The sequence below is a fragment of the Scleropages formosus genome, chromosome 21 (genome assembly GCF_900964775.1).
Source record: "Scleropages formosus chromosome 21, fSclFor1.1, whole genome shotgun sequence".
NCBI lineage: Eukaryota > Metazoa > Chordata > Actinopteri > Osteoglossiformes > Osteoglossidae > Scleropages > Scleropages formosus.
This window is the reverse complement of record NC_041826.1, coordinates 13,755,215-13,899,393: the sequence shown is the minus strand read 5'-3', so window position 1 is coordinate 13,899,393 and position 144,179 is coordinate 13,755,215. Positions and strand designations below refer to the sequence as shown.

Genomic DNA, 144,179 nt, shown 5'->3' with positions numbered 1-144,179 from the left:
ACAGGGCGTAAGGCCGGAGGGGGAGGGGACACACCCAGGATGGGATGCCAGTCTGCCGCAAGGCACCCCAAGCGGGACTCGAACCCCAGACCCACCAGAGAGTAGGACTGTGGTCCAACCCATTGCACCACTGCACCCCCTTGAAGAAACACTAAATGTTTTTTTTTTTTGGAACAAAAAAGACTATATAACAATTGTTGTTTTTCCTCTATTTATTTTCCATACAATCTCCAGAAGCACGTAGCAGATGCAGAACCACATGCGTTACTGACTCATTTTCTAAGTTCGATAGGAAAAAGTGGCAGTACCTTGTACTATTCTTTACAAATTTTCTCTAGCATTACGAGCAACAACGACAGTGGCTTCGTTTTTCAGGCAGTCATAATTTCCAAATTGCATTGTTTCTTTGCTAAAAAGCTTTCCGTGGATGGTTGAAGCCACTCCGATCCGTCCGCCCGGGGCTCATATTTCACGAATGTGCTGTTTGTTGGCCTGTAGTGCCATGGCGTGCGCAGCGCGATGAAATGTCATATTTTATTTAAAGTGTGTGTCTGCCCCACCGCCACCCCCGCTGCTCCGAGGCCCGTCCCGATGGCGGAGGCAAGTCGGATCAAGGGCTTGGACTCTGTGGCCCACGAAGCTGCTTTGTCTCCGCCTTGAAAAGAACACAAGCTGGCCTGGAGTCACTCAGTGGGAAGCGCAAGTGAGTTTTTTACACCGGCGATCACCATCTCGCTGTGCTCGCATGCTTGTTTGTTCTGTATGAAGAAAGTAGTCAAAACATGTTAGAACAGACCTTCGAGCCTTTTAACTACGGCGGTTTTTGCAAACAAGCATCTCTGTTATCAATTTATCAATACACGTCTCAGTTTTCTTCTGTTTACTGTCTGCAGTAGTTAGTACTTTCCCGAGCAGATGGAAATTACTTTCATTTGAAAGAAATCCAGAGGCACGGGGTGCAAAGCTTTACTCAGCAATCACACTAGTAAAAGTGGACTTTATGCTGGAATTTACGACTGAGGGTAATCTTTTCTTGTTATGTATTTTTCCGTGACCGGTGACATTAAGCGCACTTTTTAACAGTACTACTTTATGTCCCCGCAGCAGCATTGTCATGAATAAATCTGATCAAACGGTGTTTTCGCCAAAAGCCAAGGAAAGAGCGCTTGCTGCGATGTTGCACTTGATCAATGCCCGCAGAGACGAGGTAAATCAAATCCACAAACTGGCCTTAAATTGACGTACGGCAGACGCAGCGTAAAATACTAATTGTGGGTGCAGTCATTCTAAATTTTTGAATTATACTAAAGTTTGAACTTATAACATTATTAAGCTCATAATTACCTACCATAACTATTGCATTACTGATATTCATAAAACACATTTGTCATACCGCAGTGACATAGTGCGTTTAGTTCTTGGTGCTGCTAGGGAAGGGGTCATGCAGAGGACATGACAAAGAGGTCACTCCAGCAGGAAATGGCAAAGGCTTTTTCACAGTGAGAGAGACTGCTCCTCTGTCAAAAAGGCCAGCTCAGGAGTTTGAGTGACAAAGATGCTACACACGACCATATTAAATAAGGCCCACCAAAAGCATATAAAAATAAAGGAAATCACTGTTCGTTTTAACAAAGGCAAATTCGATTTTGACGAGAAGCAAAATGAAACCCACGAGGACCGCGACCAAGTCTGTGTGAAACTATTTATCCCCATGGCGGATGGGAAGAGCTGCTGTATGTCCCTTAACATCAAACATCAGCAGCCTAACTGTCTCCTATAGTATGAAAAATGAAACTTCTGTCTGAGCAAGAAGGACTCAAAAATTCAATATTTCACATCACTAAATCATTTAAACGTAACTCCGAACTGCGTACCAGAGTGAAGCTATGCTTCAGTTCTAGGTTCGTGTGTATGTCTTTCCTATACTTCCGGAATGTTCTTCCTCTCATAAAGAACATCCTAAACATGATGTTTGGCCATCTGAATAGAAAAATAATGTCTGATACAGGGATTAAATACAATATTTGCTTTACTGTGCTATGCAAACACACTGTAAACAAGTTTGACCTTATTTATTAAATTTAACGCTGTTCAGCCAATTTTATGCAGCCACAGTGCGAAATGTTGAAAACATGGTCAACAGCAATACAGTTTCTGCGCTATGTAAACATCGCTGCAGTTATTTAGAGTTGTGGATTACCAGTAATGCACCTTAATCCGACCCTATACCTCCTTCCCCACACACAGTTCATTCCATGCGGGACATCTCCATGAGTCCCGCTATGGATTTACAAGCAGGACACATCAGACGTCAGCGGACCGATCCCTCCCGTCCCCGTGTTTGTAAAGATTTGCTCCTAAGACCTTGGCCAAAATTGAAATGGCTCCACTCACAAACAGCTGACATGGATGTGCAAGGGAAATCTGACAAAACAGGAGCTGGTAGACTGCACCCGGGGTGCTGTCCGTGTGTTCCTGCACTGTTAGGTTTTTACATCTGTTAATCGGTTTATTGGAAGAAGAAGTCCCTGTAACAATACAGAAAAAGACATAATTATGCCCACTGTATTCAACATGACACTGTATCCTACATGACCATCCTGTACCAGCTGGTAACAACATGTAGCAGCTTGAAAGGAAATATTACAATGTCTTATTTATAATAAGCAAAGGTTGCTCAGTCACAGAGAGCAATGTCATTTTTAAATTTCTATAAAGCGTGTGCTTGTGTATCTGTTACTTTTCATAGAGTAGTAAATTTTTTTAAATATTTCACAACTTTTCCATCATCAGTTTCTGTTTTTATTCCCACTCCTACACTGTGAACTGGAAAATGAGAGTTGCTATTTTAACAACTGTCATCAGACTGTACCATATATTGAGTAATGACATTGACCTGCAGTTACAGGCTACAGTTTCTGAAATTGCTATAGCCTTTCAACAAGGTATTTGGTGAAAACTGAGAAAACATCGATCGCTCACAGCAGCTTATACTTTTATACTGCTGGAAATTATAATCAATCAGAGTTTTTAGTTATGTTACTTGTCCCACATCAGTTGCCTTTAGTTTTCTGTTGCGACAGTATTTAACAATTTTTTTAAAATGTTTACATTAAGTATTTGTTGATATTCCTCTTCTATAAATGTGGGTTTTATACATTTTTAAAAAGCTGTTTTATTTTTTCAGTGTTTATTCTATAATGTAATGATGACTGAAACTGCGGAATGGTGTCTGGAATTTGTTCCATGATGTGTCAGAAAATAAGATTAGGAATGCAGAATGCATTAAAATCGTGTTAAAAAAGAACATTGCAAGGTATTGCACCTTATTTATTTTCTTTCCTTTCCAATATTTCTCTCTGTTTTGACAGTGATCATATCAAGGGTTTTGACCACGAGGTGTGTTTGTCTGTCATGTGGTGGTCTTGATTAGTGAAATTTCTCTTATCATTCACAAAGTTTGCCAGTCTGCTGTCTATTATGGCAGGACTGCACTTTGTCCTTTCAGGGGAGGAATCCCGATCCTACGCAATGAGGACAATAATTCTTTTGCAAGAATTCATTTTCAAAATCTCGAATTAAATCTTCCCTTGGATTTGAATTTGGAAATCTTTCCTTGGAATTGAATTCCCTTCCATTTGAATCTTCAGCTGCAAGCTATAAGAAGATCATTTCAGTGTTTCTGTCTGCAGAATTCTGGTTCGCCGTGTGTTAGAGAGAGTGTGTGCGATCGCCGAGGAAAGCCGCTCCATGCGACGCCGGATCGGCTCCGCACCGCCGTGACCCTGCGCTGGACAAACGCCTCTGAACATGAAAATGGATGGATTAACGTATGAATGATAAAAAAAAAACATATGAATTGGCACATTAAGCATAAACATCACACTGTAAAATGTCATATTAAAATATGAGGGAAATATGCGGATTGTAATGAATTGGTTTTTAAGATGATTTTCATCACGGTTAAACACCTCGTTGAAAGTATTGGTCTGAAACAGGTTTTACTCGTGTAAGAAAGACATTTCATAGTTACAGTTGGGGAGAAAACAACCAGCGAAATGAGATTTAGGAGCACAACTGGTCAGTTCGGGGGGGGGGTCACACAAAAATGCGTTTCCCCCCAGAAAATAAGGAGACACTGACTGAACACGTGAAACGAAAAAGTAAACAGAAAAGCTGAACTTGGGCAGAGGCTTGTTGTCCTTTTAATAACTTTCACCGCTTTTCTGGCATGTTCGCACAAACCTGTTCTGCAAGGGTTGTCTCGAGCCCAGAAGTGACGGACCCCCCACCGCGCTTTGCAAACGGAAAAAGCCGCAATACTCTCAATCCAGACTGTATGTGGCAGCTTTCACACTCAAGTGTTATTTCCCTGGCAGTGCTAAAGGGCTTAAATCCGTATTGATTTTTAATTTGTCACTCATGTAGAACAGTTAATCACTAACACTATTGTTATCTGAAGCTCTTCTTTCCACCACCAGGACATTTTTTTACCTGTCACCTTATTTATTAGCGGCGGACACAGCAGCAGCGACGTGTCCACAGCCCCACGAGTCCGCCTGTATTTTATCTTTATGTTTTATTTTTATTTTAATTCTCACCTGCCGACCCATCGAGCGAGGGTACCGTCTCAGCCAGGTAGTGTCCTGTTAGAGCTCTCCTATGGAAAGTTTACTGCAGTAATAGCCTTGATCAAGGTGTTTATCCTAAATGGATGGCGTAATAATGTCCTGCGGTATAATTTACTGCAAAGTGGTGTAACGCTGCTGCGACTGGCCTTCTTGGCAATAAGACACCGCAGACATCAGTCAAATGTGTTTTACCTGCTGCACTGAATAAATGTAATTTTTTTTTTTTGATCTATATTAGTTAGAACACGAAAGGCTTGTTAAAAACGCTAAAAAAAATGCCCTGCATGCACGAAGTTATGTTATTTGAACATTTTTTTTTTCCTTGTATGGATTTGTATTACTAGTAGTGGGCGATTTAAGGTGAAAATTCGCCAGAGAAGTGATTTTAAGTGTGAGCATGGTAAATAACAACTGTCAGTAACACCGGAGGTATCGCGGCTAAAGGGCAGTACTCGTTCAGCGCTTATTTCATATTACAGTCATATGTCATGATTTTAAAGAACATCAGAGATCTTTCAATAAGGAGTAGTTTACCTTCTTTCGGTAAACTATTCATAACATTTTTCAAAAATCTTCATTAGCTGAAAACTATTTCTAACCAGGGGAAGACAAACTTTTACATTTGTCTCGATCTTATACTACAGTCATTTTCATAAATGCAGCTTTAAAAACGTCTCTCAAGTCCTGTTTGTCTCCACCTGCTTACCGTTATGAAATAGACATCATGCGTTCCTGACCCTAAAATGAAAACATTACAAAGCCTATAGCGTTATGTTTCTGAATTCCTATATTCATTTCATACTGTTTCACAAGTGAATTAAATCATTCATATCAAACGTACTTTATTAAAGCTGTAGCAGTATAATAAGCAGGTCTACACTCTCATTACTTCAGCCTACACTAGAAATAGTGTGATTTTCATTAATTATAATAAAAAGATTGACCGACGATTGTTGCTATAAATAAATTCAGTTAAATTCACATGCAGTACCTGTCTGCAAGTCTATAATTATAATATTCTGGAAGCGTTAAGCGCTTGATCGGGAAACTTTTAAAACATTAATTTAATAGCTCTCGTGTGAACAGCCCTATTTTTAATAACTCCCAGAGCAATTTTACAACGGCTTGTTGTGCGATTACCGGGGAACACGCGCGCTCTTCGTTCCTCCGCAGTTTCGTGCAAGTCGCAGAAATTCTTCCTCAAATTGAATTAACATTATTGAACACGAAACACCGTCCTCTGCTGCCAGTCGTAGACAAAGGGAGCATTTTCCGCCGCTTTACACTCCGCATGCAGCTTTCCAGCCTAGTTTATACACACATTATGATCCTGTTTATTATTCACTAAGTTAATGACCGAGAAAAACGCTCCAAACATCTGCACGTGCACTGCAATTTTACATTAACCTCACTGGAAAAAAATATTATTCCGCGTGGACTTTTAAAAAAGGTAAAAATACGTCGGTTGCAAAATGGTCTTTGAAATCACTTTTTTTCTTAGCTCATACGCATTTGAATACTACCGCGTATTTAATATTTTAATGGGTTTTTATTATAAGAATTCAGTTTCAGATGATATTCAGACGAGCTGCCATAAAAATAAGGAATTAGAAAATTTAAAACTGACTTTAAAAAGACAATTAAATATATCCATCTCAAAATGTATCACTGCACATTTTGCATTATAATAGTGCCAAAAGCTTGTAAAAAGAATGTATGCAGTATGGTTCGTTCTACACAGTTACTCAGTTAAATAAAATCGAAGCAAATAAGGACAGATCGAGATTTTCAAATGATACACGTCTCCCCATTAACGCTGGTCAACCGAATGAAATTCCTGAAAAATTATTTTAATAAAGGCTTCGTTTTTTGATAATTGTATATTCATTACAGTGTTACCCTCAATAAAAAGTGACTGTCCTGACAATGTAATTACCGTAATTACTAACAAGCCGCATTTAAAATCTGAATGGTAATATTATTTTTATATCTCTTTTGCTTTACAGTTATTTTACGGCAATTTTTAGAGGTCTTTCCCGTCCCGGATTAAGGTTCTGGGAGGAGTTCTAGCTACTTAATATTGATTAGATGGGTGGCTTCATCAAGGAACCGCTTGAGGTTCCTGATATAAAAGCGAGGCCTCGACTTTGTCAAGCAGCAACGGAAATTATCTGCGCTTCCACGCACCGTATACTGTGGCTTTATGGTGTCGCCGCTGAACGGAGTCGGGCTCACGGGTCTCTGTGCTCCGGGACAGGGTCCGGAGAAAAGCATCAGGAGAACAGGAGATGATGGAGTTCATCACCGACAAGTTCTCCATGAAGAGCGCTGCGGCCGTGAAGGGGAGCGAGTACTACGTGGGCTCCGGAGGCTCCCTGGACCATGTCATGGATGGTTTGGAGAACACGCACTACTACAAGAGCTCGCCCAAGTGTCTCCAGGCCTTTCACACTCACAGCAGCAGCGATCTTCGGCCCAGACTGGACCAGGCGTCTCCATGCGAGGACCATAGCGGGGAGCGAAACGGTGAGGAACACACACACACACACACACACACACACACACACACGGCTCAGGAAGAACAGTCAGAGTCCCAGTGCAGTAACTGCGCTACACTTAGTGGCCAGCGTGTGGCGTAGTGGTTAAGGCCTCAGAACCTGAATTCCGCCCGTTGATGCAATAGGAACACCGTGCTTTACAGGAGCTTACGTCACTGTACCGTGGTGATTATCTAACAGCAACACTGGAGCACGTTATCAGTAGAGTAAATGTGCACAAAAGCAATATTTAATATTTTAGAATATAAATACTGAGGAGCAGTAGTAGTAGTAGTAGTACGGACCATCAGCAGTAATTTAAAGTTATTTTACTTTGTAACGCGAAGCTTCCATTAAGTTTATATTATTGATAGCTGATTGTTAAGCAGTCATTTTGTTATGTCATACCATGTGTCATCTAATAATATCACCACAAGGTAAATCGAATTTATTAGCAGGCAAATGGGAAAACGAATCTCATTTTTTTTTTTTTTAAACATTTTTGCAAGCAGAATCAGAACCACAGATAAACAAATGAGGCTCCTCTTGTTTCTTATGAGAAAAAAAAGTAAAAAATGACTGCGGTCTGTTGAGTTTCTGCCCTGTCTACATTATTATATAAAGTACTGTAATAATAATAATGATCACATTCCTTATCGTAGAGTAGTATTCAAAAAGTGCACGGGTCCGACGGTAATCTCTCTCTCTCTCTCTCTCTATATATATATATATATATTTACACACACACACTCACACATATATAAATGAAGATGAAGATGATTATCTGACTATTATCTGACATTTATATATGTGTGTGTGCCGTCCTATAGTCAGATAATCATCTTCAGTATACACACACACACACACACATATATACATACTGTATACATATATACACACCGTATACAGTATAATTATATTTTGTATAATTGATACAGTTATTTCGGCCCCACGTTGTTATTATTTTACTGTGTGCAGCGCCCAACTACAGCCTTCTGAAGTCGGAGGGCGATGCCCTGAGCGCCGAGCTGGGACGGTCCATGGACTCGTGCTGCGCGGTGAGGGCCTCCCCTGCGGCGGCGGCGGCGGCGGCGGCGGGGGCGGCGACGTGCCACGGGAGCGCGGACGTGGACGAAGCGGGAGAGAAGTGCGACAGCAACGTGTCCAGCAGCAAGAAGCGGCGCCACCGCACCACGTTCACGAGCACGCAGCTCGAGGAGCTGGAGAAGGTCTTCCAGAAGACGCACTACCCGGATGTTTACGTGCGCGAGCAGCTCGCCATGAGGACGGAGCTCACCGAGGCGCGGGTGCAGGTAGGAGTGTGACGCGCGCACATCATCGTCCGTTCATTGCATTGCGAAGTCTCCGTTGCGTTGTACAGCAAGGTACTTACCCCTCAATTGCTCCAGCAAAAATTATCTAGCTGTAAAGGGGTGAATAATTGCCGCTTTGCAGAAGAGCGTCAGCTAAATGAATAAAGGTAAAAAGTTGTTACATCCGGGCTCTTATGACTTTCAGGCGATACCTTGTCAAGGTGACTGGCAGTGCTGGATGGTCATCTTTACTATGATTCACCCATTTATATAAAGGGCTTCCTTCCCGTACCTATTCAGGGTAAATTCCTTCCTTGATGAGGGTACTATAGCAGGAGAAGATCTTAACACTGTAATGGAAAAGCTCTGATTGAACAAGAGATTCCCTGCTGCTCTTGTCATTATTATTTTGACTGGAATTAAACTGCCCTGGTGCACTAAGAAAATATTTTCCACCCTCTAAACTGTGGACATTTATAGCCGGCATCCACATATAATTTTAGGTGTCTAGTATAAACGAAACTAAAACACAAGATGTTAAAATCAGAATTAAATCTTTTCTCAATAATAACATGCAACAGGATATAATCTGTAATATGATACTGTAGGTTATGTCCTGTTTCTTCTTTATTTCACAATAGTTTGATCAAAAATTTTAGCAGCTCCTTTTCCTGAGACACTTTTCGACATGTTTTAAAGTATTTACACTCAAATATGCACGAGGTCGTCGTATTCGCTCTTTGCACAGTTTTTTCTAAAGTTGTTTAATTGATGAGAATTGTTTGTCATTGGACTGAAACATATTGGCAGAAAGGTATTATTAGTAAGCGTAAGGCATCTAGGAGGATACTAAGCATTAACTTGTTTTCACTGATGACATGTTTAGGTGTGGTTTCAAAACAGAAGAGCGAAGTGGAGGAAAAGAGAGCGCTTCGGGCAGATCCAGCAGGCAAAAAGTCACTTTGCAGCGACGTACGACATATCGGTACTGCCCCGAACGGACAGCTATTCACAGGTAGAAAATACTTCTCTCTTTTCGTATGAAGTAATCATGTTTGTACTTTCTGGATGTCTTGTGTTATGCTGTATTTCATTGTTCTTCATTATCTGCATGTAATTTTTTAAAAACTTTTTGAGGAAGTAAAACAAATCAGATATTTTCAAATTTTGAATACTGATTGAGGAATGTTATGAATCTGTACTGTCATAAATATATTTAAGACAAGAATTAGATTACATGGAAATCAGGGAGGAGGGGTGTGGTGGTGAGGCAGGTTCAGTGGGTGTGCGCTGTGTGGCGGGTCTGGGGTTCGAGCCCTGCCTGGGGTGCCTTGTGATGGACTGGTGTCCCACCCTGGGTGTGTCCCTTGCGCCCTGTGCTGCCGGGTTAGGCTCCGGCTTTCTTCTGACAAGTGGTTGTTGATGATGAATGGATAAGATGGAAGTTATTTACGCACAAATTTCATAAATCAAATAATTTTGAAATAAGCCAATATTTGTTTCATTATGGAAATTAGGGACATGCAAAAACACAGAAATACGTACACACTTTATATATGTTTAAATGATGAAGTAAATTATGTGTTTTCAAAAGAACAGCATTAAATCCATAGGTTATTAAGCTGAAACAGTGTTGTTTATTCATACTGTAATTTTCAACCTACATTATGGTTAGTTATTTTTTATCTTTCCATATCAAAGCATTCTTTTTATACCATGCTCCTACTCTGTTTGGCATGGCCTGGTTTCTAAGATCATGTACTATATCAAAACAACTTATAAGAAGTTCGTAAAAATGTAAGAAAATAATTTAAAATAACTAATAAGAACTATGAATTTTATTTGTCAAACCACAGAAAGGACCTAAAGTTGTATGAAATGAGTGTATTTAAAGGCCCCAGAAAGGGGTCTTAAGAATTTAGGCAGTTTTTCCACATTTGTAATGTAGCTCATGGAAAACTGTAAACTATGTGCTCGATTTTTAGTACATGTGGTTCTCAAACGTTTGTGTTTCTGGATATAGCATGTCGGACGCCGTGTCCACAAGCGCTGAGACGCGGCTTAAAGCCGATCGCGGACGGGACAAGCTTTGATGATGCAGAGCCTGCTGCCATTGAGCTTCAGTGGCCTGGCCAACATCCAAGCACAAATTCTGTTCAACATCTTGTTCCTTTTCATGTGCTTCTTACAGAAATACAAGAATAAGCCCATCTCTTTCAATAAACTTCACCCACTTGACTTATAATAGTGGGCAGACTTGTAAACTTCGTGATATTACATCATTATATTTCCATTTTAAACACCAAATCATCCACGAATTTCATTTCAATTTCTTTATTTTGCAAAATGTTGGGTTCATAAATTAGTTTTACAAGTTATGGTGATCTAGGAGAATAAACAGAGTGTTTAAGATATATAATCAGTTTGGCTTGTGCGGCTGCTGCGTTTATACAACATTTGCTTTTGGGAGCGTGCAGTGCATTACGCCACACATCTGATGTAGCGCCTTTAAAACGGAGACGCTTCCAAAACCAGTGGAATGTGTTGTTCTGCTATTTATTTATAGTAACTTTAGCAGATGCAGCATTTTCCAACAAGCGACTGACGTTGAATATATCGTTTGCTGATGGATTTATATTTGATGTATTGTTGCTTGGGGTTTTATCCTCCTCTGGGTTCCCATCTCTGAAAGTGGGAGTCCGTGTGTTCAAGTTCGGCAGCTCAGCTCGTAACGAGATGATTTATCCGCACGCAGATTCCCAACAACTTGTGGAACGGCTCGGCCCCCAGCAGCCCCGCGGTGTCATCCTGCGTACTTCCACGTGGGCCCTCCCCTTGTGTGACACCCTATGCCCCCTCACCACACGGCGAACACGGCTACGTGGGATTCCCCGGTCAGCAGGGGCAGTTTGGCCACGTCTCCCTCAACAGCTTTTTTGCGGACTCCCTGCTCACCTCCGCCCCCAGCGGGCATACATTTGAGGCCAAACCCGAGCTGGAGAGGAGGTCCTCCAGCATCGCTGTACTACGCATGAAAGCAAAGGAACACGCTGCCAACATCTCCTGGTCCATGTGAACGTTGGTATGAAGAAAACTGCAGCACCGCAATTAAGAACAATCATACGGCCTGGATAGAGAGGTGTCATTTATTATAAACCGAACAGCGGTAACGGGAATGACGTAGATGTACATTTATATATACCCTGGTATACTGGAAATCTGACTGAAGGAGCAACGCTTTCAAAAGAAATCATTCTTTTGTTTTTCAAAGGACAACGAATGCAGTAAATAGCAAACAGTTGCTTCAGTTTTACAGTTGAACAATATATCAGTAAAAATGAGTAAAGATGTAGTAAAGATGACAACCATTCAGTGAGCCGTGGCTTGTGTACGTGTCTATTTGTATATATATGTGTTATTGTGTGTGTGTGAGAGAGAGAATGAGTGGGCGAATGGATGAACAAACAAATAATAACAATAATTTTCAGTCCCCCTCTGGCTTGATACATACAGCTCTGGTATGAGTTAAACTGACAGACTAACATACGTTGTGTGCTTTGCAGCAAAGCTGTGATTTTTATTCGCTGTGTCTGCTTGTTTTGCAACATGAGCAGGAAACAGCTGTTTTGTTTATTTTTGTACTGTCTTTAAAGGGTATGAAATTAAAAAAAAAAAAAAAGGTTTGTGCCATCTTATTTGTGCTATATTAGTATGCCTTTTCATAGGAGTTTTTCTTTTGCTCCTAAGTCTTTACAGAAGGAGTAAAGACTGCTCGGAGTTTTTGCCCGAGATTTTTTTTTATTACCAACACTTCGACTGCACGTGTTCCATATGGAATGGGCAACATTTTGACATAAATCCACAGCTCATAGGTATGATGGGGTTAAGGAGGCAAGCTGTCTACAGAAAGAGCACCGTTTGAGTGATTGTCTCCTGTAATGAGCCAAGATGCATGTGACACGTTCGATCCTTCTCCTGCTTCGTGGGCCTCGCTCACCACACACACACACACACACACACACACACACACACACGCACACACACGCGCACACAGAGCGTTTACGAAAATATGCAAGTGTCTGCGGCATTTGTCTCCAGGATCAGGTTGCGACCATCTTTACTCAGTTGATCCATGAGATCATCCCCTTTGAAAGATGGCATCCCTTGGCTTACTGGTGGAAAAGCCAGTTCTTACAGAGCACAGTCCTGACTGAATTAGCAAAGAAACTCTTGTCAGATGCCAAGATGAATATCCGTGCATTTAATTTTTTTCTGTGGCTGTCTTGGTTATTTGGTAAAATACCCCGGTGATTAGTTAAGCATGATGGCATTGGTTCGTGTGTTTCAGATCAAGATACAGATCAAGAGGTTTTCTTTGTGCATCTGAGCTTTGAAAAGTGGACAAGAGAGCAAACCCAGCTGTCTTCTGGCCAAAATTAAGAGATGGATTTTAAAGATGAAACAGCAAAATAAAACTTATATATTTACTACACTCATTGCTGTGATATTATTATCTCTTAGGGCCTGATTCAACCTGACTGCAAGCACTTTGCGTTATTTTTACTATTGCTAACATACCGTATCTTTAAAAAAGTCAGCAAGTTTTACTGGTAAAATACAAAGTAAACAAACAATGATTTGCATTTGGTGTTCATAGTTACTGTGATGGACAGGGTTCAGGGCCTGGGTCTACCATGCTTTACACTCTGTTGCTGGGATGGGCTCCAGACCACTATGACCCTCTATTGGACAAGCGCTTATCAATAATGGGTAGATCTCTGGATATTTATAGTTACAGACCGCTGTATTGTTTGTTAAACTATAGTGCTTCTTCATTGGTGCTTTCTGTGCAAATATAAATTTTCTTGATATGATCACAGTGAAAAAGCAGGCTTTTGGGAAGATTTGTGTCTGTTACCCCTCACTTAATGCATACTCGACTACATTTATTGTGCTTGCAAGAACTGAACTCTGCAGGAGACAGTGCTGGGTGGAAGTAGTGCTGTTCAGATCCCAGAATGTGAAGGGCCATTAGTTACACTCCCCCCTGCGCCTCATCCCACCCTCACGTTCTCCAGAAAATTTTGAACCGCTGGTCCGATTCAGCTGTGGAGATGAATGGTCCCTGGCGACCCTGCACAGGCGAGAGAAAACATCCCGCCGTGGACTCGGCAGACCAGATCCGTCATCGGCTGGGATGGATTTGACCTCGGTAGGGTGGGCCTGGCTATTAATAAAGTGACTCCTACAAGGAAGGACGAGAGAGAGACGAGAGAGCAGAGTTTCAGAGGAGGGTCTGGGGGCCTTGCTGCTGGGATAAATACATTTCGCTGCTTCAAACAGGGCCTGCATGAAGAATGGACCGGGAATTTGCATTTATCCCCCACCAACTCTAAGACCACCAACAGCATCTATCGTGCTTGAGTATATTCCGGTTAAGATTGATAGTGGAGACGCAGCTTTGCCTTTGAGCTATATGTGATCTCATGTTCAGGGCCATAGCTGATATGAATATGAGCGAATGCTCGCCAGCTGGCGATTATGGCCTCAGTCTCAGGGGAGTGTGAGCTCATTCCAGAGGCCTGGTCTCTTTGAGGCCAGTCGCAGCATTTAAAAAGAAAACCGTTTAAAGGTAGATGCTGGTTTCTCTGACTCATCTGACCCTAAGCATTCTGTCATGAGATCCTAGAGATCTGAAAGAGTCATTAAAATTGACCAAGCAAGTCAGATGGCGATAGATCACAGCAATAAAAGTAGCAACAATACATCCCTGCAATATCAACGCAATAAAAGTTGTAATAACTCTTTTATAGTGACACTGTGTGACTTCTTTCTTTCATGATCACTATGCATGAGGAACGATAGAGTGTGCATGACTTCTGAGCTAGATAACTTTACCAGAGCAATTTAGGGTAAGTAATTGTTCAAGGCTACTACAGCTAGATCTGGGATTCAAACCTGTGACCTTTACATCCAAAGGTAGCAGATCTAACCTGTTACTTGACATTTTAAGCTGTTGAAGGGGTCTTTTTGTGCATCCACATCTGGAGTACACACACACACACACATACACACACACACACACACACACACACACACACAGTCTGAGACTGCTTGTCCCGAGCAGGGTCGCAGCAAACTGGAGCCTAACCCAGCAATGCAGGGCAGAAGGCTGGGGGGGAAGGGGTCACAGCCAGGATGGGACACCAGTCTGTCGCAAGTCACCCCAAGCAGGACTCGAACCCACGACTCACCAGAGTGCAAGACCCGGCTGAACCCGCTGCACCACCACACCCCCCTCTACAGCTGGAATAATTGATTAGAAATAGGTAAAAAATGAAAGGGTAAAGGAGGTTGTCAGGTGTATCACTTCAGCATGGGGTTAACGGGAAAGTTCTCTCCTTGAGACACAAAGTTTGAAGTGTGACTGCAATTTTCGCTGGAAGGCAGCTAGGTGGATGCTTCTGTACTTCAGATCGTCAAACGTGCCATGTTCCTCTGAAGATGGGTCTCACAAATTTATCATTTGGTTTCAGTTTTTTTTTTTTACGCAAAAACTCTCCCTTTCTCTTCATTTGCAATATTACAGGAAATGAGTTTTAATGCGAATTATTTAAAATTTCTACTAGAACATTACCATTTTAATTTTTTCACATTGCTAGTTAGATACGCACCAAGAAACCTCTTGATCTGTGTCTTGATCGGAAACACACAAAACAAGCCAACGCACTTAAGTAATCACCAGAGCACTTTACCAAACAACGAAAACAGCGGGACTCAACCTCTTCTGCATATCTCTGCATTTGTTGGTCGCTTCCACTAATGTGCAGAAATTTTGTGTTATAAATGAGATGGACAGACCTGTGGTCATTGCCAAACTGAAGATATAATCCTTCAGCATTCATTAACATATGTGAAATAGCAAACCACGTCTTGGTGAACTGAATAGTTCCAAGATTTGTCCCTTATTTACACTAATTCATTTAACTGAGGATTTTCTCCAAAGCGACTTGTAATGTTAATGTCAACCGACAGTTATTTACTCAGCGTCGAAAACTGGATAAGGGAGTAAACCCAACTGTCTTTTGGCCAAACTCCTGAGATGGATTTAAAGATGAAGCAGCACAATAAACCATACATATTTACTACACTCTTTTCTTTGATATTGTTATCTCTTAGTGCCTGATTCAACCTGACTGCAAAGCACTTTGCATTATTTCTACTATTGCTAACATACCGTATCTTTAAAAAAGTCAGCAATTTTCATTGGTACAATGCAAAGCAAACAATGATATGCATTTAGTGTTCAGAGTTACTGTGATGGACTGGGTCTCTACCCTGGGGGTACCCTGCCTCACACTCTATGTTGCTGGGATAGGTTCCAGACCACTATGACCCTCCATTGGACAAACTCTTATCAACAATGGGTAGATCTTGATATTCAAAGTTAAAGAGCACTGTGTTCTGGAGGAGGCACTATGATAAATATATTATTCTTTCTAAGAGAACAAGTGGGACATTGGCAGCTGTGTCCATTGTTTTGGACATTTGGAGCTGGGACAGGAAGCATTCTTGCAACACAAACTTAGCTGTCCTTAGATTATTTAGTTCAATTTCAGTTCAGCTGATTATTGTATAGTGCCCTTCCCAACATGATGCAACAACTGGCCAGTGTAACACACAAATATGTGATGTAATCATTGGAAATATGGAATCAACGTTTTTAGGGGAGAAAAAAAATCTTTGAGGCCCCAAGGCCAAGTAGCTGCGTTCATATTGTGGACATGCTAATTTTATAGAATTGGGAGGAAATATTTATTGAAAGTATTTAAAAAGCACTTTCTGGAGCAGTCGGGTGGTCGTTGGGTTTCTTTCTGTCTGCTGAAGAGCTCAGCCGGCATGGATGGTGTTTCTCACAGCAGATACTGTTCACAATGGAAACAGATTGCTGTTCGTAGGTGTGGGATAAGGCACTCAAACCAGGTTCTGTTTATTTTTTGTTTAATATGGTTGTATGTCATATGCCAATAGCTGAACTGAAGGCTGCTCTGCGCTGAGACACAGAGCATCTTCTTATGAGATCAGATGGTGGATGCGGTCAGCATTCTCTTCGTGCTGTAGTCCTGGTCATCGGAACCTGTTGGGCTTCATCATCTTGGGAGATGTCTTCCTAGAAGCAGCCTGCATAGTGTCCTTCTTTAATTTAAAACCATGTTTGTACTATAGCTTGTCTTTTATGTGAGCCCTCGCTAAAACCTTTGAGCCATGGCCTGCTGTGAGAGCTAAGCCAGCTTTCAGATTCCTCTCCCTCCTTTGCTTTAGGGAGTTCTCCTCCTTCATCTGAGGCCGAGAGAGGGGATGTGTACTCCAAATAGGTCCACTGTAGTGGGACACACAGGGCAGGACAAATAAGGCAGGACAGTCTGTCCAAGCATGACAGTTAAACATAAAAACAGAAGTGACACTGTAATGCTATCAATAATATAAATTCCTGTACTGTAAAAATGAGGGCTGTTTTTCTTTATATTATAGAAAAAAGGGATGGCTGGTAGCGTAGTGGATAGCGCTACTTTCTTTGGAGCCAAAGGTTGCAGGTTTGACCCCCACACTGGCTGTAGTACTCTTGAGCAAGGTATTTACCCTAAATTGCTCCAGTAAAATTATCCAGCTGCAAAAATGGGTAAATAATTGTACCCTTAACATTATAAGCTGCATTGGAGAAAAGCATCAGCTAAATGTAATAAACAAGACATCTGGTACACAGTACACAATGACCATGATAACTGGTATTAGCCCATGTAATAATAAATGTTTATTATTGATAAATGAATAGTTAGTGATTTAAGACATATTTTTGTAAAATTTGTCCTAAAATGGTCAACATGTGGAGTTCACTTACTGTAGTACATTTCCAGGCAGACCAGTGTGTGACCAGGGTAGCAGAGGAAGGCAGTCATGAGAACGTGGCTTACATTTACATTTAAATTTACAGTATTTATTTATTAGACACGTTTCTCCAAAGTGACTTCCAATGAACTCTGTGTAGTGTTATCAGCCCACACACCTTATTCACCAAGGCGACTTACACTGCTAGATACACTACTTACAATAAGTCACTCATCCATACATCAGTGAAACACACTCTCTCCATCACTCACACACTATGAGGGAACCTGAACAGCATGTCTTTGGACTGTGGGAGGAAACCAGAGCACCCGGAGGAAACCCACGCAGACACGGGGAGAACATGCAAAGTCCACACAGATAGCCACTTACAACATTAAGTTACTGTACAAGTATTTACCCATTTACATTTGAGGCTTATTTTGAGTGCTGTGTTTAGCAGCGGGAGCAATGTCTGAATAACGGGCCACTCTCCTGCTCTTTCCTGCAGTGATCGCACAGGCCACATCTTCAGGAGGAATCCCCTGGACAGCTGAAATATACAGAGAGTAGGCACAGACATCTCATCTCCGTTTCAGCAGTAACCGCACGAAATGGTGCACCGCGTGTTATGGCTGTGTTCAAAACACCCCATGCCGGAATGTGTCCACTGTCATAGAGGACAACACAGGGCAGACGTGCCTGGACAGACCCTGGAGAAGCAGAGCCCAGCTGTCTGACCGCGCCTACCTCCAGGGCCCTGTAGCCCTGGTGTGTGTACTCCGTGACAGTATGTTCACATCCTCAAAACAAATGAAAAGCTATTTAAGCATTTTTCCCTACCAGCTGAACTCAACATTGTCTCAGTGGTGCTTATGACATTCACACAACCATAAACACACACACACACACACACACACACACACACACACACACACACACACACTTTCTGAACCGCTTGTCCCATACGGGGTCACAGGGAACCGGAGCCTAACCCGGCAACTCAGGGCGTAAGGCTGGAGGGGGAGGGGACACACCCAGGACGGGACGCCAGTCTAAACCATAAACACATTAATACAATTTCAGATGTATCCTATAATCACTGCAACAATGCTGAGTAAGAGACAGAACTAAATGCAAATCCTCAGGTATTTTATACCGCTTTCTCGTCTACACTAATCTACACTCTTTTTGGCACAGTCATTTTGAGCTTTTTCCCCAGATGATCCTGGGAACTTATATAAATGCTCTTAAAAGTTGTTTACCTCGTAGATGCTGAGGGGCCACAGGTGATGCGCACCGATGACTGACAAGGCTTACACCAGCATACAGAATCCCTTCTCAGGTGACGCAGATGGTTTAGCAGCTTGGGCCACCAAGGACCCCCCCCCCTTTGTCCCAGTAGGGTGCCCCTTCCAACAGCGGTGCAGATACAGCAAGACAGCCTGGCAGAAATGGGTCCCCCAGGTTGTATCTGCTTATCTTGTGTGGTATCTCTCTGTTATCAGGACCGCTGTGCCTGCCTTGATTTAATGAGCCTGGGGGGGGGTTGTGCTAAATGCTTCTCCTCCCACCCACTCAGGGAGATAAAGGCTGCAGACAGCGCAGAGCAGGGGGTGTGTTGCGAGGTGTCACTCACTCTTTTCTATACTAATTGGCCTTTCTGTTGTCTAATTAACTGTGTTGCTTCATGAAACACTAATCACTGCCCCAACCTCAGTGCTGTACTGCAGTAAAAGTAGTCACAACTTGGATCTGTCAAAATGTCATTACTGTATTTCCTTTCAGTACTCAGAGCTGGGTGTAACACTGCCATTCTGTTCTTGGGTTTAGAAAGCCACCCACTTTTTAAAACGCTTGTATAAATGAAGTTGGATGAAATATATGATGACACAAATGATGAGTTTTATAAAACACAAGTTGCTTGTGTTAGAACCTGCAGGAACAATGCACATTCGTTCAGGTCATCTATAAATACGTTAATTAATTGTTAATTATGGTTGAGACTGCTGCGTGTGAACTGGAGTTGGGGGGGTGAGCAGGGTGGCTGTGCCTCCACAGGTGTTCCTCCCGGTCCCCCTCTAGGTCTCATTCTGATTCCTGCTTCCACCGTCACCCACCAAACACGTGTACCCCATTCAGCTTCAGCGGCTTAGGGCTCATGAGCGGCGAGACCATGTAGAGCAGTATATGTGGAAGCAGTCCTTTTTCTTCATTTTTGTGTTCAAATTTATATTTTACCAGAAGCCATGTCTTCTGTGGGACACTGGGTGGAAAAGCCAAAACAAGATTTAAGGCTGTACGTTTCCTCTGTGTGCTCTATCTTGTTTCTCTGTGGTGTATACCGCACTGTTTCAGCCTATTATTTACAGTACTGTAGATTACTATACTGCAGCTAGAGTAGCACAGATGCTAAGGAAGTGACTCTTTAGGTTCCTTATGGTCTGTGGCCCCTTAGTGCTACTGCAAATGTAGAAATGTTGGAGGCCACTGCCCCCTCATGGAAGGAATACTCATCGTTCCACATTGTTTCATTCACATTTAATTTTCCAACCTCCCATTTTCCATGACCTACTGCATTAATCTTCAACATAAGTGGTGTGTTTTCCAGTACTCTGCTATTGATCTAAGCACCATTATACGCTATTGTAGACATTTTTTCTTTGTATTTTGATGATTTACAAATTTCCAGTCAGTTTCCCAAAATGAAACCAGCAACAAAAAAAATACCCAGCTGTTTAAATGGGGAAATAAATGTAGGCAGCTTGGCACAATACCTGGCTTTGGAAAAAAGCATCAGCTAAATGAATAAATGTAAAATCTCAACGTGGGCATCTGTGAATGTAACCTGCAGTTGTCAGCAGATGGCAGCATTAGTGTAACAGAGAGGCAGACGAGCACTTTTCGACAGTTGCTTTGTTTACATGGGGATTGTTTGAATGGAACACCTTCAACCCAGAAAAGCATCAGCGCATAATGTAACAGAAACAAATTACTGTCGCTTCACAGAATACAATATTTTGTACAACATTTTGAAATGATGGCCAGAACAGAAAGAAAAAAGTCACAGTAATGTGTGTGTGTGTGTGTGTGTGTGTGTGTGTGTGTGTGTGTGTGATATCTGACACGTGACATTAATCCCTGGGTCATGGTGACCGTATGATGTGCTGCGATGCTCTTCTCACATTTTATGAAAGCTCGATGATGCTGCATCCTCGGAGAGAACGTGACCTAGTCTGTTATTTGACAATACGCAAAAGCCAAGGAATTTCTGTGATGTCTTTGGTACTCTGAATGAAGGATTACTGGGGCCTCTCGGGCGCAAAGACCTGCCTTGGGCAGGGTGACTCAGAGCTCACTGCGGTGCAAATGACTCTCACTCTCATTATGCAAATGAGTTATGGCTGAAAGTCTATGAAATCACCCACTACGACGTATTCATCAGTGTCAAAGTGCTGAATTCATGACAGCCTGCAACAACAAAAAAAAAAAATCCATAGTTTGAACTTTTCATTTTCATTTGCAGTTTCACTTTACTCCTTACTTATGAGTAATGATGTTTTATATTCTTTATTCTACAGATCAGTTAAAGAAGAACAAGAAATCTTTAATTCAAGAGCTGAAGGTCTCATCTCATATGTCTTTAGTATAGCAATAGAAGAGTCACATGGTACCTGATGAATGATATGCTGCGGTGCTCTTCTCACATTGATGAATTCTGGAGAAATCAATGTAATGAAATCCCGAATCACATGTCTGCCTTCAAGTCTCTTCTTCTGTTGATGTATCATGCAGAGCACTCATTGCATTTTTCTCTGAAATGTAAGCTACTCTGGAGAAAAGCATCTGCTAAATGAATAAATGTAAATTTAAGTGTAAATATACAAATTATACCCAGATTAAACCACTAAGAAATCACATATTGGGTAACATGGGGTAAATTTTTTTACCCTTCAGTTTCTCACCTTCTCATCTCTGGATCTGCAGAAGGTCAGTTGTCAAGCGCGTTGATCCTGATTACAGTTATGTTACTCTATCGTAGCAACATGACCAGCAAGTCTATAGACAAAGGCAGCAACCAAATTTATCTTTTGTGGTTCCATAGTACCGCATTTAGTGTTACCAAACTGTTGTGCTCAGTTTGATCAACAGACAAAACCTTACCATTTTTGTTCTCACTCACAGCACTGGATACTTCTTCAGCAAAATCACTGTCTGTCATCTATTTCTAACAAATCCTGTTCTGAAAAAATCAGTAATATCATTAAATTCAATATCTGAAACAACACTGTCATCATTTTTTTTTATCCAGTCTGTCATGAGTTTTGCAGCCCTTGCAGTAGAACAATCCTTTCACCATTTTTCAGACAACAACAAAATGGCTGACAGGAAGTGTGCGATTATGGCAGTCACATGACCATATTTCAAAAAGGAAGTGGCATCAGTGAATGGGAAAAACAGTTAAGAGACAGATGCTTGAGAGCACACTGGTCAATCACAAAGCTTTGAAGAATCACATGGCAAAAAGTGGCAGTGGGACATGAAACTGACCCCATGTTAATGCCCAGAGACTGATGCTAAGATACATAGATTCCAGCTATAGCCTATACATAAAATAGGTGCAAATCAGAAAGGTAATATGGACAGCGCACTGATGGTGTGTCTCAGTGTGTTCTAGTGACACTGACTTCATGGTGTGAAAAAGAATCTGTGCGGCTGCTAAACTTGTCTCGGCAAAACTGGGCCAATGCTCAAAATGACCCGCGACCGCAATGCCCGTCTTGTTGCACAGTACTAAAATCCAATAATTATTTAGTACTCTTTGTCTTTCAACAATGTAATCATACCTAAAATGGGGCCCACTCTTTGCATTTTATATATAATTATGTACTGTATATATTTTTATGAACTGAGTTTTTATAACTACCTAAACCCCTTGAGTGCCAGGAGGATTGGCAAATTGAAAAGCCCATTTAAATGGATTTTGGGCTTTTGAAATCAGCTGATCTCAATTCCCATACGATTCTTCGCCACTAACTGCTCGGTGTTTATTCTGTGCATGCATATAAATAGTGGTGTTTTAAGTAGCTGGTTGAAATTCCGCACCACGTACCATCTCGGCAATGTTGCATTAATGACATTCTCCTCATTCATACATTCAGTCATAAAGGGATTAAAATGACTGCTGAGGTGCTTCCATTCATAAACATGTTCTAGTAGTACAAGGAGTAGCATACCAATTAGAATGCACTGACAGAAACAGGTTCTAAACTAGACTCAAATTTTTTATCCATACAAAAGTGAATATCAAAATCATGAAATGTAAATAATAATTATACTCATAAAAGATCTGTTAAAGTAACCCTGTGAAGTCAAAAACATAACGTTTTCTATGCACAAACTACTTTGCCTCTCTAAACAGAATATTTTACATGATTTTTTCAGATGTTTATTTACTGTGATCAACCAAAAATGTTTCTTATTACATATTCAGCCCTTCCAGAAGGTAACCAAGCCAATTTTGTTAATCACTTTTTGGCAGTTGGGGTTTGTTAATCACTTTCAGCAGGCTTGGCTAGGTCCTGCTCTCTGGTGGGTCTGGGGTTTGAGCCCTGCTTGGGGTACCTTGTGATGGACTGGCATCCTGTCCTGGGTGTGTCTCCTTCCTCTCTGGCCTTGCACCTTGTGTTGCTGGATTAGGCTCCAGTTTGCCATGACTCTGCTCAGGACAAGCGGTTTCAGACAGTATGTGTGCACTTGTGGTTCCTCTGCTAACAAATGTAGTATATTATGGTTTGAGGCATTGCTCTAAGGGCAGCTGGTAGTGTAGTGGTTATAGCTGCTGCCTTGGGACCAAAGGGTTGCTGTAGTACCCTTGAGCAAGAAACTGTTGCGGAATTCTATGGACAGAGACATCATGTGGAAGACAAGATAGAGCCAGAGAGTCTAGGGGCTCATGACAGGACTGTATACTGTAGTTTGCAACAACTGCTACCATAAATCCACAGTACTTACCTTAAATTGGTCCAGTAAAATTACCCAGATGTATAAAGGTGTAAATAACTCTAAGTAGCGCAACACTATAAGTTGCTTTGTAGAAAAGTGTCAGGGGAAGGTGTGAAATTATATATACATTTAATTTCAAATGGAACACACGCAGAAATATGTGTCAACCTTTTATGTTTCATTTTAGCATCAAAATTAAAATGAGAGCTCAGTTTGCAAGCTCTAACCCCACTTTTGTCTTTTGTTCTTGGTATGCGCATGATTTTACATGAGAATATCAATGATACAGTGATTTCATGTGTTACAATGTAGGCTTGATCAGTCCATATCATGACCACACCGAACATATAGAACATAGACATGATTACTCTAAGAGACTAAGAGAACATGTTGATCTTTGCAAACAGTGCAAGAAAATGTATGACTCCTCGAAGGTGCTGGTGCCCCAGAGATGGACTAAGAGATCTCTCAGCTAACAAAGTCTGACAGTAAATTGCAACAAAGCATTCAAACAGGCAATGAGTTCTTACTGAGGTATTCAGAATGACAACAACTATACTTGACCTTTGGCAAGATTCATGCGTCGAGTCTTAATGCTGCTCTCTCACAGCACATCAACCACATATTTCAGCAGAATAAAAGACTATTAACTCCTTCATCAACTGCCACTAGGGAGTCATTGAAGCTCAGCATCTGCTGCTGGTACCGTTTTATACAGCAGACATTTCAAAAAGCCACTTCACTCGTCTCATAGGGTGGAATACAAATACTTCATCTTGGTAATGGACAACAGAAATGTTTAACTTGCAGCCCACAGCTAGTGCAGGAAAAAACAGTTGAATAAAACTCCCCTGGGTACTAGATAATATGTTCTGATAAATATAATTTACACACTTTATGCTGCAATCTTTAAAAAAGAGTTCAAGTCACATTTCAGGGATTAAAGAAACAAACAAATAACTCCCATCCTATGTGTTAATTTAGCTGGAAATTAGCTCCTGAAATGGAGAAATGAGTGACAAGTGTTTTATCTGAATTGTTCATTACTCTGGAGAAAAGCATCTGCTAAATGAATGTAAACGTATATAAAGATCAGTTACTATTAAGATATAAGATAGGGAAGATTTACTGATGCTTAACATTGGAGTGGGATCTTTCAAAAGAAAAATGTCAGCATTCATTCAAATGAACCTCCATGGACTTTTAAAATAATTTGTCTCCTTATTTGCAGTTTTTCAGTGCCCTGAAAATTACAGATACAGAGTAATATCCTGTGGACAAGGCGCTTGCAGAAAAATATTGGAAGAACCTGCAAACTCCACAGAGAGAGAGATGGTAACCACATCTGAGGCACTAGCGCTACCTATTGTTGCACCCGTGCCACTCCAGAAAATGAAAACCTGTCATACAAATGAGAACTTTTCCTAGTAATAGTCCTGATACATTGAAAATGTAAGTCATTATCACATCATCACATCCCATGAAGCCACCATATGCAGATAGGCTTTTATTATATGCATTGCATGAAGTCTAAAAAATTAAAGATATAAGAAATGATAGCCTTGCTTTTTTAAGATCAGAATAATTAAATTTTATTGGTCTTTGAAAAATCCTTGGTATGTACAAGAATGTGGTGCCATGACTCTCTCCGCAGACAGAAGGAGAGATTTTTATCTGCGATTCAGCAATTAAATTGGTAATTTATGTAATATAGAGTGGAGACAAAAAATGGACTGTTCTATATTCTTTTCTCAGTTTGCGGGGACTCTGGCTGACCCCTCCGTCTCTGTAATTTTAATGTCAACTCAGTGCCAACTCTGGAAAAAACTCTTCTCACCTTAGGTATGCCACCCTCACTTTCCACAGGCTGTGGAATGTTCCTCTCGGTGAAGCTGAAAGGACTCAGGAAAAACAAAAACAGATGACTAAAGTAAACCACCAAGTGTATGCATATTTAGTGGTACTCTAGATCACTGATTCCGAAGAAAAGCAAACAGAATTAAATTCAAGGTGAGATACATCACATTTCAGTCTTTGAGATCTTGATACATATTAAAGGAATAAATCTACAGGTTTAAACAATGAACCTTCCAGATTTAAATGGGAGTGATCACTTGGCTGGCCAAAAGTCATGTTTGTTAACTTAGCCAATACTTTTATCCAAAGCAAAATACAATTTTAGGCTTGTACACTGAAATACTTTGAATGAATGATCCATTACATATACCCGGTTTTACAGCTGGTTAGCTCTTTACTAGAGAATTTAAGGGCAAGTACTTTCCTTAAGGGAACTAAATCAGAAGGCGGGATTTGAACCCAAAGCCTTGGATTACAATGAGATTTAATTTACTATTACACTACTGCTGTCCTCCCCTCAATTAAAGCAAGAAGAATCGGCTTCAGTCGCATTGGTAGACAAAGGGTTAAAAGTGCCACAAATGGTGGGTGCAAATCCCTCATTGTAAACTCCTTTTGTTCCTACAGCGTCACAGGAATTGAGCTTCCTTTTTGGGGAAGATTAAAAAACGGTTGCCATTCAATACTAGCAGCTGCATCAATTAACATCTTTTAAGTCTTCACACACTCCAAAAATTACAGTCATCGTGCTGTGCGTTTCATTCAATTCCTTTAGTACTGCACAAATAATAATTATTCGAATTAGTCAAATGTGCTTCATAGCACACAGCTGTGTAGTTTAATTAAGCTAATTACTCAAACCGTACACAGCCTAATTGCTAATAAAATTTAAGCACAGCTTTCAGCCAGGACTGGGCAAGGCTTTGCTTGCAGAAGGCTTCATTTGCAATGTAGAGCAATGGCTTGTGCAAGTATATACATCTCTAAAAGTACCAATATATTTCTCTATTGTTGCTAAGCAGTAGATTAAATTAGTATGCCTTTTAGAGCCCCCCATTGGGAATCTGGGTAGCAAGGTAACGGGGGTTGTGTTTAGTGGCTCAGCAGCACGCCGACTCAGGAACAGCCTGCACACGTCTCACATAACAAACTGTGACGAAAAACAGGAGTAAAGCCTTCTCCTTCATCAAACCCGGAGTAATGTACTTTTCCATAATTACTAGCTAAGGCAGAATGTATTATTTAAGCGGATACTTGACGTCTTGTGTTGTGCCGTAATTGCGCTCCTATGGCTAGGACTTACGTGCTGGATCGCTATGGTCTGTTCTCGTGGCCTCCGAGCCATTTGCCGAGACTGCGTTTGAACACGCCAGTGATGATTAGGAGGTGAGGAGGACCCCGGCGGGGTGTTGATTGCAACATGGATGGGAAGATTACGTGGAGGAAACTGGACTTAGGCAGAAATTGTACGCAGGATGGCACATAGAGGGAATTAAGATCCTTGATGACGCCTTTTAAAAATCTTTGTCTCTCAGCTGATAAATGTTGATCTACTTCTCAAAATTCAGACCCCTTTAGCCTCAAAATGATATAATGCAATGAATAATGAAAGATTTACTAATTCCGAAAGTTAACATATCTAGTGGTGGTTTTAAATATAAGCAAATCATACTCCAACACAGGGTGGGATAGTGCAAGTTGCAATTATTTCAGAGTTTTTTTTTTCTACTAGAGGGAATAATATCACATCTTTTCTCCTTTTCACGAGACAGACAAAAATGAACCTATTACTGATGAAGGAAAGATACTCTAGAGTAGTTGTGCATAACTGCAAGAAAATTAGTCTTGGATTTAATTTGTTCATTTTGTAAACAGTGATTTCTATTGGATACAACATTATCTGAAAGGTCATTACACAACTGAGAAGTAAAAAACAAGTAAATATAAAAAAATATTAGGTGTTTTTATACAGGTACCTGACCCCATACTTCTGTGTTATCTCACATCTCTAAATGAACCTGTCAGCATCAAGCACATCATTTAATAACATTCATGTTCTCTTATAAAGTAAACTATAAACCAAGGTCTTTGGATGACCTTGCTTAAGAGACCGACTAATGAGATCAGCCTTTGTGCATTATTGTTCCTGTGATGAAATAAGATAAATATAAAATTATATTGATTCCTAGAGTTTGCGTATGACAAGATTTTTTTTATGGATGGGGATTGCACATGGAATAAAATGAAGGACTCTTCCTGTGCTAATTCACACTGCCAAGCCATGGAGTCTTGTACAGAAGCAGCAGTGAAAGGCTGCAGACTGAACAAATGCTGTGATCTATGAAACATGGAGTGCTCTGTGCTCCATGCCAAGACCTCGCAGAAGAAGGAGCACTTAACTGACCCTCCAACACAAAAGATCTTCAGAAAGCACGGTCAGCATTTCGCGTTTCATTCCGAAGCTCTGCGGCTTTCCTTGTTACACCACAGCGCTACATTCCTTTTGACTTCGGATTTTTAAAGCAATATGTTACATGATTTAATATTTTGCTAATATAAACTTTCAGCTTATACCTTTGCATGTGCTTTTCCAAGGCAATGTACAATATTGGATAATTTCACTATTTTCCCATTGATAAATGCTGTCTTATATTTACATTTATTTATTTAGCAGATGCTTTTCTATAAAGCGACATCCAATGAACTCTATGTAGTGTAACCAGCACACACACCTTATTCACCAAGGTGACTTACACTGTTAGATACACTACTTACAAGGGGCTACTCATCCATGCATCAGTGAAACACACTCACTCTGTGACACTCGCACACTATGGGGGAACCTGAACAGCATTATTTTTTTATTATTATTTTATTTTTTATAGAGCGCTCTTCTCACGCAGTGACACAGAGCGCTTTAACACAGGCATACAGCAAGAAAAACTGATACAAACAAAGAAGACGGTCAACTAATGGCTACCATAATGAAGAAGTTATTATAGAGCATGTCTTTGGAGTGTGGGAGGAAACCAGAGCACCTCGAGGAAACCCACGCAGACACAGGGAAAACATGCAAACTCCGCATGGACTGAGCGGGGATCGAACCCGCGTTCTATCGCACCACCCAGGCGCTGTGAGACAGCAGCGCTACTTGCCGTGCCACCATCTTAAAATACAATACACAGGAAATTACAAATGAAATAGGAATCATTGCTTTAACAATGTAAAATGGTGCTCGTATACCTCTGCGTATGCTGGTTTTTGTTGCAGGCGAACGTATAATTAATGCATCATTATAGCTGTTGACAGAATGACTCATGCTGTTGGAGAGAACTCATCATGCTTTGCTAGTGAATGTGGAAGTGCCAGTAATTTTTTTCCATTATTGTCTCATTCCTAAAAAACTGAAAAAATTTGTACTGAACCCTAACAGCCATTATTTGTAAGAAAGTAATTGAAATAGTTTAATAAGCTGTATTTTTTATTTGAGGGGAGAAAATTAAAAATTTGCCCAGCTGTTTTGGAAGCAAGCATTCACAATTTAATATGCATCTGTGTCTGTTTAAGTAACTATGCATCCAGCAATTTGGGATACACAGATACTAGAGCAGTTAACAATGTGTTAATTGCATCTTGTAAATCTGCACCCTGATCTTTTTGCTCCCAATGATGTTTGCTTCTCTGTGTCATCAATGATTTGCATATTTTAATTTGTTCATTACATGACATGGCCTTGCAGCAGACTGGCGTCCCGTCCTGGGCGTCCCCCCTCCCGCTCCAGCCTTAAGCCCTGTGTTGCCGGGTTAGGCTCCGGTTCGCCACGAGTGTGTGTGTGTGTGTGTGTGTGTGTGTGTGTGTGTGTGTGTGTCTGTGTGTGTGTGTGAGACTACATGAAACGAGGGCTCTATGCTCATATCTCAAGAATAATTACAGTTCCCAGCACTGTCTAAGACTGTCATTTCTGCTAATGATATAATTTTATAGTTTTTCGACAGTACATAATCACTCAAATTACACACTGTTTATGAATTTGTAATTCATTGCCACTTTACTAAAGAGAAAGTGAATAATTCTTTTGGATATAATTTATTACTCAGCCTGATGCATTTAAATGTTATACAGTAGTTAAATGCTGCTGCTTGCGAACAATATAGTGTAATTACCATGCCACAGAATTAACCTAACCACAGTAAATGGCCATGGTAACATACAGAGTATGAAATAATTAATCTCTATTGTTAACATGAGATTTTTTTCGTTTTATTTAGAGGCAATGTGTGTTTTAGCTATTCAGTGGTAACCACCGAATATACTGAAGCTCAAATAACCATTTAAATTTCTCACTGTAGCACCCAGAACAAAGACAAGCGTAATTGTTTGTTCACTCCTCTGTTAATCTATGATCTTGGCGTTTATTAAAGTAAAGGAAAACAATAGCTGTGGAATGTAAAAATCAGGAAGGCCGATTTTGGTTTTTAGAACGAAGAGCTGTATTATGTAAATTGAAGATATTGTGAAGGAACAAGTATATAAGCAAGAGAAGAAAACGGACACATGCTAATTCTTTGTTTTTATTAACAACAGAGTAACACTGATTCACAGGAACACCACCTAACCCTAACCCTAACCGTAACCCTAACCGTAATAACGCACCCTTATGGCATTTTCTATTTCTACTCATTCAGAACACATGGCGACTACCTTTCTACTCATTCCATAATTGCACATACTGCATCATTTAAATGCAGTCTCTAATGAAAAACCCCACTTCTCCACTAAGCATGAAACCCAGATCCAGATATTTTCAAAAAGCCCACATTTACTTAGGCGATTCTTCAGAAACTGTAGAGATAGGTTCGCCTGTATGGAATCAGAAGCACATGAAAGATTTAGCGAGTCAGACTTGCGATCGGTCTCCACTGCTGGCCCATTAAATGTCGTCTGAGAAATCGTAAGATAAGTGAGAACAAAGTCAGATTTTTCAAACTGTCAAAACACCCACTTCCAGTTTTACCCCCCCAGACTTAGAAGACTTGACTTTTACCCTGTGTATGCGCCAGCTAATGGCAAACGGAGATCACCTTAGACTAAACAATCACATCATCAAGTTAAGCCCTTTGTATAGCATACAATTTAGTAACTGAGGTTTCGGCACATACACCTCTGCAGAAAAACAGCTATTTTTCTCAATCCTCACTGACAATGAGCTCATTTAGCAATGAAAGTTGTCATAATTTAATCATTAAACATCAGAGTAATTTACATAATTTAAAAATAGTTCACACTTTAAATTTTGACAAATCTACATATGGAAGAGCATATGAATTAATAAATGAACTCTCTGAAAAAGTTAAAAAAAAAAAATTAAAAAAAAAAAACTTTTTTTTGATTCACATTTATACCTTTTGTTGCGTAAAATGAGGACATTTACCCTCAGTGTGAACAGGGCTCTGTTGACTGTCAGTATGTTTCCAGACAGGAATTTACCAGAAACACTTGAAAAATGTGCGCAGTTTCAGCCTTATTATATTTGTCAATAGGTGGGAACAAGAAAGATCTCTTTGCCAGAGGACTAAGGATTCTAATACACCTTAACTATTTTACTTACTGGGAGGAGAGAGAAAAACTTGATCCATGATACAGTATCAAGCAAGCATTCCTGATAGTCTGACTGTGACTGAAGATAATTCAAATTCAAAGTTTAAGTAAAGCAATACCTCCTTGTGATAGGATCTTTGTTTTCCGAGAGCGCATTAAACGCTAAATACTAACAATACGGCCTTCTGAAACCGGAGATGGCCGAGCGCCAGACACCCCAGGAATGACGGCTCCTGAGGCCGCTGTGCGTTTTGGCTTCACGCAGCCAGCATGTCTGGCCAGGAGATGCGCCGCTTCTTGCGTTTCCCATAAATAGTGAATCAGACCACCAGAATCCCCACACCGCCCCTCGCCCTGCTCCGCGCCCAGTTGTTCCAGCCTGCGCCGCCTGTGCCGTGAGACATAATAAGATGTAACGATAGTGTGAGGTGCTTGTTATCATTAGGGAGGCTTTTGTCAAATATCAGCAATACCCCCCCTGAGCAGGACACTTTTGTTCGGCTCTGGTTTCTGGGGTCTGATCCTCAGAATTAGAATAACTGGGACACTATGAGACAGTGGCAGATGAATGCATCATTGAGAACGCAAGGCTTAATAAAGCACAATGATGTTATGTAAATATTATCAAAAGTATGGAGCTATGAAAAAATGAATGCTTCAAACGTCATGTGCGGAGATCTGAGTTAAACAGCTGTTATTCAGAGTATCTTATGCTTTTTGCATGGCTGATAGCGCTGAAAAATATTTATAGAGTTGCTGAGAATGGCAAACGACTGCCCCCATTCACACTGGCTCATGTTATTGCGGGGAAGGCAAACACTGTCCCTTCCTGCAGGAAGGGAAGAGCTGAGATCTGGAGCTAATCTAAGAGGCGCTGCTACTTGGTGTTACATTTTTGAACCCTCAGTGGGTGCGGGGGCCACAGAAGTGAACAATGGAGGGTGTTTCCTGTTCCATATCAAAGCTGCCCCATGTCCCAGCTAATTTAGAGGTTGGTTGGGGATTTGGCGCGAAGCATGCCGAAGCCCTCCCCTGCTCTCCGATCTGAGAGCGGTGTCCCTCGGCTGCCGACTCCAATTGTCCACTTCCCGGATTTCGAGTCTCTAGGCAGAGAAGAGAGGTCGCCGGCCTTGTGAGGCACCTGTCCGGCCCGCGCGCATTCGTATGCAGGTGTTGCTGAGGTCACCTCCTGATGCAAAGAGAAAACCTGCGTCTCTCCAGCCAAAGAAAGCAGGACACGCGCAACAATCTTGAAAAACAGAACAGCCCCATGGGCACGACAGATATTTGACAAATAGGAGTAGGCCTGCTCTAAAGATGTTTTCTGGCTCCCCGTTTCCTCTGCTCTTGGAAAAATAGTTGCCACGGTTATCGTCCATTGCTACGCATATAGATGCGCTTCGGTGAGAGATAATTGGAAATATTCGTCATACACAAGCTGCTGATGTCTCTTGTAATAGGTTTTAAAGTACTAGTAATTCTTCTTAATTAACAAAGAAGCCTTATCTGTTATTTTTACAGAAATTTATTTTGTCGTGAAAGACACCGTAAAGTACTGAACACATGTATAAGTATATTTGCGGTCCTAGGGTTCAAGGCAAAGGCGTTTCCTAAGGTTGAAAACACTGTTATTACCATTGTAACAATGACCCAAGACCTCCCAGTTCCCCCATTGTGTCCTGCTAAGAGAATGGGTTTTGTTTTATTCCCAGTCCACACGTACACAATTATTAATAATAACAGCTGGCCCAATCTGAAACACTAAATAAGCATTCGCAGAGAACAGCTTAGTGGGAGGCACATGTATGAATCAGAAATGAAAAAGAAATACAGAGGTATATACAGATGTCATATAGATGTGTGCCCAGGGCTCTTTTTGTATGTACATGTTTACTGCCTTAAGGGCTCTGGAAAGTGACAGAGAGGGGGATCGGAAATTGCTTCAACTTCAAGTGGAGTTTCTGGGACGAGGCAGACAACAAGGACACGGCATTATTTTTCACTGCTGCCTCATTGGTATATCTCCTGTGTGTTGAAAGGGAGAGCTTGCTGTAACAGTCGGATGGAAATGTAGTGGATTTTGAAGCAGAATGCTTCCGTTAATACTAGAGAAAACTGCATCCTCTCGTGTCTGTTGTAAATTCCTTGATTTTTATTTCTAACTGATGGACAGCCACAGAGAAAAAAGTGTAAGATTAAGTAAAAGCGCTGAATTAGCATTAATAACACATGCCATTGCGTACCGTTAGGCTACGTATTTTAGGGGGCGGCTCATAGCGTAGTGGTTAGGGCTGCTGCCTTCGGATCTGAAAGTTACTCGCTTAACTCTCACCTCCTGTTGTATTGCACTTGAGCAAGGTACTTACCCTAAATTACTCCAGTAAAATTATTCAACTGTATGAACTGGTAAGTAATTGTAAGTTCCTTTGGAGACAAGCATCGGCTAAATGAACAAACGTACTTACACTTCGAAGTAGAAGTGCCTGCTTAGCACTTTACAGTAGATGGAATCAGTTATATTTCAAAGCAACAGTTACAGTTCAGCCAATCAAATTATTAATTAAATCACGTGTTTTTACATTTTTCTTAAAATGAAGTTTAACAAATAATTTTTGGTTTAACAAAGTGAAGGAAGACTCTATAGAGATAGATCTGTCTCCATTCACCGTGTATCAAACCGTGAATCCGGCAGAATCCAAATTTGTCACAATGAAGGAATCTCATCATTGACATCAGTTGTGAATGTTCACTGCCATGTTCAGAGAATGGACATGATGGAGAAATTGATGAGATGGTTCCTTTTACTTCCAGTGGCAGAAGGAGCCAGAGAAGGTGACACTGGGGCCACCATGGTCCAGCGCAGCCTGGATGTACAGAGTTTCGGCCATACCCTATTGTTCTCTGAATGCAAAACAAAAAGCGTAAAGCTCTGCACAACTACAACAAATGACAAATATCTGCAGTACAATACAGTTTGCTTATGTGCATTTGAAGCAAAGCCTTTGGCTAAATCTTGGTAAGCAATAAAGCAGTAAATTTTGAAAAATTTCATTTCAATTAAAAAAAAGTAAATACACCCCGAAAAGGCTATCGTTGTTGCAGCTAATGTACATGTTCATTGTGATTTCAAGCTCTACCTGCTTGTTACATCTACCTACAGACCGATACCTATTTACACGTCTGAAGAATTTTTCACTCATTTCAACAGATCGCTGCTTGAAGCAATTTCTCATTAGCATTTTAAAGCTGATCACATTCTTCCAGAACAGGCTCAAGTTACTCTGAAGAAAGCAGCAAAACTAAATTGGCTCTGACTGTATGACTGTGAACAACCCGATAATTACAAATGCTGTTTCGACTTTCTGAAATTCTGAATAATTTTAGCCATGTCAATATCCCATAATTCCAGAGCTCATTGTAACGTGAAGGGGAGCATAACGAAAAATCCTTGGGAAGAAGTGGGATTCAGGATTCGCAGGCACCCGCTGACATATTTCAATGTGCACGGCCATGATAAGGCCCATGTCACACAGGTTAATTTATGGCACCCCCACCTAACATATGTCGTCAGTCATGACCTCATTTCAAGCACAAAGACACCATTTCCTGTACTTCCTGTTGTGGAAAATTCCAGAATTTTTACCTCTCGGTATGTCCCACTGAGATTCTCCTCAAGCCTTAGCATTGCCAAGAATTTTCATTCAAAGATTATTACGCTTTTCTCATCTGCCTAGGGACCTTCTTTCGTTACAAAATAAGTAATGTTGGCAGTCCCATTTAAGTACCCCATTAAATCAGGTTATTTATTCATCTGATTACTTATTCATGACTTTTCTTACCATGTTATTTGCTCATTTCCGAATAAATCATTTTTTCTATTGATCTTTTGAGAAAAACTATGGGTGGCAATTAATTAGAGGTGATGTATGTCATTTGAGAACAGAAGTTAAACAAAGCTCCTCAAATGTTCATAGCTTTTTATCTCTATTAATGTTTTTAACTCCAGTTTCTGCAATAAGATTAATCTTCCAAACAAATGCAGGTCTTCAGAACAGACTCACTTGTGAGGAAGGGCTTCAAGATTAATAAGTAAAGCAGCATGACCTTTTCTTGAGGGGGCTGATCGGCTGTACGAAGCGGGATCAGAGGGGTGCCGCGCGGGCCGCATCGTTGAGCTAGTTTCAGCGGCTGCCACTTCAAATCCACCATGTCTCAAAGCTAATGTTTATTTTCAAGAGCCGCCTGCCGAGCGGTGGCTTATGGAAAAAATCTCACCGTTTCACACGGCTGCTGTAGCATGCTTCTTAAGACTGCGCGAAGCTTTTGTGTGACATTCACACTCTGTCTGGTGGCTTTCAAATATGTTTATTATAAATGCTAGTACTTTTTTTACATTAATATGACATTTTTTTTTCTCCAAAGCAACTTACAATGTTAAGGTCACAATTATTTACCCATTTATATAGCTGGGTAACTTTACTGGCACAATTTAGGGTTAGTACCTTATGCAATGGCACTACAGCCACAGGTGGGGCTCAAACCTGCAACCTTTGAGTCCAAAGTGCAGTAGCTGTAAACACTACACTAGCAGCTGCCCTGCTTTTTGCCAGAAAAGTTTACATATGGCCATTTTCTGTTTTCTGAGAAACAGGTAAAAGGGTGAAAAGGTCTGGCATACCTCATCGGTGGAAGTTATTTTCAACACTCTTGGCATCATCATCATGCCTGTCCTCAATCTGATGCAGCTGCAAAATTTTTCTCATTCCGCCAGTTTAAGGTAAGTACTATATTGTACATTGCTCAAAGGTATTTCAGCGGGAGCAGAGATACAAACCTGGGTCCCTCAAATGCAAAGCTGTGGCCCCAACCTCCCACTCTCATACATTTTGATAATAAAAGGTAAATATCACGCAGTACTTCCACACCCACAGTAATGTCACCGTTGGCAGTTCCATGAAGCACAGTTGAAATACCATGACATCACTTAACAAAAAATCCACACTTCTACCTAGACGAGAAAGAGGTGCATTCTTTACTTGAAACAGCAGCAGGAAATCATACCGAGACACACACCTCTTATTGGACTTATGAGTATGCAGTTGATTACATAACTCAGATTCATCAAATCTATGTTAAAAATCATTCGGTAGAAACGTTAATATCCCCCAGCATGAAAGGTGACGCACACTACCTCTACTGAGCAAGATGAGGCAGTATGGATCCCTAGTAGGACAGGTAGCAGGATGGCGTGACAAAGTCCTTCCTGGCCCTAATGAAAGACTTGAGCTCTGCTGAGCTAAGAACTCCGACAAGCACCTGTGACAATGCAAACAACTTCAGAAAAACACACAGATCTTTGTTGTCTGGGATAACTAAACTGGTTCCCATCGGAGAGAAAAATTAAAGGTGAGATGAGAAATAAAGGTTCTCCTGTGAAGTCTGAGCAAAAAATATGCTTTTAATCTGAGATGCCACTACAGCATGAGAAGAACCAAGCAGAAGCAGAACTACAATGTACAGCACCATCCATTCAAGAGCAAAAATTATTACACAACTATGTTTCTGTGCAGTCTGCAATTTAAATAATGATAGTTTTCATTGTGTAAAAATTATTTTAACACAATGTTAATTACACTACAGACATTTCAGTGTGCAGAATTATAAGAATTTAATAATCACCTCACTTGGTAACTAAGAACACCGCATTTCTTCGCTATTTGTCAACATCTTTTGATGAATCTCTTCTGGCTTCTTCAGCTTGTCACATTACTTGACATTACTTGTCAGTCACTGTCTGATTTATTTGTGCAATTTATAGCTTTTGGACAAGGCGGTAGACTGTTACCGTTTAAAACGAGGCTAATAAAACGTAACAGCCGATGTGTTCGAACAGGCTGCTTTCAAGTTTACGTTGTTTCAGCAGAAAAAAAAATATTTTGCGTAGGAACAGAAGAAAACTATTGCACAAATTCTATTAGAGATGGGAAGATTTAGTCTCATCTGCTGTTGTTTTACAGGCACTAAGTCAAATTGTTTGACCGCCGTACTGAATAGCATTTGTGAGACGTTCATGGGGGTGAAGATGTGGTTTTAGAACGTAAGCACTAACACTACAATAAGGGTTTTTTTCAAAGTTTGAATTGCATCTATGAGAGTTTTAATGCTGTAAATTGTCCTTGACGATGTACAACAGCTGCACCTTTTTCAGTGAAATTGTGGCTCAGTTTTAACACTCCTAGGTAAATTTGTGCTCGCCCTTTGCCAACCGTACGCCTTTGCTTTGCTCTCTCTCGCCGTCGTCACCCACGCATATGCTTGAAGTGTGAACCCGACGAGAAACGGTAATTTTATTGGGCTGTTTTATTGCGCATTCTTTCCGTTGCTCTTTTTTTCCAATTCATCACAAAGGCGTGTGTGCTCAGCTCGTAAATTTAGCTCCCCTTCCTGAATCTGCTGATGGAAGCAGGCCACCTGTACAGAACAAACCGGGAAGTGGTGCCAGCAGTGCACTAAAAACACTAAACGCTCCCTCCTCCAGTAAAGCAGCTATTCAGCTGTTTAATTACATGCATGATTGGAAAGTGAAAAAAAAACTGATCTAAGTGATGCAACTTAAATCATTACTACTGGATATTATGCATGCACCTTTATTCTAAGAAGCACAATTATTACACTTCCGAACCTATTTGGTAACTACTAAACAGGACACGTTTTGCGTGTGCGCGCTCAAAGTCAAGAGGACTCAACGTGGTGCAAAGCACAAGCGATGGCCGGAATACTCAGACCCCAGCCGTTCCTCAGAGCGATGCCACGTTGGCTCTCCTAAGGTGATTCCTAGACTGGATTTAATTGCTGGCAGGGTAAATATAATCCCTCTCCTACAGAAAGAGAAAAACCACGTGCAACTCAATTTGAAGACACTGTGGGGGAGACGTTATAGAAAGCAGCACTACTGAGAAGTTAAAAAAGGAAAAAAGGCAATTGTATAAGATTTAGCTTCTAATGGCTTTCACACTGTTAAGTCTTTCTTGCCCTTTTAGATGAATCCTTCCTGTAAATATCAGCTGACTTCCGGCAAGGAATATGTACTCGTATGAAATGATAGAAACCAGCACACAGACAATGCAGTTCTCCTGCTACTGTATCTCACACACGACTCACAGACAGGGAAGCTTCCGGACACCCAAAATGAGGACAAGTGTTTATTTTCTGTGAAGTTATGGGGAACAGTCAGAACATGTTGCCCTTTCTTAAATCCAAGAGACGGATCCAGTTTTATGGCCGATTCTTTTTTGAAATTCAAATGTCACGCTGTACTGATAAATACTTTCCCCAGCACGTCACATGCATGTCCCAGAGCGCTGGAGACAAGAAGCACGCGCTAAGGTCCCTAATGACGAAACAGCACTGGCAGTCTGTTCCTTCTGCATGGCGTAAAAAGGCCCAAACAAGTTTTTTAAAAAAAAGTACTTGTACACATTTTTTCAGCTTTAAAAAAACAAAGAAAATACATAAAAAGCAATAGTGCTATTATGGCTGTTCAGGGCTTGAGAGTGAGAGTCTCTGGGACAGAATTCACCCGTAAACATAGCTCTCTCAGGGCATACAGCGCTGGAAATGTGGGTAGATCATGTCCCACCTGTCCCCCCCCCTCCATTCCATGGCTGCAGAGTCCATAATAATGGAACGGCATGATGTCATGATATATGTCAGGTCTCCTTTTTCGGGTGGTTGATTTATGCAAAAAAAAAGGTGTGTAAGTGGTCGTCTTTAATAGAGCCATCGCACACATTGCAAGGCTGCGGCACTAGCGACATGACAGGGTGTTGGTTTGCCGTAAATCAGACCTGCAGACTGAATACTCCGCAATCCAGCTTTTTTTTCTTTTTTTTTTTAAAGACATGGTGCTACTTGCTGGATGCTGCACCGCGGTGTTGTCAGCGAACACTGGACGACGTCAACTAGGCCAGGGGGGGAACGGGAGAAATTTCAGATGGCTGCCTTTTGTGTGCAAGCTCTGGGAGCAGAAAGGATTCATTATCATGTGAAATAGCTGGCGCTGTGAGGAACAGGACACCGGGAGATAGGAATCTCATCTGCACAGATAAATGGACCAAGTGTTAGCTTCGATACATTACATAATGTCTTTGGTCTTCCTGGCACCCAGTTGAACGGTTTTATTGAGGAAAAAAAACAACAACAAAAACAACAACAAGGAAGCTCTCTCACGAACGTCCCTGGGTGGCATTCTGCACGGCGGTCCTCCTTGGCTCAAATGACGGCTTATCAGAGCAGATCACGGTAATTGCCGACACTGGTAATGCTAGAGGAGCGACACCTGCAATTGCCATTTTTCGCCACGTAATTACCGCTGGTGTTCAGTTCGGTGCAATGCCGAGCTCATCCTGTTCCCGCTGAGAAAGTACGAGAACGGGAGGGTATCTCCCTGGTAGCAAGAAATCAAGACCAAGCCATGGTGCACATCTATGGAATATAATGGATAAAGAGCTTCGGGGGGGCTAATGGCAACCCAGTTAGAGAGGTAGGGTAGGAGCGTTTGTGGCCATCCGCACCAGTCTTTGACGTACCGAGAAGAAAATCACAGAAGGCTCTTCAAGCGTAAGGCCTCTGAGCAGAAAAAAGAAAAAAAGTAAAGACCTACAACAATGTTTCAGAGACAGAGTTTCATCAAGCAGGACAGGCATGTTTTAATATAAAACATAACTGATTTTTTCCCCCCTTTTAAAACATACTGGAATTTCAAAAATGCTGCCATTTTTAAGAGCTCAGTATTTACAATGCATGCTTATTAAATAAAGTTCTAAGCAGAGTTCATCAACTAAAAGTTCAGGAAAGAAGATGACGTCAAAAAATTGAAAGCAAATGCTGACAAAAATGCAGAACGCTCTAAAAACTGACTATGCTCTGGCAGGGCACAAATGGAAACTACCGGGTTTAGTCAGTGTACACACAACAGTGACCTGTAATATATACTTTGTATTAACAAACATCAATAAGTTCTTTTAAAAGTGGTTAAAGCTTCCTGTAAAATGATCATTTACAAAAATTTTTACAAAATAACGCCAGGTATGGTTACAACAGTGTAACTACATTATAGTTCCACTCAGTCTCCATCAAAGGTAGGTGAGAAATTAACTTTTGCTCTTGCTATTATTCAGCTGGTAACATAGTGGTTAGAGCTGCTGCCTTAGGGCCCAAAGGTTGCAGGTTTAAGATTCAGCTCAAGTACCCCAGAACAAGGTACTTACCCTAAAATTGCTCCAGTAAAAAAAATTACCCAGCTTTATCAATGAGTAAATAATTGGAAATAGTTTAACATTGTAGGTCACTTGGGAGAAAAGCATCAGCTACATGAATGAATGTAAATGTACAATGAAAAGACTGGAATGAAGTATATGGATTTTAATCTAGTAAACATAACTGATTCCTGTGAATGCAATGTGTCCTTGTCGAGGTCTTCGAATCCATTATTATTACACGTATATTATGCAATCTAATGTGTTACAGTCCCTAATACCACTGATTTGTATCACACGTGTAATGGCACCTGTGGCAAGACGCGCAAACCATTCTCTTAACACCACTGTGTGTATTTCTACAGATCAGTGTCCCGAGGTGGTGGGACGTCTCTGCAGGGGGACAGCGAGTCCTGGCTGTGGGTGGAGCTTATTCCAGTGTCGGAATCCGTGTCCGTCAGTTCCGTGGTAGCCTGGCTACGTCCAGGCCCGCCCTCTGCCCCCGCTGGCTCCACCCCGTTGTCCACCTGCAAGGCGCTCAGCTGCGCTGCCAGGCGCTCACACTCCTGGTGCCCCCAGTGCAGAGCTGCCTCACTGCGCTGCAGCTCCCCCTGCAGCTCCGCCACCTGCGCCTGCAGAGCCAGGCCGTAGCGAATGCAGCGCTCCAAATCACACATCGCCCTGCCCAGCTCGGCCGCTTCTTGGGGACCCTCGAGGCCCGGACCCGCGTTTGCCAAAACCCCCTGCGGCCCCTGACCTTCTGCTCGACACACCTGCTTTATCTCCGCATCGATGTCGCGCGTGAGCTTCTCAACCAGGTCCCGCTGCGTTTCTATCTGCAGGTCCAGCTGGTTGAGTCTACCAGAAGCGCAGAGGTACTCTTCCACGAGAGATTCCTGCGAGGGGCCAACAGCCTCTTCGGCAAAGCCACCGCAAACAGCGCCCTCCCATTCCGCTCTGGAATATTTGTGCTCAAGCTGCAGCTGTTGCTCCATTTGCTCGATCTCCAGATCGAGCTCCCTCATCCTGTCTATCTGCTGCTGGATCGTGTGGTCCTGAGCAATGATCAGCTGGACCATCCTATCAATCCTGTGTCTCCTCGGCGGCCTCCGCTCCCTCCGGATCCTCTCCAGCTTTCGGAAGGCTTTCTGAACTGCCCGCCTCCGCCGCTCCTCGGGCAGGGACTTGATGTACTGCGCCGGCCCCCGGTCCCACTGCTTCGGCACCACCGAGGGCCCCCCGTGGTAGGCTGCCTGTGCTGCCAGCCCACCGGAGCTCACGAGGACAAATCTCACATGGGGCTGCTCGTTACCCCAGGCCTCCCAGAGCCGGAGGATACGCGCGAGCGGAGGCAGCGCTCGCTCAAACCCCTTCCATCGCTCCAGCAGGCAGTAGTCATCGGGCTCACCCTCTAGGACCCTCCCGTCCTCCGGGCCGCTCCTGTGGTCCTCCAGCAAGGCCTGCACCACATCCTCACAGGTTGTGCGCTTGGTGACGCCACACACCGCCTTTTCCTCCTCGCACACCCACACTGGCACCTCATTCCCAGCCGGCGGAGCCTTGCAGTCCTTGGATCTGGAGCAAAACACAAACGGCAGCGACCGTCACCGACTCGGACTCACGGACGCTTCGATGAGTCGTCCTTCGCCGCCTTTACCACTACGAAACGATGCGGCATTCAACTGCCCTCATGAAAGCTCAGCCATGTCCAAAAAAACACCACAGAAGTGATGGAAATTAAGGGTTAAAACATGTGCAGCGCATTACATCGCAGTAGCGGAAAGTGACACAGGGGCAACACAAATTGAGTGAAAGTGCTTTCAACCCAACGTCTCGGTTGCGTAACTCGGTCAGATAACGGAACAAGCCCCTTCCAGCCGCCACCGTTACTCACTTCCTCCGAAGCAAAGGTCAGCGATTCCGCACCGGAGAGCTCATCCATAAACAGCAGGTTCTTCTCGCCAAGCCTCACGGCTTTAGGCCTCGCAGTCATCGGAATGCGTGCACGTAGCGCTTTACAAGCTCCTACGGAGAAGGAGCTCTCGCTACGGGACACCCCCGCTACACAGAAGCGCTGGATATAGACCCCAGGTTCTGTTGATTTATGACCCACACCTGCCCTGATCTGCTTGGAGGACTGCGAACAAAACTCTGGGCAAAGTTTGCTTTTGGTGACAGACCTCTGTGGAATGTGACACAAAAAAAATAATGAAGCGGCGTGCTGGTTAATGGTTACACATGCAGCGAGACAAACGCAAGACGGCAAACAAGCGAGGTATGCAGAACACAAACTACAGAACACACTGCATACTGTACAGCCCCCCCCCCGAGATACGCTCGCTCCACTTGCGAGATTCGACTTGACGAGGAGTTTTATTTACTGTCCCTACTTTGACCTTCTAGGCTTTTCTTTGAGTTGAGGAGGAAAGAATTTGAATGTCACCTGCCTCCCGACTGCTGAGCAGCGCGAGACATTTCCCTGAACGTATCAGACACTTTCCTCCAAAGCGAATTACAGTGACTGTTAACGAGCCTTTAGCCGACACCTTTATCCAAGGTGGCTTACAGCAGTACACCGCGGTAAACAACGCAGTCATTCGGCCTTTTATACGCCAACGCAACACATGCGCAACGAACAATTTATGGACATCATCATATGGACGTTTGGGTGGAAACCCCCCGCGGACATGGGGAGAACAGGCAAACTCCGCGCACACACCGAGCGGGGCTCGAACCCATGCCCAGCTTCAGAGACAGCATATCAGTTGGATCAGCGAGTACAAATTCATTTGCATTCTCATCATGCTTTTGTATTTACTATTGTTTTGTTTTCTGCATTAAAATCGGAATTAATCCATAAACTGAATATCTTATGTTTATATTTGCGAGTGTTTAAGTGTACGATGTAGGAACTCAAAGAGCTACAGTGCTACTAGTACTGTTACTAATATTAATAAGGAGCATTATAGAGTAATTAACGAAGGGCAACTGCCTTGTTATGTAATTACAGTGTGTTACATGTTAACAGCTTATGATGTTCAGTCATAACTTGGCATCTGGCCAGGTAGTTCAAACATGGTAACTGGGTTCCACCACAAGTAGCGTTTGAACCTGTTGGGTCTCTCCATGCTGCACCATGGGTCTGTTCTGAGCCTATAGGAGGAAAACCCCCAGCATGCAGGTGGGGGACCGAGGACTTGGAGTGGGTGTGTCACAAAAACTAATCCAGTCATGAAAAGGGCTTCTTGTGCTCCAGGTAGGAACCGCGCACACCTAATGTGCAGTACCTGCACAACCGTGGGTTCGAGGACCTGCTCAAGCACTTCCACAGATGACGACATTCTGTTTCTTCCACTTTTTCTTTGTCTTTTTGCAGTACGATGAAGTCATTTGTCTGACATCTTCTCGAGCTTATTTAGACGTGAAGCTTCTTTCAAATCCCAGGGAAGAGGAGAACTTGGGAGGAAGCAGCTGTGCTACCACCAAACAGCGATAAAAAAAGGCCGCTGGCAACAACTTGTCATATTTGTACTTTGTTTATGGACTTCATATCTCCTGTTGAGGACAATGAATTCTACCCTGGAGCTGAAAGGAATTAAGTAATAAAAGAGTTTCTCTCTTTTTTTTTTTTTTTTTTTTTAAAAAAAAAGAGTTTTCTGCTTGTGTTCTCGGTGCAGGAACAGAAATACGTTAGTGCACCTGATGTTGTTACGCACAAATTGTACCTCAATAACAGACGCTGCTCAGTAGGGTTTCTGTCAAAAACCAATACACCTGATGTCACATTAGTGAGTTCCAGAAAGCTCAGCACTTACACAGTTCAAAACTTGAAATAATCTCATCTCATCTTCTCCGTACGTGCTTCTGGCGAACGTCATGGTAACTCGAAGTGATGAAAAATGCCTTAAAAGCTATCGAGTCATTACTGATGGCATATAAACTGATATCAGGAAGTAAGATTGTGGGGATAGAGCTTTCAGTGGATCAAAGAAGAACACTGTTTAGATAACACCTTAGCTGGCTTGCAGACGCTTGCATCGAGCCAAAATGATACGTTTAATAAAGTGGAAGATAAAGTGGAATAAGAAAAATCACATTTTTTTATGGCGTCCTAGTGTGCCCCATAGGCAAACCATTCAAAGAAACATATTGCCCACAACTGTGACTAGGACAAGAAGCTGCCTGACTCACTAATCATACAGAATTGGTTTTTTTTATTATTATTATTTTGCTGAACATCTTACATATATACATATATTACATGTATATACAATTTAAACGCTGGTAAACACAAAACATTATTTTAAACACATGCAGTAAATCCAAAACCCAACGAAGCCTTTACCCATCCTTCGACTAAACCGTAAAAAAAAAGAAAAAACAAAAACAATCTAACTCAGAAAAGGGAATGATTGGTAAATAATTTCAAAAGGCTGTGAGACGTTTGATTAATCAGCAAATTACGCTTAAAGAGTCACGCCATTCTCCATGAACACAAATCACACAAATCATGCCTCATAAACGTCACACTGTTTAATTTCACGGGACTATGATCCTGCATAATGATGACAAGAAAGGCATTCATTTCCTCAAGTGAAATGAATTGTGGAAATTCCAATAAAAAAAAAAAAAGTTTATCAGGCTGCTTTAAAACGGTGCACAATTAGTACCGAAACAATAAACCAACATGTGTCTATCAAATGTTTACTTGGCCTGTTCCGAACAGCCTATCTGAAATGATTGGGGGGAAAAAAGTAAGCCAAACACTGCCTCTTTGTCCTCTGTCGGTGTGAACGAGCCATTCAGAACTCCGTGTGGAATGCACTTTATCTTCCTTAATACGAATACAAATACCGAGCACGGATTTGTTTGGACGCCATGTGGACTGACATCAGCGTAAGAGTTTAAGTATAAAACACGCATCCTGGTTGTTATCTGAAGACGATAGGGGACAATGTGATGAGAACACTACTGTTGTTCCGTCAGGACTCGGCGAGCTCTCTGGTGATCCTTAGACAGATACCGGTGACGACAAAACACCCGGTTCCAGGACCGGCCGTTGGCTTTCGCGCAGATAAACGTCTGATGGCTTGATGTGTCCACAAGTTCACCGACGTTCACACATTTCCCTCACACCTCTTATGCAATTATTACGCCTTCAGCCGATGCTTTTCTTTTGCCCTCTAACCGAAGCGATCTGTGTTACGGACCTTACCAAAAGGGTACAACGTAAGGCCCCCACCGGGACGCAAATGAGAAATGGTCCCTTCTTACAAGGCCCCGTAACACTACCACCCGGGCGAATCTGAATCTCATCAGCTGGAAGTCGTCCCAGAAGAAGAGACAGCGTGTGGTTACTGACTGAAGCTGGCACTGGCCTCATGTGCTCCTCTAAGACAAACTGCAATGCTGCTTCACCCACAGAACATTACCAAAAAGAAATGTACATGTGAAGAGTGGACAGCATGGTTCTAGCCTCAGCTGTATTTGTTGCAGAACAAACCAAAAACATCAATCTGCAAATGATGATAGTTTCAGTCCAGCAACTGTTGCACCCAACAGCCCAAACTATTACTACTGTAACAGTGCCGAGTGTCAGTTATAGCAGGATAAGCATGTCTCCATCATTTTTTGCACACATATCACTACCATACATCTGTTTAACTGCCCAGAGCTTTCAACAGAAAAACAATCATTTGCATAAGAGAGCATAAACAGTAATCTTCTTGGTTTGACGCCAGTGGCAAATACACCGGTTTATTGACACCTAACCCACGTCTACTCATCTGGAGCCAAGGATCACCGAGAAGCATTAACCTACCCACTTTAAAGAATCGCATGCTGATTTATACGAGCGTCGAGGTTAAAACCAAGCGCGCCTCTGTCAGAACTCGCAAGTTGTAAAGGAGTCACCACTAATGATGTGCGGCAGGTCTTCTCTGTGATTTGCGAATGGCTCCACTTTGATCTGAGCCTTTGCCCGAGTGTAACCTCAGCCAGAGAGCGGCACGGAAAACCAGCAAAAGATACGTGCCATCAAAAATCAAGGGCACCAATTAGGGAGTATACAGGGGCAGCAGGTACTGTCCTGGTTAGGGCCATTGCCTTATAATGTGAAATCCTGGGTTCAAATCCCACTCCTACTGCAGTACCCTGGTAGAGGTACCTGTCCTGGATTGATACAGCTATACAGTTACAGGCTGCCTGCTGTATCAATGGGTCAACTGCTGAAAAACTGATGAACATGCAAGTCACCTTAGAAAAAGGTGTAGATGAATGACAATAAACAGAGTAATGCAGTAAAATTCTGAGATGGGATCACGTCCAGTCCAGGGTGTACCCCGTCTCCGCCTTGCGCCCAGCGCTTCCCGGATAGGCTCCGGACCTCCGCGACCCTCATTATAGGGACGAGCGGTTACTAAAATTAATGGATTGACAGATTGCAAAATACATTCCCTCTCTTCTTTTGCACTTTTTAAAATATGTTTTAATATCCGTTGCCGCAGCAGCACACCCTTCTCTCCACAGCAGCAACTCCACACCGCGGGCACCGCATTACGACACAATGATGTGGAATTTTCTCCAAGGGCCTCATTTACAGTAAGGATGTAGGGTTAGGGTTTGGTGCGTGAAGAGAAAAAGAAGCGCAAATGTGGCGGCATTCGCCGCAGAGCCTTCCGCTCGCGTTCGCTTCGACGCCCTGAACAACCTGCGCGAGCGACGAGTCGCTGGAGTCGCGCGCTCCACGCACGCGCCGCCAGGATTAAAGGTTTAAGCGAACAAACCCGGGGGTGGGGATAGAACATTATTTAAAACACAAAGAATATGTAAAAGTAATAAAATAAAATAAAAAAAAAAAAAAAACTGACGGGAAGGGAGCCACCAGTGACGTAATTCCACAGCAACACCAAGTGTCCCCGAGACTCGAGTCCCGCGCGGAGCATCGATCTCCTCAGTTTCTGCATCATCATTTCGCTTTACGTACCCGAACTGTGGGGTGTACACTTACCTTTAGCTTCCCTTTTATTATTGCTCGTTACTATGTATTTTACACGAACAGCTTCACTATTGTGCTGTGTTTTGTTTCTTAGTTATTATGCGTACTGTATGTATCTTATCCAAACGCTGCCCGCGCGGTGTTTCAACGCGGCGCCGTCGTGTCAGTTTACTCAGTTATAAACACGCGTGGCGGTACAGACGCGTGTAAAAAAGCTTGCATTGTTATTACAGGATATAATTACCAGTCGTACATGACGCTGAACTTCTGTACGTGTATTTATTGCTGAAAATTATGGGACGAACCCCGGGCGTCGCGGGAAAGGTGCGGAACGCAAGTTTCCGCAGGTCAGACTAAACGTCGAACCCGTATAAAACGGTAACGTTACGGCGTAAGTTAACGCAGCGGCAGCATCGCGGCTTAAAACAACAACAACAACAACAACAACAACAACAACTGATCAACGTGAGGTGAACTATCGCCTCATCAAACTTTAATTAGTAAAACCTACGTGATGGAAAAATTACTATGATTTTCTGAATTTATTATATTGCACTGACTGAACGCGAAAATCGGTCTCCTGGTACCGGACCCGAACGACACACACACACACGACACGGACGGAGGGACGGCGCGGCACAGAACTAGTCACAGTCAGTGGGACGATTGAGGGCGCGCGGCCTCGACATCAATCGCCACATACCGAGTTCGAGCTGGAAGAGAAAGTGCGCAAATAAATACCTGTGTTTCAAACGCGCCCGTAAGAGGCTCCTGCCCAGGGGCGCCATGCTGACCGTGCGGTGCCGGGCCTCGAACTCAGCGCATAGCGGAGCCGCTCCGCACCTTGACACGCAAACTTCTGCAAGTTGGTCAAGTTCCCCCCCCCCGGCGTCACGCGCGGCCCTCCCACTTCCAGCCCCTAGGAGTTCGGAGCGCTCGCGGTCCAGCCCCTTTCGCTCTGCGGGGGGAATCGAACACACACACACACACACACACACACACACACACACACACACACACACACACTCACTCACTGCTGGGGCTGTTGCCTTAACATGTGAGGGTCTTGCGTTCGGATCCCACTCCTTGATCACAGCACTTACACTGATTTTTGTTCGAGTAAAATTCCTCCCGGTAGAAATGGCTCTCCTTAAATAATTCTGTCTGTCTGTAAAACACGATTTACTCAGTAGATGCGTTTCTCCAAAGCGCTTTACTACTGTTTTAGTCCTATTCAGAGTAAGTACTGCACGTGAATGCAGCAGGATGTGGGATTCAAGCTTGGATCCTTCAGGGAACGGCGGCAGCTCTCACCACTACGCCACCTGCTGCCCAAAGGAACACATTGGCTGAATGTTGTATAAAGTGTTAAAACAACAGCAAAGAAAAGATTATACATCTCAGAATGTATTACAAAACAACGTGAATGTGTGGATTACAGTACTATTTAATTTATTTGAAGAGCTTTCCGTTATATCCAAACAAGCAGGGAAACAATTAATCCAGGTAAAACGGTAGCGAAGGCTGGGCACCTTTTCATAAGTGCCATTATATTCCCGTGTCTATTAATTAATTTATGTGATATGACAATCCTTTGACTTTTGCACACATTTTGTCTTTACAGTAATACATCAAGACTGTGACAACTGTGTTCAGTGTGTTTTCATAGAAAATATTTTTTATTTACCGTAGTTTTCAACAGCTGGAGAAAGATTTTAATTTGTTAAGATGCATGGGAAGAGAATTTAACTTTGTAGCCTATACATAGTGAACTGGAGAAATATATGATACATTAGATATTAAATTTCACCTGATACCTGTATTGCAAGATATTGGATTTTAGGTCTAAATTCAACCCCTTACTAGTTCTTCCTGACAAAAGAAAAAAAAGAACTAAAACTGAGTGGTTATTTTTTTTGCTTCAATAAGAAAAGTCCCAGCAGATTTTCTTAATTAAATTAATCATCTGTTTCCCTCATAATAGGGATATTAGCAGCATGACACTGTTCTCTTATCGGCTACAAACTCAGTGGAGACAGTGGATCAAATAAGTACAGTAAAATGGTCTACTGAATATGATTATTTACCTCACCATGCTTTTACGTTGCATTTTTAATGAAAGCATCAAAGCCTGTGTGCAAGAAATTATCCAGTAACAGGTCATCCAAAATGTCTTACTTGCTCCTAAACATGTTATATGCACTGTTAGAAAGAGCAACTGGGCAAGAAAAGGTCTGCTTCTGCTTAAAAGTTGGAAAAGATCACAGTTTCCTGGTATTTCTCAGCGCGTACAGGTGCTCGAACTGCTGAGGATGAAGGGGTCTCTCTGTTTGACAGACTGCGTATTATATTATATGAAGGATGGCAATGTGCTGCTTAGGATGCTACTGAAAACCATTCTTATGATATTCAGAGAACCACTTCAAGATAATGTCAGGCATCACGGCGTATGACGTGTGTTCTTCCAAGTGAAAATGCGCAAGCGACCTGATGTTTGACGTCACCGGGATGCAGTCCTGGCCTTGCAGGTGAGGGTTCTTGGAGGTGGAGAGAGAGAGCACCCCTGACATCACTCTGCTGCCTATATACTGAGGGAATGGAACTCTCACACTGCTACTCTGCATCCAGGCAACCAGGAGGCTGGACAAGGTGAAGGCAAGAGTCTGGTCCTTGTTCTCACGTCCTTGCCTTATGGACTTGGTCGCTGTCTAGACGCACAGAGATCGTGGATTTGGGAAGATGAGGGCTCATCTCGTCTGCATCGTGATCCTCTTTTCGGCATATAGAGGAGCGTGCTCCGGTAGGTGTCCCACAGCATCGGTGCTCATCACTGTGACTCTGTGTGTCTTCTCAGAATCTGGTGTTGGGGACTTGATGCTTTGATTAACTGACCGACTGACTGACTGGCTGACAGATAAGGGCATGGGGTAAAAGCAATTCAATAACTTTTTGAATTTCTTAAAACATAAAATTACCCATCCAGCAATGTATCAATTATAGCGTCTTTGTTACTACTGCTGGTTGATCAGATACATTTATTTGCAGACAGACAACCCCTTCAGATGGGTTACATTTTACAGGAAAATCTGTTTCAATCATTTAACCAATAGACCATCAAGTGTTTCCTTTAGCATTAAGCGGCATGTTTTTTTTGGTTTGTTTTTGATTTTTTTTTTAAGTGTTACAACCACACAGAATCCCAGACATGTTTTAAAAACACTCACCTAAGATTTTTAAATGTGCTATTTATTTCCCAACAATGTGTTTTCATTTACAAATGCCATTTTTTTTCCTGGGAAGTAACCACTTATTTAACAAGCTTTCCGTTTCAAGAAATCAGATTTGTAAAACAGCAGCAGCCGTGCTTTGCTAATGTGACACCGAATGTTCTAATTGCCTTTACAGTGAAACTGATTTCTCTCTCCATTCTCTGGTGCTGATGCTGTAGATGAGGAATTTCTGCACTGGTTTAACTTACCAAAATATTTGCGATTTGCTTGAAGGATGTTGAGACAGTTTGCAGGGAGGGTTAGGTTTTTCTGACTTCCAAAGATCAGTGAGGCTTTATGAGAACTCGGTGTTCCTCAGACTGAGCTGGAATATGCTGTTCCTTTCAGGGTTCGGCTGAACTGGACTGGAAGGAAGTGTTCTAATATATTAAAGTGATTAAGGACGTCTTGTTACACGACATGTTAAACTGTGCTCTACGGCTTTTTTCTTCCATTTGTTTACAATAGAAGGACTGGATGGATGAATGGATGGATGGATGGATGGATAATAAGATAAAATGTTTACCCGGATTTGGTGTTTTAATCAGCATTTTCTCCATTATGAAAGGCTGGTGTTTGGCAGAACATCACTGGGATGAGACATAGGTAGGGGTGTTGAATATGGAAGTCTCGTGAATATTTCAAAACCTTCAAAAGCTGAAGCTCTTACTGATAAACATGAGAAGAGCTGAATCTCAAAGAGAATCTGAAATCCACAGGGACTGTAAATGGAGCTGATGATAAATCTGTACTCTGCTGGAAGGAGCTGGAGTGGTGCCCATCAACCACTTCTACACCCCAACATGTAGATTGTAGGGGAGAATTGGACAGACGTATGTCTGAAGAGCATCTGAGGATTGTAAGGGACAAATTGGAGCAAGTGAAAGAAACTCAGCGCTAGGTAGTCAGCAGGACATTGTGGCAAGAAACACCTGTGCGGGGAAGCGAGGGAGGGTACGCTATTCGTTCCTCTCATTGGCACGTTCACACTCCAGGTATGTCAGCCTTCTACACACACCTCCGCATCCTCAGGCTGCTGCGCACTTTGAAGCAGGAGTAGAAGTAATCGTGTTTGCGTCGTATTTCAATGACGCATATTCAGAAGTACCGCCTGACATACTCACTCCCTCACTCCAACCCCAACGACAGATGCCGAGCAGGAGAGGAGGACGGCAGAGGAAGAGTTACTGAGCAGGCTCTTCACTTCAAAGGTACTGTCCCCTGGCCACCGAGGCACAGGTCACACTGCAGAGTCCAAAGGTACCAGGACAACCTTTCCCACCAACACTGACCCTTTCATCCTTTTTCATTTTGCTGCTGGACATTGCGCTCCTTTTATTTGAGTCTTAGTTAAACCCATATCAGTCATAATCACTTTATAGCCTCCTATTGACAACAGTCCAATAGTGTAAAACTTGGAATGCTCTTTGAAATTCTGAAAACAGGTAATTTAACAAAACTGGTTGTCACGATGTAACAACAAATACAAAAAACTCTGGGTAGCATTGTGACATCTGAGATTACAGTTTATATGGGATTATAATGAATATTAGACACTTCATTGTTCTTATTCTGTCTGTCTTTAAAGTGTCCTTTGGTGTGATTTGTTGTTGTGGTGTCAGTATGATAGCCCACAGATTTTATGATTTTATGTTTTTCTGTCATAGATCAGTTCAGCCCCCCAATGAAAATGTTGTTAATGAAATACCAATATTTCATTGGTATTATTTCATTCAATATTACCAGTGAAATACTATATTAATAACGTCTGTAACAGTAGTATTGATTATTGCGCCTCTATTGGTTGACACTGGTACTGCACTTCATAGAAACCTGCCCCATCATAAAGGGAATTGCTCATGCTTGTGAATTGATTGAAATTAATATTTATTTATTTATTTATCTATTTGGATAACACCTTTGTTCAAGACAGCTTACAGGGATAGTTTTATACTAGGCAGAAAAATGCTGACAAGGTTGATATGTTTTATTCTATCAAGCATTGAATGAACCTAGAATAAAAGAATATTTTCAGAATTCAGCATGTTTTTCATACAGTGATATTTCCAACAGAGACACAACACATACAGTTAACACAAGGTGATAAACAAAAGGTGTCACGGTGACAAAAGCAAATAAAACAGATTCACATTTGCTGTGAAAGTATAATATTGTAAAAATAAATGATTAAATTATTGTGAAAGATAAATTCCACAGCAATTTAAAAGGGAGTAGGTGGGAAAAGAGGGCGGCTTCCAAAATATGTACTAGAGTCATCGCAACGTGGGGGCTCCTTTACTACACAGTTTAAGAAAATAATATTGCAGTGCCATCAATCAGAAGTTTCATGGAGCCAAATGCCACGGAAAACACCCTTTCATGTTTAAACTATATAAACAGGCTAATTTAGTTACTGACTGTTCTTTGGTAACTTTCATCGTTTATTATGTACTGATGATGATTTAACTGTTCAGTCGAGGCCGACTTTTGGTCACTTTGGGGGAAGAATGTAGCAGTGGTTCAAGCGGCTGCCTTCAAATCTGAAGGTTGCTGATTTGAATCCCACCTATTGATCTAGTACCATTGAGCATTTACATTTACATTTACATTTATTCATTTAGCTGACGCTTTTCTCCAAAGCGACTTACAATATTAAGGTTACACTTATTTACCCATTTATACAGCCAGATAATTTTACTGGAGCAATTCAGGGTAAGTACCTTGCTCAAGGGTACTACAGCAGGAGGTGAGGCTCGAACCTGTGACCTTTGGGTACTTACCCTAAATTGCTCCAGTAAAATTACTCAGCTGTAAAAATGGGTCAATAATCGTCAGCTGTTTCGGCGAAAAGCTTCAGCTGAATGTGTGCACGCAGCATGTGGCAGCATGAATTCCACAAGATGTATCATCTACAAAAAAAAGTTCAGTTGAAGCTATAGGATAAATGGTGACGTGAAACAGCCCCTTCCATGTAAAAGGTAATAACGACATTCCAGATGAATCCGTCAGCCTTGGCGGATGGGTCGTGGAGCAGAGCGCTGCACGTTCCTGTGTAGCGGGAAGTAAGGATTTATGGCGCTCATCCTCAGGTGAGTGAACGGAGCCTCCCCTTCTGGTGGGGGACTCTGAGGAGCGTGTGCGAGCTGCTGAGCCGCTGGAACGAGCCCCTCCTCGAGAGCGAAGCGGGCATCGGGGCTATCGAGCGCGTGTCGCCCCTCTCCTCGCTGCTGAAGGAACTTGACGGCCTGCAGGACCTGTGCGGGATGCTGTTCCCATGGGCGGTGAGAGAGAACACAGATCCTCCCATATTATTCACACTAGGAATATCTCAGTAGTGGGAGTTTATCGCCAAACATGGGACTAGAATTATTAAAGTTATATTTCACGTTTTATGTCGTATATTGTGCTTATTTTCACGAGCCGTAAGTATATAACGGGTAATAATTAAGAGGCTATTAAGTCTTTACTGCTTAGATCATTATAGCAGCAGCTGGTTGCTTCGCCCCTGAATTTTACAGCTCCATGGTGACAGGATAAGTTTCACTGATGTAACAACTTGTCAGGTGTTGGGGGACCAAAAAATGTTATTGATAGTACTTATTGGAGTTGTACGCCAGTACTGAGGGTGTAAGTTAGATCTTCCTGGAGAGTGGGGGGGGGGGGGGGGCACGCCTGTGGCAGGATTCAACCGATGGCTGTGTTTCGTCTGCAGCTCGTGCCGAGCGGCCCACGGTACCCGGACCCGGACCAAACGGACAGCGAGAGCCCGCCGAAAAGGAAATCACCGTATATTTTGAAAAGGCAGCTGCACAACAGCAAAGCGAGAAGGCCGTACATTTTGAAGCGACTCGCCAGCTACTGACCCCCCCCCCCCTCCCGACCCTCCGCAGTCCGAGCCTCCGTTGCCCCTCACTCTCCCCGGGAGAGACACTATACATTCTGTGAATATGTGGCTCTACTCTCGTGCATCCTTGTGATTTATTGTTTCGTACTTTCCCTCATATCGGCCCTCCGTCCCCCAGGCAGGCTGGGAAGCTCCTCGCTGTAACTAACCTGGGTTGGGAAAATAAAACTTGCAGCAAATCATTTTCCAGACCAGTTTACATTAGTTTCCTTTCAGCTGCACAACTTCTGCATTGTTTTCTTCTCTGTGTGATTTAAGACCGTAAAGAAATTTAATACGCGAGTCTTGATCATCCATATGCATTTGATCCGTATCGCTGCCTAGTGCGGAAACAAAATACTGTATAAAAAAGACGTCGTAAAAGTGTAACGATGAGCTAGGTAGTTCCCACCCATGCGTAGCTGGTTTTCACTGTAATGTATATGCTATGTGTGTGTGTTGCTAAAATGAAAGATACTGCCTTTTCACAATAAATAAATCTTTGTCATGAGTTAAAAGGATTTATGTTCATTAGCCGTTTCTTATACGGTACGATTATGATTCCGAACTTTACGTGAACAGCGAACGTTGGATAGGATCCACCGCGCAGGTCGGAGGAGCTCCTGCCGGAACTTGCGATTTCACACAGGCGGGAAGCTCTGCTGGCTCCGTCGGTGAAATCCATACACCGCTGCTTTCTCACGGCCCACGGCTTGATGCAACCTGCCACTGCGGCGCATGTTTTCAATCCCACGCATTTATGAGCCCCACATAACCTCAGACTGACAGATCTGTGACTGAGACTTCTTACAGCATGCTTTAAATTTCAAGCAGCACAAGGTCCCAAAGTCTCATGAGCAACACCTTGACCAGTTGTGTCCGGCCGCTGAGGCACGATGGCTCGCATTATTATCAGGCGGTATGCGCCCAGGTCTATCGTGATGAAATGCTGAGGTAAACCACGGTAGTCGCCGGAAACTTTCTTGTTACATGTTAAAGGTTCATTTACCCATCCGGCTCAGTTTCCGTTCGGTTTAGTCTGACATGGTGCTCTTCTCAGCAAGGCAGCACAAAGTGCTGAACAGGAGAACTCATCTTGCATCAACAACAGGTGCTCGCAGGCATCTCATGGTTTGTATTTTTCTCTGGTGCCATTTTATTATTAGAAAAAAAATAGATTCAAATGATTTCCCCTAAGGGGAGTGTGGTGGCGCAGTGGCACAGTGGGTTGGACCGGGTCCTGCTCTCTAGTGGGTCTGGGGTTCGAGTCCTGCTTGGGTTGCCTTGCGATGGACTGGCGTCCCGTCCTGGGTGTGTCCCCTCCAGCCTTATGCCCTGTGTTGACAGGTTAGGCTCTGGTTCCCCCCAACCCTGTATGGGATGAGTGGGTCAGACAGTGTGTGTGATTTCCCCTATAAAGTTTCTCTTTATTTCATATCATTCATAGCTTCTGCAGTCGAAAATCCATATGATGATGAGAGCTGTGACCAGCAGGATAATATGTATACATACAATTCCTTTTTGTGGTCCCTTTACAACGTCCGTGGGCTGTGCAAAAAGAGTTTAGGGAATGTGAACACGCAGCCAGTCCCAGCCTTTGAAATGTTCACATGCTGTATGTTAATTACAGCTTGGTTCATATAACACCAAACCTGTCAATATTCCTGATTTCTTTTTTGTATGATTTTATGTTTTTAATTTCTATTATTATGATGTATGTGGAGTGGTGGAGAGGTGGGTTCAGCTGGTACCCGTATGTGGCGGGTCTGGGGCTCGAGTCCCGCTTGGAGTGCCTTGCGACAGACTGGCGTCCCGTCCTGGGTGCGTCCCCTCCCCCTCCAGCCTTACGCCCTGTGTTGCCGGCTTAGGCTTCGGTTCACCGTGACCCCACTCGGGACAAGTGCTTGTTGACAATGGATGAAATATGTGATTTTTCTACTCCAGAAAATTAATAGCAACACTCTCCGTTTTCATAAACTGTTCTATAAACTGCTTAACCCACACCTGGGGGCAAGAGCCAGCCCACAAAGCATGGGGTTCAAGGTGGGGTACACCTGTGGATGGGATGCAAGTCCACTGGAGGAGAATCACACACCGGTTCACAGACACAGACACAGACCTACAATTAGGCCCATTTTTTAGTGACTGGTCACGTGTCTATGGACTGTGGGAAGAAGCCAGAGCACGTGTCCATCAGCTGAACCGTGACCTTCTGCGCGGTAGTACTTCCAGGCGGCGGTAGATGGCGCTCTACACCCAGCACAAAATTTCCAGTGAACACGAGTAACGTGTAAAACGTGACGATGAACGAAGGAACCCTGTACTGTAAGTATGTATGAACGAGGACTGGATGAACACGTGGCACACATTATATCTTTAATTACATTAAATGTTACCTTTTTGCATATAATACTTAAACTAATTCACTATTAGACAAATTCACAGACCTGCAGCTTAATCTAATTTGAACACTTTGTTACGTTTATTAAAAAAAAAAAAAAAAAAAAAACTAAATACTTTGACCTTTTCTTGAGTTTTCTTCATAGGAAATATTGCAGTTTACCCCAGATCTTGCTCATCCCTTTTTAATATTGGTAGAACAAGGTGTGCGCTCTCAGAAGTCTTTTATTTGCAGCTGAATAACCCAAATTTAATCTATAGGTGGTCATTTCATTGTGGTGAACAGGGAATGGAAAGTGAAGCTGGAAAACAAATAAATTTAAATATTCAAAGTAATTTGTCTCCAAGAAATTTAATAGCAGTTCAGCTGTAGACCTCAAAGCATGACTGAGTTTCATGTATTAAGGGTCTCCTGAAGAAGACCAAGTGGACGCAAGTAATTTACTCTTACTTACATAAGACAGTGTGTGTTACAGTACACTGCACTTGTTACAAAATAATACTGTCCTTGCTGTCATCATCATTCCCCAGTTTTCACTTGTTTCCTAAAGATTTTCACATCTGTGGAAAATGCTTAATTTGAGCTAAATATTACTGATTGCGGTGGCGCAGTGGGTTGGACCATGGTCCTGCTGTCCGGTGGGTCTGGGGTTCGAGTCCCGCTTGGGGTGCCTTGCGGCGGACTGGCGTGCCGTCCTGGGTGTGTCCCCTCCCCTTCCGGCCTTACGCCCTGTGTTGCCGGGTAGGCTCTGGTTCCCCGTGACCCCGTATGGGACTAGCGGTTCTGAAAATGTGTGCGTGTGTGTGTGTGTATTACTGATTGAAAAAAAAAAAAATTTGCGATAGAATGTTCACAAATTCTTTGTGCCTTACTCTCATTTTGAGGCAGTGTAGTTTAAAGCCATGTATATACAGTACATTTCTTATTCATTAATGTTAATTAATATTAATAACCTAATAATTAATATTAATAGCAGTACACAAGCTCATTTTGGACAAAAGACACAATGCATGTAAATTTTTTGCTGCTGATATTAATGTCCTTGAGTATTTTTAATGCCTTTTTATAATTACAGTGAACTCCGGCATTCAGATGTTCAACTTACAGACTTTGCATTTGTGAAAAACATTGTTTAATATTATATTTCTATTTATGTTTAAAAAATAAAAACAAAAAGCACACAATGACAACAAGTGAAGTCCACTTTAAAGTGGTTGAAAATAAAAATAAAAATAAAAAACATCACCACTACAAACAGATTTCCAAGTGCTCAGTTTTGCTGTATACATGACAGACAAAGACATGTTTCCCAAGGATCAGGTGCCACAGTAGAATGAAAGAGAGGAGGGTAAGTTTCAGTGTAATGGAGGATCCTGTGGGGAGAACAAATTAAAAAGTGTTTCGCCTTAAATGCTGAGAGCATGTCTCATATATTTCACAGAACTGGCCAAGAGGGAGCCATAGATGCATCACATCAACATATTTGTCAGCATGTGGTTAAGACTGTATTCAGAACAGTACGATAATATAAATATACCTGTCCATTAGCTTTGGTGACGCTAACTGCTTCCCTTTCCCTGCATCTTGAGTTTCGGTTCTAAGTGCATTTTTCTATCCCCTAATAGTGGAAATAAAGCACTTATAGCTCTTTAGCAAATACATTCAAAAAACTTGGAAATGTTTACATCTTCGAATGTTTTGTTGGATTTATGTTTTTTTTATTAGCTCATCACTAGAGGGAGGCATGGTTCTACATAAATGTAATTTTACAGGGTGGTCCTAACATCGCCTCATATTTTTCTGTGTTTTTATTTGCTTGACAGGGTGACATAGTGGTTGTGTTTGTGGGTCACAGCTCAATGGTTGCAGGTTCAGATACAGAAACAAGTATTTGCATATTCTCTGATTCATATGAGTTTCCTTCTGGTCTTTCCACTTCTTCACGCAGTCCAAAAGTGTGGTGCTGAGATTACTGTACTATGAAGTGTCCTTAATGTGTAAGTGTCTCAGTGTCCTATGATGGACTGGTTTCTCGTCCGTGCTCTAATCCACAGATTTGGATCAAGGTCACTCGCTCTCTGTATTAGTTGTTCCTAATAATGTAGGCATTATAGACTCGGAAGGGTTGTCACCCAAATTACTTACATAAATGCAGTTTTTAACATTTACACATTTATTTAGCGGAATATTTACTGAATGGTCCCTGTCTCAAAGGTAGAACAGACATTTTTCCTTTTCAGAGTGATGCAAGCATATTTTTGTGACAAATTAAGAGGTATCGAGATGTCACTCATCGCTTTCCTCAGGAATTCTTCATTCGACTCATTTGATTTCCAATCAAATTATGAATACTTGGGAAAACCTATGAGTGACACCTTCGGTTGTTAGACCTAAGTGCTATGCAGGTTTTAAAGTTGCTTTCTGGCACCAATTTGGACCTTCAGCTTCCCTGGTGTAGCATTTGCAGGAGCAGCGGGGAGGCCGCTCCCAGGCGACCACGTTTGACTCCCGGTGTCATCGCTCAGGTGAAATTTCCAATCAAAATGCAGATTGATAGTTTAACTTAGCTATGGGGGGGTGTGAAAGCAAAAGTGTTTTTTTTTTTTTCCTTTTGCGCCAGGGATCCTGATCAAGATGATTGCGTGTAAAGAACGAGGATTTGATCCTCGGTAAGAGATGCGATTCTGTGAACTATATAACGGTGTAACAAGCCCCACCTCATACCACTGCTGTGTAGCAAACAATTAAGCTGCATATGGTGAACGCTAACCAATCTAGACAATAGTGAGTTGCTGAGAAACGGTGAAATGTCTTGGTGCAAGTAGCGCTCATATATCACCCCTCTAAACAATGGCGGCTGCTCACTTGGAAATCAGCCTTCCTTGTAGTGCTGCTATTTGAAAATGCCTCTCACTGTGCACCGTTCACTGCGTATACAAACCAATGACAGCATGAACTATTTAGAATTCTTTAGGCCGCTGGGGATCGTATGATAAATATGCAAAGAACTTATTTTAGATGTGATCCTATATGAAGTTACAATTTCATATCAGTTTAGAACTGGCCCTGGGCTGAATGCACATTAATTCCTTAAAAAATGGATTCCAGCTCATTTGATCATACATGTGCAGCACTGGGTGTTTCTGTGCACAAGGAAGTGGTCAGTTTTAAATGTTAAACTTTCTCTTTTCTGTAGCGAAGTCCTTCAGCTCAACACCGCAAGGGTTGTAACAAATGTATTGGCAGAAGAGCATCATTTAGCCACCCGCGGGACAATTTCGTTGCGGAGGGCAGCGTACCACCCCAGATTCTCGCTTCACGTCCCAGGCTGCTGGCGAATGTCCACCGTGGCGGCACCGCTGGTTTAATGGGCCCCGGCGGCAGTCCCGCATTGCCTGCGTGTCAGCTGGATGTCAGCGTGCATTCAGCCCCACGCTAAACTACCGGCTGGAGCAAGAACAAAAGGCTCTTTATTGCAGATCATTAAAGGCCGCTCGTGAGGGGAAAATTGCTGCAGCAGAATTCTCGCCTTGCTGAGGATGGAGGAGTTGAAGAGCAGCGATGGAGAACGCCCGGCCCCCTGCTAACAGCGAGGGCTCAGAGTTTGGCCGTGGGTGGACTCTTGCACGTCAGCGCTCTGGAAGTCACTTTAAAGCTCATGTTCGCACAAACTCAGCCCTGTAACTGCTCCTGGGATTGCAAACATATTTTCTTCACAAAATTCGTTGATGCACTTTCCAACCCAGATTTACAGGAAATACATGAGTTTAGAATTTAAATGTACTGACTGGAGAAGAAACATGCTTGCTACTTGTCAATGGCAGACGACTTACTGAATTAATTGCATTTTATCGTCTGGAGAATGTTAGACAGTTCTCATATTTCATAATGCAAGTGCTCGGGGCAAATGTGCTGCCTCTCTAAAAATGGGTTAAATTGAAAATTGAACTGAATTCAACTGTCTACAGCAGGGTCTTTCTGTATGTTTCTGAGAGAGGGTTCCTGCTGTTCTACTTCCAGACGTCTGCAGTGTAGCCCATTTAATAAAGCAGTCACTTACATTACTTCCGAACCACCCAGACTCGGCCCTACTCTACATTCTGCATGAGTCAGACCATTGAGGTCAAAACACATAGCATACACGCCGCGTGTGAAAGCCATTAACCTTGCCTGTTCTACAATTACTTTTTGAGTGCCTCGGAGTGAGTTACCCAACACCTTTTTGAAGCAAAATAAATAGCTGTTTGCATTTAGCAGTCCACTCCCCTATCTCCGTCCGATTGCCGATCGCCTTTGTAAGCAGCCTAAACCACACCAGTGGTGCAAGCTTGTTAAATTTAATTAAAGCGTAAAACACCCGACCGCTGAACCAGGAATGTAAAGGCTATGCTACAGCTGCCGAGGCAAGCGGTACTGCCACATGTCCACGGCACAGTTCTTTTATCCCTGACAGCTGCCAGAGGAGCACTGTGGGTAAAACGTAGGAACAACAAGGCAGGAGCAATGTGCACGATGTGGACTGCCTTTTAAAAAGAATGTCTTGTCGTCGACGGAGACGGAGACGGCGGTAATTGTTCGGAGAAGGAAACCACGCGTGGCTACGAAGAGCATTGAATTAGCTGATTGTTTGCTTGTATGTGAAAATTGAAATGACCCCCTCTCCTCTGCTATGCACAAGTTGGGTGCCCTTCAATGAGAAGGCCAGGCATCTGCGTTCTGTGAGTGGTACTTTGCCGTCTTTTAGATGGGTGGTGAAAATATTATCTGGGGAAATTAACCGTCTTAACTCTGCTCAGGAAATCAAGTATGTATACCAAATTGTGAATGCATAATTAAAATTACTAATCTGAGAACATGTTGTACAACGTGTAGCTATTCAGGACATGTTAGACTGGGAGCGAGAGGGCGTTTTAGTGGAATACCAGCATTGATGGATAGACATTGCTTTATGGTAAGAATGCACAAAGTGCAACCGTAAAACACTGGATTATAAATTAACTTTCTTAAGAGAAACGGTACACAAAAAATATACAGTGCAAGCCATTTATCACACCATTTATTATTAAATTATTAAATTTTACTAACTTAATGAATAGTTATCCATATTGGATATTATAGCAAAGTATTTCCATTATTAGTAGCTAATACTGATGCTGTATGTGTGGCCTACAAACACTTTTCTATATTATTGTGTTCTGTGGAGGCAAAGTCACTTGTAAATAAAAACACAAGCTTTCATTTTCATGAAGTTCCTGGTAAGTATTACAAAGCATGACTCTGAGTAATAGTTTTTTCATGACAGAAGAAGTACCTAGTCATCAAGAAAGAACAGTGAACATCGAAAGTATTGATAAAGAAATGCTTGCAGTCAAATATGTTGTTTACCAAGATACAATGCCTGCCTAATATTCCTGCACCAAACAATTAGTTCCACAAAGATTTCTTGACTAAACCTGATTAATCTTTAATGTGTACATTGTGAAATATTTAACACCCAAAGGAAATGTGCATGTTTAGACTTGTTAGGATTCATTGGTTTCTATTTTCCAAAAGGAAAGCCTTAAGCAACCTAGACTAGTAAAGAGTGTCTTGATATCCATCTAACTCAGTTGAGGTAATAACTTTGTAAAAACAAGATCTGAGCTTGAGACGTTGTAAAGAACTGTGCTTGGAGAAGATCACCTCCAGGTGTGATGAAGACAGAACTTCAGGAAAACTGGCATCGTACTTTAGCCTGAAGGTCTTGCCTTCCCCTTGTGACTGTTGATTAAGACATGGAAAAATGCTGTGAGAAAAAACAAGCTTGTACTGTTTTGCTCAAGTGTGTTACTGTGATTTCCATAGCCTTTACGGTCTTTCCACTGTTCGCTTGAACCTTACCTTCCACTTGCTAGTCTGCTGCCCCTACATGATTCCCTCACCACTTAGCTGTTGACAGACTGTGTCTTCCTTCAGGTGTACTGCGAGATCTCTGCTAGCTCTGCTGCCTCGATTAACTGAACAGTAGGCAGCTATTCTGCCAACACTGGGGATTCATTCGGCCCAACTGGAGTCATAACAAACTTATACAGACCACACAATATGTCATAAATGCTGTAATCATGTAGTGACACGGGTTTGAGCGCTTCCTCGCATGTATGAAAATACATGTATTATTTACCAGTTGTACTACAGTTGCATATACGTGTTTGTCCCATTTTTCTGATATTTATTAGTGATTCAATTAAAATGGAATGGTCATTTTTAGACTCATGTTTACTTTCTTGTTTTAAATCAAAAAAGTCACAACATGGATGATGCTCTTTATTTTGCCAGGAGTTTTTTTTCTCTTATTGATTGATTCTCCAGTTAGTTTCCCTTTTACTATCTCTGCTGGTTCCATGGCAACCAGGAATTGATTTCCTGGAGTCTCCTGCTGGCCCTTCTTCTTGTCATCATGAAGTATTGGTTTTCTGACCACTGCTCTCGCCTTAAAAATGTACATGAAGCATGATTTCCTTGATATTCCTCTGCTCTTGCCATGCAGACTTGCCTTGCTATGAATCCCACTCACTTTGAAGGATAATGTGGCGATGCCCTAGTTTCCATGTGTTTTGCAAAAAGGCAAAAGTGTCATATTTTATGCTTCCAATTCTTGAGAGAACAAGGCAAAACAAGCATGAGAAGATTGTGGTTATAAATTCTGCAAACAACATACTACCCCTCTTCAGGGATGTCTTCTGTATATAGACGAATTCTGGTATATTATAGCTATTAATTAAGTAGTATATAACTGACCTTTGTCCAAGGTGACTTACAATGCTAGATAACCTACACTCTGCAATAATTCACCTATTCATAAATTAAAATGTTGCAGTTATTAACTGATGCTTGTGCTGAATCTGCTAGCCTTTAAATCAAAAGGGTATTACATTTTAGACCATGATTTTGCAAATAAATTTAAAGAACAAATAGGAAATGAGCAGCAGAAGAAATAAACATTGAATTAGAATGTGACATTCTTTGATAATTTATCTGAAAACAACAAACAGTTTTAATTTTTTTATTATCAGACAAAGTGCTGCCCTTCAATGACAGACCTAAAATTATCTTGTCACAAATTCTAAAATATTAACAATATGAAATATTTTTTGTATTCTACAAAACCTTAAAAGCAGACATCTATAGTACGGTAACAGTACAGTACACAGTGGCTCCACTTTAATATTCACTGCAATTTATTTCACCAGATAAACAGGCAACTTTTGAAAATGACCATCATAATGTTTTGAGTCAGTTTAAATCATTATGCTAATGCTGGATTTTGAAAGAGAAATGAAAAAAACTGGAATCAATCAATCTCTTCAGTATGTTCCACAGGCAGGGGCCTTATTTTTTTGGAAACAGTGAGTGAGAGAGACAGAGAGAGAGAGAGAGAGGGAGAGAGAGAGAGAGCGAGAGAGAGAGAGAGAGAGAGCGAGCAGGGGTGGTATTTTACCATTTGCTTTCAGAAAGAAAACAGCTTGAAATCACATCATTTACAAATTACAGCGATGGAGGGCTACCTGGAGGATGACTTTGTGCAGACCTTGTGTAATCTATAGCCCAGAATGTGTCCTGTTCACTTAACTATTTCAGAAGTGTTTGATTAATGAAAATTGAAATATTAAGCATCTTCTAAAACTGATGTTATTCAGTAAATATATATGAAACAATTATACATAAATTTAATGCAGTAATGCTTTTTTTTAAGAGCACAATAATGAAATTGCTAGTTGGAAGGAAATCGATGGAACAAATTCTAGTGTACGGTGTACAAAGCTGTCTTATAAAGTCAGTGTGTTGCTCATGTCCTTGGCCCTTGTGGTACTCATGTCCTTACAGTGGATATAGAGAGAGCTAAATTCAGCAGTCCAAAAAACAGAATCTCTCATTGCTTTTGAGAAACTCTGGTGGCTGTTGCGAGAACTTCAGGTGGCGACATCTGGTAAACAACAAAAATTGGCATGATTATTATTCTTAGGGAATCCCTGCAGGCATGTAATGCTGTGGAATACATAATCCACTAGAAGTGGAATGAAATATTGCTTCACATGGTTATAATACAAGAGACAGGTTTGATGATGACCATTGAACTGATGATCGAACCATGTCTCCAACTTGTATTAAAGCAGCTCCTTCAGTCATGTTAGAGTGAAGAAGTATGAGAGCAGAATGCTTCAGAAGGTATATGTGATGTATATTCATCACTTATATTTTGAACAATCAGAATGCCAGGTCAGTGCTTTAGGCTGTGGAAAGATCAATAGCAACTGTTTTTAATCAATGTAGAGGGTTTGTTTGTGCAGTGTTTAAGAGTTGTAAACATTTCTCAACTCTCCATCCTCTTTATTTCTTTCACATTCCCTCTAGCTTAGTTGGGTCATTGTAGTAGGTCTTGAAAACTCTTTTGTTGAAAAACCACAGTCCAATATCAACACAAAATCCCCAAAAAACACAAAAAAAACTAACATACAGACAATAAATTTCCTGACTCACTCATGCACCACCACATTCACTCATGTATCAATATTTAGGCAACTAAAAAAATTCAGAACTTTGGTTTTGATATGAACTTTTATATGGTTTTCATTTTTTACCAAAACACGATTAAAAGTTAATTATACACAATTCACACACACACACACACATACACACACACACACACACACACGCACACACACACACACACACATGCACACAATGAAATAGCTCGATTTATACATAGTAAAAAAATATAATTATTTTACAATATACATACAGTACTGTGTGGCAGAAAATGTGAGAAACAGATTCACTCATATAACAAACAATCTTTGAACAGTACTCTATACAATAGGTACAACAGACCACATTAAGTAAAACATACTTTGAGCAGCAGTTAACTCAGTAAAGAATATACATTTACAAACCAAATATTTTGTCATCAGACTTTAAAAGCAACCACTAGACAACAGATCATTAGCCTAAAACCATATTCCTAAAATGACAGGTATCACCAGGCCATTTATGGTTTTCAAGAAAACACATGCAATGTGTGAAATTAACACTTTCCCCAATCCAGGTTTATGATGTTATTATAAAGGGTCACAGTAAATAAACTGCTTGTTCTTGTTTATGAAGCACCATGACACTTATAATGAGTCATTGAGAATGTTTACATGTAAACAAATTAACATTCTCACCATATTACATATAACACATTGAATATTATGAAATGTAACTGTAATAATTTGTTACTCACTTTTTGTCTGTATAATTTTTGAAATTATCTCGCAGATAAATAAGATAAGTATACTGGGTATCCCACTGGATATGAAGCTATCACTGTGTGAATTTAAAAAAACTCATTGAAGGAACATTGAAAGAATTTTGAATATTTATGTGCAGAAATGTATTACAATTTCTCATGTGAAATATGGAAGTTTATGAAAAACCTTTATCTGATACTGAAAGTATGTATGTATGTATGTATGTATGTATGTATGTATTTGATGTAAAATGTACATCAAAATAATGCAATTTTGAAGAATGTGACTCATCAGAGAGGCAGAATAAAAACTGAATAATGAAATTATACATGACCAGAAAAAAGCGGAAAGTGCTTTACTTTAACTGTAAAAAATAGGCGTTTTAGGCATATGATGTTCCAGTTCTAAAAGATAACTTGTTATTGATTATTTGAAGATTATAGCTGCATGGGTTGGTGCTGGTGCTTTCATATTAGGAAGAAAAAACATGCAGTTACTTTTGTAAAAATCTGTAATTTGAATGTCTACAAGTACACTGAATCATAATTTGAATTCCAACTCCTGTTCTCTAGGGAACAGATCAAAATCCTGTTCATGCAACATTAAAACTAAATTATTTATTTTTATATATAGAGGCATCCCTCGATTTACGAAATGAATCCATTCCTTAAAATGGTGCAGATACATTTTGGATACCGAAAGCCTATTTTACCATTATTTTAAATGGAAAAAATGATAATGTGTTTCCAACCCCAAACAAATTTTATCCAAATGTCACTAAAACCCTGTGAAACACCTAGATAACTGATAGATCAGGTCATGATTTCAGCACACTGTAAAACACATTTACATCTGTTTGTTTAGCAGATGCTGTTCTCCCAAGACACGTACATGTCACAAAACAACACCTGTTACCTTTGCTGTTCTGGTTCCGGACTGTGCCTAAAAAATCCTGGTAGTTTTCTGAAGTTACTACTCCAGAAAATCCCACTTATCTTTTTAATTGATCAGTTCTCTGCAAGATGAGCAATAAACCAGTCAAGGATCCACTGGTCGTGTTTCTTTTATTGTGAACAACGTTCTAAAACTGCGCTGCTACTAAAATGCCCTTACGTGCATCACTTTCAAATTTTTTCGGACATGCTTCGGAAGAATTTCGTTACATGGATTTTCCATTCATCCATCCATAGATCTATTCCTCCATTTTAAACAACCACTTGTCCTGATTAGGGTTAAGGTGCAATGCTAGAGGGGATACACCCTGGAAGGGACGTCAGTCTATCACAGGATAGCCACACACACTCAACCATTCACGCACTAAAGGGAATTTAGAGTCACCAATTCACCTGACGCGAATGTCTTTATGCTGGGGCAGGAAATCCATGCAGACATGATGAGAACATGCAAACTCCACGCAGACTGAGTGGGGACTGAACCCATGTTGATTCATAGCCCCCAGATGCTGTGGGGTGGGAGAACTACTTGCCGCGCCACTGTGCCGCCCTTATATTGATTTTTTATTCTCTAAGTTGAAAATTGGGTATCAAAGCCAAGTGCTGTTATACAGAAATTTTGGATGAAGAGAATCTGTAAACTGAGGGATGCCTGAATACCTGTCACATGAGGAATCAACACTGAGTGGACAAATGGCTATTCTATTAGTACTGTGAAGGTGACAAGGAATGTGTTCTGCCTGCTGTACAATGTCCTGTCAAGCTACCACTGAACTTGTGCTGAGTTTGAATTTGAAAGGACCATTCTTAAATTTGTGGGGCAGTGGGCATCTTATTCAGTTTCAGTACCCATGTGGAGCTGGGGGAAGCAGAGAAAAGTCAAGACTGTGTGTGAGAGAACCTTTGGGTATGCTGGCCTTATGTTGCCTAGTGTGTTGCTTTATGTAATCAATGACATATTTTTTGGGAATAACAAGGTTCAGTATTGTTCTTTTCAGGAGGTTTGGGTGTGCAACCGATATTGATGAGGCTACAAAGTACAGTGAAGCAAAAAAAAATCTATTTCAAATTACCCTTGAATTACACAACTATTCCTCTTTTCATAAATTAACAGCAGAAACATTTTAAGTCAGTCTTTCCCAGAGGTCTTATTCAAAACTATAATGCTTAATGACAGGCCACTATTGAGAGGCATATACTAAAAATCATATAGGGTTCCAGACAATAATACAGACAATTCTTATAAATAAAGTAGTGATATCTAATAAAATAAATACATAAATATTTTGTTGGGGCACAATAAATCTGCATACTCACTGACTTGATGATGGAGCAGTCCAAAGGCTGATGCTTTTGATAATCAACCACTCTTTTTGGCTAGCTGTGACCACTATCCGCACACATTCAATTTCAAATGAAATTTTGTGATCCACATTGTGAACCTCAATGTTCCCATTTTTAAATTCACCTAAAGTGATGTATGATGAACACTGCTTGCCTTTTTTGCTCCCAATCAGTTTCTCTCCGACTTCAAGGGCTCCATGATGCAAAATGTCATTTTGTCGGTCGTCAGTCCCAGTGACAATCTTAATTTTGCTGATTCTAGTAGATTTGTAAAAAACAATGACAAAGAAATCACCAGTTGAGGGGGCTTTGCCCCAGAAGTACTCGTCTACACTACTGTAGGCTTTGCTGGCATCATAGCTCTCAAACACATTAATGTTTGTATGTAGAATGGCAGGTGGGTTATCTGGAATGTCGAAGGAGTCCTCCTCAAAGTCATCATCCTTTAGTTTGTTTTCTACGCCTTTGTATGAGGAGTAGTATCCCATGTGCTGGAACAGAGAGGGTTTGAACCTAATCACATCCTTCTGGGCAAGCAGGCCTCTGAAATGTATCAGCAGCCAATCACAGGGCATCTCCTGATAGAACATGAGAAGGAAGTGGGCCAGACGAGGCAGGTCCTTGGAATGGTAGAGTTTCCCAATGTATCCTAGTTTTGAGAACTCGAGCATCACCCAGTAAGAGCCCTCTTTTGAGGTGATGACTTTCTTCATAGCTGTCAGGAAGTTCTTAGAGCAACGGACATCATCCTCCAGCATCATGTAGAAGTCAGACAGGTTAGTACAGAAGTTGAGGAGAAAGGCGTAGTCAACATTCTGTTTGGATCTGAACCTGACCCGATCTTCTGGATCATTGTAGTTCCTCTTCAATCCATCCAGGGATGGGTAATACTCCTCAGGAGCATGGATTACTAGAAGCCTCCCTGCAATGATGTGGTGGGCAAACTTCCTGGAGATGTCTTGCACCAGGCTTTCACACCATGCTAAGTCAAAGTCAGCTAGATGAACTACAACCACAATCTCTTTGAGCTCCTCATAACTAGATTGATCAAATATGGACTTGATTGTTTCCATTAGGTAATTCCCTCTTTTTCTCTTGACAGATGACAGTCCAATGGTTAAATACTCTGCAAACACAAATGAAAGCAATCACAATATCATATTACATATCCTCTCTGAAGTTCAGACTTGCCATTTTAATTTTCATAAAACATATTTACCAAGAAGCCCTGAAGATTAACATAAATGGTAAAACTGCTGGGCCTTATTGTTCACTCCCCTTCCTAAATAGTTGAGATATCTATGGAAATTAAATATTGATGGATGGAAGTGATATGAAGTCATGTCCATTTTGTAGCAACTACTTGCATGATTTTCAATGCAAAGAGGGAACGGAAGTAGTATAGCAGTGCCTTCTCCTATACATGTCTGAGGGGGCACAAACATGGAGAGAACCACAGAAACTCTGCACATCCTGAGTGGCATTTGGACCAAGCATCTAGAATATTAAAAACAGCTGATTTGTTTACTTTAGACATTCTTGAAAATGAGTCAATACATTAGTTTTATTATTCTTACCAAACAAACTAAAAAGTAAAATCCAGTGATGATGCTTTTTATTATAATAGTTTTTAAGGAGATAAAGAAGTTCTAATAATACCGTATGGTTCATGGGTGATGCCAGCAATTCTGGCCCATTTGAAGGTGGATTAAAGTCGTGCTGCACTTTTTTTTTTCTCACAGAAATGTGTGAATGTGTGGATGCTGTGGAAAAGCAATGTACAGATGACCATATACTTACTCTTGCGTGACACAGGCGATCCTGCCAGGTAGCGGTATGTAACATTTATAGTTCCAGAAAAATTAGTCAGATATTTGAAGGTATGAAGATATCGCTCAGAGTTCAACTGATGCATTGATGTCTCTCTCAGCTGCCTCTTGTCCTCTTCCTATAATCAAATTAAAATTAAAGAAACAACCTTCATCTCCAGCAATGTTAGGAATGCTAGAAACCACATACTTTTCATTTTAATGCTAAGCGATTATTCTTCACTATAGTGCCACTATATCCCCAATAGTATTCTGCAGTAGTTATCACAAAAAACCTGAAAAATTAATAACGCATTTCTATTTCACAGAAAAAATATGCATTTAATTCAGCAGTACGTACTAGGAGAGAGTGCACAGGTTCTCACTCAAAACCTGGAGAGTATACTTACCCCCTATTTTAGTAGAGTTTCTTCAGAACTCTGTCTTTAAATAGTTTTTACATTTATATCTAATATCTATAGTTTGCATGCGATGAAAACAGCTCTTTCGAAATTTAGGCAACAAGTACGGCTAACATTACTAAATTCCGATGATTTTATAAAAACAAGAAATTCAGTCTAAAAATCTGACTCTGCATTCCCAAACTTTCAGCATGTTGCCTAAGAGGATAATGAATTATTACACAGAAATAATGTGCTGTAATTAGTTTTACAAATATAAAAGCCCCTTTCCTGACAATTTTGGCTCGGTAGTGGATGTATTTATGGTAATCTAAACTTTTTATGGTCAATTTTCCTTTCAGAAATGAGATGTCTTCTCAACGTCATATTTGGAACCTACATATTCTGTTTTGCTCCCTTAAATTTCATATGGCCCCAAGTGAGTGTCCATATGCTTGCTATGGGTTCATGACTGAAAGGTCAGAGACATCAGCACTGAACACCCACACACACGTCCAGAGAGATGACTCACCAGCACGTATCCATCTTCCATGTACAAGTTGACAAAGATGAGACAGGTGATCAGTATGCCCAGCAAGGGGAAGGTGGAGCGTTTCCTGAAACACCTCATCTTGTCCAGGTACTTCCACGGCAGTCTCATGATGGCTGGTCACTCACTGAGATCTAATGGGATAAACATGCAATGTGACAATGGCACGCTGTGTGCCTCTATCTGCGTACCGCTCCGTCCGTCAGCAAACCTGCATCCATCAATTGATTTTGAGGCTCTTTGTACCTCATCTTAACATTGATTAAATGCCCATGTTTTCTTCTTCCATCACGTCTGTGTAACATGAGTCACCTCAGTACCCTGTACAATGCACAGGCCTTGCTCACACTGTAAACAGACTGAAATAAATGCCCAGGAAAACAACAGCAAAAAGGTAACACCTTCAAATATGCATGAAAAGTCAGAGGTGGAAAAAGAAAAGATTTTCCATCCAGTGTTTTGGAAAAATGCAAATCCTGCGCTTGAACGGCATGAAAAAGGCTAAAGCGGATGCCTGTAAGCGGCTTAACCTGGTATTTGCGTTGGTTTATTACAAATATCACTAATGAACAGAGCAGTAAACCCCCACTGAGAAGGGGTCATGCATGCATATGCTGTCAGGAGTCGATCTAACGTGCAGCAAGGGACTTGAAAAGCAGTCAAGCCACATGATCACTCTAAGAATTTTTAATATCCTGCTTACTTAATCTAAAATGTCACACTTATTTTTTTTTCCAGCGCAGGCAAGACAAATAACAGAGATTCATTCAGATAGATTAATGAAAGACTCTTGAAAAACCAGCAGATTTATGTGGGATCTCATCCAAGAGCAGTGTGACAAACATCAAGATGAGAAGACTTCACCTCTGATTTGGACTGAAAACATTGCGCACTAATGCATCTGTCTCTTCTTCACCACAAATTTTCTGAGCTTCTGTGCAACGCTCCAAAGCCATTGTTGATTAAGGAGCCGAAAACACTGATGTGCATTTCTAGCAATAATGTATTCTTAATTACAGCAAAAATGCAAGAAAAATTTTAATATACAGTGCTTGTCAAATCATGATGACAGAATATAACAGAAATGTGCATTTCAAGCACAAGAACTATCTTTTGGGAAAAAATCGTGGCATGTGGTATAATTTTACAGCGAAGCATCACAATTACACAGGCCATTTAGGGATAACATCTGTGCGTCTAGATTTGTTTACAGGTTTTGCTTGCAAAAGTAATGCTGAAAGGATGGGTGATGCAAGGAAAGGCTGTCTTTAATGCACTTACAATAAAAGCAGTATTTCACAGTATTATACAAATTCTCCTGAAGAACTTCAGAACTGTTAAACGAGAAAAAAAGCACATCTTACTCTGTCCACTTTCTGTGTACGTAGAGATCATTGTCACATCGATCCTCGTTCATCAGTTAAAATCAAATTTGTATCTCAAAGAATAGAATGAAAATGTCTGTTTTGTCCAGTGGGAGAATCAGATTTTCACTATTGCTATTTGTTCATATTTTATTGCGTTTCATTTAATTACAATATAATATGAACGTATATGAAATATTTCTTTTATCATTTTGTATGGGATATGCTGGGAATATGGAGACCGTCACAGCCACCACAAGCTCCTCCTGGACGTGAGCCCAGCACACCTGAAGAAGATTAAGAACTAGCATAAGTAGGAGGGATCCATAGTGGAGAAGCTTATATACCTTATCGCACACTTCATTGCTAAACAATCATTCTCAGACCCAGGAACCGACCTACTTTTGTCCTCGACCACGGTTTTGTTGTCCCGGAGCATTCCTACTTGGTTTCAGCCAAATTTTGTCCACAACCATGATTTATCAGACTCCGCTCTTCCTGTCCTGGCTTTGACCCTGCTTGTCTCAAGACCAAGGCTTTTGTCAGATCCCAAGATCTCCATCCCGGCTTCGACCCAGCACGTACCCGACCTTGACCCTGACCTTGCCCACAACAACTTCTCTGGTTCCAACCTTGTTTCTGCCCCATGACCGAGATCCTGCTCTGTTCCAGACAATAAAACTCGGTGACTGGATCCATCCTCAGCTCTGCTGCCGAGTGATTGTGACAGAAACATATCATCACGAAAAAAAAACAGAAATAAGAGAGAAACAGAAAAAAAAAAATCAGAATAAGAACCTATTGAGTATATAGATTTCGATGAGATATTACTACCAAAATCATATATTTTCAGTAATTTTATATTTTATACTTAATTTTACTTCCATACTATTAACATTTGTTCTTTCATTAATGGACATTCTAATTTGATGAAAATTCTCCTAAGAAATATGAAATATTTTAACTGTGTACAGAAGCCACCAATATTTCTGATTCGTCATCAATGTTTAAGTCAAACTTCAGTGGTAGGTGACATGTAAATACTGAAAAAATGTTTTACTAAGAGAAGCTCATATAGTTTAGGTGTTCACTGCGTGTGATGTGTACCTTTTACCGTGTACATTTATTTGGCAACCAGGAAAAATTTAGCGAAGTCTGGTTATGAAAGTATAACATAACTGACAAACTGGCATTTCCCTGAGATGACAACTTACTAAAGTGCTGAAATGAAATGATGGCCTTATTGAACAATAAAAGAAAAAGATGGGCACCAACATTTCAAAATTTAATGAGCAGCTTGTTTCAGTAAAACCTAACACGTGTTAAATGAAAAAAAAACAACGTTCATGTATTATTTCGGCTGTCTTCAGCGGTATGTTTGATCTGGCCTTTTGTACAATTATCCAAGATGTAAAGCAAACGTGATATAATTTATGCTTATTTGTATTCTATTTCAGGGGTGCGGTGGCGCAGTGGGTTGGACCGCAGTCCTGCTCTCCCGTGGGTCTGGGGTTCAAGTCCCGCTTGGGGTGCCTTGCGACGGACTGGTGTCCTGTCCTGGGTGTGTCCCCTCCCCCTCTGGCCTTACGCCCTGTGTTACCGGGTAGGCTCCGGTTCCCCGTGACCCCGTATGGGACAAGTGGCTCTGAAAATGTGTGTGTGTGTGTGTGTGTGTATTCTATTTCACACCTGAGCTTTAGAATTATTTCACAGCATTGCCATGTATATCAAGCTTTTACGTGCCTCATCTCAGTGCATTATTACAAAATCTTGGTGACACTTAAGTGAGGATAGCCCTTGGACACCTGTTTGTTAACTCAGAAGTGGGCTTTATTTGCAATAGTATGGGGGCTGAATGTGGTGCAAGAAAACGGCAAACTTAAGGGATAATGCGTGGAAGAGACCTAAACTTCAGAACTTGGGTGTCTTATTGCTCTTCTCTTTTCTCCACCTTTTCTCGCTCTAGCTGAGGGTTTGAATTGGAAAACTGGGAGCCACATGCTTGTTTACCATAACTAGGAGCATGAACGTTAGGGAAGGATGTCACCAGCATGGTAACCAGGTGCAGGTCTTAGTAGGTTAATGCATTGGTGTATGTTTATGGAGATGGATGTAGCTAACGCCTGTCCCCTCCCCCGTATCACACTCTACCCCCAACAAAGTCACATAAAACTCAAATTCACAAAAAGCACACAGTCTTAAGAACACCGTGCCTTTGGACTGTGGGAAAACATTGGGTGGGTGAACAACACTCAGGAAAATGTTCAGATTTCATCCCCTCAGGGACAAATCAAAAATTTGAAACTGTACTTATTACAAATTTTTTTTTTTGGCTGTGTGAATTAAGCTCTGTTTTTTGGAGTTGTAGAACTTTTAGAGCTTTCCACAACAGAAAAAACATAAACATCAGAAAAGCCACTGGAAAATTAAAATACTGTCACCATGGGGAATATGTATGAATGAAAACAGCTTAAGGTTTTAAAATTTTTTGTTGCAGCTGCTGGCAGAATCAAGCTCACCGTAAACCTTTGTCAACAGTCCATACTGGTGTGCTGAATATGTATTAGGAAAGCCTTTTCTAATGATCAGGAAGGCACAGAAACTCCATATTAATGGGAGACCTCAAAGAAAAAAAAAAAAAATCTGCTTTGAATAAGAGTGGAAAAGATTAATAATGCCGTCAGCAGAAAGCAATTTTCCCACATTTAATCTTCTTACCGATTTTTTGAAATATTTCCCTTGAGTATTTCTAAACTCGCAGATACACAGCTCTGCACAAATAATCAATTAAGGTTAGAATGCCATGAATTCAGCAGCCGTACTGTATCAGACTTTGGGCTAGTTAAACAAATAGTTTTAAACAAAAAATAGTTTTAAACAAAAAGTGAAAAATGGGAAGCCAAAAGGCCTATTTCTGGCACCCCTCAAATCGTTATGTATCGATGAGAAGCCGACCGACCCAACCAATGGCTACAACCGCTCGTCCCAACGGGGTCGCTGCGAGTCAGAGCCTACCTGGCAACAGAGGGCGCAAGGCCGAAGGGGGAGGGGCCACATCCCGGACAGGACGCCAGTCCGCCACAAGGCACTCCAAGCAGGGCTCGAACCCCAGACCCGCCACACAGCGGGCACTGGTCAGTGAGAAGCTCTTTATGTTTTGTTTAATTGTTGGAGGCTTGAATTTGTGTGTTGCTTCCATTCGTCATCAGGTGCATCTGGACCGGCTGGGGTCTCCAGAAGAGAGACACAGGGCCAGGATCAAAGTGGATGTGGGAAATCGGCTGACGTGCTTGGCTGAAGCACTCATCTCTGAGAGCTGGAAGCCCGTGCTGTTCCTCCTGGACACTGTCTGACAGGTTCCTGCCAGTGGCAGCTATTGGCCCGGCTGGAAGGAGTACCAGGGATGACCTCCTCGGTACCTTGTCCTTTGTGGCTCATGATTCCACTCAACCTTTCCTTTGTAGATGGAATAACAGTTTCACCAAGCACGGAGAAAGTCAAGACGTGAGGTCAGGGCAGGTCTCAAGGCACAGAACTTATGCTGAATTTAATCACATCTGGGGATAGATGGCTCTTATAGACAGCGATGTGCTTAATTAAAAGTCAATGACTGCTGAAGAGAAGGAAAAGCAAAGGATATGGTGTGGAATGGCCAAAATGTGAATCTAATTAGAGATCGTCTAGTTTGTGCCCAGTGCAGTACATTTGATATTTATGAATGGCTTTCTTTTTTTCTCATTACATTATGCAACATCTTTGATTAACTATGTGCATTAGTGGCCATTTGGGTAACCATTCCAAAAGTGATTATCAGAATGAGACATTAAGAGCCAATTAGAGTGTCATTCTTACTACCAGCACTTGATTTGCAAATCTGTGTCTTGACAGATATAGTAGCTGTCGATGACAAACTGGTGAATCTTTCTAATGAGCCCTTCGCCTGCTCGAAATCTTTTTCTTCTTTTTCCTCCTAGTAGGCTGTGCAATTAAGCAAGTGTATGCTATCAATATTTTTGAAGATTCTTTGTGTAAAGGGACCAGAACCAATATTTTCTGTTTTCCCCTGAGAATGAGTATTCTTACAACTTGTTTTGCATCTCGAAACATATTATTTTGATGCAAATTCTGACACAGGCCAAATGTAAAAATAAATTGATCTGAATATTTGTGACTGCCAAGATCTGTGCCATTGCCCTTGGCAGCCGGATCACGATTTGCTTCCATGTAATAGCAGTAACCAGGAGCAGCAGATGGATGTAAATGTTCTTCACTCTGCTCAGCTCCAGGTTCCGGCCCCGGTCATCTCATGCTTAAAACCAACGTAACGGTCTTCCGACTGACCTTCTTCTGAGTGTCATCAGACAGTTCCACCTAACCCAGAGTGCAGCTTTTTTAGTCTCCCCAAGTGCAAGTCAATCCTCTGTAATCCTTTCTAGCCAGGCTTTACTGTTTCAGTACTTCCTGAACTCCAATAAAGTTACATCTTTATTGATTTCAGGCACACATAAACACACATACATAACATTTATAAAAAAAAAAAACTGCAAATAAGAAGTAATGATTTATTTATTAATATTGTTTACATCAAAATCGCTTGGTCCATTATAAAAAGTCTAACAATTAAAAAAGTAAATAAAGGTTTATGACATATTCTTTCAGGGTATGACCATCCGACAAACAATGTCATATCACATTTACCTGACACTGCTGTTTTCTGTCCATGTGTCAGCAGCAGCAGCTGCAGCAGCAGGAGTGTGCAGAGTGCCAGCTGTGGGCTTATTGAGCTCAAGTGCAATACGGATCCGTACAAAAGGGTAATGAGGACACAGGCGCTAAAAAATGATTCATGGGACCTGGGACACACAGGCTCTTCTCAGCAGTTAACACTTTAACCCAGATTAGTGGTTTGCCAACGGGCCATCGGAGTGGCCTGGAGACTGAGGGACCCTATATTGCCTGCTCATTTTCATTCATGAAATCAAGCTGCTTACTGATACTGTACCAATCTGTTACACCTATCAGATACCTTTCCATCATAATTATTAATGTCTGAAGGCTGTGGAGTAAAATACATTATACTGTATGCAGAGATGAGGGGCATGGTGGCGCGGATGGCTTGGCCAAGAACTGCTCTCCGGCGGGTCTGGGGTTTGAGTCCTGATTGGGGTGCCTTGCAATGGACTGGCATCCCATCCTGGGTGTGTCCCCTCCCCCCTCCAGCCCTGCGCCACCAGGCTAGACAGACTGGCGGTGTGTATGCAGAAGCACTGTAGCTGGAGGAAAGAGCTGCTCATGTTTACATGCAAGGTACAGGCAGTCCCCAGGTTACGAACATCCAACTTACATACAACCCGTAGTTACAAACCACCCCTGGTAAACCTTATTAATTTGAATATTGAAGTTACGTACAATGATTCATAATATCAAACGGGTGCCTTCAAAACATTACGCATCTACGGCAGTTTGTCGGCTCATGGGCGCGTGAGCCTGAGGTAGGACAGAGACTTCCTTCTTTTCAGTTGGACTGTCATGCCCACGACCTCGCCCCGAACGTCCGCACCCGAAATCAGATCAGCGGGGTATAAAGAAGCCTGCACACCTGCACACCCTGGTTGCGGAATGTCATTTGAGAAACCCGTCTCCCCAGCGCTCTCGAATGAACCCACGACAACCTACCCAACTTTCCAAGTCCCTCGTTCTCCTCAATCCCTCGTTCCGCTCCTGACGTCCACGGCCCTCAACGCTTGCATCACCTCCTCGGCTACGACATCGGATTCTCCCCAAGACCTATGTTTGTGCATTGACTGACCCATGCCTGTCCTTGACCATGGATCTCGCCTGCTCCCTTGTCTACTGACAATAAAAGTCCCGTGATTGGATCTACACACACACACACACACACACACACACACACACACACACACACACACACACACAACACCTCAGTCTCCTGCCCGCTCAGTACTACTACTACTACTACTACTAATAATAATAATAATATCACTATTTTCATTACATTGTATTATTATTATTATTATTATTATTACTGTATTGTTATATTAAAGATGTTTTAGTGTATCCGGAAGTGTTTCTTTAATGTTTTTTAAGCATAGAAAGATACAAGACATACTAAGACAAACAAATGACTAACTGACATTAGACACGAACTGTACCGAACTGTTCCGACTTACGTAGAAATTCGACTTAAAGACAGGCGTAGGAACGGAACTCGTTTGTAATCCAGGGACTGCCTGTATATGCCTGATTCTGGGACACACACCCATACACTGTTAAATTAAAAACATGGCCACTTCTTGGTTAACATTTCAAGATTGAGGAAATTTCCTCAGGGAGAGATGGTTACAGCAGATAATATAAAAACAGACTTCTGAGAGTACATTAGGAGTGGGAAGCTGTAAAGTAAATTTGCATCCAGGGCCCTAACTGGAAATATGGGTCAAAAACAGATACTGTATAGAACAATTTTTATTGTCTTCGCACTTCATCAATGCAGAGGGATTCCAAAACTAGATGTTTCTAAGGAAGAGAAATTCTTGGAAAACAGAATATGCCTGCTGGTATACGTACGCAGAGGACCTTGCTCCTTTTAAAAGGAGTCTTTTCACAAAGACCTCATACACTAACAAGTGGTGAAAGCAGTACAATCAAACCGAAAAGTTACATGTGTGTCCTCTAGAAGGACACACCTTTCCCCAAGCAGAAATCTGAAATATAGCTCCATTTCCAGAGATCTGAAACCCTGAAGGATAGAATAACGAGGTATATTGTATTTCCCACACATTCCTTAAGTGCTGGAGGTGTGCATTTGGAGATCAATGACACGGGCAGGATTTTATTATTATACATTAGATGAAAAACACTCAAATATAAGACAACAGCTATAAACCAAAGCGATTAAAATCTGCAAATTTTACAAAATGCAATGTTAAGTTTTTTCCTCCTACTGTACTGTCTGGGTGAAATTAAGCAAGTAACTTCAGATTCAGCATCTTTTAGCGTCAATTAGATCGTAAATTAGATAGCTGTATGCACTGCAGCCAGAGAGATGCAGCAGAACTGGACATGATGGAAGACACAGGACTCCTAAATCACTGCCAGCAGATGGCAAATAAGAATGGCACTGTGTTTTCCGGCAGTGCTGGTATTGCTGTTTTTTTTTTTTCTTGCCATTGGCTAATCTCCTAAAATTTCCAAGATTCCACTAAATGAATATGCATTGTTTTTGCAGTCAAAGCATTCACACAAGATGATATGATAATGAGGAGGAAGTGCGATCAAAAATGAAATTAATCTCATGTAAAACGGCTGCTTGGCGCTTCTAATTATATGTCATGTTAATAACGGAATATGTTGTACAACAAAGGTCTTTGGTAAACACCATTGTTCATTTGTTTGCAGACAGAAATAACTGACAGACTGTTTTCGTTAAACCGATTTAAGCTTTATGCGAGAATTCAATATACATGGGAATATTTGTGGCAAAGAAATTGGTTACAGGAAAAAGACTTTTTCAATTAGGTTTTTTTTTTTTTAAAACTGAGGTCAATAATGTGTTTCCAGAAGAGAATGTGCTTAGTGACATACATTATAACATCGACAAAAGGCTGACATGTATTATTTGCTCCTGTTCATTGAATAAACATGAATTTACGCTTACAAATCTGATGCTAAAAAAATCCTTTCCCTCACCAAAATGTAAATTCATTTTCTCAAGTATAAACCAGTTTACTGGACTATCACAGAAAATACACGAAAGAACTACACATCTACAATTCCCACTCTACAGTGCCTTTGGGTTCTTCTGTATCAGGCACAAAATCAACGCATACATGTATATATTTTTATGCATTTCATCAAAAATCATGGACCGTGTTTTTATTTCTTAAGGGCAGATTAAGCACTGCATTCAAAGGAAATGAAAATAGAATAAATCTTGATGTACAGATATGAAAGATGAGGCAGCCAGTGTTTATAATTTTCAAGGCCGCATAAGTACGAGAACCTGTGATGCAGAATGATGCTCTACCAGTTTAAAACATTTGCATTTTTGTTTAGGAGAAGGGGGCTAAGACCCCTCAAAGGTTCACAGGGCTCAGTAGAAGTCACTGGTCAATGCTGCACATTAATAGGGGTTTCAGTTTACCTTCATGTATGGTATACTGAGATTATCACTTTCATTTAAATGCAGGATTGACTCTCATATTCAAGTCTGTCACACATATTTTGTATTTACCTGACACTTTTCTCCAGAGAGGCTTGTAATGTCAAGGTTATAGTTAGTTATACAACTGGGTAAGTTTACTGGAGCACTTTCAGATAAGTACCTTACTCAAGGGTACTGTAGCCAGAGGAAAGGATTGAACCTGCAACCTTTAACTCTCAAGGCAATAGCTCTAACCACTACACTGCCAGCTATCCAACACCCCAAAAACAGTTCAGACTCCCCAGTTCACCTGAAAGACACACATGGACTGTGGGAGGAAACTGGAACCCCTGGAAGAAACCCACAGAAACATGTGGAGAACTGAGTAGGGTCTGAACCAGCAACCATGAGGCACCACTGCACCACCTTTATCATTATTACTACTACATTTACTTTTATCTAAAATGACTTAGAGCATGAGGCTTCTTTACAGTTATGTACCCGCTTATACAGTTTTACTGGAGCAATTCAAGGTAAAAACCTTGCTCAAGGTTACTATGGCTGGAGAAATGATTTGAACTGGTAACTTTAGGGCACCAAGTGCAGCAGCTCAAATCACTATGCTACCAGATGTCTACTACGATTACTTATGTATGCAAAAGTTTTAAGTACAACAGCTGGCTCTTCTATAGAAATTGCTTGTATGGCTCATTTGCCAAGTGCTTCCGTGCCAAAGTGAAGGGGAATAGTTTTTCATACAATATCAGTGCAGCAGAAAGAAAAGGAGACATCATTATTAAAGTGCAAAAACAGAAGTGAGCCCAGAGTCCAACATATCCACATCCAAGGTACAAGAGTATATTTCTCCAGACCATACTGGATGCCTACTAAAGCTCACAAGCCTACAAAGCATCACAGAAGCATGCAGATATATAGAGCTTTTTTAATGCAGTTATTTCTCTAAACTTCAAAGGGAATCTTGGTATATTCACATATTGAACATAGTATTCCCATTTGACACGAAAGAGGGTGCTTCCTTAACAAGTTTTATGTAATTTGCACTTTAGTTCATGCTGCTTGGGATTAATGCTTTCGTTTGTGATTTAAGTTCTTTCTTTTTTCTGTTACTGGTGTAACCCTGCTACCTTCTGATGGCCTGAATTTTTCTTAAATATGAAGTTCTGTTTCCCTCTGCTTTGTGCTCAAACGGTGCCATTTTTAGCCAAAAGTGGGTAGTAACAAATTACATTTACTCAGTTACCTGTGCTTAAGTACAATTTTGGAGAAACTGGCACTGTTCAGATTAAACATTGCCATAACTAACTTTTCCTCCAGTACATATATAAAGGAAAAATGTGCAGTGGGTCCCCCACTTACAAACTTAACTGGGATAAAGAGTTGGTTACCCTAAAAGATTACTAGTCAAATGTGACACAAGGTGGGCGAGGGCCTACTCATCAGTACTCATCAGTACTCATTACTACTCATCAGTACTATACACAGCTGTTGGTGTGATGTGCTCGACTAACTTGAGAATGTACAAGAATCTCATGTTTGCACCAATTATTCTTTGTTGGTTGCAAAACAGACGTTTGTTTACTCCGAACTGTAAGCAGCTTTGGAGAAAAGTGCCTACTAAAGAGTGGAGTTATTAGGACTGTGTCTCTCTTTCTCCCGCTGAGCAGTTTGCGGACACCAGGCTGACAGAAAGCTGTTCCCTCGGATGAACTGTGCACGCGCCTGTACATTTGGAGTCTCCTGGGAGTGAATTTCTGAGACGCGTTGTAAATAAGAAAGCACAACCAAGAACCCTGGTCAGAGCTAGAGCAGGGTGCTGAATAACAGACGGCAACTCTTCCTCTTTGGGATTTCTGTCTGTTGGTCTACTTCAGGGAGCACAGTGGTGCAGCAAGTAGTGCTCCCACCTTGCAATGCATGGGTGGTGTGAGAGTACCTGGGTTTGATCTCCCTTCAGTCTGTGTGGAGTTTGCATGTTCTCCTCCTGTGTGTAGGTTTCCTCCAATACTCTGAAAATGTTCAGATGAATCGATGACTCTAAATTGCACTCAGTGTGTGAATGGGAGAATGATTGTGTGGGTGTGAGTGTGCATGTATGGCTATCCTGCAATGACCAGGAATGTTGTCCAGGGTGTACCCCCCCTGCAGTTTTATGCCTGATGATTCCGGTTCACCCTATCGGTTACTGCAACCCTGTTCAAAATAAGCGGTTATTGAAACTGGATGGATGGTGCATTGGCTTTGGTTCACAGTTTGATTTGGAACACTAGCTCTCTCAATGAAAAAACACTAGATAGTTCTCAAAAAAGTTTGCACACACAAGTCTCGAAAAACTCGAACAGTGATCCATGACTTCCTGTCTAAATGAGGTATAAATATGAGGTAATGGACAGGACAGACCCCGTTAGTCAAACATCAGTATGGGTAAGAACAGAGAATACGAAGAAATGAGACAACAGATCGTTGACCTGCATAAACCAGGTGATGGTTATGAAAAAATAGCTGCCCATCTGAAAAATTTCCTTATCTTAATACACACACACACACACACACACACATTTTCAGAACCGCTTGTCCCTTATCTTAATATTCAATAAAAATCAAAGTTACCTTAGACCAAGGGGTCAAGTCCATCAAGATTAATATTAATACCTAGCAGGATCTAGTCTTATATTTCTTTTGCAATTATTCGATTAATGTATTTCAAAATAATTTTATTTGCAAAGTAGATTTAATTCATTAAAAAAATTGATAAAACTGCATATTGCAGATGTTAACATTGGCATTGGTTCATAACATTAAAAGCTTCATTTGAATCAAAGTAAAATCAGTACTGCAATACTTTTTTGACTTGATATTTTTTTGTTCTGTTCAAGTAAATTTTTGGACGTGTCCTTTTATCTGAGCATTTCTAAAAGTACAATCTTTCCCCTCCTGGCAAAGTTAATTAATAGGTTCCAGAAAACCCCTGGTGAAAAAGAATAAAGTTCTGGAAAACAATAATTTTCAAAACTCAAAGATAAAATTACTATTAGTTTCAATGTAAAACATTTTTATGTGCTCCTCAGTCCGTAAAAGTGACAACTATTTATAAGAAAATTTCACCAAATCCATTAAAATGGACAGTGACTTTATTACTTAACATTAGTTAATTAAGACTGCATAACTAGTTTCCCCTTCACTGATTATTCTAGATACTTTGTGCCTTTATAATAATAATAATTATTATTGTTGTTGTTATTACTAATAGGCTTCTATATGTCTGTCTACCTGTGCTTGTTACATATCGTTCACTTCAATGCTCAAACACCACATACATACATACATACGATACTTGTTTACATTTACATTTACTCATTTAGCAGATGCTTTTCTCCAAAGCAATGTACACCTTCAATGATCTGGATGCAAACACTTGAATCTTGAGGCCAGTCCACTGGTCTCACACCACCATGTGAACCAGAGTACATTACACTAGTAGCTGCATATACACTTTTCCATTATTAAAGAAATGGTTGTTAAAAATGATTAACCATAACGATGAGCCCTTTACTAATGGCCCTCGGTCACTGGCTTGCGGTCTTGCGCTACTGGTCAGGTGTGTTTCTGTTCCAGTCCTTCGCGATCCTGTCCAGGTCTTGTGTGCCGCCTTGTATTTCCAACGCATCGCTGGTTCACTTATTGCGTAACACGCCATGCGGCCCCTTTGGCGCTGTCTCTATGCTGTATCACCTGTGCGCTTTAATTCCTGCTTAGCGCTGTGTCCTTGTGTTTATACTCTGCTGAGATCGTTGAACGGTGCAATGCAAAGTTTATGTATTAATTCAACCTTTAATGTAAAAAAAAATACAAAAGTATTTGAGAACAATGTAGATGACACAAAAACGGGAAAAAACTTTGGTGTCTTATCATGTCCTGGGGCCGGGCTGCGCTACTGGACATGCCATGCCATGGTTCGAGCCCCACCCAGTCTCTGGGGGGTTTGAATGTTTTTCCCGTGTACGTGGGGGTGTCTTCCCAAAGACACGTTGCAGGTGAACTGCTCCCTAAACTGTTGGGAGTGTGCGCGCGTGCGAGCGACTATTTCATTTATTCTCACTTTTTCCCCCATAATTTTGTCACTTGGTGTAGCCGTGATGCGCTGAACTTAGAGCTAAAGACTGCAGGAGCGGTACAGTAACGCAGGGAGATGCTGCGCAAACTCGGCTCGACACTAAGTGTCGAGATAAGCACGTGGTGCACCGCCTCGTCCATCAGCATGAAGGATCCTAAGAACGATTAAATACCTGCTTCTCTTAATTCTTTTCGTAACTGTGATTTTTTTTTTAAACATTATTTTTTATTACCCATAGAGAAGTGGAATTTTCGTAAAATGGAGGTTTGCAACTCGGGGTTGACTAACAATAGCCTACTTTTCAGTTAAATACTGTACTGTGTGTGAGCCCCCATACTGCGCAGAGAGGACAAAAGGTTGTATCAATATTGTTGCGTTACACAAACTCGTGTGACTCGCCCGACGTCGCATGTTCTCGAGTTCATTACACGTTTCATTAATGTGCGCATGCGCTGAAGAAGGCTCGAGGCCAAAATGCGTCCGTGTTACATTTTCCCGCCACAATAAATACGGTAAAAACCGAGTGCTGTCGCACCTGCACAATTTCACGTGTTTACAGAGTCCAGCACCTGCTCTAATATCTTTCAGTGTTTGTGGTGACCATGTAGTATCTCTAGTTGTAAATTACTTGAAGTTGGTTAACCAATTTCCATATCAGCTGTATGAAATGAAGGCTTTAGTCTTTAGACTAAAGTTTAGTGTTAATCTTGGAGTGTCTCTGGTCTTACTTTTGGTTTTGCATCTAAAGTGCTTTCCGAAGGTGTACCATACCAATTCCAGTGACCTTCTAACCACACCAGAATAACCCATTGCTGGGCTTCCCATTTTGCCTTTTTTTTTTTTTAAACCCACATAGTTTTCATGCAAAGTTCAAATTTTAGAAATTTTCAAAGCTCAAATACTGAACATACATTAAGTTTAATACTGAATTTCAAGCAACAATGTTAGAGAAATGCTTTGTGTGGTAGGTACAGTATGATGAATTTAGTCAATTTGTATTGAAAACTTATTCTGAACAGAATTGAATGAAATCTCATATTGCCACTACAGGACATAATTTTATGTTCTTAGATATAACCGTTTCGTTTTTTGACCCTTTCCACTCGTATTTATACGCTCAGATACAATTCCCATAACAGTCCATCACAGGGAGCCTAAAAACATTGCACATGACTGTGCTTTGTGCATAAGTTGCATTCTTCATTTTGGGGTTATGTGATGAAACAATCAAATTCCTTACACACTGCAGTAAGCACCAGAGTGCATGTCACTAGTTTATTAAATCAAGGCATGGTATGCTTTAATCACGATGGCAGCCAAAATCATTTTGCAGAAAATTACATTAATTACTTAAGTCTAAAAGCTGTTGTGTAACTGGTCTGTTTAGGTTTGACAAGCCATTATTTGTATTGTCTGTGGACCTTGTCATGAGTCTTTGTTCTATGTGTTGGCTGTAAATCTGTATTGGCTACTGCGCCCCCAAAGATCAATAAAGTACTGTATCTGTCAGCATGACTCCCTTTAAATGACTTTCAAAGAATAAGGATGTTGAATCTCCCCAAAACTGTGTATACAACCTCAATGGAGGCTACTGAGCTGAGAATTGCCCTGTTTTCCTTCCCTGTATTTTACCATTTCTTGTCTTGTGAAGCACTGGAGCTTCGCTAATGTTAGTATGCGGTATTTGATTTCATTTCCAAATGTTTAAGAAAAAAAAAAACATTGAAAACAGTGATTGTTCCTTCAGGACAGAAGAGGACTGCCAATGCTGATTTCAAAGAAAGTCTTATATTTAATTTTGTTAAAGAATTTTTTCTGGCTAAGGACATGAGGGTTTTGGGGCTTTACTGAACCTCTGTGATAAGAACCTTTTCCTTAACCTGAAATCAGTAAATACTGGAGTTGGTAAACATTACATGCACCTATATATATATACATATATATATATATATATATATATGTATATATATATATACACACACACACACGTTGAAAGAAGTTGCTTGTCCCAAGCAGGGTCATGGCGAGCCGAAGCCTAGCCCGGCAGTGCCGGGCGTCGGGCTGGGGGGAGACACACCCAGGACAGGACGCCAGTCCGTTGCAAGGCACCCCAAGCGGAACTGAAACCCCAGACCGACCAGAGAGCAGGCACAGGCCAAACCCGCAGCGTCACCGCGCGCCCCCCATATATATATATATGTATACAGTATATATATATGTATATGCAGTCTATATACTGTAAAGTAACAATAGATACTGCTGCATATTTAATAACAAGCAATCTTAATCCATTTTACAGTGTAAAAATAAATGTGTTACACAGATACAAGGTAACACCTTTGATAGATGCTTCTAGTGTTTTCTTTTACATGTTGGACTGTAACACGATTTTGCAATCCAATGTAACACTTGACACAATGCAACTTAAATCACTGAAAAAAGCTTTTATATTTTAGTTTGACAGTCCTAGAAAAACAGACAATATCAAATGAGTTTCCAGTGGCCCGTTGCATGGCAATTGAAGAATTTAGACTGAGCACTGAATAAACATGGCTGACTCAGGGAAGGGAATGAAATTGCTTGAAGGGCAAACAATTGTTGTCAGGTAAATTACCATGAAGTGGCGAGTGAGCAAAATCATACCGGTGCAGTTTCAGAGACCGTGATGATCCACAGATACAGTCTGAACAATGGTGTTTTCTCCCCCAGAATCAGAACTAGCCCTTGATGCCCTTCAGCCTTATGAACACCATGGCTCATTTCACATTTTTTCTGCTTTGTCACAATAATTACTCTGAAGCAACATAGCAGGGCATTTGGATTGTGAGTAACTCATGAGGATCAAAAGTAATGCCCAATGAATCCAAAACATTCTTCTCAAGTCATTAGGTTGCTACAGCTTGGAGCCAAAGAGGGTGTAAATATCGTTCTTAAGGGAAACCTAAAAAGAGAAAACTATTTATATAGCATCTGCTTCCACAGATCAGTTATGTAAAAATGAGACTTAAATCTTTGAAACACAGAACAATATGTAAATGAAAACCAAGTCCACAATAACAAAGCTACTCTGGGCACCTTTATTTATACACACTCAAGACCTACGTTTGCAATCGCTTACACATACTACATTTGCATGCTCTTTTTTTATATCCTCCACTTCCTGTTCATTAATCTTACCATTATTGTTTTTGTTTATTTAGTTATATTATTATTCTTGGGCAGCTCACTGGTATCTTTTACCATTTTCTTACTTACGTTACATCTTCTTGTTATTACAGATAAGAGTCACAAGGTTTCTGACAGATGCCTGTGAACCTGCACGAACCTACAAGACAAATAAGATGCTTAGGAGATGTCTGAGTATAAAGAAAGGACCTGCTAGCTTTGTGTGTTGCACGACATCAGTAAGGCTCATATTTTGAAGTGAAATTTGAACTCTAATACATAAGACTTGATAGCTTGTCATTTGAATTTTAGGGTGAAGATTATATTTCCTCTTAAGTCTGAATCTTCATAGAAGGAGGGAAGTGTGTAGTTGTTGTAAAAACACTTTCTAATGAATATAATATTTTTTTCCATATTATATTATGATAAACTAATGACAACAGAACAAACAAAGGGTATAAAAGTGTCATTGCAAAAAAATTATGAAAATAGTCAAACTGTCAAATGTAATGCTGCTATCAACGGAGAAAAGCGCCCTGCCGCAAAACAGAAAGTTCACACTGATTACCTTGTCTCGAGCTATAATTTACAACTGCCTGAGGTCATTTTCATTACTTATAACAACCCTAAGGATCTCTTATCAGCACGATTTAGTAACCCAAGACCTTCAATTAACCATAATCATCTGTAATTCCCAGCAATGAGATTCAACAATGCATATTTATAGGAGTTATTACAATCATAATACAGTTATTATAGCACAGTAATAAAAATGTATTATCACAGCATGACCCTGAATAAGAAATGGATGGTTTATACAGAGGATGGTTTATGTACAGTAATAGAACAGAAACATTTCCTAAACAGCAACTTAGTCAAATACAAGGACCTTAAAATATGATTACAGTCAAATCTCACCAAGTTAGTTTCTTATATTTAATTATGGGAAATCACGGAAGTACAAAAGAAATCAATGTATCAGCAATCAGAAAAATCTTCTTTTGTTCTTAGTGCTAAATGATAATATTCATGTCACAAGAAAAGGCAGCCTTTCTTTCTTTGGAATTGACCTCTCTGGTGTATATAGCCAAAATCAGATTAAAATGCCATTTTACACTTAGGTAGTTTATTAATTTAACAAAGTTGCCACTGACATCAGTGCAAATTCACTTTCTTTTCCGTTCAGATCTCCAGGATTTAAAATTCAATTTGGATTTCTACACTTTAGGAAAGCCATCAGAAGATAAATCAATTTACTTTTCCACCCTCTTACTTTTCAGAAGGGCTTTGCTGGCGGCCAACTAAGAACACGGTACTGTCTTAGATGTTTTAAAAAAGTATTGCAGATGTATGCATTATACCTTGATGATATATAAACCAGTGGATTTATAATAATTCATACCTCTCAATGTACTCAAATTACCACATGCTCCTTGTGATTCATAAGAACCCAACACCCCATGTGTCAGCCCTTCCCCAGACATATACTGGTACATTGCAAAACCTTTCTAGCTTGTTAACTTCCCCTGTGTTCCTACCAGACATGTTGCACTGTTTGTACCAGAAATTCTGTGCTTTCTTTAGCCTGTGAACAGACACTAATTCATGTGAAGGCAGAAGAAAGTCTCCATTCCTGTGACAGTAGACTATGGATAGGGAAAATGTGTCAGTTTAAAAATATAACACTACAGGTTTTTAAACTGGAGATTTTTATTATTATCTCAACCATGATGTCTTGAAACATTCTCTGCAAAGTGAATTGTTTTCTTTCAGCACCTGACATCAGAATGCGTGGATGCAAGCGCTTCAATGCCAGCAAAACACATGCGCTTCCCTGGTCCACGGGATGCAGGCCCATGCCGTACCGCATGCTGGAGTAAGACAAACTCTCTCCCAGCACTGTGGAGCTCCTGATCACAGTTAGAAAAGATAGAGAAACAGATCAGATCCAAAACACATGTGGAGCTACAGAACTCAGGAAGAGCTTATCTCTGCCTTAATGACTGTCATTATCCCTGCCATTTTTTGCACAAGTACCTGTTCACAGCAATTGTGCTAAATACAAAAGAGCACTGAAATACAGTAACAGCCTGGCTTAATTTTGGCATTGACTGACAGTCTGCTTGGCTTTCCCCTGCATTCACCTGACTCTTCAAGAATCACAGGCAAAACAGGCACAGGTGCAGGTAAACAAGGAAGGCTGTGGTGTTGAATATTGGGAGCAGGACAGCTTTAATGCCCGTCTCCAAAATGCATTTCTCCTGAGCATATAATGCTATATTACAAAACATGGAACATATTACTTCTATGACTACCTTCTACAAATTCTGACATAATTTGCAACTTCAGTATCAACCTTTAAGTTTGGTGTCCATTACATTGTACGTAGTAGTAGACACTGAGGGCAGTCTTCCTGCACTGTCTTAAACACACCCCACTTTTCTGGTTGTCAAAGTAATGAAGTTCAGTTGTTGTCAGGCACAGGTCATTACCTGAGTACTCGGCTTCTTTTTCTCTAGAGTAAAGTTTTGAGGGTGACCTCACAGCTTCTAGGGCTCTTAGTTATCCAGATCCACACACACATGCAGTCTACAACCACTTGTCCCGAGCAGGGTCGTGGCGCACTGGAGCCTAACCTGGCAACACAGGGCGCGAGGGTGGAGGGGGAGGGGACACACCCAGGACGGGACGCCAGTTCGTCACAAAGTACCCCAAGCAGGACTCGAAGCCCAGACCCACCAGAGAGCAGGACCCGGCCAAACCCACTGTGCCGCTATGCCCCCCTTATCCATATCCAGTTAACCTCAAAGTTAGCGATGTGCTGTATCCTAAAACGTCCCCTGAGTAGTCCAGTAGATATCAACACCATGACTGTCAACCACCATTAGCAAACCACTCTACTGTCGCTGCAAAATTATCTTGGTGTGAACAAAAAACCAGTGTTTGCTCGAGCAATGGAGAGAATAGTGTGGACATTCTCGGTACTAGAACGGTGACGATCAGAATACAATGAGTGCATAAAAACTATGCATGAAGTGTCAATTCGGTGCCATCAGAAAGGCGCTCAAAATAGGAAAGGAAAAGAACAATAACCTTCATTCCAGGCCAAGTGAGATAATGAAGAAGAGCGAGTCAGACATTGCTCGTGTGCATGCAGATGGTGCACGCTAATGAAAATCTGGACTCTGATCATTGCGTGGTTCCTCACACTTCTGAGAGTTGGCAACAACTCAAATAATAGGAGAGGAACAATAAGATATTTGAACAATGGCAATGAGTTTCTTCATTGTTTAGAAACGGCATGTTCCATTCAATATGCTGAAGGCAACATGTAAAAAAAAAGATATTCCTTAATGTATAGAGAGAACTGCTTTGTAAAGACCAGTGTCAGACCTCCCATGTCCCTCAACACCTGCCCAGGGGCCCTCCTTCTTTGTGTTTTGCCCAATTTCTGCTCGTATTGTTGCCCTCCTTATTCTTCTTAGCCAGTCAAGTGCACACAGAGAGAATGAAAGGGATTGCTTTTTCAACTTGTGTAATTATTTCAAGTACAGGAACCTGGCCAATACTCCATTTTGCTGCACTTCAAGAATCTGTATCTGCGTTGAGTTTTTTTTTTTTTTTTTTTTAATAACACCGCACATTAGAGCCATTTTGTTGAGCCCTGAAGGATTGTGGTTGAGCAGCCATTCAATCAGCCCAGCCACTGAAGCATCCTAGTGAAGAAATCATCTTGACTGAGTCAGTTTAACTCTCTTTCTGATTTGTTAGTGGTGTAATGAGAGCTGGGGGGGTGTGGTAGCACAGTGGCTTCGGTCAGGTCCTGCTTTCTGGTGGGTCTGGGGTTTGAGTCCCGCTTGGGGTGCCTTGCGATGTACTGGTGTCCTGTCCTCAGTGTGTCCCCTCCCTCTTCAGTCTTATGCCCTATGTTGCCAGGTTAGGCTCTGGCTCATCGCAACCCCATATGGGACAAGCTGCTTCAGCCCATGTGTGTGTAATGAGAGCTGTAGTACCAGCCGGACCACAGCCCTCCACTGACCGGAACTGAAAAGCCTAACCCTAAAACACACAGAACGAGTCATCAAAACAACCAAGCTACAAGCAGAATGAACTGTAACTCCTAAAGATGTTGCTTGTGGAAAGCTATACAAGGTTAGAAACACTCATCTGAAACTATACTGTATGTGCCAAGTGGAGATCATGGATGATATGATGGAAATTACATTTTACAAAATGACATTATGTTTTACACTGAGCAGGTATTGTTCAAGATAATTTTGCTCTACCAACATTATGACATCTGAAATGCTTTTTTTGACCTTGGCCTAGTTAACAGTGCTGTGCATGTTGAAAAGAATACCAATTAATGAGAACAAATGACCATATGGTAACGATGTTCCCGCTCTAGCAGCAGAGCCATGTGGATATGAGACTGCAGCGTGAGAGAGGCAAAATCAGAGGTCATAACTTTGCAGATTCAGCAAAGAGAACCAGAGGAAGTACTTCCATGCACAATGTTGGATAATTGGTGCAGGTGGGAGAGCTGTGCTTTCCCAGGGATGAGAGAGGACTGTCCTCAGGGAACGGGACAGATAGAGGTGACAGTCGCTTCACGGAATGATACTAAGAGGCTGATTTTGCACACCTTATCTCATGCAGGCCCTAGTTGGCATGGCTGGGCTAGTGCGTGACACACTTCTTTTATCTACAATTAATATGACTGGCAGTGTTTAATCAAATTAAAGTACAAGCTATTAAACATCGCTTCTTGCGAAGATAACATGAAACTATCACACATTTTGCGTGACAGCTGCTCAAGTGTGGTGAAGCAGAAATATATTTTACATTCACTTTTGAATTGCTGCAAATGACAATTTTCTAATTACTGAGATAAGTGAAATATGTGGCTTGGTATACTGATATGAGCATTGACAAGTAAATGCACATTCTGCAGTATTTATAATAAATATAGAACAAATCAAACTGCTCACATACAGTGAGAATGCAGCAAAGATACACAGACACATTGTCTGAAACTGCTCACCCCAAGCAGGGTCACGGTGAACCAGAGCCTAAGATGGCAACGCACCCAGGACAGGATGCTAGTCCATTGCAATGCACCCCAAGCAGGACTCAAACCCAGACCTGCCAGACAGCAGGACTCAGCCAAACCTGCTGCGCCACTGCAGCCTCCACACAGCAAACCAAAGATATTTACTTGCAATTAAACTGAGGTCCTTGCCTTTCGCTGTCTTACTGTGAGAACTACAGAGAGATTCTGTAAGTGTTCAAAAACAGCTCCTGTTACTGAGCAACAGGATAGCTACATTTTCACACCATTGCCTTAAATGAAGGCAGATAACTTGGAAAGGGTAATAATAAGTAAAAATCACACAGGTGAGTGAAAAAGTATGACTAGTTCTTCAGACTAATTCAGTTTCTGTTCATCAACAACACATGAAAATGTGTGTCAGGTATAACCATTGGCACAGCAGTTTGGTTTGCGCTCTGTATTTGCTTGCTTGTTGGTAGTATGGTAATAGAGTGATGCTTGAAAGTAAGCGAACCCTACAGGGATGGTCATTATTCTTGCATAATGTATTAAAATATCTATAGATATAACTGATCTTAAAAAAACTTATAAAATTAATAAGTGATTTTGATTTATGATTCACACACCCAATCCTACTTGGTTTAAACAATAGAACTTGGGGTTCACATTTTTCCACCTGTACTACTTGCATTCTTCATCTACACGGATGATTTCCTCTAGACCGACATGCTGAATTAGTCATTACGCACTTATTATGTCACATAAGAAAGACTGGTTCCTATCACATAATAATTCTGTGGTAAAACTAAGGGAGAAAAGGGCTTCACATACTTTCAAGAAGCACTGTACGTGCATTTCAGCCATGTTCATTTTTCAAGGACAAACTAAGTTTTTGACAAGTTTATTCAACTGAATTTGGTTTCAAGCCAGGCTGGCAAAATATTGCTCAGTAATTCAGATATCAAATTAACAAAAAGGTCAATCCGAAATGGTTACTCTAATTACTGCAAAAGACTGATCTTTCTTAGCAGAGACTAAGTCAATGTCCAGACTGCAACCCCACTGAGATGTTAAGGAATGTTTTCAAAATCAATGAACTGAAACAGCTTAAGGAGAAGTGGAACAGAACTTCTGTGGTGTAGGAGAGACGAATTCATAGAGAACATGATTAGGAATAGGGAATGTGCCATCAGTCAACTCATAGTGACCGTTTGCCTGGTTTTCATGAAAAGGGCAGGTATGCAAGTGGTTCACCATTATATTCTTCTGCAAATGTCTTTGGATTCCAGATAATGGGAGAATATGCAGACTCTACAGACTAAGCTGACTTTGAACCCCTGTCCAAAACACACAGCCCAACCAGATTTACCTGCTGTGCTACCATGTCGCAGAAAGCAGTTACTTGAAAGAACTACTCGTAAAAGGGGTTCTACAAGCTATGGCTCTATGGAGTTCACTTGCTTATTCACACATGGCTTCTGTTGACTTATCTTTGGCTGAATAAAAGAAAAAACTTAAATGCTATGTGTCAAAAAGTTTGATTTGTCTACTGCAAGGAAAGCATGACAATTACAGTTAGGCAGTTATAATCTGTGAAGGCTGTACAGATTATTGAGTGCCAATAATTTTGTCCAAGGCTTTTTAACAGAAAAATACTATGCTTTGAAATATTTTTAAATGAGCTATTTTGGGAATTAAATTAATAAATTGAGGAATACTTTTCTTTTTCCATTTCATTTTTAAGAGATATGGTTAAAATTGCTTGAATGACTGTACCACTACCCTACGTCTTCGAATGTAAAGCCATAGAATTGAAAGAGGGTGCACTTTCTTATTCACATCAATGTACATTCATCCATTATCAAGAAATGCTTCTCTCATGGAGATCTGCAATAGTCTAGGTTGAATCCAGAAAAAGAGCCTATGAAGGAGGGGTACAACATAGACAGGAAACCAGTCTGTTACTAACACAGGCAATGGTACACTTATTTTCTCACCAATACACAAACTATGAAGAGTTCCCAGACACCGATTTACCTGAAATGCCTGTTTTGGGCTGTGGGAGGAAGGCCACATCAACACGAGGAGAACATGCAAACTCCACAGACTGAGCCAATCCAGGCCAGGAGCTGTGATGCAGCAGTACTCCAACGTGCCGCCCCACAAAAACAGTGGAATTAAAAAGCAAAGCAAAGTGAGAAATAAATCACACGGTATACCTGAGTTACCGTGACATGCATCAGTAGTTATGTACACCTCACATTTCAAAGGGATTGATAAAGAGAACACTTATTGTTCATTAGTTGGTTAAAAAAGCCTAAAAGCAATGGTTACCGAAACCACACCTGTCTCGAAGCAAAAGCCTGCACACATCATAGTTTACTTTGTATTACAATTTACTTTTAAAAGCTGCAACCATAATGAATGCTATTTATTCACACATTCAGCTGACCTGATGCTGGTAAAAATTTAGGTGGCACATTTTTATTATGCATAGGTTATTATGCAAAGGAGGTGAACGTCCCTTTTGCGAATACCACATATCATAGGAGCTGCTCACGCCATAAATAGGAAAACGTTCACCCTAGGAAATTAAAAAGTATCAATATTTGAAATGAGTTTTCCAGCAATCTCACACTTAAGGAGGGGGTTAACACTGCAGTAAGACCCCATGTGCATTATTGATGATCCACACTGATTGCTGCCTTGAGTCAGGACATGAAAATGAATCTTGCCTATACTACGGAGAATGTCAGCATCCAATGCCAACGCCTTACATTGACTCTTAGTTAACAAAGTCTGCCACAAGGTATAAAAAAAACAATAAAAATTAACAGAAATGTCATTAAGGGAGGGGGGAATGGTAGTGCAGCGGGATTAGCCTGTGCCTGCTCTCTGGTGGGTCTGGGGTTCAAGTCCTGCTTGGGGTTCCTTATGACGAAATGGAGTCCCGTCCTGGGTGCACCTCCAGCCTTGTGTCCTGTGTTGCTGGGTTAGGCTCCGGTTTGCCGTGACCCCGCTTGGGACGAGCGGTTGCAGCAAGTGTGTGTGTTGTTAAGGGATTCAAATGGGTGTCTTCAGTCTGTTTCTGCAGAACAATGGGCCACTTCTGAAAAAGGATGAAGATCTAGAAGGTGCATCCATCAGCACATGCACACAAATGTTTTAAGGCAGAAGTACTTTGACATGTAATAACTTTTAGCCTAAATAATCTCCATGAAATGACAATGATTACTCCTTAGTCAAAACTTTTGTCTGTGTTAGTGGGTGGCACAGCAAGCAGTGCTGCTGTCTCACAGCACCTGGGTGGGGCGACAGGACATGGGTTCAATCCCTGCTCAGTCTGTGTGGAGTTTGCATGTTGTCTATGTGGGTTTCCTCTGGGTGCTCTGGTTTCCTCCCAAAGGCATGCTGTTCAGGTTCCCCTGTAGTATGTGACAGACAGGGTGTTCCACTGATGTATGGATGAGTGACCCAGTGTAAGTAGTGTATCTAGCTGTGTAAGTCACCTTGGTGAATAAGGTCTGTGGGCTGATAACACTACATAGAGCTCACTGGAAGTTGCTTTAGAGAAAAGCATCTGCTAAATAAAAAAATGTAAGGTAAAACTATGTCTATTGATAAAACAATGTATTTCACTGAATATGGTCAATTTAAGCATCTTGCTGATGGCACTTTTGAGGGGGTTTTCGGGAATCCAAAAAGACAACCCTTTGGGCATACAGGAGGGGAAGGACAGACACTGACATTGGTTCTGTCTCTGGGTCTAAGAACCCTCACCTAAATGCACCAAATGTTTGCCGAGGTCATGTAAATAAAAAAGGAGATGAGTGCGTGCGGGATTGTCAGCATACACCTTCTTTTCATTTACTTACAGCAGACATCTGTATGAAAACTTGCCTTGGAACAGCTTTAGTTTTAAAAAAATAATGTGATGACTGCCATACTCTGAGTCAATGTCTTTTAATAGCTGATTTGCACAGATGACGCCTGATTCATGCCAATGAATGCCAAGGTAAAAATGTCAGGCCGGCTGCACTGAGCAGAAGCGTTTCACGACGAGAGAAGATGGCAAACATCACACATTTTTAATTTAGAAGTGTTCTTTATTCTGTCGCACAGTGCCGCGAGCATTTTGCACTGCTGGAGCAGCTCAACTCTTGCTACGGGCAAAGGATGCCCATAGAGTAAGTATCGTCACATTCAAGCGCTGCGAAGGACGACTGTCACTCTAAATCGGGATTGAAGTCTTTGCTTGAGGCAATTAAAATCAAACAGTGGGAACTGCGCTCCCAGGAAGTGGTACAGTTTTAAACGGGAACGAAAGTACTTCCACGGCACGGCTACGGGACATGGCGAGGGCGCGCTTACCGGCACATCTCTACCGGGGGACCTTAATCACAGTGCTTGTTGCCCCATGCTCGGTACATATTCGGTGCGACCATGCACAACGCAATCCGATTTAACAAATTAGCCGAGCTCTTGGACCAAGGCAGGTAACTAATGAGTTAAATCTGCTGGTTGTTGCGCGTGGCTGGAACAAATATCCACAGGACACGGGCCCATGGGGACTGTGCCTGAGAAGCACTGATCTACACGTTCATTATTGCCTTGTTTGATATTGAGACGTGCTCTGAAACTCAGCAGCACCATTCGATGGCACTCGCACATTGGCTCGCACAAGAACCGCCACAATGTGATACTTGAGCGACGTCTACTGATTCCTGTGCCTCCAACTCATCTGTCCCACGCTATCATACGTGGTATAACACTGAATGGGTGGCAGCGATATTGTCGCAAAGCAGGGGTGCGAGCGGTGATTTATGACTCAACTAAACAATTACAAGAGCAGATAACCAGAAGGGAGCAGAGTGGAAGTACAAGTGAGAATAGCTGCAGATAAAAATAAAGTTGTTAACATGATACATTCTCTTACATGGTAAGGTTAAAAAGTCTAGCTTGGTCCATTTTACAATGAAAAATACCGGGCTCATATATATTTATGCGATCATTTCTAACTTTTGAATAATTTACTGCCTGGTAAACAAAAACTTTGAGGCCAAGAAGTTGAGAAGATAATTGCTGGAGAAATTAATTACTCAATATGTGGAAATGTTCCACGTACAAGGAATTGTGAGGAACAATAGACGGACCCAGACCCTAAAATAACACTCTCTCCATCTTCAAAGTTTTTCATTATGAAATTAATTACCGTGCATATTTAATTAAATAATTTTCCAAATATCTAATGCGCTACAGTTTACTGGTAATAATTACAAATATCCATCCATCCATTTTCAGAACCGCTTGTCCCATATGGGGTCGCGGGGAACCGGAGCCTACCCGGTAACACAGGGCGTAAGGCCGGAGGGGGAGGGGACACACCCAGGACGGGACGCCAGTCCGTCGCAAGGCACCCCAAGCAGGACTCGAACCCCAGACCCACTAGAGAGCAGGATTGTGGTCTAACCCACTGCGCCACCACACCCCCTAAATAGCTTTGGCCAAAACAGTAAGTCCAGGAACAGAGCTCATGTTACATTACGTGCAACGCTACAAGTTCGGCCTCTGCTCTTAAAATGTCAAATATAATCTCAGACAATAATATATGTTTTTCATAAATGAGTCTGGAACCGGACCGCAGCCCAATGAAGTATACAGAGAACAAGCAAGCAGAAGGATTCGTCCGGACTGCGAAAGTGGCTGTCCGTACAGGGCGGCACCTCCAACGAGTGGCGCGAAGGAACTTTAGCGCAACGGCGACGAACACTGCAAACACATCAGACCACGGGGCCAGCGAAGGGCTAGGCCACGAGTGCTCGTCCATGACGAGTGAAGAGATGACAGCTGTATTTTAAAGCGCACTTTAATCGTGACCTGCTGTGGCGCCAAGGCCCGGGCCGTTTTCATCTCCGCCAACCGCCAGGCCTGTCAATCTGCCTATTCAAGAGGGGTCTGCTTTCCCTTGAAAGCTCATTTTCTCCACCCGCGCTCGGGTTTATAAGTGTCACTTCAGTTTACATTTCACTGCGACTTGCGACCTGCAGAGGGGCCGGACAGTGAAAGACAGCTCACCGCTGGTTTCATTAACACTCGCGAAAAGCCATTCAAATTACCCACCATGCCAAACAGCTGGCTAAACCCCACTTCACCTCTGCCAGCGTGTGTTCACACAATCCTGTAAAGAGCCTAAATACTGTGCTGCTCTTTTTTATTTTTTTTAAATAAAACACCTTTTGATAGAGCTTTTCTGCACGCAAACAAAAAAGCAGGAGGAGAGAATGAATGTTATACTTCTGCGTGCTCTGTTCCTGAAGGCGTTTAGATGCTGATTTGGCCATAATTAAATACTGGCCCTTTCTCACATAAACTCTATTACTGGAAACCATTCGGCAAGGAAAACAATAGTGGGTGTTGCGTCTGGTGTGGTTTGCAAGAAATGCCAACTAATTGAGGCCTGACAGCTGTTTCGGAGCTGCTGAGAAATGCATTATAATAGTGCCAGGGCTTCAGCTGCTTTAGCTTTTCTTGCTTTAGCTTCTTCCCGACAGCAGACCTGGCCGCAAAAGAATGGAGGGACTTGCTACTCCCAGCTTACTTCCAGTGCAACACCTGCAACCAACCACTGAATCCATTCACCCCAAGAGCAAATCATTTAGAGTTTTGTAAAAGAAAGGTTCCTGCCAACCTATAGGGTGTAAGTTGACAAAGGTTGCTTAATTGTGATTGGTCAATTCTTAATCGAAGCGGGAATTTGTTAACGGTTGTACTGGGTCTAACGCAGGCTCTTTTTTTTCGCGTGGGAGCAAAAAGGTTCCACAGAGAGATTGCGACACGAGCTGCGGTTCTTAATAAACTCTTTTATTTGTGCACTCCGAGTGTTCCAGTGCCATGTTTCCGTAAAACCTCCAAACAACGGTGTACCTTCCTTTCGGACACCTCGGCTCTTCTGGTAGTAATTTAGCACTGAGTAAGCACCCACGAAGAGGATTTTTTCCCAGATGTCTATGATGCGCATTCGTTCCCTTTTGTCCGTTCTCAGACAGCATCATGCACTTCAAAGCACTTCATATACTGCACACCTTAAAATGAAGACACACCTAAAAGATGTAGGAGTCTCTATGAACGCCACTCAGAGCATTTCTTAGAACTGGACCGCAAATGGGTTTCTCCACTGTGTGAGGCACACGGATTAACCCTCTCAGGGCCAAATTTATGCGAGCAGTAGAAAAAATCTCTACCGGTTGATGCTAATTTGCAATGTCTGCCCAGGGTGGGTTAATCACAGCATCACCACACTCCTGCTTTCAAAGCAATTACATCTTGGATACACCTGAACTAAAAGAAAAACCTCATCTCCTAGCAGGACAACTGTTGAAAACCACACTTTGTTATATTTTTAAACAGTAGCACATATAGTTCAGAATGTAAACATAAAATAAGCATAAACCATTCAAACATCACGTGCTGCAGGGATTATGTACACAGACATATGAATCAGAGCTTGCTCCACGTGTCCCTGCTTAAATATGATGTAAATGAAATGCCTTAATAATGCATGACAGTCAAAATGCCATTTTTCTTGTATTCAGTGAGGGGTCTCAGGTTATTGTGCCTCTCCTCAGTTGTTGCCTAACCCCTTATACCACAGTTCAAAATTGTATGCATAAGGCATATTTCAACACACATACAACCTCTACAACCACTTGTCCCAAGCGGAGTTGCAGCAAGCCAGGGCCTAATCCAGCAATGCAGGGTGCAGAGCTGGAGAGGGAAGGGGACACACCCAGGACAGGGCACCGGTCCATCACACAGCACCTCAAGCAGGACTCGAACCCCAGACATACCACAGAGGAGGCCCTAACCAAACCCACTGCGCCCCCCATATTTGAACACTAAAACTTAATTAGGCAAGGAAGCAAACAAAATTTTAAGAGCTGAGCCAAAGTCGTCGTATTAGCTTCTCGAAATTTTTTTTTAAGTCTAAAGATCATTTTATTGAAGGCACTGCCAGAGAGCTGCAACATCGAAAGCAAGAAACAAGTGCTTCCTTTTTGGTCACATTTCTAACACAACGCTTTCAGCACAACCATAATGGAAGTTGGCACTTTTTGTGCACTTTGATAATTTGCGGCTCTGATACGATGATTACATCTTGGACGCATCCCTCAGCCTTGCCTTAGGGGAGCTCCGGCTCACACCCGTGGGCCACGCGCGGACTGCGGAGGCTCTTTGCGATAAAGAGGTCAATTCAAGCGACGCTCGGGCCTCCTTCGGTTCTGGTGGGCTGGAGAAAGGCTCCTTCCGTGGGATCGGTACAGACCATCTCGACAGAGCCACTCATTACTGTCAGGTGCAGCCTCTCTAGAAGCGCCCGAGCTCCGAGTTATCAACATTATTCAAAGGCACTGTCAAGAAAATGAAAAACTTTGGCTTACTGAGGCTGTCTTCATGCTGAGCTGCATACAAATGAGTTTGGCTTATACATTCTTCGCAGCAGTAAGAGCTAACTTCCCCTCTCAACTAACCTAGGTGATTTTAAGGAGGGTGTGAGCTCAGTCACCCCACCAACACAAAACATACCCCTCCACATGTTTTTCCTGTCAGACATTTCAATGAGAGAAAAAGAAAGATATGAATTTTATTATGAGCTATATTCAGGAAAGACAAGTAATGCTATTTATGAGTGTAGAAAGCATTTGATCAATGCTATAAATGAGTGCTCGAGGTAATGCCCTGAGGTGCTGCCGTTTGCACTGCCTTGACAACTCTTGATACATTCAGGGTTGCTAAAGATGGATTAGAGGCTACATTGAGGGAAGTAGGAGTCATCTGAAACTGCTTCTCCTCGCTGAGTAAAATGCCACGCACTTGTCCACGGTCACGGCCGATTGTACCGATGAACGAGGTGCAGGGCTTGGGGGGGGGGGGGGGGGGGGGGGGGAACCTGCCAAGGTTCACAGCACCCTGTGATGGATGCAAAGCTAAATTTTCTCCAAGAAGCATGGCAGTTTCTGTTTTTTTTGACAGGAAGCTGGGATTTTAAACATAACGTTATGGTGATGTCCCACATTTTCTATGCAATCTGAGACTGCTTAATGAATAACTAATAAATTCATTATCAGTAATGGGCTTGCCCAACACGGGGTCCTGGTAGTCTGGAGCCTCTCCCAGATACACAGAGAGTAAGGCAAGGTTCACCCTGGATGGGACACACATCCATTGCAGGGCAGTCACACATACATTCAGCCGCTACAGGCAACTTAACATTAGAAATGCATGCTTTTGGACTTTAGGACAATACCGGAGAACATGGAGGCAACTTATGGGAACACGGAGAGCATGCAAACTCGACGCACACATTTGTACTCATGTCCAAATCCAACGTCCAGAACCTGTGAGACACTAGCAGACAGCGAGATACATAGCGAACATGTAAATATAAGCACAATGTTGCTGCATTAAGGATCTCCCCTTTATCAGTACTCTGTTGGCACTCCACTGGTATTCCATTACACTCAGCAGTGCTGTCTCCAGGGCCAACAAAATGGGTGGCTTAATGCAAGAAAAACCAGAGCTGGGGCATAAAGCATCCTGATGAAGAAAAATGTTATAACGTGGTAGGAAGCTACAAATAAGTAAATACAGCAGAGAGAATGAGGGCAAACCAGCTGTGTTGCTGCGCTTCTGTAATTCGGTTATAATTCATGAGAGGGAATATTGGCAGTGAGGGGCCCTGTAACATCCATTTCTCTTAGTAAGTGTGCTGTAAATTCTCAATTCGCAATGGGTGGGAGGACGCGGGATCGCTCGGATTTGTATTGCGAAAGGTAAGCTAGGCATCTGCAAGGCGAAGGGAAACCAGCCGTCGGAGTGACCCGGGAAAGCGGAGCTCAGCGCGAAACGCAATGCTGTGTTTTCGCTCGCACACTGTCAGTGTAAATGAGAGGTGTAGACGCAGCCATTGCCTTATCGAGCACTGTACACCTCCTTTCAGCAACCGAGAAGGATGCTGCAAAGGGAACATCAAAGCATTAATTATCTTAATTACTTCAGTATTTACAACCGAGGGTCCTTTGAACATCTGAGACAAGAAAGCAAGTTTTCGCCCCTTCTTATTCTTTTTTTTTACATATTAAAAACCTGTATTTAAAATGCACATAATTTAACCTCAATATAAGTCACTTAATTGGTGAATTCATGGTTATTAAGAATCCTGCTTCATTGCATCTCAAGAGGCCCCTTGCCACAGTGGCCATATTTGCACATGATGAATACATTTTCCTCTGCAAAAGTGAACTGCAAACCATCTTCATGAAGCCTAATCAATCATGTGAGTCCGGGTCTCTGCATCTTCTTAATTAGAAACCACCTCATGTTTCAGCTAAAGAGGGATACGGGTTAAGTTGTTAGAAACCACAAAATTGAATAAATCTGCATTGCTTCTACCTGAGATATATTGGGTGGCTGAAGATCAATAAATACATTCTCCAAAATTAGTATAGAGGAGCAGATGTAATACATAAAATATTTTATGGATGTTCATAATAAAATGCTCCAAGTAAACTAGATTATTCTTCATGATTTCTAAATAATGACATAAAGTATTTTGTCTTCATTCAATTACAATACCCTAAAAACTTTCCCGAAAGTCAACAACTGAAGTACTGCTTGTGGTTGGTCAGTTGGACTGAAATGAATTAAAAAAAAAAAAAAGAAAACATTGTCAACTGGCATATGGTATTCTACGGGGAGTCCCGTGGCATTTCTTTGAGTCTGGCTGAGCAAACTGTTCTTGTGCAGTTAAAGGTAAAAACTGAAAAATAATTATTATGCCAAATACAGTGTTTGACAGTGAATTTGGAAAACCGTGGTGCTTTTTTCTTCTGTACCATTTGCACAGATTTGCTTCCCATCATTGTATCGAGCTCTATAAGAGGTCAGATAGGGGAGTGGAGAGGTGACACCACTCGCTGGCCACACGGAGCAACTCGGACACCGCTAATTTGCTCCCTTCCCAGGACTCTGTTGGTCGGACACTTTTAATTCAAATCCTCACCTGAGCTTCTCCGCCACACCTGCGCTCTGAGAGAGTGCCTAATTTTACTCACCACAAATAAGCCTATTTCGGGAAAGCACACGGTACAAAGAGTTATCCCTACACTTTCACACATGCTAGTTATACACATTCTAATCAATGGATCCTGATATTCATTTATAGCTTTATTGCACATTACCTCCTTGACTGCATAAAAATAGCTTGAGGCAAACTGCAGTTTTCTAAACTGGTACATTAACTACTATTTCCAAAATTTGTAATCAAATATCTAGTGCACTACAGACTGAGCTGGAACTCTTGACACTGTCTGAAATTAAGTGAGCAATGATACGTCAGTATAATTCATTATTACACAATTCTTTGAAGACCTCAACATCTGTACTACAGAAATATTACGATGTGCAAGACATCATGGCTGTTAGATGCTTGTTTTCTGATGCTGATGCCAGTGATGTGTTTTTATATAGACCCTCAGTTTCACTTTTTACTGAGTCTCTCCAATACAAACATGTTCTCAGCAGAACGACTGAGAAATAATGATAGCTAATTGTTGATCTCCTTCCTCATTTGATATCACTCCCCTTGAAAAAAAAGGTAATTGGCTCTTGCTTACTGGAGACACATTTATTCCTGTGGTCTTTTAGAAGCCTTCTTTTCTCGCTACAAAAGACTTCACGCAGTGGTTTCCGGTAATTACTTTTCTAGGGGGAGATGTGAAGGGACATTTGCATTAGATTAAGGAAATTCGAGCCAAGTCCTGGTAGACTGCATAAAGTTTTAATGTCACTGTAATGTGCCAGTTTAATAAGAGTGCCCCTTTAAAATACTCCAAGAGGCAGAATGGCTAATGCAATCTATCAGCCAGCAGAAATTCCCATTCTAAAGTCCACCAGTATGATTTTTAAAGCCTGGACAACATTTTTGCAGACCATATGATTAAAGAAATATAGTAAAATGCAGTGTACAGGAGATGCGGTTTTTATTTAGTTAAATTAAACCGAAAGTGAAACAAACTACAGGTTATTCTGGGATGTTGATGCCCTGTCACCAAAACCCCTGGGATCCAAGATGATAAAATGAATAGGATCTAGGCTGTCTCTGCAAGCTTGTTAATAATCTGCCATTGTCACCGAACAAGTGAGTAGCTAGCAACGTGAAAACTCCCTCTACGCCACTGAGTTGCAATAAAAAAAAATCAGACACGTGACTGGAACTGTTAGTCAGCATACGAAAACTTTATCAAGTGTGAAGAACAGAGAATTGATATTCCGGAATTAAGCCGAAATCACTGAAGCTCTTAACAGTATGCACATGCATGCACATATATAAAACCCCCAAAATTGTCTTGGAGCAGTGAACTATAACTGACTCGGTTCTGCAGAAGTGCAGCTGACATTTGATCACAACAGCACATCTGAGCCCATGCCTACATTACAGTCTAATATGAAATTATGAAGTGCCGCATTTTGCTCTGACTGAGGTGTCCTGGCTCTGAAAGCAACGAGAGCTTCAATTATGACTCTTTAGCCAGGATGAAAGTAGGGGAAGATCAAACACCTCACACAAAAGCCATATGAATCTGCATCAGCAAAAATATAGCATTTAAGGTCTACAAAGAGGTTAGCCTACCTATAGTGTTTGAGAAGTATCAGGGGAATTCTCCATAACTAAAGCAAAGAACTCAACAAATGTATTAGTAGACACACCTTAGCTTAAGTGAAATGCAACTTACGAAATCAAAACAGTCAGCAGTAAAAATTCTGAAAATTCTTTCTTTAATCATGATTATTTGATTGATTAACTGATTGAATATCATGACCATCTGTGTTATGAGTGCTGTTGCCTTGCAGTAATCTCTTGCAAACGACCAGCACTCATGTGGTATGCTCCCTCTGCCTCTCTCAGTCTTCAGGTTGCATTGAACTTACTACCGATCCGTTGCTTTTTTGAATTTTCACTCACTCATTCACTCTTTCGAATCATGACAAGAAAGAGGCAAAAAGATGTTAACCGTGCAAAACCCATACAGAAATGAAGGAAAATTAATTTAGAAATGAAAATGATAAATTTGAATGTAGAGAAGGGGGTGTGGTGGTGTGGCTGGTTTGACTGGTGCCTGGTATGTGGTAGGTGCTTGGGGTGCCTAGTGGCGGACTGGCATCCCGTCCTGGGTGTGTCCCCTCTCGCATTCGGCCTTGCACCCTGCGTTGCCGGGTAAGGCTCCGGCTTGCCGTGAGCCCGCTCGGGACAAGTGGCTGTAGATGTTGGTTTGTTGAATGTGGAGAAATATCGGCAACAGTGCATGAACTCGGATTCTCAGTGTCAAGAGTGAATACACTATTGAAGGGAAGCCTATGTTACAAGAACATGTGAAAGGATTAACCCTTTTAAAGTCAACAACAATATTAAAGCAGCATTCTGGTGCTATTGATGAAAAGGAAAAATTATTAATAATGTAGATGGAAGACCAAATCCAAAGACATGTCCCATTAAGCCTAAAGATTGTTTAAGCAAGGGTTATGAATCTTTAAAGACATAAAGGGAAAATATCCAAATGTTTCACAATCATCTGTGACTAGTAACGACTGGTTTCGTCGTGTTAAGAATGCTGATCTGCATAATGTTAAAGTGATCGGTGAGGCGGCTAGGTGGTTATGCAGCAACACCTGAAAAATTTTCTCACGCGTAGAAGGAAATAATCAAAGGAGGAGGTTACTCGAAGAATTTTTATTTCTTTCATATGAATGAAACTGACAGAAATAGCATGTAACATGTGTTTAGTGACTTATCACATCATAGTACAGATATACATAGCCTATGGAGTGCTCAGGAATGGCTAGGGGGGTTGGGTCTACTTTGGCATCAAACTTCCAGCTATGTAAGGGTTTTTGAAGCAGGCTCTGTATTACCTGTAGTCATGGGCACTTCAGCAGGTCTCTGATGCTCCTTGCTCTCCCTGCCACAGTTTTCACACCTCGTATTCCCACCACTCCAGGATGGTGGCCTCTGAGCTCCGCTCACAAAGCCCCACATCCCGAATGTGACAGGGGCCCTTTTGAGGGCCCAGTCCTGCTTTGTGACAGGTGAATCGTGGGCGTTCATGCTGGCATAAAGTAGGACCATCTTCTGATCATCTGCCAGGTGACGACAGGTGATGTGTATTAATCTCTCAGTGTTCCTGCGTTTTCCTCGCAGAGGTGTGGCCCGATAAGCTCACAGGCTCAGAATACGAACCCACAGCACCTGAAAGAGGCTTTTTTTGTCTGCACCTAGCCAAGGGGAATCAAACCTTATTGTAAGCCGAGAAAAGGAGCAAGGTTGGGGCACTCTCATACTGGCAGTGCTGTGCCACTTGCTGTCAAAACATTGAAAATGGAGGATAAACTTAATCATTTGTCTCTCGGGGCACCATAGGATACAAGTCTACCCTTTTTGATCATCTTCCTTGAATCCAACCTTGAGCTACAAGGCTTGCCTCATGTATTTATATGCAGTCTGCACAAGTATGGTTAGAGAGAATGGCTTGGCCTCTGTTTTCACATGATAAAAGCCATCAGAACAAAAAAGAGTAAAACAAAAGCTCCTAATTACTCACTGCCTTTGTCAAAAATAACTAATTTGTTTACTGAGCTACAAGGAAAATATATCTCAACCTGGTTTTCACATCTATCAAAGAAGATTAGCTGTATTTCATTATCAGTCAGTAGGACATACAAATAAGAATGCATAACAAAATAATAATAAGAATGTATAAGACCAACTATTTGAGTTTCAGAAAAGCACTCTCTTTTAGGTATATTTCTTCCATCTGTAAGTGTGCATAAGCAGAACGTTTTGGTTTGGAAGAAATTTTTTTAATCAATTTTAGAATGTTTTTGAAAACAGCACAGGTTTTTGGATTTCTTCTTTAAATTACCTTCTGCAGATGTATGTGGGAATTTGAGAAATAAATCAAATTTTGGTTTCTGCTCATGGGGGCACGTTGTGAAGGAAATCAGGGAGACCCTGTTGCCAAGAAGAAGACCAACAGGACTGGGTTGCTGAGAGAGAGATATCAGCACATGGTGTACGGTGGCTGTTGCTAGACTACAGACGTGCCATTCGAGAGCCTGATGTGGCACTTTCTCTTACGTGGGTAATGGGCTTGGCAATCTCATCATTGCCAAAAACCTTTTCCCTGCTTCAAATCTTTTTGTCTATCGGAAAATAAATAGCACTGCATTAGGATGAATCAAATAAATAAGAACGGTGGGCATTTTTGGAGACAGCCATCAAAGCAGTAGCTCCCCTTATATTAAGACGAATGGTTATCCAAAGCACACCATAGAGCTGGAAATTGTCAGAAGCAAGAGACTTCCCATTATCAGATCTCTCGCTTGCCTATCTGCTCTGGACACGTGCAAAAAAAATAAACACTTACATATTCCTCTGAATAGGCAGCAGTCTGGAATCAACAAGACCATATTGTAAAATTAAACAAAAAAACGCTCACAAGCCTGTAATATCTTAATTTATCGTAGTTTTAAATAAAGGGCAAACTTCATCATTTTTAGAAAAGTATTTTCATTATATTTCATGTGAGAAATCAGTTAATGACAGACCTTGGTATTTATATATACAATCTTGACATTTAAGTTTCAATAACTAACGTATGATGATTACTAAATAGTTGAAAATTGCTGACACTAATGGCGTCAGGTGAATGCTCTGCAGACATTCGTTCAGCCTTCATTTCTCATTATCCTGCAAAGCAGACACGTTATGTAAACAATTATGTTTTGCTACCTTGTTATTGTGTTTTGTATGTCGGTTGGCATAATATCTCCTGGGTTTTCTCTCTGACGGGTTCCTTTTTAGCCATATAATAGCTAAAAGTCACAGATTTCATCATTTTTGAAGCACTTTAAACATTCTGAATAAATTTTAAGTTTGTTGAACTGAAAATAGTACCACTGACAACAAAGCAGTACTTTTTATGCTTCAGGATCTTAAATGTTACTTTAACTTTATTATAAAGTATCTGTCTGTATGAATGAGTAAATGTATGAAAATTATTTAAGCAATTTTTGGTAAAAATGAAATAATGACATTTTGCATTTTGCATTTTTCCTCCATTTCCAAACTAAGATATACGCAGGAGACAGAGGAAATCCACAGGATAACATTGAGCAATGTGTTCCTATAGCAAACCGATATTTGGTTTAGGATACAAACTTTCTTCGAAATCATTAATTAAACATTAATGCAGATCTGTATCAGAATATGATCTGTAGCTATTAAACTTCCAAATTTCAGTTGAAATAAATGCTACCATGACTTGAACTTTTCTACAAGTTTAGGTAGAAGGTTTACCTTTTACCAGCTATCTCATTGCCAACAGGGCTCTATAAAATGGCACAACAGTGATAATTTTCCACACAGTCCACGTTTAAAGTAGCCACTGTAAAACCAAAGTCTTGAAGGACAAGCCCGTGTCTCAACTTTTTGACATTTATTTCTTATTATTCAGTCATGAAAGGGTTAGGTTAGGGTTTTCTTTCCAAACCTAATCTGAATTGTGCTGAATAAATTCAGCAAAAAGCCTCCCAATCAGCCCACAGAAGGATAAGAGAATCAACAGTTGGGGTATTTAATGCTTTACAGAGGGATGCTGAAACTCTGAGCTATTGTATGTGGTTAAGAATTCGTGACATATGGGCCTATCACTTCAAAGCTTGCCCTGAATCTGCCTGGTCCACGCAGAGAGCATGCTAACAAATCCCAGGTAAATGTTTACATTTAAGAGAAATCAAGAGCTTCAAATAGAATGATTTTTCTAATGCTATTAAAGACCTCATCCAGTGTCATGTTGGAAAGGACCTGAAAGTTTCATGTGTATGTTTATTAATCTTTCGGGTTGCTATAATTTAGAGGGGGGCGCGGTGGTGCAGTGGGTTGGACTGGGTCCCGCTCTTTGGTGGGTCTGGGATTCAAGTCCTGCTTGGGGTGCCTTGCAATGGACTGGCGTCCCGTCCTGGGTGTGTTTCCTCCCCCTCCAGCCTTACGCCCTGTGTTGCCGGGTTAGGCTCCGGCTCCATGCGACCCCATGTGGGACAAGTGGTTCAGATAGTGTGTGTGTGTGTGTGTGTGTGTGTGTGTGTGTGTGTGTGTGTGTGTGTGTGTGTTGCTACAATTTAACTACTGGAGCATACATTTAACAAAAGTAGGAGCTGTTCATATCAATATCACAATTAATTACATCCGTAACATTGCTTTTATTTGTAGAAAAGATTTGCTACTCATTTCCATCCAGCAATGCAGCAATGAAGCAATGAGATGCAACCGGTGTAATCTGCCTTGTGCAGAACTGGCTTTTGCTATGAAGGTATTGTGGCTGGACAGGCAACGTACACATGTAAACTGGTAGAGGCTTCACATGCTTGTCCATCAAAGAGAAGCCTTCAAAAAAATGCCCCCAACACATCCCTAAGTCAGATGACAGTGCTCAGTGCAACAGGACCTCACAGGGATGCAAGTAGGAGTGAAAGGTATCTGACAGAAGAGAAAAACTGTAGAGAAAGGGACTAAACTTATTGTTGTTATCTCTCAAATTTGAACCCATACAAATTGCCCTTCCCTCCTTTCGTTTCTCCACAGCTGCCTTTATGATACATGGAGGCAATCATATTGTCTCAACACAATGTGAAAAGCAACATGAGGAATTTCCACAGTGTCATAACAAATGAAGCAATAAAAACATAGAACAAAATACGGTACATTGCGTGGCGTGGAAAAAAGTATATTTACAACTGTACCTCTCTGTAGAAGTTAAGTGTCTCTGAAGTGGGCCTTCCACTCGATTCAAAGGTTAACATCAAGTGAGCCGTGGCCCAAGTGACCATTTGTTGCATCTGTACAACAAGAGAAGATAGTGCACATCATTCGCAGGTACTTTACAAGCACGGTCTGCCCACGTCACCCTCATTGTCGCTCTTGTTGACCCCGCTGGTATAACTCCAAACGCCTCCGGAGCAGTAGGTCTCCGAACACTGTGTCTTCTCCCACTCGCCCTTCAGCGCTGAGAGGCATGCATTATCCGATGAGTAGGGTGCACAAAAACAGGTTTTCTTTTTTTTTAATTAAAAAAAAACCACAGCTTTTTCCCATTAGCTCTTCCATTTAACCCTAACCACACTAATGAAAATAACTGAATGATTTACTAATCACAAGGAAAATGACATGCCTGTTGTAATAAAAACGCTATTAAACTGCTATTATAATTAGTCACTCGACTCAGTCAACATTATTATTTTTAACTAGTATTTAGCTGACACCTTTGACATTGACAATACGACATATGCTATACCAAGCTACATACATTCACCTACACACACACACACACACACACACACACACACACACACACACACACATTGAGTTCAGTGTAGTCTCCATCCCACCTGAAATGTTATAAGACTGCAGGAGGAAACCTATATGAAGACACCCATACAAACTCCACTCATGCAGAGCTGGATTGAACCCATGCCCTAACCCACAGATCAGGAGCTATGAGGCATCCTACCTGCTGCACCACCATGCTGCCCTCATCTATATGAGACAGGCTATGCAAACTTATCCATTCACAGTTATATAAAACTTTAACCATGTAATTGACTTGACCAGCCACAGGATTCTCACTCATAAAAATGTATAGATAAACCATTGTAGCCTCAGCTAATTCAATTTAAAGTGTAAAACTTTTCCTGCGATTTGAACTGACAGTCCACTGACAGTCCTTTCCCAGATGTCACGGACGGCACACCAAACAATTTATTTCTACTAGATCTTCTCTTTACTAAACGAATCCAAAGGGTGAGCCTGAGGATGAGTTAATTACTCGCTCAAGGTTACACGATTTATATTTTGTCGTCCAAACCCTTTAGACCAGTTAATGTTATGTTTGCTGACAGCGGGAAGTCAGGAAATGGCATTACCTTACTCGATGTGCGGAAAATGGCTGCTAGCATTTTTATCGTAGCTGTTTTTGACCCCTTCAAATATGAACACGCAACTAACTACCACCTCCCTTAAGGCCTGCATCCTTCAAGGCTTCTGAGCCAAGGGGTCAGACACTAAAGATGAAGAAAAAAATTACAGACCAGTAAAATATTTCATACTAAAACATTTATAATAAGTAAAACATTTAGTAAAATACAGATCGCACAAATGCTGCAAACTAAAACGTTTATACTAATACGTGCGAAAGTTTTGGGAAGTGAAACGACAACAAATTTTTTCATTTAGTGTAGGATAAAACCTATCGTTCCACCCCCACCCCACCTCCCCACACTATGTTTTTTTTGTAAACAGTCGTTATCTGTCACACTGTATACGGGAAACAATGAAATAATTCAAGACTAAATTAAAATATGCAGGATTGACACAGGGTGCAAAGCCCATTTGTAAACTTTTCAGACTGCAGCATATCTGTAGGATTTCTATTGCATTTACAGGCACTAAGCTACCTTAATCATAGCACTGTAAGCTATACATACCCCATCATGTAATTGTCACATCGGATCAATTTTACTATCAAGCATCACTTTAAAAGTCTCATCAGTAACTATGCATCTTTCTTCCTCCTACCGATACTGTTTATGACCCTCGCTTTGGTCCGTACATAGTGTAGCTGGCATTTAGATTATTTTTCTCCACAAAAATTCAACAGTACTGTGCTGAATACGAGCCTTCTTCGGTTCTTAATTAGTGGGATTCATGGCGGCAATAAGGGCAGCTGTGGTTTCACAGCCTCCGAATGATTATGGCCAGATGTTACCATAAAAGGCAGGGCTGGAAAATGATTAATCTGATACAGCTCACTTCAGCTGCACTCACTGAATATACTGCTGATATTGCTCAGGATCACTTAAAACTAAGGCTCCAGTGAACCTTTTCAAGGTCTAGACAACGTTCAAATACACTGAATATTTGAGCATTTGTGGAAAAAAAAAAACATGTATTAAAGCTAAGGTTACATTTCGTGGCTTATTGATACTCTATGAAAATTGCTTAACTTTCCTAAACTGTACTATATCGCTAACAGAGGATAAAACATCAATATTACTGCGTGTGAAAATGCGGCATGGTCTTCTGAGCTGGAGATCACTTTAGAGTTTTTCTTTTGATAAGTCACACAAAAGACTTGATGCAATACATAGAAACATACAGTATGTGCTATTTACATGTGATGCATGCTTTCCCAGTGCGTAATAATGCAGTGAGAAAATTCATTAGATTGACAGAACAAAAATAACCTGACAAATGTGGGTTGAAGGGCTTGACCAACAATTAAGAAGTGAATATACTGTATGTGTGGCCAACACTGTACGGAATACCGCACATCTGCAAAAGGCCTGTTCACATCATGATATAGTATGGTGTGTAGATTTTTCTGAGAAATCCTAATGTGGAAACAGACTCTAGCAGAGACACTAATTGGCTCAATATCATTACCCACTATTTTGAGTTCCATCAGTTTCCATTTGCATGTAAATTAAATTCACATTGTTTTGCATATTTCTCATTTATTATTTGTCCAACAATTTTATCATTGACTTGGTGAGAACAGTAGCAATACTTCTGTGCAAGAATATATTTCTATATATATTTACACAGTATATATACTTATTTATTTATTTATTCAAATAATAGTGAAAGGTGCTAAAGCACAGAGCAGACCTGCATCAGACTTAGACATATAATTATATGGTGCTAGATGACAGTTAATAGCTTGGAATACTCCAGAGTTCTAAACTACCATCAAATTAATGTTCTTGAAATTATATATGGCACATTAGTTACAGAGTCTGACCAATCATGTATGCTGTTAATAAAAAAATATAATGAATAGCTATGTGAAAACATGCTCCGCACAATACAATCCTTATCAAATGTAAGGGAAATTTTCATGTCCGGTAAGGATATGTTAAGGGTGCCCTGGCAATATTCCTGTATTCCTGTGTATTAATTGTGTGAAAATGTTCACTCTAGTCTTTGTTTGGAACGCTACATGCATTTTGTCATTAATTTCAATAATCAGAGACAGGACTTCCGCAAGGAGGCCTGTGATCATGTTGCTTGTTAAATTCCCTTTTTTCACACACACACACACACACACACACACACACACACACACACACACACACACACACACACACACACACACACACACACTGTCTGAAACCGCATGTCCCAAGCGGGATCGAGGCAAACCAGAGCCTAACCCGACAACACAGGGCGTAAGGCCGGAGGGGGAGGGTACACACCCAGGATGGGATACCAGTCCGTCGCAAGGCACCCCAAGCGGGTCTTGAACCTCAGACCCACCGGACAGCAGGGCCGGGCCAAACCCGCTGTGCCTCGCTTTTTTCAGCAATAACAAAAAAAAAAAAAAATCCCCATATATAGCCAAAAAAGCAGAAATACAATCTGCAAAATTTGTAACCCTAGTGAAAACACACAACTGCTGATACGTATACTGTAAAAAATACTCATAGCTCACCATTTAAAATAGGCCATCAGAGGTTTCTGACATACCGTCAGTACGAGCCCTTTCGGCAGTGTGACAATAGACTGAGCGCACATGAAAGAGTGTACGCCGCGTGAGCCGTGTACTCGCATACTGGCAAGGAGAGGCTGGACTGCTTCCAGTAACAAGTTCAGCCTTGAGCAGTCACACCGGTTAAAGATACCTTGCTGTTGTGTGGGACAAGCTGGGACGTCGGTTAAAAAGAGTCTGAAGAGAAGACAAGAGGAGCCGTGTAAATCCCCTAAACCCCTACCTGCTGTGGGAAGTGGAGTACTGGCCTTTGGGTTTAGAGTTTCTCATTTGGTTCAGTCTTGAGTTTTTTTTTTTTTTATTAATTTTTTTTTAAAGGGAGAGAGGTTATTTTTCTGTTCATTTTCCTTGGCTGAAATGTTTTCCCAGCTTCCTATAATATTTGCTGAATTGCTCAAGAAGCATGTTTTTTTCAGAGATCTGAATGTAACTAATTATTAAGCAAAGAACAGAAGCTATTAAAAAGGAGCCTTTGTAAATGTGACACTAATTCTCTTAAAGTATGCTTTGAAATCAGTTATTAGTTTTACTGGGCGGAACTTCGGAAAGATTCAAGTACATGTCTTAGTGTCTTATGTAGTGCTAGTTATGTGAACAGAGAACTAGGCAGAATGAGACAATAACATATGGTCTTCGTCCACCTTACAAAAAAAATTTGTTCCAGAAAAACCCTCTGTACATCCATCCATCCATCGTCAACAAACTCTTGTCCCGAGTGGGGTCACGGTGAGCTGGAGCCTTACCTGGCAACACGGCGCAAGGCCGAAGGGGGAGGGGACACGCCCAGGACGGGACGCCAATCTGTTGCAAGGTACCCCAAGAAGGGTCGAACCCCAGACCTGCCACACAGCGGGCCCCGGCCAAACCCGCGACAGCACCACACCCCCCTCTCCAATTTCAAATTTATCATTTTCAATTTTTTGTAGCTACTGTACATGGATGCAAGGTGCCAAGTCAAACCTGACCCACAGCGACCACTCGCATGGTTTTCGAGGCAAGTCAACGGCGTTACAGAGGTGGGTTTCCAGTTCATTCCTCTGCATGTTGGGGGATGAAAATGCAGGGAGAAACACGAAGCCACGACGCACCCCAAGCAGGACACGACCCCAAAACCCATGACACAGCGAGGCACCGTTGAAACCCGCTGCACCACCACACCCCCCACTGTATATACCATACACCTAATAAATGGTCAGAAACAAAACATACATACATACATATGATGGTCAGTGTTAATTCAACCTTTAATGAAAAAATAGAAGACAGACCACAAAAGAGGAAAGAAATCAATGAATCAAAGGGTAATGATGACTGAAAGCTTAATGCATCATGAGCCAAACTATAACTGCAAAGAAGACCGCTTAGTGGCACTGGTCTCATGTTGCTGAGCTGCTTCGAAATACACACAATCCAAAATTGGTCCTCGTGAATGCAGAGAAATGCTCAGGTGGCCAAAGGAGGAGCGTTATCTGAAACTCCTGAAAAGCAGAATTCTTGTAATCCAAACGGGTGTATGTTGGGGTATGATGGCAAGTCAACAGAGTAGGGTACTGCTGGTCGTAGAGAAAATGGAATGGCTGTACGTTAAAAAGAAATGCCGCCCATCTACAATAAACAAAGTCCTAAAATTTAGTATGATATATTCTTTTGAGCATACTAATTTCTATTATACTGAAAGACAGGCTTTTGTTACATACAAATCAGATTCCCCCAGCATTTGCTTAAAGCATTTTGGCAGAGGGGTACATGTGCAGCTTGTCCAACAGCGTGGCCAGGGAGATGTAGGGCAGTGTGTTCGGAAATGAGGTCAGATAGACGGCCCCACCGAGACACTTCGAACCCCAGCAGTAAAGTTATGTTTGAAACGCCGGTGCGACGCTAGTTTTAGGGGACTGCAATTCAAATTGGGAATTTGACAAGGGATTTTCATTGGGAATGAAGGCTGCGAATAAGGGCAAGGCTGGGGCAAAACACAATGCGTTAGGCATGGATTTACCCCTGCGGCCTAGACAGTTCATTGTGCATTTTTGCTGCACATATAGGGATCCAATATTTCGAAGTCTCAAAAATAGTTCTCAGCATTTTTCGTTTGTTTGTGGACATTTATTTGGGGACAGCTATTCTAAAATCCCCTAAAGTACTGAAATATACATTTGAAAGAAATCCTGCTTTGTAGCAAAAAAAAAAAAAAAAAAAAAAAATGAATTTATGATCAGAAGGTAGTAGACTGAAGAGCCAAAGCAGAGTTTTTAATATGGACCCTTGAACAAATCAGTGTGAAATTTCTACTGTCAATCCTCGAAAAAGTGTTCAACTATTATAGCGTCGTAGAAATGAGCATTTTTGCTGGATCGCTGCTAGAGGTGACTGCAGTATGTTGCTTCACTGTGTTCATGACACCAGGTCTGCTGCATGTGAACGGGAGAACGTCTGGCATTATTTGACCAAGATGGTCCAGAGGTGTTAAGAGGACTCCTTTATTCCATGGCGCAAATGACAGCCAGACATCCCATTCAGAGTGTGGTTTGGAAATGGGCACAAAGGGAAGGCAGGAGGCACAATGATCTGAATATTATTCCAACACTGTCTTTTGACTGCCTCGAAAAAGTTCCTTGAAGGTTCTGAAAAGGTCACAGACATGTTCTCTACATCCCCCTTGCAATTATTCTGCTCATGGACATGCAGCTACCAGTTCAAGATGTGATGATAATGGCTATGATGTTTATGTAAAAGCCCACACCATTTTTAGACTTCAAGTCACCTTTTGAATGAAACGATCTTTCTTAAGGAACCCTTGAGCATGGCTGAAATGGAAAACATGCATAAACATCCCGTTTTGGAACGTAAGATAACAGACATTTTGACAACAAATACGTCATTAAATACTTTATTTGAAATTATTTAACTGTGTCACTTCCATCAAGAAAAAATGACTGAGAACAAGACTTGGGCTGGAGAACTAAGAAGTGGAGTAGGTTATATGAAGCAGAAGATAAAACGAGTATGATATATATATATATTATATATATCTGGGCTGTTATGCTCAACAGAGATCTAAAATAGAATAGAACTGCTGCACTTTTATGAAATACATTACGGAATCCATTTCAGATAAATGTTTGGTAGTTTTCTGTGAGGAGCGTCTGGTTCAAAGCAATGCACCTTGTGCTTTCGAGGTTAATCGTGGGTAAGTTCATGGCTTTTCCGAGCCTGCTGCCTTTGACTCGCCTTTGCATCCGAACTATGAATTTAGAGACTAAGTCACCGCAGGCACCAGTTGCTGCTAATGTTAACGATTCAGAGACGCTAATGTGAAATCTAAGAGAAAAAAGGTTCGGTTCTGGCCACGTACACATGTCCTCGGCCACTCCGTTTTTAAAACGAAATAACGGTGCTGCCTGCTAGCGAGTCGCTCTTCGACAGCTGAGTTAAATGATGCGGTATGTATAACAAAACCCTTAGTGTTTTATGAGGATAATAATGGCCCTGGCCCAATTATCTTTTATCATTATTGAATAACTTCACACTGCCCACCATTCACAGAAGCGTCGTCCCAGCTTTTTACAGTCTGCAGTGATTAAAGATTTAATTTGGAGAAGACCTTGCCTCTGGGAAGCTCATAAATCAATATTGATATTTATGGGGAATGTGAAGATATGACCATTTTCTTGTGATGAGCTGCTGTGAACTGCTGAAATAGTTTTAAAATGACAATATGCATCTTTTATTGCCATCCTGTTTATCTTCCCCCAGGCTAATCCTTTTTTAAGAGTCTTACAGAAATGCTCTCTCACTGCTTTTCCTAGTGTGAGGAAAGGTTCAACAAGCTTTCGATAAGCTTTATGTTTTGCCGTTTTTGTGATTAACTTCATATATTTCCATCCACGCAGTTTCCCACACATTTACTATGTATGTTATGGGATGCCCGAACGTTCAGCTGAAATATTAATGAGAGGAGCATAAAGTATCACGAATGTACAAACATACAGAAAAATCAGACCTTGCCATTAACTGAGGAAGGGGTTACCAAGCGGTGTGAAAAACTCGCTGTTAAATGCACCCATCAAACACGAAAAACAAGGGCAGAAAGAATATTTCTCATTAATACTGTGCCAGAGAGAAAGAGAAGGAGAGAACATGAAAGCGCTGGAGCAGCATCCTCATGAATATTTCACAGACCTCCCTCCCTCGAGCAGGAAAGGAGGTCCTGACGGGTACCTGTCACAGACGGCACCTAGCATCTGCAATATCAAAGTGCGTCTGACAGCACACTCTCCGGTCCTGGGGAGACAGCATTTAAGGCCTTCCTCGAGCTGTCCAAGGTTTGCCCCATCAAATGTGGTGGCACGCATCCCAAGAACGTTGCCCAAATAGGCAGCCAGATGTGAAGTGCAATTAATACTGTTTTTGACAAGAAACCTCACATGAGGATTCCATGTGGCAGATACTGGTGATTTTAATTTGCAACGTTCTTTTTCAATACATCAATGAAATAAAATAAAATTCGCCGAACTTAAAATAGAATAGCCGACCTTGTATAAATATTTTGAGCGAAACGGCGCGTGTTAAGCAGCCTGCATTTCAGCCGGAATCTACAAGAAAAATCCTGTATGTTTCACAGCGCATAAATGAGCCGTAATGTTTAAGACAGAAGGACCTGTCAGTACAAAGAGATGTATTGAACACACTTATAATTATGTGCACTGGGTTTTACAACAGATTACATTTTAAATGGATGTCTCTTGTTCTGATCTCGGCAAAGCCCTCTAGGAACTTCATTGCATTTACCGCATGGCTAATTACTCATTTATCAAATCTTTCTGTTTGGCAGGGAATGGGCGTTTACGGTAAGTAATAGTATAATCCAGCTGGTCACAAAGAACCAATTGTTCTGATTTCAGATGATGGGGAAAAAAAAAAAAATTCACCAAGCAGCAAACTAATCTTTAACAAGAAAACACGCACAACACATGTTACGTGCAATATAAAAAAGGACACGTTCAGAAAACGCACACAAAGGCAGACTGCAAAGAGTAGACTACTAGGGAAAAATCGTACAAAAAACGAAATATCTTAATATATCTGTAATATGTGCATGTGCGGGCTTGTTTTTATTTGCGTATCCGTGTGCTACAGCCGACCACTGCTCTATTTTCGGGGGTTAAACACCAATGTGAGCCGCCCAACTCTAACAAAACGAATACCTTCAGTATATAAACATAACAGACAGGCATTCTGCCGTGGCCATCCTGCAATGTTACGAAAGAGCTCGTGCTAAATTCAGCACCGCTATATAGTGCACAAGCAACGCAGTGATAATAAGGTCAGTGAATATGGGGGTGGAACTGAATCGGTCATAGACACAGCGTAGAAAGCCAGTGCTGAAACGCAATTGATTTTCCACAGAAGTGCCAGTTCATCATTCCGCAAGACACTTTCCCATTGATTTTTTCCCCTTTAGTTTGTTTGTAATTTTGTTACCTCAAAGCCGGCCGAGGAGATAAATCACGTGGCGTGTCACGAGTTCTAAAGATGAAGAATCGCTGGATCGAAGAAAAAGTTCAGACAGCCTAATTTCAAGGGCTTTTTATTTGATCGTTTTTAGCTCTGGTTAAAGATAACACAGCTGAATGGGGCCCAAGATGTTTATTTTCCAATAAAGTGAACAGACAAACCTCCCATAACTGGCACACAGCTGCCTCGTCTATATACATTACATACACTATATATGTATATAAAGACACTTTTGTGTCTATGCAGTTAATCGACTGTCAACTTAGGGAGGTTTCTCCGCAACACAGCCGTTTCTCTGCTGCTTTTGTGTGCCCAGTCAATGGACTGATAGAAATTCTTCCACAGCTGAATTTTTCACTGAAAAATATTACTTCCATAACCCCTGACGTCGTCTCTGGATGGAAAAATTCAGTGAAAAACCACACAAAGCGTTGACTTGAAATTTTATTTATGGAATGAATGAAGAGAAAGGTAGAATTTGCATTACACAAGCACCTCAATTTTGGGCCGTTCGTCGTTTCTCATCGCGCGAGAATACATTGAAACGTCACATTCATCACACTTTATCATGTTGAATTGCAACGGCATAATGAAAAAAGTATCAACTTCGTTCACAGTCTAGCTATGGGACCACTAATATGGTAATGAACCAGTAATATGGTAATGAACCCTACAGGTTAAAAAAGACTTTTAATGCGTCTTTCTTCTATTGTCTCTGATTTATTTTGTAATAAGGGTGTAACAGCCATGAAAACACAATGTGAGAAAAGGCTAACGTGCGACAAAAAGGTAGACGTTTCTTGAGCTGGAAAAAACATGGCTTTGTGTCGTTCCTGAAGCTGTAATAATATGAGCACAGTGAAATGAGTGAACGCATACGTGATCCCCCAGGGCTATTAAGGCTGCTTCTTCCTGGATGACAGGAAACTGCAAGTCTGCATCAATCTACATTCAGGATACCATTAAAAGCTCATTCCTCTCCTTTTGCTTTGCTCCTGAAAACATGGCTTATTTCACATCTAACAGCATCCTTATTAGCTGCATGTCAGTCATGGGGAGCCACATTTGCTGTCTCTTGCTGCGGTTCTGCTGTTGCCGTATAGCCTCGGCTTCCTCTGCACAGAACTGGCGCCGGACAAATCTTCTAATTATCTGATGCTATCTCGATGGCTGCGGCTGGGTCGGACGCAGTTCTGCAGGGTGACTACTGGGAGAATCCCCTCGTGTCACAGCAACCACGCAGCACCTTGGCTGAGAAAGGCCCATGGGACTGCGGCAATGGCAGTGTGCTCCCGTGGTCAAGCAACACACCTCCCGTTAAAGCCTTAAAAAAGCTAACAGATGGTGGGGAGTTCCCACATCAGGTGCACCTCAATGTAAGAGAGGATTGACTCCATAACAACAAACTTCTCTTGTACTCAGCTGTTCGTAATTGTTTTATGGCACTGGAGAAAATATTAAATATTAAATATTTACCATTTGTATATGTACATGGTTGTTAATATTCAAGTACACAACTTTGGGGGCAGCACATTGTGTATTGTTTGGACCGTTGTTTTGCAGTCCGTAAGTTACAAACACCACCCTGGCCGGTGTTTCCCTCCTGTTGCAGGACTTTGTATTTTGCAGTAATCAAAATATCCTGAATTTATACCGTGAGAGTACTCTTCTGTACATAGAAAAATCATCAAAGTTGCTTGGGCAGAAGTGCCAGTTAAATTGAGAACAATATTCACATTCAAGAGCAACAACAATAATACATTTAGTAGTGTCAAAATATGTATGTAAAATACAGTTTTTGGAAGCAAACTGATAACTGATCTATGAGTCTGACTATGGAAAATAAATATAACTTAGGATGTGACAGCAGGGGGGTTGGGGGTGGTAATGTGGCAGGTTTGACTGGTGCCCGCTCTCCGGTGGGTCTGGGGTTTGACTCCTGCTTGGGGTGCCTTGTGATGGACTGGCGTCCCGTCCTGGGTGTGTCCCCTCCCCCTCCAGCCCTACGCCCTGCGTTAGGCTCCGGCTCGCCGTGACCCCCGCTCGGCACAAGTAGCTTGTATACGTTGGTTGGTTTTTTAGGATGCGATAGCCTAATACTGGCTTTATAAATTGATATCCAAAGGTTTGAATAAAATGTTTACTATTTTATCCGCCCAAAGAATATGAGATGAACAGACTCCCTCCAGTGAATGGAAAGCACAACATACATCTGAATCTTAAGATGACAACTGATCTGAAGACCCCTACCGAAAGTGTACTAGTTATGCGTCAGTGAATTTGGTGAAAAATAAGCATCAGTCGACAACACAAATTGATAAAAGAGACATTAAAGAATTAAGCAGGCCACCATGGCCCGTCTCTGTCGATCACTTTGTGCAATGCAGTAGGTCAGCCTGCAAGCAGATTTTTCCAGAAAGAACAACCAATTAGGCCTGAATGGATTAGCAGATTGCTCTCACTTCGGGATAAATATGACCACTTAATCTTAACGTTGCTAAATGTTTCACGAATATGCCTACTTAAGGGAAATGCATTTTACATTCTGCCAGCTCAAGCACAGAAAATGGAAGATTGCTTTAATTCTTCAAACACAGCTCGCACGGACACCACAGATGTTAGAGATGCGTTTCGAGGACACTCGGGCATAGTGGAACATGAGGATTGTGGATCGACCTCAAGTGGGATGCCATGCTGCCCACTATAAACAGAGAATACATTATCTCATACTTTCATTAAGTCCAGTACACCAAAAGGGCACACGCATACACACTCTGAAACAGGAACACAGGGCCCAGGGCTGGAGGGGGAGAGGACACAGGATGGCATAATACACTCAAACCCCAGACGTGCCAGAAAGCGGGACCGGCCAAGCCCACCGCTCCACCGCGTCCTACACCAAGGGCACCAAACAAAAATGCTGTATATAAGAGCTCCAACAGCTGCATAATGCCCTGCGAATTGCTGTTCTCCTCCGTCTTTCAGAAATACATCTGCGTTGTTTTTTTTCCGCTAAACTCATCCTGACACTCTGCTTATGGCATCACTCCCCCCAAAGACGGTGAGCCACAGTATATGTATTTACAGCTTTTCCCACACGGAATGCCACTTTTGCACTCCCGGTATGTTTGTAATCTGTTGGCAGTTAGGCAGCCAACGCGTCAAGCCTTCATAACGGCCGTATCTGCGGCCTCCGTGTAATACATCACAACGCGACGGTACTCTAAAAATTCTCTGCGCCTGGACCCCTTATCTGTTGCGTCATTTCTCAACAAACAGGCTCGCCCATATGGGATTCTGATAGGATCTTTAATCCACACCTGTCAGCCTCACTTCCAAAATCTTTCACTGGAGGGCATCGCGAGAGAAATGAAACCAGATGATAACTTTCTGCCACGGTCTTTGCGAGCCGGCCAGCACGCTTGTCTAAAAAACAACTTCACTCTCGCCCACACACGCTCTCTCTTGGATCCCACCCAGAAAAGAGGAACGCTGAAGGGCTGAAGTCAGGAGGCACTTGCTGAAGCCATAAATATAAAGTCTGTCAAAAAGACTATCATTGCAAGTCCTTACTTTCATCGCACTGACATTTAAAACAGCACTGTGACATTTAAACCCCTTCAATTATTGTACAGAAGAGAGAAACTAAAATTCCTCCATCTGAGCACCCATAACATTGCTTTCATCAATGCAAATAATTACCTTATGATATTATGAATTATTTCCTTGTGTGGTCCAGAGTACATTTTATAATTTTGACAGAAGGCTTTGAAATTGCTCCACTGATAAGCACTTACAATAATCCAGTACGCTGAGATGCGGTAAATACACATCGCCACGCTCCTTTGAGCTCCTGTCATTGTGGTATGAGACAAGCTAAGGGGCCAGACCCCTTAGAGTCTGGTCAAGGTAAAGGAACATATGATCAGAAAGCTTCCTCTACTATTATGGGCCTAAAACTTCAGTTTCGAGTGGGAAACTTTTTGTGGTACTTAAATATTTACTGACATCTGCATTAAGATGCGAAGCAGGTTTAGCGGGGTCCTGCTCTCCGGTGGGTCTGGGGTTCGAGTCCCGCTTGGGGTGCCTTGTGATGGACTGGCGTCCCGTCCTGGGTGTGTCCCCTCCCCCTCCAGCCTTGCGTCCTGTGTTGCCAGGTTAAGGTCCAGTTTGTTGCAACCGTGCTTGGGACGAGAGGTTTCAGAAAACGTGTGTGTGCATAAGATATATACAGCTGCATCCTTGTGTTATGTAAGTGTCTCTGGTTAAAAAAAAAAAAAAAACATCTGCAACGCAAGTAAAAGTAATAATATGTGATTAAATAAAAAGGCACAGCTGAAGCTGACTTAGACTAATGATGCGCTGAAGGCCTTTCAGATCATCTTATGACATGTCTCCTGTGGCCTTTCAGCCTTTAACCATCACACATCCATGTTCTTCTCAACTGAGCTCCTTTACCGGTACAGTCAATACATTTACATCGATGCAAACCTTTAGCTTGAGCGAGACATAGTCTGCCTGTATTTACTGCTCGCATTTAACTTGTCCTATCTCTCCATGTATAAGTGTGTTAATTATACCTGAGAATGCTCCTTTTGTTCACAACAAATGATATTGTGACTAATGAAAATGTAAACTGACCATCCATTAGTTTTGGCATAGCCTACTGATTCATTCCTCCATAAAGCTTTAATGGAGATCTAACTCTAATTATATGCATGACAGTAAAACCGGCCCTGGTTTTGAGGACAGACCAATGTGCATTATGAGTCAAGCTCATTGGACCGCTAGCCCATTCACTAGCTCAACGTTTATTAAATCATACCACTTGGGATGACTTATCTCGTACAGTACAGGCCAGAATAACAAATGTGTTCAAGGGCAGAGATCTGTTTTTCTCCGCTACTCTGGAACTGTTGTGTGCTGTCTGCTACACTGCATATGTTTGTGAAAGATATTTATTTGGAGGTGAGAGTTAGTGCTGGCACAGAGGACCAGCCCATGCCAACTTCACCGCTGGCACTGGAGAACGGAAAGGTCAAAACCGCTTACAATCCTTTCTGTTGTCATCCGTCAACACGTTGGTCTCCAGCGAGAAACGAACTGTGATGCCGATAAAGAGATATTAGTTTGGCCTGCGCTCAGTTTATTTGAACCGTCACAAGTTAAACACCTTTGGAGATTTCATTAACGGAGGTGGGGGGGGTACTGCTTGCTGCTATTATAATTATAAAGCGGGCAGCAAAAAAGATGTTACAATAAAGGCAGTTCAAAAAAAAAAAAAAAAAAGCAAACCTTAGCGAGATTGAAAATTCTGCATTGGAAACCACTGATGTCAGCTGTACTTTATTACAGCTAATGCACCATCTGTTTCACATGACAGTCTCCATTAAAAATGTAAGAGGAAATAAATTGTGGCCGGAGATTTGCCTTGCGTCCGGCTAATTCAACCCAAAAGAGGCCGGGCCCTGGAGATCGGAATGCGGGAGAAGCCACTGGCCGTGTTTCTGTGACGAATTTCGTTTTTTGGTAACCCACGTAAACTGCAGTTTCTCAGTAAGATCCACATTAGTGCAGACATTTTACTCATGCAACCGACTGCAAAGTCGCCAGAACCTTTAAGCAATCAAATGTTACTCAGCGTTATTTTAGCAACGGTCAGTCTAAAAAAGGCTTTCTTTGGTTTGTCACTCCATCACCTTTAAATGAGAGCACGATCTGCCTTGGCATTTGTTCTGCGGAGAGTTGTGCTGGGAGTGTTAAAGAAAAGGAAACAACAAGTGTGCCCATATCAGAGAGCAAGATAAAGCCTGTACCTGTCACTCAAAATACCAAACCAAAAGCAACCCCGCAACTGAAGGGTATCCATCTCCCTTTCCAATGAAAGCTGCCATCACTCAACGGTTGGACACAGCAAACGGCATAGCTCGAACCCACGTGCCGACTTTAAATGCGATGCCAGATGCCTTTCGGATCAGCTCGCATCAGCCTTCCGTTGTCGAGGCGGAGACTTCCAGCCTTTGCTTCATGTCATCATGCAGAGGAGGTGCTTGACATTCCCCACATGAGCTCTGCGCAAGAGCAAAGCTCACACTACAAATGCACGCTAACCCTCTCGGACCCCTTTCATCACACGAAAGAGTGGAATAGAAGGCCGGATATGATTCATTTGAAGTTTCATCCGTCTCTGACTGTTTTCAGGGACACGTAAACAAACAAGTATATCTGTGCACACATGCACGTCTGAATACGTAAAACCGCATTTACAAGGAGCGGAGACACCAAAACGTATATGAATATCAAGTGACAAATAAAGGGTAGGAAAAACTGTTCAGAAGAGCTCCTGCCCTGCTAGTAATCAGTGCTCAATGAATTCTCAAAGATCTCACTACCTTTCTGGAGCTCAGATTATGCTACATGACCACTCTGAGCTGCTGAATCTCTCTCACCGTTCAAGAAGGGTCTCAAAGCACATCTCTTTAAGACTCACATCTCCCCTGGTCTCCTGTGTGCTTGACAATGTGTACTACGTAATGTTTGATAATGAAAAGAAAAAAAAAAAAAAAAAAAATTATATAGAGCTACTCATGTAATGTGTACTGGTTCGTATGGCAGTATAAGACAAATTCATCACATGTATCCAGATCTCCTTTTCCTAATGCACTTTTTGTATTTTTCTCGGAGATGTACTTCACTATGGATGAAAAGTTGTCTTCTAAATGTCTGGCAAATGAACAACTGTAAATGTTAAATGTAATGACTGCTGCTGAGAAATATAAATATTTTGCCCTTTTGCTGTATTTACCTGTATTTTGTACGCATTTGCAATTTCTAAGTAAATTGGAGGGTCATTATCATCTTGGAATATGGCAACACTTTGAGAGAGCAAGGGTTTGGACTCCAGGATGTTTCACCGTATGCTGACAAATTGTGGTATTAGACTAACTGTGAATGGTACTTTGTGAATTGTACCACTGTATCTCTCTCTGTTGGCGTAATGCACTTTTGTTTACTCCGAGCTGCCCTTTGCTCTGGAGAAAAGGGTCTCCTAAACAAATGAACGGAAATATAAATAATAAGTGCACTTCATACACCTGTGGCCAAGTGTGCAGTTATAACAGCGTTACTCCAAAGTTCAGGTCCTCTTTGGTGCATTTTTTCAGCATTTCGTCCTAAATGTTTGCCGACATTTATAGCAGCTTCACCCGACATCATGCAGGTGGACAACCTTTCCGTCTATCACATGTCGCGTGAGCGGTGTGGGATCCTGTATGGCCTCATCGCTTGGGTGACCTGTGAGGGTCATCAGCCGTTCAACGCTATGGAATGGAAAACATCTACTTTGTGATGCCCATGTGTATCATAGCATACCAAGTGACCACGTTCAAAATACGGGTCTTCGCGTTCAGAGCTGTAGCAAATCATGGCTTCTGGCACAATAGGGAATGATTTCCCGCCCAAGAGTTAACCTGGTGATCTCATCCCGTGCCGCATCCTTGCCACCCTTGTCCGAGGAATTTCTGGCTTCTGTGATGAATGTTCCTTCCATACATCTTTCAAGGACACCCAGCTCAAACAATCCTTCAGCCTGTCATTGTTTTACTCGAGTTATTCTTAAACTGCTTTCATTTATGTTCCTTCAGGGCAGGTTTGACAGAATTCCAGACAGCCCCGAAATCCTGTATACAGTTTCTTTTTCCAATGATGGATTTTCAACACCATTTCACTGACGGCCACCTATGGATGACACCGTAACCCCCGTGCGCCAGAAACCTCAATATCACAGCAAATCGACTGAACGAAACCCCCCGAAAACAAGCTCTGTTCAGAGCTCCTGTGAAGGTCACCTGTAAAGCAGATCAGCTACCTGCCACAAAACTGATAAAAACATTCTCTGCCTTTACAGGTAATCCTGTGACAGCCAGTAATGTGTTCTGTCTAATGCACCCTATCTTCCAACCAGATCTATTAAATTCTGAAAGTTAAATTATTACTGTACGTATTATAGGGACATATATCTGTGTCTGAGGAAATGTTTTTATTATAATTTTAATAGGCTGCCCATCACAGCATGGGCATGTGAGGAAGAGAAGTTAAGCGAGGACTTCCATTTAATCGGAAACAATTAATCTATCACCTGAATGGGAATGAAAAGTCCATAAATCATATACAGTTCTATGAATTCATAGAGAGAGAAAAGAGGTACTGGCTTTAGGGAGGGAAATGGCTTTAGGGAGCCATTAACCTAGATAAACAACCCACTGGCTCCAGCAGTGCACAGAACACTTGTCACATGGTGGCACAACTCTCTTTCTGCGTCCAAAGCTTATGCAAGGCCTTTTCCTTATTCCATGTAGTTTTTTGGTTTATGTGAGATGGATCTGGACCTTAATGGATTCTGTAATACTTAACAAATGAACAAAACATTTTACATGCATAAAAAGTTACACACATTTTTATTTGATACTCCACCCACACTTGCTTGGAGTATTTAACGTGAGATCTAATGCAAAAAGTCCAGAAACACAAGAAACACATACAATTAGTAATAATGACCCCATTATTGGGCTGCACAGCCCCCTTGAGCACGTTGACTCGAGAGAGGTACAATCAAAAACAGCCCATTCTACAAGAATAGTAGGACCTTGGCACTCAGATGTCATGACCCAGAGCTTCGAAAAGTGCTGGACACATGAATACAGCAAAAACATAATGGGACTTGCTCTTCGCCTGTGTGTTCTCAGAATCACAAAAAAAACGATATCTCTATGACTATAAAAACGAATCATCAGTACCAGAGAATGTCATCTGGCCTCAAGCACTAATACCACACTATGCTTTGCTGTTTCTCTTAGGCACATACAGCTGCCGTTATTACTTCGTATCTCAGTTGACACGTATCCGAAAGAATTACAGTGTTCAACCTGTTAACATTGGAAGTCATTCTTACTCTATCAATTTAGGCTAAACACCTTGCTGAAAATGACTACAGCAGTAGGAGGGAGTGGGGCTTGAACCAGCAACCTTCAGCTTACTGCCACGCTACCTGCTCGTATCTGGATCCCCAGCAAAAACATCATCAAACAAATCAATGAAATACTTCAAAGGTATCAGTTATCAGAGGAACCGTTTCAAAAAGATTTTTTACTTTCAAATGTTCCTAATGAAAGAAACTTTACATTGGTTTTTATGCAAGTACAATATTACATCTTAGACACATTGATCTCTACAGCTGCAGTGCTGTAGAGGGATTGATCCATTATTTAATTATGACACATTAATCAGTATAAACCACAGGTGTGAGGATGACTCCCCCTCCCCACACTAAACTAATTATAGTTCTTTTGCCTCTGCTATTTCTCCTAAAAATTATTCTGATGACATGACAAAATAGCTGAATTTAACTTTTCCATTTGATTTCCATCTCCTTCATAAATATAAATCAGTTACCTTTAAAAACACCATGCCTTTGCTGACCTCAGATGTGACTGACTACGACATCCCCTTGACAAAATTAAAACAGATGCCCTGAAGAAACCTCATCCATTAAATCTCACAAAGAAAGGACAGGTCTTAGAGTCATTTATTGAACATACTTTGGCTGAACTTCCACGAACAATATTGCCTAGAGTGCTAACACTGTGTTATAAGAATGTATGACTTCTCACCCTATGCATTATATTTATTTAGCCCCACTTATAGGAATAAAACAACACATTATAACATAAATTGCTTACACTCTTAAAGCACAACTGGCTATACACTGGTCAGTGCCAAAACAAATTTAACATTTAATAGAGTTAATGAATGTAACATACAGTACATAGCTGCAGTCACAATCAAAGATGAGGAATTTTTGTTCATAAAAACATTAAAAATTGCTTTTCTGTAAGCAGCTATATTAAACTCGATTTGTTAATTATGGCACTTTCTTATCTAGAAAGTTAAACTACAATGTTTGTTTTTTTTTTTTTCCCCTACATCACCCATTCATTGACAGAAACTTCTCTTTTTTTGCCAGTGAAAAAGAATGTTATTGACAAAGGACCTAAGGAATCACAAGCCTACTGACGGCATTCCTATCTTAGGAAAAAGTCTGAATATTGGATTCAAGCTTTTATAGCTACTTGAAGCTACATTTAGAGGTATGACATCCCAAGGGAACTGAGCTACGCTTTCCTGAAAACTATAGTCTTGCAAACTGGCGTGTGTTTTTCAGCCCCCTCTTTACTACATCTAAATCAGCATTTTGCGCAGTGAATCCGTAACGATGCTGGGGGCTAAATGCTTCAGAAGGATATCACGGAGCTGAGACTTTCTACAGCCCTTTTACCGTGGCTCCCCTGTCGCTCAGATTCACATAGAAGCCTTTCTTTGCTGCGGGGTGGAAGCAGGGACAGCTTTGCGTCACTATCATATTGTCTCCTAGTTTAATAATGCTGTTTTATAGTACTCCTGTATTCATAAAGCTTAACGTGCTTTCTTATTTTATGTCACCTACAAGGCCAATTAAGATAAATACAGCCACAGTATATTTCCTGAAGGTATACGAAAAATCACTGCAGCAATGTTAATGTCATAAAGTAAAATCAGTGTCATTACCTCTGCATAGTGCTGTAACAGTTACACTTTATTATCTATATATATATATATATATACACATACATATTTTTTTACATGTAATTTCTGTAGTTAGAAATGTATAAGTCCGAAATGCATGTGGCACTATAGTTGATGGGTGAAATGCGGAGCCTATTTCCTGAGTAACTGACCGTCAGTATCCATGTCAAAATATAGCCTGAGGCAGTTCCTCACGGTGCACACTGTTAAACTGTAAATCTTCCAGACAGTTGTTATCCTTTTTCTATAAGCCATTACGCACGCAGGCTTCCAGCAATAGGCCTGATCCACCAAGGGAGGATGCTTTCATCTTCATTTGACGTGCACCCCTTTCACCTTCAAAAACCCGGGACTGTATTCATTCCCGCCCTAATTACGTGGGGGGATGTCACTGGCAGAATCTCAGCAGAAATATGCGTAGATGAACCACTCGGCTTCAAATCGGGGGAAAGAAAAAAAAAAAAATCACAATGTTTTGTGGACCCCAGAGCACGGCCAGTTCCCAGAGGAAAGCAATTTAATGGTTGGCTGCTTGTCGAACGGTATATATGAATCACAAAAACCTTAGATAAATTACAGGCAGCTACCTTTGAGTGGAACGCTGTCCTAAGCTCCTTATCTGTGGCCAGGCAAGCCCACCTCACCTCACTATAGACATTAAGCCACATGGCAGGGTGCCGTGGCATGCCGTTGCCGAGCAACAGTCACCCAAGTCGACGCGACCGGAACAGGTGGGTGGTGGCAGGCCCCGGCCGGCGATGCGCTTCGATAACCCTGCACAGGGGTTCAAAGAGTGGGCATTCAGAAAAGGCAAAGTTGTTAATTATTTCTGGACATGGCAAAAAGACCCTGTTGTGATGCAACAATGCACGCTAATCCACTTTGGGAAATACTACAGGTAGAGAATCCATCACATCTTGTACTAATAGCGGCAAAAAGGTTACAGTGGTGAAAGCAATCGGGTCGCGACACAATGCACACGCTTGTCTGCAGCAGGAAATGCGGTGTATTTGTATGTATCCGTTTAATGGCGGAGTGTTACGATTCCATTAAAGTTAGACGCTCTCCATAAACACATTTAAGGCAGCCCTTCAAATGTGTTCTGCGCTGAAGACAACAGTCACAAGAAAATCTCATTAGGACGGGACATGTTCTCTCAAATTTGATCATTCCGCGATTATTTTCAATGCATCACATGCCTGCAGCCCCCAAGCCGACTGATGTCTTTCATGCCTAGAAGCGGACTTGACAACATAATCTCATTTAGCCCGCTGTGTTGCGAGCTCCCTGAGGCTGTAAAAGTTCACTGCACAGAAAAACAATCGCCACCTGCGGTTATGATGACAGCACATAGATGATAAATAGTTAACTCGAAAATACAGTATGAGAACAGGGGACTCTCAAACGTATTATCCCTAGTTGTGATTTATGATTTTTGAGTTATTTCCAGTCTGTTAACTAAAAATGAAGATCAATCGAGATCAATTATCTCATGTTTACAGTTGGAGTGCTGACTTCCCTGGGAAACTATACCGCACACATTTAATTGCCTTGTTCAGTATATTATTTTACATCTCACCATGGTGCTTCTCCAGACGAGTGAGCCCTAACTGGCTCCCATATTGTGATGCCATTTCATACAGCTTAAATTGAGGCTTGAAATCTCACAGATGTTTCCAGGCAAAAGTAACAGGTACTGCACAAGCGGTGTGGAACAAGCATCAGGGAATGGGGGGAGTGAGAAAGAATAGCAAATCCAAGAAAGGAATAAACATTGGGGTACATAACACACATGTCATTGTTACTTTGTTTTACTATTTAATTTAAATTTAACAAACACTTTTCTCCAAAGTGACTTCCAATGAACTCTATGTAGTGTTATCAGCCCACACACCTCATTCATCAAGGTGACTTACACTGGTACATACACTACTTACACTGGGTCACTCATCCATGCATCAGTGGAACACACACACTCTCTCTGTCACTCAACACACTATGGGGAAACCTGAACAGCATGTCTTTGGAGTGTGGGAGGAAACCAGAGCACCCAGAGGAAACCCACGCAGACACGGGGAGAGCATGCAAACTCCACACAGACTGAGCGAGGATTGACCCCACATCCTCTTGCACCACCCAGGAGAGCTACTCGCTGTGCCACCCATGTTTAATACATCATTTGCTGTTTTACTATTTAAGAACTGTGCCTTACACCAGTGAAGAGCTGACTTCTTTAAGTTATCAATATCATAAAATGATCAATTTATATAATAAAATATGATCTAGCGTAATGTAAGACACAAATTATCATAATTGCATAACCACTGAACTTCACTGGGATATAGGATATCAAATACGATCAGCGAGTAAAATCATTACCATAGCTTGGCATCTCCCCAGAAAACATAATGAGATGTTTTTATTTCACAGCTCATCAGGTTAGGCAGGACTTTAACAGAAACAAAACTGTTTAAACCATACGCTTAGTTGCAGTGCTTCATGTTTTATCATTGTCAAATAGCCGTGATATTGGTATGTGATGTGCTCACATTAAAATTACTTTATGGACAATAACCAATTTTCATACATGTTACATAAACTTGAAATGACATTCATGATTTCTTTGCTTCCGATTTCATTACCTGACTGAGATAGTTCACAGGTGTTTTTATCTTGAAATCTCTAATACATAGTGAACCAATATTTTACACCGGGGGATGCGGTGGCGCAGTGGGTTGGACCTGGTCCTGTTCTCCGGTAGGTCTGGGGTTTGAGTCCCACTTGGGGTGCCTTGCGATGGACTGGCGTCCCATCCTGGGTGTGTCCCCTCCCCCTCCAGCCTTACGCCCTGAGTTGCCGGGTTAGGCTCCGGTTCCCTGCGACCCCGTATGGGACAAGCGGTTTAGAAAGTGTGTGTGTGTATTTCACACTGGCAAAGGCCACTCAAATAACTGGATGCCTCAAGAAGACAATTTGGTGCATCAGAATTAAGGTTTGCATCAATGAAAGGGTGTGTATACTGATGCAAAAGACCTTGTTTCATTTTTTTTTTTTTCATTTTGTGATGCAGATCTCTTATTTTGAGTAGTACTGTTTTGAAGTAAAACTCTCATTTAAAAAAATATTAAAGAATCATATTCTCCAGTAAAATGCGTGATTTTTCCAAGGGTCGGAATACTTTTGCAAGCCACAGTATGTCTGCTAGACTGGGTATTTAATTAGTGAAAAGGCCCAAGAAATATAGCATCTACAAACAACAACAACAACTAATCGTGTAATAATAAATCAAATAAATGTGCAATAAATGAATTTTCTGACTATGCAATTTTCAAGCACTGCATAGCACTCATGACTTGCTCTTTCCAAAATAATGAAGCATTATTCAGGCTGTAATATAAGTTCTGTCATGCATGCACATCATTTCTGAAGATGAGGAGGTTCTGGGCATAAGAATACTGCAAATCCCTCCCCCCTCCCCACCACCGTAGAAGCGCTTAGGTTTCTTTCCACTGACTGGTGCTGCGTCCAAGACCAGATGGGCTTTTGTCCTGCGGAAGGCCAAGTCATTTAGCTATTCCTCTGGGACAGCACTACTGCATCTAGCCAAATTGACCTAGGGGGCTGTGTCATTTGGGGACAGAGTGAATAAAAGGAGTCCCGCATCCACAGAATGGAAGCATGCGGTGCCATTAGTGGGGTCAAAACGACCCGCTCTCACATCGAGGGCTGGCTGTGGGCCGAGAGCCGGATCAGGTCCCTTCCTTTATGTACAGTATCACACACACATTTTCTGAACCGCTCGTCCCATACGGGGTCGCGGGGAACCGGAGCCTATCCGGTAACACAGGGCGTAAGGCCGGAGGGGGAGGGGACACACCCAGGACGGGACGCCAGTCCGTCGCAAGGCATGCCAAGCGGGACTCGAACCCCAGACCCACCGGAGAGCAGGACCCGGTCCAACCCCCTGCACAGTATCAGTTTTGTAAATTTTAATAGTTAATCAGTTCTAGTTCTAATTAAAGAAAACAGAGAAGCAAAACTAAATAAGTCAAAATGATTACCTTTGCTGGTGCCTTTATATTTATTGTCCGTCATTCAGCTGAACTATGGTGGTGCAATGAATGACATCTCTTGATGTTGTAAAGCTCATAAAAGACAAGAAATTCTGCCGAACGAGAAATTCTGGTTCAACTTATTTGATTTACTCTGCAAGTACACAGCTCTGCATGTCTCTTCAGTTTGGAATAGACTTCTAAAGATTGGGAGCAGGTTTACACATTGCTTTGTTTCCCTCTGAGCGATGCGTGACCCCACCCCCCACACCAACACCCCCATCCCACCCACACGCTCTCTCATCCTCCTCCGAGTTGCTAGAGAACACAATTGGAGCTGGCCTGAGCAAAGACTAATCTTCCCTTCCAGATCCCTGGCGGGACCTGCAATATGAGACCTGGATTGTACCGGGCCGGGCTGAAAGCACCAGGCAGAAGCGCTGTGCCTATGGATGAATTCAGGTAACACTGCCAGCCTGCTTTGTGATACCGCTGGCTGCTCTATCTTCAGTTCCTGAAACCAGAGAGGCAGTCTGTGATGCTGATGTGGCCTTCTGGGCCGTTAAGCCACGTTGATCCAATTTATCCAGAGTGAAGTCCAAGAGCTGGTTTTGTGATGAAGACAAATTAGGTTGCAACCCAAAACAAATTTCTACAGCAACTAAGTGAGCAAGTACACTCCTCGGCACGGCGTTCCGTACTCATCGCCTTCAACGAACGTTCTCGAGAGCGCGGCGTCCGTGTCGCTCTTCTCCACACAATACGCGTCCATAAATCACAGGGAAGTCTCTGTTTGAAAGCTACTGCTTGTGTGTGATTCGAATATTTGCGAGAAATCCCTTCCGGGGATGAATCAGTGGTCTTTAATACAATACAAAACCATTACAAAATGGATTCTGACCTTTCCTAAGCTGAAAGTTTTAGTTTGCACAAGGATTTATCTAAATGTTAGGTAACATTTAGAGGAGAAAAAAAAAAAAAAAACACTGAAGACAGAAAGCAAAAAATATGAGAAAACATAAAGAGAGCACTGAGATTTTATACAGGGGTAAATCAAGATTACAGTGTGACAAAGAGGAGTCTCGCAACATTTTCTTTTTCCCTCTTGTACATACTATTTTCAGTTTCTCCCATGGTGAAAAATCCTTTACTGTGTGCCATTCCAATTATTCCTATTTATTATTTTAATTTTTGCTGTTTTATATCCTTGCTATAAGAGTCTGAGCCCATCGCCCAGTTTTCCTCCTCTCTGTCCAAAGCACAACAGCCCCACCAGTACTGAGACGTGTATACCGTACTGCGTGGTGCCCTCCCATCCTTTCGCTGCACGCTCTGCAGGCTTCATTAGGTAACATATCAGACCCTGAAGAAAGAGCACTTCACCGGTCTCCACCTGCAGCCCTGCAGACCCCAGACTGACCGCAGGTGTTGCTCTGATCAACAAGGAGGACAGAACCCACCTCATCTCACTTACCCTCGCAGTCAAAAAAAATTCTCATTCTTGGTATCATTTGCATGCAGTGCCATTAGGAACGACGCGCGACGTTCACCTGTTATCATGACAACAGAAGGTTTAGTCTTTGACTGGATTTGCTTTCAGCCGACACTTGGCCCTCAGCCTGCTGGAGCGGTCCCTCAAGCCCCGTGATAAGGGAACCCCATCTGCTCACTGACTCTCAAGCCCTTGTTGAAACCCACCCCATGAGGTGTGCAGGAGTTCAGTCCGTGCCCCCACCTCCTGGATTATCAGCCGTACCTTGTGATGATATGGGTACCAGGTGCAGCCAAGAGAGCCCTAAGGTATTTAAGCAGACTTTAGGGCCAATACAGGACTTGATGACAGCATCACAAGCGTTGCTCCTGAAGGTTTTATGGGTTTGCAGAATTATTTCAATTAAGCAGCTATTTTTACATTACAGTAAAACTCCACTTGTCCGCCAGTGGCAATTCCCATCCTGTCGCTTCTCAAGTCGACGCTCGTCCGTGTGTCGCCCTCCTTCGTCCAGCAGTACGCCGCACGAACGTGAGCGCATCGCAGAGTGGCGCTTCGCAGTGCTGCCTAGTACAGCATGTCTCATTCCACCCCAGTAAGCACTTTCCATTACAGAGGCATCTCGCACAAGTCCACTTATAGCCCCAGGTTATGGCGTAGCATGTACTTCTGTTAATGCAAAACATCTTCTACAGTCTGGAAGGTCACTGACAAGGCCCGGCCGAACACCGCACGCTGCATTCATCTCTCAAAGCCTTTCAATCGGCCCATCCTTTTTCAGCTTATCTATGCGAATCCAGAACGGTTTTAATTGTGCGGGGATGGAGGGTCAACACTGAAAACAGACACCTTTCCCTGGTGCACTTCTGGAAACCACACACACACACACACACACACACACACACACACACACACACACACACACACACACACACACACACCTTCAGAACAGCTTGTCCCATATGGGGTCACAGGGAACCAGAGCCTACCCGGTAACACAGGGCGTAAGGCCGGAGAGGGAAGGGAACACACCCAGGACGGGACGCCAGTCCGCCACAAGGCACCCCAAGCGGGACTCAAACCCCAGACCCACCGGAGAGCAGGACTGCGGCCCAACCCACTGCACCACTGCACCCCCTGCTTTTGGCAACCATCATCTTGGAAATGAATGTGTGCATTTGGTTAAACTATGGGAATCTCAACTGAAGCACTTTTTTTGTTTGGAGGCAAGGTGGGAATTACATGAAATTGTTCTTTATTTAACATCCATTTCTGTCAACACATTTTGAGATCAGTGTCGATGTTTCACTAGAACTCTGTACTGTATTTTTTTCTTGAATTCAAGCCTAATAGAATAATCAACGCTTTTTTCCACACACTTCAGTTTATGCCGAGACACTCGAATTCTGGCACGTCCAGAGAACACACAAACTTTTACAAAACTGGAAGTGAAATTGAGGCTTATTTCCCCTATTTCAACACAAAATATGCATTACATTTTCACAGCTTTGACCGTTGATGTTAAAAACAAATGATTCATAAATTGCATGCTGTAATATCTCTGATGTATTTTTAATAAAAGACCAAAGACTATAAAATAGTCTACCAGTTATTTTAAAACTTTCTTTTGCAACTTAAGCTGCAAATTAAAAATCAAAATAAAATATTGAAAACAGGATTCAATTTCATAGCATCAGCAGCCTGTAAAATGAAAGAAGTAATAATTTTGTTTCCTCGAAGCATCACATGAAAAAGAATAGTAATATTCACCAACCGATCTGAAGTAATGGAATTCAACAGCTTTCATTGCTGCCTTGGATTGAACGCATACAGTGTCATATACAGTTGGTCCAGTTATTGACAGCGGCTCAAGAACTTAGGAAAAAAATATATATAATTTTTACACGAGCCTACTTAGGCAGCCAGTGTCTTATTTTATGCCAAATTAAAAAAGGTGTACAGAAAACTTTTTATCTTTTTAGACTAGTATTTCAACATCCATCACTGCCAATTAAACCATGATACACCGACTTCCAAATTGTCTTTATTAGCGACGTTATCATGCCAGAGTGCTACTTGTTCTTCAAAAAAAAAATCTTTTAATTAAGAAAACCATTACCTGCAGGATGAATCTAATTATTTTGCAATTGCTAATGCACGAATTCGAATCAGTGACCATTAATGAGACACGATTAGAACGGTGAAAAGCCATGTCCTAAATTTTAAAAAGCAAAATCAAAACCATCCTGTTACAGAACTGTTGAGTGTAAAAAAAATACTTCAATTATTCTAAAATGTTATAATAGCTACAGCTAAGATAAATAAATAAATACAAGGGAAAAACTGTAAAAAAAATATGCTCTGGTGCAGCCTTGCTGCTGTTACACCAACAACACAATGCCAAGCCATAATTCTTTGGGAAATTCATATTCTTTGGGAATATATTTTGTGACTGTTCCACACAAATTAATAACACGGAAAGACTTTGTTTTAAGCAACTAACTGGGCACACATTTTGACTGAAGCGTTAATGTGGCAGGAATTATGCTCAAAATAGGTAGTCTAAATGCTCCGCTTTCCAGCTTCACTTATAATTTGAATATTTTCAATTACCTAATAAATAAGCCCCATTATTTCAAATGAGCACAAAACTTCAGAGACCTAAAATATAATTAAAATCAAAATAACTTTTTAATTTCTTTGGTTTGTTGTTTGCCTCAATAAAAAGAATACGGGAGGGAGGGGGGGGGGGTAAAAAAAAAAACAGACTAATTGGAATGAGAACTGTTTTTGCCAGAGAACATTTTATCTTTATTATTTAACACATACAGCTCAAAGTAATTATACTTTGTTTTGTTCCCCTAAATATATTACATCTCCATATGGAAAACACTTTTTATAGCAACACAGCAGTTTTCGTGTGCATCTGTTTACGTTTATCTAATGTAAAACAGAAGCAAAGAAAGCTCATTTGACGCTATTTGCTGACTCTAAGTCTAGGCCCACTCCTCCTCCACTGTGTTCATCCAAAAATCTATTGTGAGATATAATTATTACTGTGCTCATCTCACCCGGAGTGACTTACGGTTTCATCCATATGCACAGCTTCTTGTTCTACCGGAGTGACTCGGCCACCCCGACACGGGGACTTAGGAGAGCACTGAAGTTACCAAGACCCAGCAGTAGCCACTACACCATCTACTACTCTGTATCATTAACACATCAGGCTCGTCTCTGTCAAATCCAGCAAATCTCGCCAGCCATCTCTGTCCACTCATTCCTGGTCACTGCTTCTGGCACATGTGCGCTGTGAAAAACTGCTTCAAGTCTCGATGAATTAATGACCTAAAATGACTCGTTCCTCTCCCTCCTATGCACTCATTGAGTGAGCTGAAATGAAAAAGAGACAGCATGAATGTGACAGTTGTTTACATCGCCGCCTATTGCCTATAATCAACAAGAAAAGCTATTGCGCGCAGAGATTTCTAGCATGTTAATTGTCCCCCTTGTCAAGTTTTAGATTAAAAATCATCAGCCACTGACTACGTGTGCTCAGCGGCACAGGCCACGGTGCGGACAGTCCCACAGTACGGGCAAACACATCACTAATGTATTTATGGTACAGAAATCAATATCCTTCAATGACATTTTCTGTCCTCATAGTTGATATGTCCTTCGGGGCTTTGGGCAGCACTGAGACAGTTCATAATGGACATTTGCACAGTTTAACATCAGATTAAATTCCGGCCATTGGAAAGAGTGCAAAAATATGAACATGCAACACATGAATGCGATTACTTCAGTGCACATTGTAAAATATTATATTGTTTGTAGGAACATTTCTTATGGCAACATATATCAATATGCAATTACATTATAGCAATATTGCTCATATACATAGTATTTTGCTGACAACTTTTTGTCTTGAAAGAAAAAATTTGGTATTCATGCAGTTGTCGAAAGACATCCAAGGGTTCTAATTCTTTAAAAGATGATTAAAGTTTAGGAACACATTAAACAATACTATACAAGGACAAATATTTTTACTGAGTTGTTTTCAGTGTGGGGGGCACGGGGGTGCGGTGGGCTTGGCCAGGTCCTGCTCTCTGGCAGGTCTGGGATTCGAACTCTGCTTGGGAAGCCTTGCGACGGACTGGTGTCCCGTCCTGGGTGTGTCCCCTCCCCCTACAGCCTTGTGCCCTGTGTTGCCGGGTTAGGCTCCAGTTCACCGCGACCCCGCTTGGGACAATCGGTTTCAAACTCTGTGTGTGTGTGTGTGTGTGTGTGTGTGTGTGTGTGTGTGTGTGTGTTTTCAGTTACAAGTCCACATCCTTTACAACCAGAAAACGTGGTGATAGATCCAGCTTCAAAGGTCCATCTGTTTATACTTTAAGAAATAAAATCATCTTACAATATTGCCAAAAAGCTGGAAGGTTATTTATGCTATTTTGATATTGTTTGTTCAGTCACCGGTTCAACTCAGATCAAGAACTGTACCTAGTACTACTTCAAAAAATTCCCAAATGTCAAACAGTAAAAATATCCCAAACATCTCCATCACCCTGAAATATTAAATCCTCAAGTCTCTCAGGTCCATTTCTATTTTGGCACGAAGATCAAATGAATAGTACTGTGTTGACCAACACTGGAGATTACTGTGAACTAAATGCTCACTTGCGATTGGCACCCCTTCATTTCCTTTCATATCCTTCCACATCGTGCCAAGTGTATTTTATCAAACAGACCTGCTGAAAAGACAGTGATCTCAAAAGAAAGAATCAGGCCTTAAGACACTGCAAAGTTTTGAAAAAGGTCATGTTTTATATAAGTTATAGTCCAACTCATGGTCCTTCCTCCAGAAGACCAAAATACATGTTTTGAACAAAAAAGAAAGAATAAGACTATAACTCTCTTAGTACTCAAACCACACAAATGAAGAGAAACATTAAGCTATGTTGATATTTTACAACCTAGCTGTTTTTCTTCACATAAAAATAAAACACAACTGTGACATGGAAGCAAATATTCTTACAATACTTTCAAAACACAGCTAAATTTTACAAAGTGTTCAAGCACACTATTGACATCAAAAAAGATTCAACAACACAAGAAAAGGCAATCTTTTAACATTTCTGAAAACAAACGCAGTATTGTCCATTCTGAAATTTTCATGTGAAACACAACAATAAATTATTCAAATCCGCACTGGGACTCTTGCGTCCTCTGTTCTCTAAATAGTGTAATTTCAACAGGTCGCTAAATGTTGCATGGTTCTTCTGTTAAATCAACTTGTCCATGCATAACAATAAAATGTTGCTTCAAGTGTTTCACATTTGTGTCATCGTCATTGTCTTTGTCACCCACTGAGAGCATCACCGGGCATCAGATAATTTAAAGAAAATGTCCCACACCGACCTAAATATTTCAGATGTACACTGCATATTTCCTGCCGTGACAGGGCTTGCCCCTGGGTGAGATGGAGCAGTTGCTCCACACATGTATCACAGATTATGCTTATAAGAATGTGCAGAAGTAAAGAGAATATTATGGGCAATATATAACACTATTATGTTACAGAATATATGTAGTGTAATGATGAAAAAAGTAGGGATTCGTTTTTTACACCGAGAAATAAACGCACGCCTTACTTTGGGCAGCTGACAAGTGGTACCATAGTGGTTAGAGCTACTGCCTTTGGATCCAGAAGTTGCAGGTTCCATCCCCACCTTTGGTTGTAGTACCCTTGAGCAAGGTACTTACTCTGAATTACTCCAGTAAAAATTACCCAGCTATCTAAATGGGTAAACAATTGTAAATACCTTAACGCTGTAAGTTGCTTCGGAGGAAAGTGTCAGCTAAATGTAAAATGGAATCGCAGGTCAAGATGACAAAAGGACTTATAGGAGTTGGAGCCATTTAAATACCTAGAAGAAGAGTCTGCTTCAAAATTCATTTTAGATACAGTTGGTCCCCGATTGAAGTCAAAAATGCATTTAATACACACCTCTGCGTGGCAGACCGCGAGATGCGGATTGCTGCCGCTGCCCAGCATCGCAAGGGAGTATCGGCACCACATATCGCTTGCCCAGGAAAAAAATCTAAATTCAAAACTCGAAGTACGGCTTCTGCTGAATGTCTGTCGTCAAGTCGAAAAAATCTTACGTTGTGTCAGCATAAGTCGGGGTCCTGTATGTTGTTTTACATAACCTGAATGAAGTTGAATGTACGAAATACTGTGTTAATAAAATGTTATGTTATTGCACTGTTATTTTGTTGCATATTAAATATAACATGGATATTAGTCACTGGAATGGCTGAGGATGGAGTCTATATAATGGAGTATATGCTCCATATATAGACTCCATCCTCAGCCGTTCTGCTCACTAACTTCCACCTTAGCATGTATATACTTGCTTCAGTTCAGAGGCAGAAAGAAAGGAACAGAGCACAGAGAACAAGTGGAGGAAGAGTATTAGTGTTAAGACTGTTGTTGTTCACTAGTGGAAGTCTTAAGTTTCTGTATAGTCATCATTAAGATATTTGCACCTATAAATGGAGCACTGGGGAGTTGCTGAAAAAATAAACCTTTGTAGATCCACACCAGCCTTGGGTTCACCTCATTACTAAGTCAACTGAATCACACTGGGGTTGTACATCCCTGTCTCAAGGACAGAAATCTTTTGAAAATCTAACGCCGGCCCTGTGTCCTTTCCCATCCAGAAACTCAACATCACGCACCACAGGAAAAGCTGGCACAAACATAACCTGTAACTGCTTCCTGTAACGAGGAGATGATCATTACCAACAAGCTTACAAGTTGGCCTGCCTCAACGGTGTCCTGCAGCCGGCCACGGAAGAGCACCCACAGATCCCTCTCTGAGCAATGCTGGGTAGCCTGATAGATCATGTCTGGGTCTGGAAGAGAGCAGCCTTGGGAAGAGTGGGCTGAGGTGTGGAGAACTTGGGACATGCTTTTCTAAACAGGAAGCATCTGTGGCTGCGCAGGCTCAGCACTCCCCAGGTGCCCCACATACGTAACCAGCTGGAACAGTCAACCGTGACTCACAAAGAAGCAGACGCATGGCTGCTGGGAATGTGGCATAAGCACTCATCACAGAGGCACATCTTTCTGGTTTAGTGCTGAGGTGTCACTGACTGTTCCTACAGGCATTCTTCTCCATGGCTTCTCCTTCATTCTCCTCTCCTGAAGTCAGGTATTCTACTCTTTTCTCCTAAGGAAATAAACTCCACCCCTGGCCCATGAAAGGTACTGAACTGTAACAAGAGGTGTCCTAAAAAACTAATTATAGTTCAGGCCCAGTGCCCACATGACGGGTCTTAATAATTCATGAGCTCAATTTTGACACAGAAAAAATGCAAAGGAGAAATCTAAGACAGTGAATTTGTAGGAAAAAGAAGAGTTGAGTTGACATATCTGAATGCTACTAGCCTGCATTCACAGTGTGCCAGCATCTGGTGCTGTGAAACTCTCAGAAACCCATTCACTGGCGATATGGAGTGTTGCTTCCTTCAGCTGCAATGAGTCATGAGCTGCGTATCATAATTGTCATAACAGCAGTCCAGTGGCTTATGCAACATACGATCAGTGTTTGACTGGTTGCCCTTTGCATACTATAGTATTGGACAGGCTGCACACTGTACTTTCCACTTTATGACCATGCAGAAGTTCTCCCTCTAGTTTCGGCAGCACGCAGGAGAATTGAGGAAATTTCCACTGCTTCTGCAATTAGGAAGACAAAGCGTATTGACAAACGTACACATTTTAAAATAGCGCGTCAAACCATTATGTACATAAGTGACCTTCGCAATTTCATTTCCATTAAAATTGCAAAATAAAATGTAAACAACATAAAATAAAATAATTTATTTAGCTGAGGCCATTATCCATGTTGAGAGCGTTTTCATCATCCGCGATAATTGCGTTCCAGTGTCAAATTATCTGCTACTATTACAAAGGGAAAAAACCAAACTAACTGGCAGCCACTATTC

General features: G+C 41.5%; 4 protein-coding genes across 4 annotated transcripts; 2 read left to right on the top strand and 2 right to left on the bottom strand.

Moving 5' to 3' along the window:
* Window positions 1-6,808: 6,808 nt before the first annotated feature.
* LOC108918736 (ALX homeobox protein 1-like) lies at window positions 6,809-11,857 on the top strand. The gene is made up of 4 exons (XM_029247478.1): window positions 6,809-7,157; window positions 8,147-8,481; window positions 9,368-9,496; window positions 11,237-11,857. Exons 1-4 carry the CDS (start codon window positions 6,920-6,922, stop codon window positions 11,555-11,557), a joined length of 1,023 nt encoding a protein of 340 aa, XP_029103311.1. The 5' UTR covers window positions 6,809-6,919; the 3' UTR covers window positions 11,558-11,857.
* Window positions 11,858-40,171: 28,314 nt separating this feature from the next.
* On the bottom strand, window positions 40,172-47,926 carry LOC108918720 (ras association domain-containing protein 9-like). The gene is made up of 2 exons (XM_029247541.1): window positions 47,821-47,926; window positions 40,172-41,657 (listed from the first exon to the last, which is right to left on the bottom strand). The coding sequence occupies exons 1-2, from the start codon at window positions 47,865-47,867 to the stop codon at window positions 40,442-40,444; spliced, it is 1,263 nt and encodes a 420-aa protein (XP_029103374.1). The 5' UTR covers window positions 47,868-47,926; the 3' UTR covers window positions 40,172-40,441.
* Window positions 47,927-49,818: 1,892 nt separating this feature from the next.
* On the top strand, window positions 49,819-54,210 carry LOC108918692 (neurotensin/neuromedin N-like). The gene is made up of 4 exons (XM_018726171.2): window positions 49,819-49,879; window positions 51,498-51,559; window positions 53,438-53,629; window positions 54,061-54,210. Exons 1-4 carry the CDS (start codon window positions 49,819-49,821, stop codon window positions 54,208-54,210), a joined length of 465 nt encoding a protein of 154 aa, XP_018581687.1.
* Window positions 54,211-68,167: 13,957 nt separating this feature from the next.
* On the bottom strand, window positions 68,168-110,728 carry LOC108918691 (alpha-1,3-mannosyl-glycoprotein 4-beta-N-acetylglucosaminyltransferase C-like). Its single transcript, XM_018726170.2, has 4 exons — window positions 110,689-110,728; window positions 70,940-71,091; window positions 69,999-70,146; window positions 68,168-69,324 (listed from the first exon to the last, which is right to left on the bottom strand). Exons 2-4 carry the CDS (start codon window positions 71,066-71,068, stop codon window positions 68,168-68,170), a joined length of 1,434 nt encoding a protein of 477 aa, XP_018581686.1. The 5' UTR covers window positions 71,069-71,091; window positions 110,689-110,728.
* Window positions 110,729-144,179: the final 33,451 nt, after the last annotated feature.

Excerpts from the sequence above, each read along its gene's own strand:
- LOC108918691 (XM_018726170.2), bottom strand. The coding sequence starts at position 71,068 with ATGAGACTGCCGTGGAAGTACCTGGACAAGATGAGGTGTTTCAGGAAA. Across the intron at positions 70,147-70,939 it reads TGGAAGATGGATACGTGCTG|GAAGAGGACAAGAGGCAGCT; the intron begins GTGAGTCATCTC and ends ATTTGATTATAG. Across the intron at positions 69,325-69,998 it reads ATCGCCTGTGTCACGCAAGA|AGTATTTAACCATTGGACTG; the intron begins GTAAGTATATGG and ends TTGTGTTTGCAG.
- LOC108918720 (XM_029247541.1), bottom strand. The coding sequence starts at position 47,867 with ATGGCGCCCCTGGGCAGGAGCCTCTTACGGGCGCGTTTGAAACACAG. Across the intron at positions 41,658-47,820 it reads CGGGCGCGTTTGAAACACAG|ATCCAAGGACTGCAAGGCTC; the intron begins GTATTTATTTGC and ends GTTTTGCTCCAG.
- LOC108918692 (XM_018726171.2), top strand. The coding sequence starts at position 49,819 with ATGAGGGCTCATCTCGTCTGCATCGTGATCCTCTTTTCGGCATATAGA. Across the intron at positions 49,880-51,497 it reads ATATAGAGGAGCGTGCTCCG|ATGCCGAGCAGGAGAGGAGG; the intron begins GTAGGTGTCCCA and ends CCCCAACGACAG. Across the intron at positions 53,630-54,060 it reads GGATGCTGTTCCCATGGGCG|CTCGTGCCGAGCGGCCCACG; the intron begins GTGAGAGAGAAC and ends TTTCGTCTGCAG.
- LOC108918736 (XM_029247478.1), top strand. The coding sequence starts at position 6,920 with ATGATGGAGTTCATCACCGACAAGTTCTCCATGAAGAGCGCTGCGGCC. Across the intron at positions 8,482-9,367 it reads TCACCGAGGCGCGGGTGCAG|GTGTGGTTTCAAAACAGAAG; the intron begins GTAGGAGTGTGA and ends TGACATGTTTAG. Across the intron at positions 9,497-11,236 it reads GAACGGACAGCTATTCACAG|ATTCCCAACAACTTGTGGAA; the intron begins GTAGAAAATACT and ends ATCCGCACGCAG.